The sequence below is a fragment of the Protomyctophum parallelum genome (assembly GCF_964188405.1).
Source record: "Protomyctophum parallelum genome assembly, chromosome: 5".
NCBI lineage: Eukaryota > Metazoa > Chordata > Actinopteri > Myctophiformes > Myctophidae > Protomyctophum > Protomyctophum parallelum.
This window is the reverse complement of record NC_139702.1, coordinates 33,154,920-33,277,273: the sequence shown is the minus strand read 5'-3', so window position 1 is coordinate 33,277,273 and position 122,354 is coordinate 33,154,920. Positions and strand designations below refer to the sequence as shown.

Here is a 122,354-nt window from a genome sequence, read left to right as displayed (position 1 = left end):
AGGGCAGTGCGTTCTAGTCCTAGAGCCTGGGGCCCGCGGCCGCAATGAAAGGGATTCAGGTCAAATGTCCGCAAAATCTTGTCCCCACAAGTCTTAATATTTACCATTGACAATGATAGGAGAAATTAGGTCAAATTTCTGCCAAATATGGCGTAAATTAAACATTAAACGCCATTGACAATAAAGGGAAATGTAGACGAGCAAATCGGCTAACCAATCAGATGTCGGTGGGAACGCTTGGCCAATAACCAGTCTTGATGATGATGTAGGCCTACGATGATAAGCAACGCTCACTTCACATGGGTGTGATCTTTTTATATAACATTTTTTGAATGAAAAAGCAAAGCAAAGTTACCATGTTTACCCAGCGTAACTGGACTAAAGCTCAAGAACTTGTTTACAGCCAGGCCCTGCTCATAGAACATTTCATGATAGGGGTTCATTCAATGCCTTGCTCAAGGGCACTTCAACGGTGGAAATTTTAACGTTCCGATATCAAGACCGCTCCGCAAACCGTTCGGCCACCGCTGCGACAGACATATTTCTCTATTAACCACATTAAAATGTGCTATAAATCAAATCACACATTTGCATGTTTCCTTTTATAGGCAGCCTGTGCCCGATCCCATCTGTGAATTTATTCCACTTACCTGGCTTATAGTCATCCCTAGTCAGAAAGTATCATAGTAATCCCTGGTGTCACAAACTTCTCTTTTATTGGAGACATTTGGTCACTGGTCAGCTTTATATCCAGAATTATAACTAACACAACAGAAATATTTAATAGGCTAACTTTCATTCCTCCCCCACGTGAACCACATTGTCAAAACACAATAACGTACTAGAAAGCCTGCCGTTTCTAAAAAAAATCTCCATCCCTGGTCCTGATTCCTGATGTCTGGCACCCCACTTACTAACTGAGTATGGGTATACGCAATGGGCTACAGGAAAATCCACCGGTTAGACGTTGTAGCCCTCTTGTGGTAGGATTAGCAACTTCTTTAGCAACTATCAATAGGCTCTAGTCCAGTGTTTCCCAAACTTTTTAGCACTGTAAGCACATGACCCAAAAGAGAAATAGACATTTGCTCAGGACCCAAATTAGTGAAAATAGCACATCTACAATCACAACGCATTGCTTCGTGCCACATTGTGAGCTTGCAAATCGTCTATTTTCAGTATTTCATAATGAAAGAAAACCCCAAAAACATTGAATTTGTTTTTAATTCGTTTTTGGGAATGTTTTTTGGAAAAAAAAATCTTTAGCACCTGTTGGTACCCTAAACATAGGGACGTACATACATAGGGATGGATGGACATATAAGGATGGACATATATGGAGGGACGGACATTGCTATTCCTTGGAGTGGCTGCACCACTCAAAAATAGCCAACCTACAAGCTCACAACGTGTTGAAGTAGATTGGCAATTTTAACTATTCAAAAAGGTTTTTCAAAATAGTAAAAACAAAAAAAAGGCAAAGTAGTTTAGGGATGGGGTGTAGCATGGACGAAAATAGAGCCCTGACGCCAGGGCTCCACTGGGCGCGTTGCGTCACGCGTGCGTCACGCGTGCGTGCGTCAAAAAACGAACCGGTTCAATTTTATGGTGACGGAGACGCGACGCAACGCGGGCAGTGGAGCCACCCTCCATTGATTAAAAGGGCACATTCCCGACACTGACGGAGACGCGACGCAGACGCGCCGCAGACGCGCCCAGTGGAGCCCTGGCGTGAGTCTCTACTGGGTGAAGAGGTAAAGGGGGGTCCGGTCTAGAGTTTAGTGGACCTATAGGGTTCCCCTCAGGTGGGTAGAGGTGGGGGTTTGGAGCACAGAAGAGCAAAGTTCCAAGATGACCCTCAGGCTATTCTCCTCTTTGTCCGAGGTGGCTCATACAGTACATGTCCCAATAAAGTTATGTGGCACCAGGACGAGTGCTCATGACATGTGCAGTTAAAGAGATTGGGGCTTGTCGGTCCCTGTGGTGGTAGTTCTAAGACCTCTATGTTGTGCATCGTAATAGCCACATTCCAATATTCAAGTATCCATCCTCACGTCCTCCACTTCAGCCTTAGCCCTGGCGTCTAGCGAGGAGTGGGGAATAATAGACCTGCATGGTTGCTTTAAGAAATCAGAAAGACAGTTCTGCAAAGGATACATGAAAGATTTTTGCCAGATCAAATTAAGGTATTGGAGTTTAGCTTATGCGTTAGGCTGGGAGGAGTGTTCCTATGTCGCCTGTCTCACTAGTCCCACTGGTCCCATGTGGACCATGTGTGCTCTTACTCCCGAGATAGGACCTCTTGAGTTAGCATAGGTATAGTGAGGACAGTCCCAACTGATGGTGCAGGTTGTAAGACCTCCACATGTTGCAAGACTGAGTCAGGCAGACCCAGTCCCAAATGGACCTCCTGCTGGCTCCTATATGCCTGAGATAGGTGCTTAGAGTGGGCATATAGTGAGGAGGATCATTCCCCCTATAGTGGTGGTTGTTAAGACCTCTACGTGGTGCATGATTGTTTGTCAGGCAGACAGGGGTGTCCCTATCTCGGACTGGCTCACAGGAGAGTCGATGTCTAGTTTGGATGGCTGCATGACCATTAATATTGCTGGGGCCCCATTGTTCATTATGGCGCAGAATGTCCTCTCCCCTCTCTAGAATAGCTAAGTGTGAGGGGCGGCCACTGTATTTATATCGTATGTTGCATTTAGTACCCTAAACAAACATTAAAGCCCATAGACTTGGCTGGCAAACGATTTATGCAAGTGCTCTAACATTAAAAAGTCCATAGATTTGGCTGCCACAGTGCCACATGATGTAATCTTCAAAAGCCATGCATTGGAGGAGGGCCTAGCGCCCTTCAAAGATGTAGTCTGACTATAACCGCTCCTATCCAGCAGAATAACAAACGCTCCAACTGATATCTCAAGGTTGTTACTTGCGCAAGCAGAGCGCGCAAGTAATGTTTTCGCCCGGTCTCTTCCGCCGTGACAGCTGTCCCGCCATTCGATGCAGAAAAACATCAAATCTGTGCCTGTTTTGCTGGGACCAAATGACCACAAATGACCATATTTCTTACGTCATCATTTAGAGCTAGTCATACGTATACTATATACATAATCAGTGCCTGATCTGCTGGGACCAGAGTACGTGGTGTGTATATGTATGACTAGCTCTTAATGATGACGTAAGAAATATGGTCATTTGTGGTCATTTGGTCCCAGCAAACCAGGCACAGATTTGCTGTTTTCTTGCATAAACATCAAATGGCGGGACAGCTGTCACGGTTTTTGGCGCAAAGTAACCACAGTATACCGTTAATCAACTTACAACTACACACTTTATAGAGTATAGAGTATATATGTATACGTATATAGTATATGCCTATATACTATATATATACTATATATATTTCTTACGTCATCATTTAGAGCTAGTCATACGTATACTATACATAATCAGTAAAAAATAAAATAGCAAATTGTGCCTGATCTGCTGGGACCAGAGTACGTGGTGTGTATATGTATGACTAGCTCTTAATGATGACGTAAGAAATATGGTAATTTGTGGTCATTTGGTCCCAGCAAACCAGGCACAGGTTTGCTGTTTTCTTGCATAAACATCAAATGGCGGGACAGCGGTCACGGTTTTTGGCGCAAAGTAACCACAGTATACCGCTAATCAACTTACAACTACACACTTTATACAGTATAGAGTATAGAGTATATATGTATACGTATATAGTATATGCCTATATATATACTATATATTTCTTACGTCATCATTTAGAGCTAGTCATACGTATACTATATACATAATCAGTAAAAATAAAATAGCAAATTGTGCCTGATCTGCTGGGACCAGAGTACGTGGTGTGTATATGTATGACTAGCTCTTAATGATGACGTAAGAAATATGGTCATTTGTGGTCGTTTGGTCCCAGCAAACCAGGCACAGATTTGCTGTTTTCTTGCATAAACATCAAATGGCGGGACAGCTGTCACAGTTTTTGGCGCAAAGTAACCACAGTATACCGCTAATCAACTTACAACTACACACTCTATATAGTATATATGTATACGTATATAGTATATGCCTATATACTATATATATACACTATATATATTTCTTACGTCATCATTTACAGCTAGTCATACGTATACTATATACATAATCAGTAGAAATAAAATAGCAAATTGTGCCTGATCTGCTGGGACCAGAGTACGTGGTGTGTATATGTATGACTAGCTCTTAATGATGACGTAAGAAATATGGTCATTTGTGGTCGTTTGGTCCCAGCAAACCAGGCACAGATTTGCTGTTTTCTTGCATAAACATCAAATGGCGGGACAGCTGTCACGGTTTTTGGCGCAAAGTAACCACAGTATACCGCTAATCAACTTACAACTACACACTCTATATAGTATATATGTATACGTATATAGTATATGCCTATATACTATATGTATACTATATATAGTATATGCCTATATAGTATATGCCTGCTTTGCTGGGACCAAACGACCACAAATGACCATATCTCTTACGTCATCATTTAGAGCTAGTCATACGTATACTATATACATAATCAGTAAAAATAAAATAGCAAGTTGTGCCTGATCTGCTTGGACCAGAGTACGTGGTGTGTATATGTATGACTAGCTCTTCACCCAAACTTATATAGATAGAAACTTGAATCATACTTAATAATACTAGGTGTTTATATGCATAAAGTAGGTAGGTAGCAAATAGTTACATCTAAAAATTATACATTTCAAACGTTCCTTCACAGAGATACTGAGATTTGACAGTTTACAGCGGTCGAAAGGACTTCCGCGCTCTGCTTGCGCACTATAGTTGGCCATTTATGGCCTACTAGTGTGCAACAAGCAAGTATGCACTCGACAGAGTGCAGTTCTAGTTTACTTTATTTCCCCAAGACAACGTGAAAAACTGTAAAACATAAAATATCCTTTTAAACACAATGAAACATGAAATATGAATGTCCTTGTTGTCAGTCAATCATGATGTCCATATTATATATAAACAAACACAATGAGATGTAGTATGTACACAAACAATTAAACGATCGACAGAATTACAACACTGTTTACAAACAAAGAAAACGCCAACATGTAACATACCGTGTGCGCCTTCTGCAGATTATTTTAGGAGAGCTACGTTATCTTCTCTTATATTCTTTATTTAAGGACACTCTTTTTAGATGTGGGAAGAGCTCCTTGCGACTGAGTTCAGCTCGAGTCACACTGACTCACACAGGTGCAATGAATGCTGCCTCACTCTAATCACAGGGCTCTGCTCCTGCATGCCTCGCATCACCAGGCTTTCCACCGCCTCGGAGGAAAGCCTGGTCTCTGTTTCAAAAGTCCGTATGATCCGGGCTGGGGCCGGATGATGTGGTTACGTCATGTTGTAGTATTGTTTTGTAGTCGCCAGACAGGAGGAACAGGCGGCGGCATTAACTTCCTTTTCCCTCTCAATAAAAGCTCTCGAATCGTCAGAATCGAAAAAACCTCTACGAGAATCTAAGATTTTGGGCTAGTTCTAGGTCATAATGAACAGCAATAAAAGACCAGGCACCACACGCAGCATGCAAATGCAATATGTACCCAAATAAACATACATACGATACAATGTTCACATATTATCCATTTTCAGAAAAGTAAGCAATAAAATAGAATATTACAAAATACCCATTGCTGGGACAGCTACACTGACCATTAGGTCTATGCCGAAAGCATTGTTTGTTGGATAGCAGCAGGGACACAGCATGGAGGGAGGTTACATTGGGATTCTATGTGGAGACCGAGACTGGAGCCCAGGCAGCAGTACCAAACACAAAGTAGGCTAAATGTGAAAATAATTTGCACTAAAACCACACACAACTACAGTCTCGGGAACAAAATGTCTGTGACAAGCAAATCTGAACCCTATCCGCGTGCCACACTCCACCATCTATATACAGTATCAACTATGTTGTGATAGCTCTGTATACTGACTTGCACACCCTCTCTAGGACCATTTCTCTCCACTGGAGAGTCCATCTCCCCCATAGACCGTCAAGTGGCTGTTCCTACTGAGTGTGTTTGGTGCAAAGACACTCAGCGTTGTGACTTGTGAGCTTGTAGATACACCTATTTTCCAAACTACTGCCAACCACTGCCATCTTGCTGATGTCATCAAGATGTGATTCACCATGATTTCTTTCATACCCCCAGTTCTAAGAAACACAGAATGGGGGGACTTTTTTATTATTTCAGCTCAAAGGTATATATTAATGACATAGTAAAATGATGAAAATGAGTGGTTTTCCCCTTTAATATATCATTGCACGTGTATTTGCTTGACTATAATGTATATGCTAATTGGATTCCTAGATAACCAAAACAAAAAAGTAATGGTCTAGAACTGGTGGCAGCCATCTTGAAAATAACACCTTTCGGGTGGTCAAACTTTTAGTAGGCCTACCGGTATGTTATATAAGGACACCTAAAAATCAGTTGAGAAACCTTTTGTTTCATTTTTTTAGGGTCAATTTGCACCCATTGAGTTGTGCTTTCATGTGAGATGTAACCATTCTGCAAACTGTTAATAAATACTTCAATCAATCAATCAGGCCTAGCTTAATTGGCTTCACAAAGAGCACCTTCCATCCAAAGGCTGAAAACATTGTGTAGGCATGCAAATTATTTATTACTATTCAAGTATGCTGCGCTATAATTTGATGTGATTTAATTGTATTTTGTTAAACAGTCAGTAGCAGTGGGGATTTGACTATCGAATTTAAATGTGCCCACAACCACAAGGGGGCGCCAGTCTGTATCAGATTAAAAAAGCAACCTGTGTGACATTAGCAAAATTAACAGTAGACTTCAACACTGTTTACCCATCTCTGATAAACACAATAAAGACCCTTCCCATATTATTTCGAGTTTTTGTAGGCTACCTGGGACTGTTTAACTAGCATATGTGCTGAATTAGATTCCCATGGTTTCCAATAGAAAAGCACAAGAACTTGCTCTGTTTCTGTACCTAATTATAGCCTACACTTCCAGACAGATTCAGGTTATGTCAATATTGGCTTGGCAGTAACAACTGATCACACATGGATATAATATAATTGGAGGACCCACACACCTCGATACATGTCTAATGTCCTACAAGTCCGACAAGTGGGGAGAGTAGTCTGCTTTAAGATGTAGCTTAACATTACTGCCCTACAAAGCAAGAGCAAAAACTTTCACTTTACTTAATTACATACTTGTATCTGTTCTTGAGGTAGGCTAATTGTTTATCCCCCAAATGACAATTTGACCTTTGGGATATAAGTCGATGTTTACAAAAACGTATAGTTACTCCATTTGGCTTGGTAGGGCAGAATAAACTATGAAACTTGATGTAATGATATTGAACCGGCTCAGTGGCCTTGTGGTCAGTGTCCGCCCTAAATGATACAGAGAGACTGGGGGTTCAATCCCTGTCCGAGTCATACCGGTGACTAAAAATGGTACTCAATTCCTCCCTGCATGACACATTGGCGATAAGCTTATTATGTCTTGATTCATTGAATACACAGGACCACAATGGAAACAAAAGTGTTTAGCACCGTTATAAAGTGGGGATCCCCCCCCCCATTTTTGCCGATGTGTTCCCAGATTGGTGTTATCGTACTCACTGTACCTTTTTGCAAGCTGATAAAGCCATATCAGATACTCAGAAAAGTATCAACCTTTTAGCCCGACTTAATTTAATGCTGATGCGCTTGTGAGCATGTACAGTACATTGGCTATTTTTGGCACGACTAAGTAGTAAGTATACTATATCAGGCTTGAGTGGTTGAGTAAATAGTGTTATGAAAACATTTAGCATGTATTTCGACATCAAAGCTAGCATCCGACAGCAACATGTTAAAATAATCACTCAGGACCACCTGTATTTGAGTTTTTTTCTCTTTTCAGTGTATCATTTTAATGTACTCTCACAAGTAGGTGAACAGATACAATTTTTGTTGCTCACGGTACTAAAACACACATCCATTGATAGTATAAATAGCCAACCTAATAATAATACACATTTTCAAATACATAAATCATCAAGTATCCAAGTATTAAGTTACGGACATCAAATAAAAAGGCATACAAAATATCGCAGACGTTGGAAGTCCAGTTTGAAGCAAAAAAAACTAAAGAAAAAATAAACATCACATTTTGGACATGGCAGTTAATTAGTAAACAAAGGTTTGATAAGAGAAAGGAAATTAAATTACAAGTTCCCAGACTTTCAATTAACATATTGCAACAATTAAGCTTTTCATATTAAAAAATAGTCACTGAAAGGGCATAAGTGTGTAAAGACTTCCTGCACAAGACAAAGGCAACCATTTTTTGTTTTGTTTCAAGTAGAAAAATGAAACCTTTTCCAAATGCTAGTGGAGGTTTAATCCACCCCAACTGCCTTGTTCCATCTCGATTGTAAGGCATTTATGGATGAACCAATTGATTTGAAGGAAGGCATACCTCTTTCTATAGTCTGTCTTGAACGTGGTCTTAAATTTTTACGGCGATACATAATTGTTCAAGTTACAAAGAAAAAGAAGAAAACTCGTTCTTTTCTCCCCCCCCCCCCCACACATTCTCAGGCAATGTAAAGCCTAATTTATACTGGCAGTACGGCCGTGTTGCTCGACAACAACAAACCATCTTGCCCCCGAGTGACACAGCCGAGCAATGGAGGATAAATTAAGCTTAACCACTTTGAACCTGGCGTCCATATTTTCGTGTCTTTGGGGTGCGGTCACAACGGGATAAACCAACATCTTGACACAATAATACACAACTCACTAACGCTGCTCTTACCCCCAACTCTACGGGGCACATTGAGAGAACACACTTGGATTGTGATCTAAACCTTTTTTTGACACTTGAATTTGAAGCTCAGAAAGGGGAGGTAAAACATGATTTACCAAGCAAATGGATCTCCAATGTAAATACTTTCAACACAATGACTAAGAAAAACAAGCCTGCCAGGTAATAAGCTTACAAGATTAAATAGAACTTTTTTTTCTGTTGTAACGGCTGGGTTGGCATGGAGCTGAGGTTGGCTCTACTGGATGCAGCAGTTATTGCGATGGCCATTGGAATCTTTGAAGCGCAAACGCATCTTTGGACGATATTTCTCCAGGTAGAAAAGCTGCTTGCTGTTGAAGGCTCCACGACGTTTCCTGTTTGACAATGGCAACAGCGGAATTTATTCCCGTTCAACAGACATATAATGTTCCACACATAACTAACGTAAGCATCAATACATCTCGGTGTGTGAAAATAGCAGATCTACAACCTCACAACGCCTAGCAAAGATCAGCTATTTTCACAAATGTTGCCTATTTCTTATATTATTTGACAATTTGGCCTATGTTTAACCAGTTTTTATAGTATAGTTTGTTTATTACTTTTGATGCAGTCTTTTTCTTTTCTTTCTTTTTTCTCATAAAAAAGGACATATTGTCAGTCTTCAGTCTTCAGTTTTATCTGAGGACCCCCAAAAAAACACGTGGGGACCCCCATAGGGGACACGACCAAACGGTTGAGAACCACTGATCTAAAATGTCCAAAGAGTCATGACAGTGTGACTGTGTGAACTTACTGTCGAATGAACTGGACAGCATCTTCATACTTCATTCCACATTCTATCATGGCAAGAGCAACCAAAACAGGAGCTCTAGAAACACAAATACAACAAATACACTTTGTCATACGAATAGCAAAGAAATGGCCTATCTACAAGCTCACTGGTATGTTGTTCTTGGAGAAAGAATCACAACGAACGAACACATTTAGCGATAAACACACAAGTCCTCACCTCCCCAATCCTGCTACACAGTGGACACCAACGCAGCAGCCAGGCTCCTCCCTAAACTTTAGTTTGAGCAGGTTTAACCAATCATCAACAATCTGGTTGGAGGGAGGAGCACCATCGTCAAATGGCCAATCCTGCAGAGGGAAAAAGGAGAGGAAGTGATTTAATCTGCCCCCGATTCTTGGAAACCAAAACAAAAGATGTCAGTAACCTACAGAGGCTACAGGAAAATGTGCCAGAAGGGTTGGGGTTTAGCCCCTTTATCACTGTATTCCTTCAACGTGACACGGTTAATGCTTATGAAACACACACACACACACACACACACACACACACACACACACACACACACACACACACACACACACACAGTAGAAAGGGGTTGCCGGTTCAAAGATTGTCTTAGTCTGTAAACGTATCAGGAATATGTGAACAATGTGCTTTGTTCTTTATTACATTAACTAATACTATGTGCTGAATCCGATAACAACTAAAGTAAAGTCCAGGACATCAACAGCATACCAGACCTGACATCTGACATCATCTCACTAATAGCACGCTAAAGAATATCTTTCCTGATATTTACTTTTTTACTATTTACTTGCCTGAAATATTGATGTGATTTTATTATTTTATTATTGATATTATTACATTATATTATTGTTGTGACAGACTGCTGTCCTGGACTTTTCTCTTCATCTCTAAACTCACCAGAACTTGGATCCCCTCTTTCCCCACCAAGGTTGCATCATAAGTGGCCTCACATACTCTCACAATGGTGGTGACGCCATACTTCTTCAGCTCCTGTAAAATGAGACAATGTTTATTTATCCCAGAAGGAAGAACTTAACCACTTAAACCTTCTCGTCTACTCTAGATATTAAAATGGACCTGAGTTGGCATGGTACTTGGACCACATTTTCTCCTCTACACCAAAAAAGCAACAAGTTGCAAGGTGTTGTGGGGCTTGTAGATCTAATGTTCCCTCCAGATGGATGCTAGGGCTCACGTGGTTAAAGTACACTGGAATACAATACTTATCTCTAAACTCAGAGGGGTTGTTCTACTTACATTCTTTTCTGCTATCCAATTAAACTGTATTCTTTTCTGTGTTTCATTACCAATTTGACTGCATTTACAATTTGAGTTATAGAATGTAGAAATAACTCAACTCATCCATTTAGCATTAAAACACGCCATTAGTATTTAAAGGTATATTCAGTGATTTCACTCAAAAAACCTTAGGTTTCGTTTTTGGCTGTGGGACCCAGCCTTTCGTCCAATCAGGATAGAGAGTCAAAAATGAAACCTAAGGTTTTTTGACCCCCAGGGGTTAACTGGGGACAGGGAGGAACTCCTTATATGGCCAGCACACTCTATAGTAGAGAGGATTATCACAACAAAACAAAAAAATAAGTGATATTTGAATTAAGTGAAATCACTGAATATACCTTTAAAAATAGCTGCTCTACAAGCTAACAACGAAACACATTATTAGCTTGTAGATCTGCTATTTTCGCTGAATGTTCCCCCAGAATAGGGACACAAAGTGTGTTTAAATTAATTAGCAACCATAATGAGGCTCACCTCAATGAATTTATTCAGAGTGGCATTGGTGGGATTATGAGTGATGAGGAATCTCATATTTTTGTAGGTGATTTCCACTGGAGCTGGTCTGTTCATACGAGCCATTGTGACAACGAGGGGGAGGGAGAAAAAAACCCACAGAATATCCTCCACACAAATATGAACGTAAACACTTAGTTGAACACCGAAGTTGCTTCAAACCAAAATGTCAAGTGAGAGTGTCCCCCAAGAAACAAAATCCTCCGGTCTTCTTATGAGATTGGCGGTGCCAAAAAGGAAGGCTGTCAACAACAGGCAAAAAGGTAAAAGGGGGAGCAGTTGGTGAACAATCTCGAATCAAACCCCTCTCTCTCTCTCTCCTTCGGAACGAAATAAACAAAAACAAACAAGGCAGGTTCCACCTTGATTCTGGCCAGGCGGAAGCCAACAAGGGCAGTGTGCAGCAGGTGGAGTTACCCCATCCAGGCCGTGTTCTGGTGGGTTCTGGGAGGTGTTTCCCGCTCCTGCCAACGTGCGGGGGTACCCTCCTGTGGCTCAAGTGCGTTGGGGGCGATGGTGGCGAGTTCAAGTGGTTCACTCGTCTGCATAGGCGCCGGCGGCGTGCTGTGCCTGGCAGTAGTCCCCACTGCCCTTCAGAAACTCCATAAATGTGTGACCAAGAACACCACAGAACTGCTGCAGGACACAAAGGGACACAGAGGTGGCGTTTAGGCACACACACTCCACAGAAAAGTCCTCAGTGTACATTTGAGAGTGTAAACATTTACCCATAAATACAGTGGTGGAAAGTAACTGAGTAAAGGACTCAAGTACTGTACTTTGCCGGAATATTTCCAACCTTCTATACTTCACATACATTTCAGAGACCGGAGTACTATACAGGTATAGCCTACTTTGGCAATTTGAAAATAGCCAATCTACAAGTTGAAAGATGTGTATATTATACATTTTAACTTTGAAAACTTGTGAAGTGGGACCTTCTGCATAATACTTTTGCACATTTACTAGAAGTATTTTTCTACTACCGAACTTGTACTTGTAACAGACAAGAAGGTATTGCTACTGTGTGCATGGGGCACATTCCAGCCAATCACTTTTGGCGTCCTCACTTAAGTTTTTAAGCCAATCAAATCATCACTATGGGGAACACATGTACTGACACACAAAGCTGGGTGTAGGAGGGGCTAGCGCACCTCAAATGTAAGTAAGTACTTAATCCATCACTGCTCGTATACAACACGTATAAGACATTATACTTTGCTATATGTGTAAAGACATTGACATGACACACTAGCAAAGGTAAAATAGGAGTTATATAGTCCTGCAGCTTGAACCAGTGAGGTCCATTAAGCAATTCAACAAGAAAGAAAGAAAGAAAGAAAGAAAGAAAGAAAGAAAGAAAGAGGCGTTGACATTGACACTAAGGGTTGCCCACATGCCCCTGCCAGCTAAATAAAACTTTCGGGCAAGTGGAGTCTGCAAGTACTTGTTTGAGAGGGGATCCAACCATCTATAAAGTATAAACTCGACATATCTGTCTAAACACCTGAACGTGGCCAGAGCGTTCTGTCTTCTGGTCTGTGGCATGTAAAATAAGAGCACTGTTTGCCTATAATGTGCTGTATTCACTGTTGCTACTTAAAAATATAAAATAACAATAACTATGTATGTAGGTATTTGTCATAAAAATTGAGGTAGGACTATGACCACCACATCCCCAGGCCCAGAAAGTAAACAGTGTTAAATTGAACGGTATAATTCAAATATTACCTATATCATTTTTTAAATTAACAATTTACTTTTTGGAAAGTGGGCATGACATGTAGCCAAGTAACATGAGCTGCAGGTCTACTTGCCCCATGGACAAGTGCCTCTGAGACCATAATGTCACCTGTCAACCCCTGAAGAAAGAAAGAAAATAAAAATAAATTTGAAGGGGGACATTAATTTGCATCATGCAGGTTGTGCCATGGTTACCATGGTACAGTAGGAATGATGTGCCATTTCTTACATCTAGGTCACAGCTCTCTCAAGCCTGGAGTCATCATCATGAGGCCTACAGCTACAAATGCGATTTCATACATGTATGTCCATGGATTTGCAGTTTAAGACTGGGTCGACAAAGGGCACGATTAATGTAATTTAATCGCAATTTTATCCGTTTTACCGACATGACACGTGCAATTCCTTGCAAGATCTGCACTAACTGTAAATGGAAATGTTTCCCCTCGTCTGATTTACAAATGCTGTCTAACCTAACGGTCAAATCCTGTTTCTGAAAAATGAACACACGGGGATTTTACTGTCTAAGCTCTTGAGCTATGCATTGTTAATCTGAGATTTTCCGGATGGAAACAACAACCTTTCTTCTGAATATAACGAGCGACGACCAATGCGGGACGATCAATTAAGTGGTTAAAAACAATAATAGGCTAGGCATTATTTTTGTACCAAAACGACACAAATAAACCAAAAGTTAAAATGATGTCCCTTGTAAATCAATGTGATTAGTGTTAGCTGTTCTTTGTGTGCAGAGACACGGGCGCCATGCATCGCTGCTATAGCCTAGTAATAAAAGGCCTGCCCTGCACACACACAGACAGCCCTTAGTAATAAACTACACATTGCCGACTATACCGTTAAAGGTAACGCCTCGTTAAAGTAGACGGAAGATCGACTGGTTTCACATGCACACGGAAGCTGACAATTGCGCACGCGATATATTTCAAACAAAATTGTGTCGATTTTATCCAAGAAAAAATGTCGAATCGCAAATTACGAGGGCTGGCTGGCTGCGCATCCGCTAAAACAACTGCAATAAAACAACACTATATAAAGCCCCGCACGTCAAGCAAGACGAATCTCCCTCTAATTAAAAAAAACCCTGTGCAAAACATGACAGGCTGAAGAGAAATCAATGTAAAATATAGGCGATTAAAATAGAAGCAAAAAGGTCTAAACTGAGGCGGGGGCCGTGCTTTGGTTTCGCCGAGGAAACGACAAAAAAACGGATACAAATTACAACAAAAGAAAGAGCAGCAAAATTGCCAATAAAATGGCAACCGATGCGTGCAAATAAATACTTACTGGAATATGCTTACTCATTGAAGATTGTAGCTTAATCATACAGCCGGTCCCTAAAAAGAAAGTACAAGTATTAAATGGTTCTGCACCATACAGTCTTCTGGAGACTAGTCTGTCTGCTACGACGCAACGCAGAGAGGACGCCGACACTCCGCTGCTGAAACCCCACCCTGAAAAGAAGCGGAGTGGATGTGTTCTCGGACATCACATCACATCGCCGTTCGTTCGTGCTGCGCAAGTAGGCTGCCTACAACTTGTGGGCTGCTCCTGCGCCATGCAATGGAATCAGAACTGGAACCAGGCCCATAATAATAGACCGTCGAAGCGTTTTGGTCATTCTGAAGTTTTAGATTAGAAGAACCCCCCCCCCCCCCCAGTTTCTTTCAGCTGGAGTTATGTTGTTGTTGTTGTTGTTGTTGTTGTTGTTGTTGTTGTTGTTGTTGTTGTTGGCTACCACGTTAGTTCATTACTACTATAGTAATAAGGACATAATAACTACAACGATAGGCTAATAGTAATAATAATATTAATTCTTATTTTTAATATTGGTAGCTTATTATTTTATTGGTAGGCTGTTGTTGTTGTTGTTGTGATTAATAGTAGCCTATAATGACAATAGAGCAAATGCATAATGTATAGCCTAAGCTTATACTAGACCAATGCAAGTCTGATTTAAAATAGCTTAAATTTACTGTATGTTGGACAATTTAACAATGTCACTTTGGCATTAATTGGAATTAGTTCAATTAGTTCAAGAATAGTTTCAGCAACAGTGTGTGTGTGTGTGTGTGTGTGTGTGTGTGTGTGTGTGTGTGTGTGTGTGTGTGTGTGTGTGTGTGTGTGTGTGTGTGTGTGTGTGTGTGTGTGTGTGTGTGTGTGTGTGTGTGTGTGTGTGTGTGTGTGTGTGTGTTTTCTCATTGTTCCAGAAGACACTGCATGGTGGTGTCTTTCTGGAATAGCATGAGAGTGGAGGCTGCAGATCCACAATCAGAACTGCTGAGGCGGGCGTTTTTCCCTTCAAACCCTGGTTTGCAGTGGAGACAAAGGCATATTGAATTGTTTGTATATTCATAGAGCCATTGGCTGAAACCAGAAGAGGTTCAGTGTCTGATCAGTGGTCATTGGGTGTACCACTTTCTAACGGGACACCCACTCATCAGCGTGGGGCAGAGAATTTTCTACTTCGTTATACCATTGTGCTAATTGTCATATCAATTTAATGTGGTCTTCATATGTGTGGGCTATCAGATTTCAAATCAATTGATCATTAAAGAGTGGGGGGAAAAATGCATGACTCTGAAGATTTCACCTGGAAGGTAGCAAAGGTAACAATTCCACTGCAGATTTATTTTCTTAATCATTATAATAATTTGTGTTTGTTTTGTTTGTTTGTTTGTTTGTTTGTTTGTTTGTTTGTTTGTTTGCTTGTTTGTCTGTTTGTTTGCTTGCTTTTGAACTGTATTCTGTTATTCACCGGGATACAAATTCAACATACCTTTTTATTTTTACAATTATAATACTGTTTAAATCCAAGTTTGTTAGTATTCTATGTTGACGTGCATAATCATGTGCAATATGTTCAATGACTGTATCTTCACCAGGACAGCCATGTTAAACAAAGAGACCAAATAGATGGCACACGCATGAGCGTGGGCAAAAAGAAGGGCGTGAGGGTCACCGGTAAATACGTGGCTCCCACAGACTGGGACAGCGGAGGGCCATCCATTATTCATCCCTACGCCAGCCCTCCCAGACCCCCATACACGCCCACCACCATCTCCATCAGCCCTCCTTCTCAGAGGCCCTACGTCTCACCGGAGAGGGACTATCCCATGGCAGAGGAACCCCCCGTCAGGCAAGAAAGGACGAGACACGTGTCTGCCAAGAGCAGGGCCTCCTATGTCGACATGGACGTCTCCAAACAGACCATGGAGGAGCTCAAGACGATACTACAGGAGAGTTCCGTGCGGGGTAAAGACGAAGGGAGGCCAGGGGGTCCTTACACGTACCTGCACGGCAGCAGCACCGGTGGCCCACATGGACGACAGGAGGAAGGAAACCAGCCGCGGACTTTCACCACGTTCAAACCCCACGCTAACAGTTCTAGAAGTGGGGGCACGTCCAGAGATGGCATGTCCATTCAGACAGCGTCCAGCATGGATGCATCCAGCTCGTTCAGGTCTGATGTGCCCACAAATAAGCAATCTAGAGTTAGGTCACCCACACACGAGAGCAGAGTGAATTGGGGACAGACTGGGACTTCTCATACAGGTTAGTGTGTACTTTTGATTCAATTAAATGTTAACCGGAACAACACATTTAGTGACTGACCTACAAATATTTTATGAAGTAATGAACTTATTAATTGGTTAATTGTTTGGGGGTTTTGTTTTCCTCTAAAGGGGACATTAAGCAATGCACTGGAAGATGACTCTTCATGCTTTATACATTATAAAGCATATATTTTATAGACACTAATTGTGAAACTGTTATTTTTCTCAGACGGCGGCAAAGCGACCATTGAACTGTCTGGAGGTCAGACTTTAATTTGGGCCATGGAGCAAATCAAGCAACACATTGCCAGAGAAAGTATCAGCTTTGTCCGCTTCGAAGCCACAGATCTCCACGGGGTGTCCAGGTCTAAGACAGTGCCTGTCCGCTTTTTTCATGTAATCATCTCACATATACAGTTTCCCCCAGGGGATTCATGAAAGAAGAATTCTATCTATCTATCTATCTATCTATCTATCTATCTATCTGTCTATCTGTCTATCTGTCTATCTGTCTATCTGTCTATCTGTCTGTCTGTCTGTCTGTCTGTCTATCTATCTATCTATCTATCTATCTATCTATCCATCCAATGCAGTTCACCCAAAAAAATACTTAGTTTCTATTACATCAATTACACATCCCACAAAGCATTAAATTAATTAAGTGTTTTGTTTGTTTTGGACACATTCCTGACCCAATAATATGATGTTCGATGTAGAGAGTCTTTAAGTCTCCTACCAGAGACTCTGCTGGTCATCAAATTATTGGCTTAGGAATGCGACAAAAACAAATAAATTCAAGGGGAGTGTAATTGATAACTTGATACTCCTTTAAGTGTAAAAGTAGTTTTTAAAAAAAGTTTAAAACTTCAGATCGCAAACAGCTAGTAAAGATCAGAAATAAAACACCAAGACAAACAGATGAAACAAACATAACTCAGTCCTTATGATCACATGAAGAAATACTGCTAGGTAAACAAAAGAGCCCGATGAAAAAGAACATTTTCTCTCAAGACAAGAATCTTCAGTGGAAGTATAGTATAGAGAGGTATGGAAGCTGTAAGTGGGGGAAGTGACTTTAATGTTAAATCGATATATGCATCCACAGGAGAAAGCAGTCTATGGCGTGCCAATGCCAAGAAGCTACTTGGAGCTGACCTTGAGCCCTAAGAGCAATGAAGTGGACAATGCCAACGCTGCCAATTTCAGCACCGACGTGCTGCTGATCCCTGACCTGTCGACCTTCAGGATCCTACCCTGGGCAGAGCAGACCGCCCGGGTCATCTGTGACCCGTGCACGGTGGGCGGGAACCCACTACGGACTTCACCCCGTCTAATCGCCAAGCAACTCTTGGGCCAGCTTCAGAGCCTGGGCTTCTCCTTGCACTCCTCCTTCACCTACGAATGCTGTGTCCTTGGGGCGCCGGACCGCATGGGCCCCAAGACCCTCATGTTCCCCGCCACCACCCTGCTCAGCAACCACGACCAGCCTTTCTTCCAGCAGCTGGTGGATGGCATGTACTGCATGGGAGCGGATGTGGACAGTTTCTCCTCGGGCAGCGGCCCTGGTCAAATGGAGATTAACCTGAGGCCAGAGTTTGGGATTGCGGCCGCCGACAGTGCCTTCACCTTCCGCACGGGCATCAAAGAGATGGCCCGCAAACACAGCTACATCGCCAGCTTCTTCACCGATGACGGCCTGTACAACGCAGGCGTGCTGTCCCACAGCCTGTGGGACGCCAACGGGAGGCGGAGTCTGTTCCACAGTCGGGACAAGGAAGGCGAGATGTCAGACATTGGCTTTAAGTGGCTCGCTGGTCTCTTCACTCACTCTGCCGCCCTGAGCTGCCTGATGTCCCCAGGCCTCGGCTGCCGCAGTCACATGGCCAAGGCTGCCGTCAAAGACCCGAAACGCAGCATGTTGCACGCCACCTGTGGCTTCAACGAGAACAGCACCTCCTTCAACGTGAAATGTCATGGCGGGCGGGAGATGCACATCGACAACAAGCTGGGCTCGGCCATGGCAAACCCTTATGTGGTGTTGGCCGCCACCGTGGCCGCGGGCCTCGACGGTATTAAGCGTAACCTCACCGTCGAGGGTGTTTTGAACAAGGCGTCCAGTCAGCAGAGACAGTATGCCATCCCCGCGAAGCTTGACGATGCCCTGGAGGCTTTGGGAGAGGACCACGTCATCCGCAGTGCCCTCGGAGAGCCTTTCGTGCAATACTTCATTGCGATGAAGAAATTTGAGATTGAGACACAAGAGCTGGATGATGAAAGGAACAAGTGTCTGGAGTATTTCATCTAGAAGCAGAAATGCAATCAATAGGGTGCTCCAGAAGAATGTTTTTAAAAGGGTGACAAAAGTTCCTTCTGACAAAAAATATCACTTGAAAATACAAGCTTTTACGTTTTTAATCAGCCTAAGGGATAGCTACTGATGTTACAGTAATGAGACACAAAGTAGATATGTATTCAGAGTCAATTCAAAATATATTAAATATACTAAATAAACTGACAGTGGAAAAACTGTGTGGTCTTTTGTTGATTAGTGCAGTAGCCACAGAGTGCTTGGAGGCCACTTTATATTATGTCAGTCATTCATGTCACACCAACCTGGGCGAGTTTGTGGATTTCATATGGACAATTGGCAGTGGTGGACTTAAGTACAGTTGTTTAGTTTTCCTTTTCTTTACAAGCACATGACTTTCACTCTGCTACAATTCAACTGTATTAATAGGAAGGGACTCTCCCAAACATACACAAATATATTATGAATTAACTGTTCAAGCTCAATTACAATAGTGACCTTGTAGATCTGCTATTTTCACTATTGTAATTATTAAAACCGGGGCCAAATGTGTGTAATCTGCAAAAGCGATAAAAATATGGAATAGCTTCAAAATGTGTATAGCACAATTTGCAAATTTAAGATAATATATAAAATGTATAATTAAATATAAAACCATATTATAATAAATATAAAAATATGTAATATTTACAAAAAATATAAAAATACATATTGCACTATAAGCTACACCTTTTGTATTAGTGCTGGTAAAATATTCCATTCACACATATTCTTAAAGAGAGAGATGATGAAATATAATAATGCTATTTGGAACTTTTGCACCTCACCATAAATCAAAATCTAGGTCTGTTATATTTTTACTCCAATGTTTACAAACATACCACAGTGAAAAAAATCATTTCTGCATTGCTAAGTTTGTATTTTATTTATTTGTTGTTGTTGTTGAGCTTTAGTATAGGCCTACAAATACAAATATACAATGTGTTGGCCTGCCTACAAAGACACCACCTCGTCTACTATCACATTGATCATGTTTGACCTAAATACAAAACAAACACCTCCGATCTCTTCCATCATGTTTTAACAGTATAATGTCTTCCCTGAGGAGCTCTGAGCTGAGAATGTCAAACTCATAAAAGGACAAATTGCTGTAGCTACTGTAGCATATTACATACATGAAGGCAGTTGACTGACGTGACTTGTTTTAATGTGTGCCAGAAGTCATAGAACAAAATGTTGCTAAGGCATTTGCCCTGAACAAACTTCCATATGACTTTGAATTTCATTCACTTGCTTTTCAAGTATGTACTTTTTTTACTCAAGGCATGAAATACATTTCTGCAAGTACTGTAATTATTACAAAATTGTCACCGTTAATTTGCTACATCCCGCCCGCCAAACGACTTTATAACTTATAGTTACTTGTTCTTGCCTATCAGATGACCAAACCGTTGCATGAATCGCCCCAGTTTGTTGTCAGCAGCTGTTTGTGTCTGATACATCGAACAGCTATTGACGGAGTCAGCAGAAAGGTCCCTTGCGTGGCTGCTCACAATGGAGCTTCTGTCCCTTTCCGAGTTATACATGACTGTAGTCATTAATGGTTTGTCTGGGGGCTTCCTCTCAGTGCCGAGGAAATGCTCAAATCGACTGTACGCTTTCAGCCTTCTGGGTTCTGGGACAGATGAACCCCCTCCATCCAAAGTGACTCTTGAGCCTCGTTCCTGATCCGATACAGCATTCACCTTTCTCTTGCTTGAGCGCTGAGCAGAGGACCGGTCCATCTTCTCCATGTCTGGTAAATCACTGATTGCATTTTGTGATCTGGAGAGACTTGCCGATTTGTCTTTCGAAGGCGTTTTCTCTAAAGCAGGGGATTTTGCAACGGGAGATGCTGCTGAAATTGCCTTTTGTTTGGATCCTTTCTGTGATCTAACAGAGTTCTTCCTCTCCATTTTGTCCTCTTTCCGAGGTGATTTATTTTCATCCGATGTTGAAAGCAGTGACTGTACTTTGGACCTCAGAGAGTTCATCCTCTGGAGTGCAGGCACAGAGCTCTTGGCATCAACCCTGTGATGTGAGCTCACAGACGTGTTGGATTCTGTCAAATTGGGTTTTGAAGCAGCCATGTCCTCATTGCATGCTGCTTGCTTTCCATCATCGAGGGCAGCTGAACCTGGGCTATGAATTAAACTCCCTCGAATTAAACTGTGATCCTTTGTCCCCCCAGACACCAAATTCACAGTTGGAATAGTTCTCTCTTCTTTGGGTGTTATTTGGTTTCCCCCCTTTTGAGCATGGGGACTCAAACTGCTTATGGCTAGCTTGTTTATCGAACCGTGACTTTCTCTTAATAGGCTATCCTTCTCTTCTGGGATTTCAAATAGAGACTCCATTGCTCTTGAATGCCTCACGTTGAAGGGTTTGAGTGGAGAGTCCTTGGATTTCATATCCAGATTACCTGCTGAAGTTGTCCTGGATAAAGGCTCTTGCCAGATTTTTGCATCTGTAATGTCTTTCTGTGAAGCTGCTTTGAAAAGTGCTGGTGTGAATGGTTGTTCTCTTTCACTTCGACTCTCAATACCCTGCTTACCCTGTTGACCTATTGCTTTGACCCCTACCCTATCTCCATAGTCAGCCGGTTCCATGCTGACACCAGACTGCATTGTCTGCTCCAATACCGCCATACTTTTACTTTGGTCCAGATCTTGTAATAATGGCTTACCCTTAGATCTTAGAGTTGCAATTGCAGAATAGAGTGACTCTTGGCTCTCCCGCGGACTGATGCACTCCTGCAGACTGAGTCTTTTCTGCCTAACGTCCTCCAACCTAGACTTGATGTCCAAAGACCGTCTAGTGATCAACTGTAATTGATTGTCGTTCAAGCCACTTTGACTTCCGTATGGGGAAGCCACATCGTATGGCCCGTCTGCGGGTGCATCGCTGTTAGTCATGTACGAGTTGATTTTCCACTTGTGGAGCGATGTCTCAGAGTTGAACGGAATCAGGTGCTGGTCGGAACCGTAGCGAACCAGATGTTTTTGATGGAACTGATTAACCCTGGTTGTTAACAGTGGATCCTGGCGGGGCCCACACCTCTCAGGTGCCCCGAGAGCCCTCCCTTCTCTCGTGAGCTGAGAAGTGGCGTTCAACCTCTGCAGATCACCGGCGTAACTGTGCCCCCTCACCATGTCAGGGTGATGAGTCATGTGCAGCCTGTCCTGCATGCTCAGGCCCCGGGTCAACGGCCCACCATTAAACCCATTGTCTTTGGCACTCCTTAATCCATGCGTTACTCTGGATCTCATGTGGAGACGGTGGAGGGAATGCTGGCTGGAAGCAGGGCTCTGCAGGAACAGCGGCTCTCTCACGGGGTGCTCAGGTGGCCTGTTCCTTGGCAGTGGAACGGAGGAACGAGCGAACAGACGGCGAAACTCCTCGTCATAGGAGTCCACCAGCTGCCCTGTGATCACCAGCACCATGCTCATGTTGATCTTCTCAAAGGACCACATGAAGCTGGAAGGAGAAGACAGTAAAAGGAAGTTAAGCAATGCTCACAGTTTCCAGAGCGACTCACCAAAATGCACTTTTACCCCATTTTGACCTTATAAGTTTTCTGAAAATAATTCAAATATATATAGCAGCATAAAAAATTAAATGCAATACTGTACATACTGTACAAAAAAGTAAAAGGAAGTTAAGCAATGCTCACAGTTTCCAGAGCGACTCACCAAAATGCACTTTTACCCCATTTTGACCTTATAAGTTTTCTGAAAATAATTCAAATATATATAGCAGCATAAAAAATTAAATGCAATACTGTACATACTGTACAGAACCCCAAGAGGGGTTCCCGTCCAGAAGGGTTAGAACACCAAGAGGGGTTCCCGCCAAGAATGGGTTACTTTACTAAAGGAGCATTCAGTGAAATCTAAGGTTTTTTGACCCCAGGGGTTAACTGGGGACAGGGAGGAACTCCTTACGGCGGGGCTCCACCGGGCGCGTTGCGCCTCCGTCGTGTGCGTCAAAAAACTAACCGGGGCAATTTGAATGCAGTCACGCAACGCAATGCAATGCAACGCAACGCAACGCGGGCAGTGGAAGGAAAAAAAAAAAAGAACATTCCCTGACAGTGACGGAGACGTGACGCTGACGCGCCCGGCGGAGCCCCGGTGTTATATGGTCAGCACACTATAGGGATTATCAAAACAAAACAAAACAAATAAGTGATACTTGAATTAAGTTAAATCACTGAATTTTAAAGGACCATACATAATAGACCTTGTCCGTTTTTCCCCATATTGCTTTATGTTTTTGATATTACTTTTAGTTACATTATATTCTTATTCACAATCTTAAGCAATATAAGAAGCGTTTAATTCGAATAACAAAATGCTCAAAACTTCTGGATGTCATTTTTTCAATCAGTCAATTTATGTTATGTATTCTGGGGGCAAGCTGATGCCATACAAGAGGAGTATAAGTCTGTCTGTGTGTGTCTTTCTGCAGCGAATCTCGTAAATCACTGGACCAATAAGTACCATTGCAGCAATTTTGTGGATACTAAGGAAGTAAATCCACAAATATTAGTGAAATCATTATATCAAATCCACTGTCCTGCCAATCTTCCATATTTGGGCAAGACTAACATTATCAATATGACAGGATCGTCATGACGTCAGATCTGTAGATCAGCTATTTTCACAAAAAATGTTTGTATCCCCAGAATTGAGAAGCCTATGAAGAATGGTGTTCATTCATGTCATGTGTTTAACTCTCCAATAGTACAGTACTGTACTGTACTGTACTGTACTGTACTGTACTGTACTGTACTGTACTGTACTGTACTGTACTGTACTGTACTGTACTGTACTGTACTGTACTGTACTGTACTGTACTGTACTGTACTGTTTTCTGTTCTCATAAACTATCTGGATAAGAACTGACTGACCTGTATGTTCCATACAGAACTGTTTTGCAGTCAACGAGCATGAACTTCTGCTCTAAAGCTCCGTGGAATTTAGCCCCAGATCGGCATTGATACTGTTGTCCTCGTACGGTTCGAACCCGGATGTTCTGGTTGAGAAACAGATGAGAATAACAGATTTAGTGATACAGTACCAAACGTCTACACACTTGCACACGCACGCACGCAGGCACGCACACACTCACACACACACACACACACACACACGCACACACACACACACACACACACACACACACACACACACACACACACACACACACACACACACACACACACACACACACACACACACACACACACACACACACACACACACACACACACACGCACACACATGCACAGACACACACTCAAGCACACACGCACGCACGCACAAACACATTGTTTGTATTACTATACTTGTGAGGACATCAACATTTTAGGACAGCGATTTTATCAATGCCAATTAAGTCTAAAGCCAAAAATAGCAGATCAATTGTAGATCTGCTATTTCTGGTGCAGTACACCAGCTCACAACTACAGTAAGTATACATCAGATATACTGAAACTCAACCGTAACCCCAAAGTCATCATCATCATCAAAGGTTTTTGGGCTTCCTCCTCACGGAGGATGCAGGCTGGGGCGCTAACCCATACTGCTCCCGGGGTGCCATCTACATTCCGGCGGTCACCCGTCTTTGTCACTTCTGTCACTTCGACATTGTCGCCTGGTAAACGATCCCGGTCGTGTGAATTCACATCATCATGTGTCTTCTGCAGACCAGTCTGGGCGGCCTATTCATATGACCGGGTTCATTTAACCTTAACATTTAAGGTAGGAACACTGGTCCTCACAATTATGGTAATACCATAGTAACACGCACGCATGCACGCACGCACGCACGCACGCTCGCGCGCGCATACACACACACACACACACACACACACACCCACACACACACACACACACACACACACACACACACACACACACACACACACACACACACACACACACACACACACACACACACACACACACACACACAGACACGTAATCACACACCACACCCTTTGTGGTAACAGACAAGATCTAACATGCATCCATGTGCTAGGGTAAACATGTAAGTTGGTTACAGACGATTATACGCCAAAACCATTATAAGTGTAGCTAAAACTCTCCCACAACAGTTTATCTAGGTGCTGGTTCAACAGGAACATCCAGGCTTGTTGATGAATGCTTCCCAGTAATCCTGTGCGTTATACCGTGGAGTAAATGTCAGACATAATCCATTAATGCTTCTGCCATCAGAATGAAGGTCACGCTGGTAGGCCTACAGCACAACATCCTCACATGGATCAAATCCTCAGTGTTCATATAACTCTGACCCTAATGGATCTGTTAGAAAAACACTTAAACCCCAAACGTTGTTGAGCGTATAATTTCTGTTTTCGATCCACAATACATGTTTTCGCTGAAAATAGCAGATCAACAAACTCACAGTGCCACACATTGCGGCACCTTGTGAGCTTGCCAATCTGCTATTTTATAGCTGCGACGGTTTTCCCAGATATGCTGGGGTAATAAAGGGATATTTAACTTCAGTTTAGGCTCATTTTAACATCTACTCTGGCTTTTGTGAGTACCGCAGACAGTTTTTGAGTTTTTGAGTATTTAGATATATGGTATTAATTTGATCAGACCTTCCTATACAAATCCACTGTAACTTCAAACTCTATTGATATCGCATTCTAATATGTGAGGGGGGCGTGTTTTTTTCAATTACTGTTTCATTTCATTTTGGAGGGAAAAATACTAAATAATAAGAATAATAAGAAATTAAATAAAATTAACACTTTCCCTCCCTAAAATGACTTACACAAGTTAATTGACTGTAGAATAGCTTCCCTCCCAATAACACGAGTTATGTTTTCATTGTTTAATTTGCGTTAGAATAAGTTTTAAGACATACAGGGTTTCCATCGGACAGAGTGGAATAGGTGACGCGCTTTGATGACGTCATCGCAACATTGAGTGTTTTTCATGAATGTATCATGGATGGTTAAAATGGAGTCAGATAAAAATGAATGTCAAATATCTAAATACTGAACCGAGCAACTCCAAAAACTCTGAGTAGACGTTAAAATGACTGAACTTGAAAGTGAAATATCCCTTTAAGTGGGAGAATTTAACTCAATATTTATTTGTATGACTTTCTGCCTGATTTGATGGAATATATACACACAAATAAAAGATGAAAGAATTAAATTATTCAGCTATAATAAAGGTAGATTTGATGTGGCATTACCTTCAGGTCTTGGATCCTCACACCCAGCCTCTCTGACATGTTCAAAAAGCTGTTGAATTGGAAGTAGTCCAGAAGTATGTAGACAACCACTCCTCTGAGCGCTGCTGTTACAATCTCCTTGAATATATCCACATCAGTGAAGACGTCCATGGCTACAGCAATAAGCTGTCAATGAAATGGACATTGGCTCGTTAGAAAGGCATGCGATGGGTTTACTGAAGATTGGCAATGCAAAATGCATTCTGTAGGCGTATAATTGTTTTTGAAAAGTCAATACACTTTGTGGTCAATCCAAATCACGTGGACACTTTAAGTTTTAGGGCCCTATTTTGCAATATTTTGAGTGGCCAAACAGCATTGTTTGGCCCTGACATGCAAAATAGGCCCTTAAACTCTTCTGGGATCATTTTACACATACCTGTATAATAATATAAGCCCATTTAACTTCCATCTCCATTTTTGCTAGATTCATTTAAAACACACGTCCCTGCTTCTGGTGACTGATATTGACCTTATAATGCCTGAGGTCACCGGGGGGCCCCCAACAACAATTGGAAAAAACACAGCCGCCTCACACATTTGGAGGACAATATCAGTTACCAGAAGTGACTGATATTGTGAATGCTGAGAAGACCTTAATATGACCCCAGCAGTAAATACCCCTTTAATATTAATGTGTCAGAATAAGACCATTAGCTATATACCTGAGATAAACATAAACAGGTTTCTTTGTCAGAAGGTCAGAAGTTATATTGTGTGTTCTCTGTGTGTGTTCTCATGTGTTCTTTGCACTGCAGTTTTTAGTTCCTGACCCGAACACAAATGTCTCCTACAGGAAACAAAAAAAGTGAACCTGATGTGAAACAAATGTCAGGTTGTAGATACAGGACGTAAATAATAATAAGAAGAAAATACTCGTCTAATTGACAATTAAAGGTAGTGAATACGAGACAGCAAGATGACACCAATGTGGTGTCAAACGACATGTTCTGAAGGTTATTAAACACACTGTATATATGTAATATTGTTGCTGTCAGGCAGAAACCTCTTATCTTCATATTGAATCTAACCTACTTGATCATACTGAATGAATGAATGAATGAATGAATGAATGAATGAATGAATCAATGAATCAATCAATCAATCAATCAATCAATCAATCAATCAATCAAAAGTAGCAGATCCACAAGATCAAAACGCGTAAATCGATGCGTTTCGAGCTTGTAGATCTGCCATCTTTTAATTTTAATCCTGAAAAATAACAGTTTGGGACATATGAGGCTTCCAGACAGACGGACAGAGACGATTATGACATTTTAATATGTCTGATTATGACCATTGCATGAGACATAATTCATGACCAGCAGATGTGTGAGTCATAATAACAGATGTCAGCAAGATGGGATAGGAACAGATATTAAACCATGGTGTTCTACAAAGCAGACGACAGTTGATTTGAACAGTGACATCCTGCATATGTGGCATGCAGTATCTTGATAAAGGATGGCACATAGCTCCAGAGACACATATCTATAATGAATACACAGCTTAAGAGTAATCAAGCATATTTATAGGATTATGAACAGATACTGGAGTCTGGGATGTGGGCCAAGCCAGGGCATATTACAGTAGCACTACAATGATCTACTCTTGTTGCATTCTTGTTTTATTGTGTTTATCTTATATGGTCTTGTGGAAAAACGATATATATATTTTTTTAAAGGTTGTATGTCTACAAATCTACAAAGTAACTAGTAACTAAAGTTTCAAATAATTGTAGTGGAGTACAATATTTGGTTCTGAGATATAGTGGAGTAGACTGGAAATACTAGTAAAGTATAGAAATACCTCAAAATTGCACTTAAGCACAGTACTTTCCACTTTTTTCAAATTGTTTTTTAGATCTAAATTATTAGGTAAAGAGCGGGAAACGGGCATCTACAGTATGTCAGCAACAATGTGAATTATTTCCACTTGTTCAGCGGAAAAGCGAATAGCAGCAGCTGTAAGCTGACATTCATACCCATTCAAGCTGAGACAAGTCAGGCATTTTACTTTTAGACTGGCATTAATCTTCTCCACGAAGGATTTACGTAGCATTCATTGTCTGTCTGTCTCGAGGGGGGAAATCTTATAACGTTGTTGGTGAAAAGTCCAGAACATTTATCATCCTTGATGTTTGTGATTTGGATATGGCATATAATGTATCATTTTGTTTTACGGCAAATCATCTCTATAGGCCTATTGCAATGGCCTTTGGGTATACTTCTTAATCCTGACCACATTTTACCATGCAATAACGACAAACATTGTCCTCACCTGCTTTGCCTCCTGAATCTGCTTACGAGCAACCTCTTTGATGGTCGGCGTGTTTTGCCTCGGCGGGTGAAACAGCAGGCTGATGTTGGTGTCCACGTTGTCAAGCGTGACCTGTGGCCAGCCCAGGTCAAGGTCAGGCACCTCCTCATCCGACTCGGTTGGGAAGTAGGTCGACGAGCTGCCCTTCTCGGCTGTGTGCTTTGCCTCCGACGAGTCGTCCTCTGAAACCGGTAGCTCTGCATTTTCCAAAATGAATAATATTTCCTCTTCTGCAAGAAAGGAGCCTATTTGCTCGGCTTTGACAAAGTCCTCGTAGGCGTCCCTGCCTCCGCAGAGCAGGGCATAAATGGCCAGTCGATAAGCCTCCTTGTAGTGGGGCTGTACGTACAGTGGGGCCGCACTGTCCTGCTGCTGGGAGGACAAGCAGGACGGGTTGGTCTCCATTGTCTCTGGGCCTCAAACTGGTTTGTTCTTTACCTTCAAAGGAGCAAGTCATGCAAATTTGATTGGGCAACGTTACATGTTCGAACATATGTTCATGCATTTAGGCTATGTTAAACGCTTAACAGATGAGTCACACACTGAACCCGAAAGGAGAATTAAGGACAAATCAACAGTAACCCATGAATTGGAATAGAAAAATGGAATACAAATCTTGTACCGTATGTGACTGTAGTTAAGTTGTTCACCTGCTGAAATACTGAAATAACCGCTGCTGGCTGTAAACTAGGTTACCTGTCCTGAACTGCCTGTAAAGAATAGTTATTTTCATTAAATAAGGTTACTTACTTCATGGTTGTTGAACGGCTGCTTGTCCCGGAGACAATCACACAAAACTCATGCTGATACAGGCATACAGAAACACAGCAAAGTATTCATTCTTGGCAGCTGTACTAGTGTATGCACAATGTAAAAGCTAGCAGTCAGTCAGTGATGGGTGCGGAAACAAACAGCCTGTTGTACCTGAACCAGACCCTACCTGCTGTGTGAGTTACACCCACTCACCTGAGGCAACTCTGTTTCGCTGCTAACATTTTCTGTTTGAGTAACCAAACGGACAAAGAGAGCTTTTTATCTCTGCTGACTGCTTTCAATTTGAATAGAGAATATGGACAGATCTGCCACAATTCATAGTAGGCTACATAATGCTACTCAATGTTCTCGAAGAGAAGGGTTATGCAATCAATGTCAATAATGGAGTATTCGTGAAGTAAATTTACTTGAGTATTGTATTCATTGTACATCTTTTGAGTATCTGTAATTTACTTTAGAATTAATCTTTTTTGTGATACATACTGTGATACTTTTGCCCCATTTCAAATATAGTGAAAATAGCAGATCTACATGCTTGTAGATCTGTTATTTTCACTAACATTAATATACTTTTTTAAGTGTCAAAATTGGAATACAGCAAATGCATTGATATTCAAAAGTAACATAATTTCAACTTTTGAAAAATATTAGACCAGGACTTTGACTCAAGTACTGGGTTTCAGTACTTTGTCCATCACTTGTTAATGTATAGTTGCTGCACAGTGCCAACTCAGAGATGAACACAATTTCTATTATTCCATTAGTGTGCTAATTATATTATAGGGTTTACAGTCCAATCAAGCAAGAGAGGGAAACAAAGTTCCAAGACAACAGGAAGAGGGTGATAAGTAAGGTTTATTGTCAACACAAAGCATGGAGAAATACATTCAAACTGGACAGACCTGGTATAGTAACAAGGGCAAGAACTAATAAGAGCCCCACAGTGGCCAATTACATTCTCAAATGAAACAGCCACCTTTTCACTATATGACCTGCCACTTATTGTTTTAGAACAGAACCTCCAAAATAATGGTTGACAAACGTTGCTGGTATACTCGACAAACATACGAGCCGTAACACAAAAGAAAAATCATTGCATTTGGCTGATGTTTGGTGCTAAATTCCGACCGTGGAGAACACTGGTCCTGTACCAGACCCTACATGGTTTCAACTCTCATTAGACATTCACAATAAAATGTATACAGGCATTCCGCTATGTTAAATAGAGGAAGGTGCAGCTTTTGAAACACTGAACATCGACGGTCTAACCTGGCCATTTTGTTTATTACACGTTTTCTCACCTGCAGTGACCATCTGAATGACATACAGTACGGTATCTGAATCTACATACACACTGAAGTAACAGCTTTTGTTTTCACACTCATGCCACGAATCAGTAACCTCGAATGCCCTCCCTACCCCTCCTGCTTACTTCCTAGGGGGGGTTGGGGACTTGAGGCGGGACGAGGGGCGAGAAGAGGGCGGGGACTTGGGTGGGACAGGGGTGGAGGCCGGGGTGGAGGCCGGAGTGGGGCTCTTCATGGACGAAGCCGGGGTTGCGGACTTGGGTGGGGTAGGAGTGGGGGTCTTGGAGGGAGGAGCCGGGGACGGAGTCGGGGTCTTGGGAGGCGGTGCGGGCGTGGCCGGCTTGGCCTGGCCCAGCCGGGGCTCGGGGGCCTGCTCGCCGTGCCTGTAGACGCTCACGGTGATCTCCACGAACTCCCCGCCGTACTTGTTTCGCACGTTGATGCTGTACTTGCCGGAGTCCTCGGAGGTGACCTCCGTGATGACGAGGCTGGCGAACTTGCCGCCCTCGAATGTGATTTTGGTGTGCGGGTTGGACGACACCTCCTGTTCGTTCTTGAACCAGGTGACCTCAGGGGTCGGATCGCCCCAAACCGTGCAGGTGAGACTCAGGGACTGAAGAGTTGAGAGGAAGATTTCAAAGTGAAGAGGTGAAATCTCTATAGTGCCATAACCCATTCAAACCGGGAAAGCATCTGTGTCGTCTTAGATTTTAACCACTTCAACCATTATTTAATACTTTGGCTATTCAAAAATAGCTCATATTGTGCCGCGCTATGAGCTTGTAGATCTGCTATTTTTGAAAAATGTATATAAAATAAATAAAAATTAAAGGGGTAATGGAAAAAGCACAGCCCCCTCACACATTCTAATACATGAGGTGATTTTTCCACACATCTTTTCATTTATTTTCTTTTTTTCAAGTTTATTTGATTTGAAAGTGAAATATCCCTTAAACTCAACATTTTAGCCCACTTCTGGGGGTCCCTGGAAAAAAATATTTGGATGGGGGTCCATGGCCAAATACATACAATAGTTTGAGAAGCACTGATATAGCATACATTTTCCAGAAAAGGAAGACATCAGGTTGCAATGGGTTTATGTGCACAAGAGATCTAGAATATCAAGAATATACATACCTACAGTACAGCACATTACAATACATAGATTAAAACAATAAGTACATTGAATACTGCCCCACAAAAGTGCAGTAACTATGGGAAAAAAATGTGGCTGATGAACTGGTCAGCCAAATGAGATATCAGCAAATAAGTGATATTACACTAATTGTAAATATGTTCTTGAGATAATTGTTTATCCCCTAAAATCACGAAGTATAAATTGACCTTTGGGATACAGAAATAATTCTGTGTTAAAAAACTTTGGCTTTGTAGGGAAGCATAGAAAAGGAGAAAAGCAGAATATAATACATGTGATGTGATTTTACCTTATTCTCCATAATAGTGACCACATCAGGCAGGCCACCGACCACTCTACCACGGTCTGAGAAATTAATAGAGATAAATTATTTTCTGAAACCACTGCATGATACAGTATATAAATATAAAAAAAGGTTATTCTCCTTTAGAGTTCCAGGCTTCACTGAAAATCATAGGCCTACATTGCAAAAAGATTACGGCCAGAGTATGGCCATGAGTCAATATTTCATTTTAAATTAGGTTCAGCTGTATCAGGGTTTGGTTTTTACAGCTGTGCCCTTTTCAGTTGTTACCTCTATGTTGCCTTGCAAGCACTGCTTTTTAAAGGAAAATAACATTATATAACACCAATATTCTATAGTATATTATATAACAATAATTACATTTTATTCTATACGTTTATAGTTACAATCTGGGGCAAATTTAGTTTAGTGAAATGTCACCAAAATAATTGAAATGTGTGTGTGTGTGTGTGTGTGTGTGTGTGTGTGTGGGGGGGGGGGGGCATATAATATAGTAATACAGTATGCCTTCTAGCGATAATAATATACTCACTCTTCTCAGCAAATGCGGCAGCTCTGTAACATAAGATAACGAGATTGTTAATATCATTACAATGTTTAAATGACTTCAATTTACATGTTATATTAAATTGTTTCAAATTACTCACTTGAGTCTAAGGTACTCTTCATAAGCATCAGTGTATGCTGAAATAGCAAACAGAGGGGAAAAGAAAGTTAGGACATTTCTAAAGCAGTATATTACACTGTAAAATCAACGGTGTTAATTTGACTCTCAGTGTACAAATGGAACCAAATGGTTCCATTCATGCACTCAGAGTGTGTTTAGAACTCAATGTTTCCATTGCCCACCTTGTCCAGAGAGGTCGAAGCTGCGGGCGTATGTCTTGACCCCGTCTGAGATCTCAATGGTGTATTGTCCCTTCTCTCTGTCTGTGGGATCACAGATCTGCATCCAGGCCATCTCCGCTGTACCACCAATCCTCATCTTCTCAGAGGAGGAAATCTTGCTGTCCCTGCAAGGATCACGTCAGATATGTTAGAGTCCAGGCTTACACATTAAGCATTGCGTGCATATTCGGGTATTTTTTGACCCCCTTCAAGGACCCCACTCTGAGAACCACTGAGAAAAGGAGGAGTTTGTTTGTACTTGTGCTTCCAGCTGGTCTTCATCTCCTCTGTGTAGTAGGTCATGTAGCACTGCAGTCTGATGCCTTCAGGAGTACACTGGAGAACCAGCTCTGAGGCAGACGCACCTGTGCAACACCAAACACAATCATGTTTATTGTTGCTGTCGGGCAGAAACCTCTTATCTCCATATTTTAACTTTTTGTGTTTTTTTGGTAAATTAATGCCTTATTTGTTTAGTGTCACACAAAATAATCAAAATAGCAGCTGGTCCACATGCTCAAAACACGTCGCAAAGTAACGCATTTTGAGATTTTTGATTGTGTGCTTGTGTCTGTATGACATACAGACAAAACAAAAACATATAATCATATTCATTCCCCAGGTTGTAGATGGCTCTTTAAGAGAGTTTGCTAGTGGTTAAAAAAGGATATGTCACCATATTGGAGAAGTGACAATAACACAATATTGTGGAATACACTTACAGCAAATAAAAATGCCTGGTAGTATTTGCTCAATTTGTGGTGTAAAAGGGCACAAAAAGAGGTTAAGTTCAGTAATGTATTCACAGTAATGTGAATACAGTTCAAAACAACAAGTTATTATAATATAACTTAGTGTATAACTGTGTATGCCATTAGACAAAAAACCAAGGTTTGTAAAAGGTTGCTAAACACATCTTGTACTGTATGTAAATAAGCTAGTGGTGGCAGTAACAGGAAAGAGAGTGATAAGATGATGCAATCTGATTCCTACCAGCGATGTGGGCAAGGCCATTGATGATGTCATCAAACACTGCAAGGCAGAAAAAGATCAAATCAGACCGTAGAAGGAAGCTCAATAAGCTTTACAACAGTAATAATAAACGTCCCAGAGGTTGACCATTCACTGGTATTATTGATCTTAAGGTTGTACCTTGGCCAGAAATGTCAATCACAGATGTGTCCTTTCCTCTGTCGTCGCTGACAGTTGCTTTGTAAATGCCCTGGTCCTTTCTGGAGAACTGAGAAAATAAACACCATACTTAAGAGGAATATTTAAACAAGCAATATTGGAAACACAGAATGTACGATCGATCAATAAATCGCTAGATCAATAGATCAACCTGTGGGCCGTGTCCCCACAGGATTTGGCGTATACAAAATACTATGTGTACTAGGCCTATAATAACTGGTCAAACTTTGGCCAATTTGTCAAATATTATACATACATTTTGAAAATAGATCTGCTAATTTCACAATATTTATCTGTGGACTCGAGTCAAAACTAAATGCAATGCCTCAACTCCTACAACTCCTGCTTCTCAGGGTTAGGGGGTCCCCAATTAAAATATGATTATTTGTGGGAGGGGGGGGGGGGGGGTCGCAGCCTGAAAAGGTTGAGAACCACTGGGTTGAGCAATAGGGGTGCAGTGCTTAGTTTAGACAGTACTTGGTTTAGACTAGTCATTGGTTAGACCAGTCATTAGTCCTACAACTAAAAGGTTGAAAACCACTGGGTTGAGCAATAGGGGCGCAGTACTTAGTTTAGATAGTACTTGGTTTAGACTAGTCATTGGTTAGACCAGTCATTAGTCCTACAACTAAAAGGTTGAAAACCACTGGGTTGAGCAATAGGGGCGCAGTACTTAGTTCAGATAGTACTTGGTTTAGACTAGTCATTGGTTAGACCAGTCATTAGTCCTACAACTACAACCTAACCTCCCACGGGGCAGACCCATGTCTAACCAATGACTAGTCTAAACTAAGTATGCACCCCAAGCAATAGATCATGGCTGAAAAGTCTTATGGTTAATCAATTCAGAAGTTCAATATTGCAGAGTGTGTGCCAGTGCCATGAATATTTTACCAGCGGGATGGGCAGAGCAACGGTGCCAGACAAGACATTAGGGGGAGTATCAAGAACAATCTCATCGTCATCCTTGTACCAATGGAAAGCAGACTCTTTCTTCACGTTCGCCACCTGAGACATACAGAGCACACAGAGAAAGATTTAGCGGCAAGCCTGGAAAACAATTACATCATTTATGCAGAGATTTTTGTCAAGGGTTTTTCTCAAGATTCACCTTGAGAAAATATTATTAATCTGTTTTAATATTATGGTAAAAAAAAAAAAAAAAAGCCTGGTCCTCAAAAGTTTGGTTGGCTGTATTACCTGGCAAACAAGCAGAACGGTACACTCCTGATCCACTGTGAAATTCAGATACTCTGAGAAATGTGGGCCTGGAAAAGAAATCACAGAAACATTATTCATGATATCGCCAGTATGTCAAGAGACAACTGCCAGCAACATGTACAGTACAGTGATACATGGTCAAATACTATTTACAATAGTCTAGGCTAGAACTATAGTTGGAATATTTAGAATGGCATTGCACTTCAAACAGGATCAGTTCCTTCAAAGGTGGATAAGCCCATCAGAGGTGGCAACTACAAGCACAAGCGCCTGTTACTACAAGCGTGAGATGTTTTATATTCATTACCTCATGGTTTGAATGAGTAATGTGATATCAAACCGTTATCTGTACTTGTTTTTAATCACGCACATACAGTCTTGGGTGGGACTTTTTTCTACCTTTATTTATTGTATTATGTTTCCAGACCGTGTGTATTTGGGACATGTGAATGGGACACAATAATAGCATTTTGATTGCTGACTTGACATGATGATTAAACGGTTAATCATTGTTAATTGTGTAGTTCATGTATCCCAGGTGTCTCTAACCATGTGATGGACGTGAGCATTCAAACGTTTAACAAGGGCCTGGTTATTGGACAAGGTTCCAGAGTTGGTTCAGTCTTTTTTTAGTAAGGATAGAAAGGGTAGTGGGTTTTAGAATAGCGGTAGTGTAAATGAAATTTGTTGTGTCTGAAATATAATTTGTTTATTTATTGTAGATTGTTCTATTAACCACTAAGCTTAACACCAGAAATGACCCCACCCCACCCCCAACGGTTTACTGTACAAATATTTAATACTAGTGTTGATGATGGGTTGATGATGTCTGGTATATTATTGTATATCTTTAAATGTCTATGAATTGAATACACAAAATCACAAATAAGCCCTCATGGCTTTTTGGGTTATCCTTCTAGCACCACTGTATAGTTTTACCTGTTACCACTGTACTTAATTGTGCCACAATCTCTACCCACTTGATTCTACTCACCACCGCACACATGCTCTCTGTATTATGTACCCGATGAAGACCATAGCAGGTGTTCAGGTGCCTTTCATAAATGTTTGGCAGCATTTAAGATGGTGTGCAGATTTCTCTCTCCTCAACAATTTAGAATAGTAACATACTGCCAGTTAAGTCACTTAAATATACAGGCAATTCAAGCATGTATTGTGTTGTTTTGCACCTACACAGTATCTTACTGTAGCCTAAAATAACCTATAGTTTCATGCGGTAATATAAACAATAACACAGCTGCCCTAAAACATGGGAAACACCTGCTACAGTTGTTAGTAAGTCAAGGAACCAGAAAGCAAAATATAAATGCAAATGTAAACACCTGCTAGGATGTTGACATGGGTTTGTCACATGTCTTCTTGCAACAACACAATGTTTGAATGTCTAAAAAAATATCTGTCAAATGCTGACACTCGTCTGTCATTAGTGTCATTGTTCAGTTACCTTGCTTCCTGATGTGCTCTTTCCTCTGGAACTCTGCCTCCTTCAGAGCAGCCTTAAACACTGAAAGAGAACATTTGCACACACAGCAATGTAAATATATGGCCTCTAATACACACATGCATGTGTCCATACTGTTTAACCTAGTGTAATATACTGTACTAACTCAACTTGAACTCATACTGGAATCTCTTTTATCCCAGCTCTGGTAATCTTCCAGGACATAACCGTAATATAAATAATTTCCTAATTTGAACATTAAAAGTAGTGTATTTAAAAATACACTTTTTGTTAATACAGAATGTTGAGATAAGTGATTGATTGCATGCACACAGTAAATTCCTCTGTGTAAACACACAATTAATTCATTCTGAGATACGTTATCTTGATCTCGAGAGTTAAATTAATACTCAGGTTTTCACATTGCCTAAAATACATTAATATATCGTCTCTGTCGGGTGGAAACCTCATATGTCCAAAACCGTTACTTTTGAGGATTCAAATTCAAAAATAGCAAAAGTAGCAGATCTACAAGGTCAAGACAAGCCATTATCGAGCCTTGTGTTTTGAGCTTGTAGATCTGCTACTTTTGATGCTTTTGTGTGACGCTGTAGTATGATCAAGTAGGGCATTAAAAACCCAGTATTGCTCAGTGGTTTAGGGAGTTATCATTGTGTCTTCCTCTGGAAATAATCACTTATACTTTGAAGAATAAACAGAAGATGTTTGATAAGATATGGGGACGGTTTATCCAATATATTACGGTTAATGATTTATCTTATTTAATGGTGGAAACTGAAAATGTCTAATTGTATTCTTTGCAGCTGTTTGGTCTTGTGGCCATAAGGACTCTGTTGTTGTTACCATTCTAAGTGCCCTTATTTTATTATACTGTATTTATATATGTATGTACTGTATGTTCTTGTTTTCATTTTAAGTCATTGTATTGTATTGTATTGTCTGATTATGTATTGTTTTGTTGTATTGTCTGTTTGTTAAAAAAAGAAAAATGCAATAAATATATTGTTAAAAAGAAAGTAGGGCATTAATTTACGGGAAAGTTAAAATATGGAGATAGAGGTTTCTGCCCGACAACAACAATATATTCAACGATATATATAAGCGACTTTGAGTACTATATAAGCACTATATAATTTCCAGCTATTATTATTATTATTCACGTGTATTCAATCAGTCAGTCAGTCAGTCAGTCAGTGAAGCCCTACACACACACCGGGTGCGCAGCGACGCGGCACAGGCGTTGCCATGCGTCAACGCCTGGAAAATAGAACGGTGGCGTATCGGAGCGTCAGGCGAGGCGTGAACGCGTGTCGGACAGAGCCGGTGTGGGATAGGTTCATTGAAAATAACAGAGTTTTGACGCGCGGCATTCGCAGACGGTGTGTGTAGCCCTTCAGTCAGTCAGTCAGTCAGTCAGTCAGTCAGTCAGTCTCTCCTCCAACAGTGTGACATGATGTGAAACAGAGTCTCACCGTCTCCCACCAGCACCAGTGAGCTCTGGTTCTTGGCCTTGCCGTCAGTGATCTGAACGGTGTAGGTTCCCTCGCTGTTCTTGGTGAAAGTCTCCACTGTCATCTGGATGATTCCAGTAGCCACGTCATGGCTGATCTTATTACCCTGGAAACGAACACACCACAAATATCCTGTTTTTATTCAACGTTATTAGTTGGTTTAAGTTTCTGTAAGTTATGTTATGTAAGATAAGTTAAGATAATATTGCCGTTATATAACCCTGTGCTATTTCTCGCTCGATGGACATTCCATTTAGATTACGTAATTCCATGGACAAGTATTGCTACCGTTACACGCATTCCTAGAGTGTAGTTAAAACCGCAATCATTATTTGAATTAATACATTTTTATTTTAATCTGCATGGTATGTTATTACAATAAAACTAGCACATCTGCTGTGGTTGGAGGTGACTTTTAGGTATTATGATTCTAAACCTACCAGTAGAAGAAATCACAGACTGAGGCTTTAACTTTTGCTTTTGCAAAATATCTGAGACCTTTAGGGTTTTATGGAAGCTCTTAGCTGCGTCTGAAAATGCATTCTATTGTCAGGCCCCACTTCAAATACTCCACAAGCACAGCGTGACGCGTTGTGATGTTGTAGATCAACTATTTCCGGCACGGCACACGCTTTCAAATGACTATATGGTGACAGAGAACTTTAATCCATGACAATGAAGAGGTGGCACTATACCTCTCCACTTTTGACCTCTTGGTTGTTGAAGATGAACCTGTAGGACACGGCGGGGGTCAGTTTCAAAGCCTGCAGCCAGAAACGTACATGGCCCTTCTCCAGGATCTCATAATTCAGACCAAGTTTCAGGGGAACAACTGGGCAAAAACAAAAAACATGGATTAAGACTCAAGTAACACCTAATCGTCCACAAGTGATAGATTGCACCAAATAAAAGAAATACAAAAGCAAGAGCGGGCCGGTACACATAAAACCTTATACTCATAATATAATTAATATATTTGAAATATATACACTTTATTCTAGCTGTCCAATAGGGTGGATAGGTTTGTCTAAAACAGCCTTCTTCAACACTGACACAAACTCAAACCGAGCGACCATCAGGCTATTTATGAAACATACCGGTACATATTACCAGTAATAATAGGAAGCAATTATGATACTGTGATGTTTACCTGATATCCTGTTCTCTTTGCACTGTACATATTTACCCTATTGTTTGTTGACTAGGGTTCATGCCATTTACTCTGATTCTGCACTTGTACTGTACAGTAAGTCACCCTGGAGTGTCTGCTAAATGCCTACATTGTAAATTGATAGGTCTTCTGCATTAAAGCTGTTTGGAGCCTCTGTTCTCAAAATGAAAAAATACAAACCCCCTCCCTCTGAAGTGATTTGCTGCCCTATTAAGGTGCATCTGTCAACTCAATCCCTTGGAAGTGTAAGTAAGAACACATGCTTCTAATCTCAATTAAAATATTTAGCTCTCTATTGTTCTTTAACATAATTCTATATTATATATATTTAATATAAAGTATAACATATTTACTGAATGTTACTGAATGTAATTCTAACCATGACCTTGATTTTCTTACCCCTATGAGGGTTGGAAAATGTGTCACATCTGCAATTAACAGTAGGAGCTAACATCAGTGTGGAGACTATACTGTATTATTATAATTGTTATTTTTATGAGAATATGTCACCCTTAATCATGCCATTACATGATTATGGTGACCTTTAACCATGCCAACCGTACTGTTACAATAGCATGATTTCATGACAAGTTCATACATGGATAATTATCCCAAGGTTCAAAAGAAAGAAAATGCTGAGGTGTTGAATACAGTCTGATTTCACAACGCGCTCCCAAATGGCACCCACTCTTTTATGCACAAATGTTAGCCTCTTACTGTACTAGGATCATCACGGGATAATACACACCAAAGATTGTTGACATTGTTACCAGACAACATAGAACATACTAGCTGTCTGACTCAGACTTAAATAAAAAGTGAATCAATCATTTAATTCATTTTCCTTTCTAACGGATAGTAGATACAGTAACATAAAGGAACATACTGTCATGGAATATTGGTTTTCAAATATAATTAAAAAAGTAATTGATGTAGAAAAAGAGTTGCCAACTTAAACATGATAGCCTACTTACTTGGATGCCTGATGGCATGGCTGAGTTCCAGCATGGTATTCAGGGCTGTAGAATGAGATGAGAAAAAAAAGATTACGCGGTCACTTAAAAGCCAACACAGCTACAATGCAATTACTCTTACACAAGATGATTTGATGGACAATACATATTTTTTAATTGTGAACCACAATTGACTATACTGAATTCTGTACTGTACTTGTCATGTGGGTTGTACGGTCCCTTCACCATACACTGTATGTGAGGTCTAGGCTATGTGTGTCAACATGGCATGTTACGCATTACGCATTGCTGTGAATGTTGTTTCAATATGACTCTCTATCTGTGTCTCAAAGAGAAATTAAATTCCTATTCTTAAAAATTGACTTAAAAGCTGCAATCCATAACTTCCAAGTCCTACCTCCCGGATGTCCCGAAAGGAAGTGTTAACTGCTCTGCCAATAAGGCTGCTTGGTCAGGGGTGATATTGCATTATGGGCAGTACTACTTGTCAAACTACAGTAGTTTGTCGCATTCCTGAACCTATGATGTCCATCAGTTCAAGGCTTCATGGGGTGTGTCATTCTTTGGTGATGATTTCATGGATATTCTAATCAACCCCACCTACCATCTTCAGTCAGAGTGTGGCTGGCAGAGACACCATCCGTGTCGGTGACAACAGCAGAGTATTTGCCCAGATCGTCTTTATCTGGGTTGGTGAAGGTCAGCTTGGTGCTGATAAAAGTAAATACAGCAAGAATAAGAATGGATATACTGTAGCAAGTTAGCTACTTAAGTACAGTACTTGAGTAAATGTACTTAATTAGAAATGTACTTACTAACAGACAATGCATGCAGGCAACTTAATTTCCAAATACACAAGCTCACAATGCGTTGCTGGAACTGGAAATCTTCTGAAAGGGAACACTTTTGGACATGCAAGGTGTTCACCCAACAGCAAATCTTGTCTCTTTATTCCACAGTCACACACAGTGTAAATCTGCAGTTCTGACTGAGACTTCATATTAATGTTTGTGTTAGCCGTAGCTTAATTTGAGGGGACAGGTTCGCTTACGTTCTTCCTTTAGTTGAAACAGAGATCCTGTCGCTGTCACCAACTGCTTTATAGTTCTTAGACCACATAAACTTAGAGGTATCAGCCATCTCACAGGCCTCATAGGACAGGAAGATGTCTCCGGTCTCCTCGTCCACACCACAGTTGATCTCTTGGGAGCCTTGGAATTGGAAGAGAAATGTCATGATGTTGACTTTGACATATACTACCATTGGCGAGTATAGTTGTCAATAAAGGGTTTTTATTGATTCAGTTAGATCGCGCTCGTATGCAATGTATGAATGCCTTGCGGTTGCTAGGCGATCGATTAAACCAGAAATTAACCGGAAAAAGTCCGCCTCCAGGCTCCATCCGCTTCAATGTAAACAGATGTTTTTAAATGATTATTTCTCATATTGCGTTTTTTTCCCCAAAACAAACTTTATTCACAGCCCATTCCTAAAGCATCGCAGAACACGTTTACAAAAGTTATGTTTCCCCCGCAATACATAATTTGTGTACATCTAAGGTTCCCAAACTTTTCAGGCCCCCCCAAAATAGTTTGTTTACTGTTGAGTGAGAAAACATTTGGTTACCCCCTTGGGGCTCCTGACCCCCAGTTTGGGAGCCACTAGTGTACATCATCATAGAGCTTTAATTACCTGCAATAGCTTTGGCACACACAGCCTCAGACGGCGGGGAACCTCTTCCGACAGCATCACCATTGACTGCACGCACTTTGAACACATACGATTCACCTTCCACCAGACCAGTCACCTGCAAAAACAAATCACACCTGTGTGAACTGAGCGGTGCAGGCTGCTCAACAACACCGCTGGCTGGCTGCAGTTATAGTTATACTGCTCAGTGTGAATGGCCCTTTAGGCTGCTCAACAGTGTGTGACCCGAATGCGACCCCAATCAGCCGCAGGGGTCAATGGGTCGTACCCCAAACAGAGAGACAGACATACATACTATACACACACGGCCAGTCATTGGAGCGGTTAGGCACCGCTCAAAAGGACAAACATCTATAACATCTTCATCTCATTGTCACTGGAGACCTGAGAGTTAAAGCTCAGTTCAGACCAGGGGGGCAGTCAGACAGATATTTTGTGAAGCCACTAAGGAAATCGGGACATCCTGAAAGTTCATATAATGGCCTGTTGTGGCGCTGTCATTGGGCCCAAAAAACCCCCCATAGAGGTCCATGTATTTGGGCCCAACTTCACCTAGACTGTATTACCTTAATAAACATGGTCATGAATACTTTCTGCTTCCAGTCACTAGTTTAAAGTCTCATTTCTCATGTCATAATATTATTTTTGGAAAATTATGGTCCCATTTATTAAAAGAATGACCATAAAGTCGTGTATGTTCTGAGGGGCGTGGCTACCGTTACAGTCTATGAACGGGAGCCACCCCCCGTTCGAGTCAAAATAAAAACCAACTAAGAAGAAGGGGGGAAGTCCCGCCTCGTTGTCTGGGCCAGCCAATGGGCCAGCTGGGCCCAAACGGATCTAGAAAGATGGCGATTTACTGACTGGCTTCATTTTACGTCCATATCAGACCCGGCGAACGCTTTGTCCATATTTTTTTACAGTCTATGGTTCAGACCAAAGATTCACGATAGACAACATCATCATCATACCCGGGCCGGAAGTTATGCAGGAACGCCTACTGAGTGGCAAAAAACTACTTTCTTTGCCTCGACAGCCCATACATCCAAACAGAAAAGTCCTATATCTGATTGTATTAAATGATGTTAAACAACGTTAAACTCACTTTGCCACTTGATTTGCCATTCACGTTATGCATGCGCATACCCTCTATTGGAGGAAATGGTTTTTAGAACGTTGCAGGGGAAAATTCTGATGCCGGCTGATTAAGTAGCAAGAGATTCAATTCAGATCACACAAACACTTTGCTCACACAAATCTGCCATTGATGTGTGGGCCTGTGATTTTCACTGTCCAGTTTTAGCGACAGGGCTGTGACAATACCATTGCTACTGAAAATCATTCAAAAGCATAATTACACGCTGTATGAATTTGAATGATAGCGGGAATCTTACCGGCAGGTAACGATGGACAGCAGCCTCAGCATTCAGGGTGACAAAGTCCTTAGAGCCACTTTTGGCCATTTCAACATGGTACCCAATGATGGCACTGGCCCCGGTGAAGATCGGAGCCTTCCAGAAGATGACCAGAGAATGACCTCTCACTTCACTGAAGCTCAGGTCATAGGGTGGACCTAAGAGTAAAAACATAAAACCCATGACTGAACATGCTGTACAAAAGTAGTTCACATTAATTATAAACCATAGGATGACTTGCATGAGTTTCAGCATGTATTTTTTGATTACATTTTATAATTTTGACCATGCATTTAATGGTTTATAATGATTATTGTTTGTTGTGATGTCTGACTTGGGAGGAGTACCAATCTTGAAGGTCCAACATTAGTTGTGGTTAGACATAGCAGGTTCACCACATTGGTTTACCAAATTGGTTAACCAACCTTTAGCTCTTGTGTTGAAGGTCCACTATTAGTATAATTACACTTCATCTGAGCAGGTTCACCACAGAGCTCAAATCTATAAGTGACTTGAAAACGAATGCGTCTCAGCAAAGTACTGTACAGCAAAGCTGACCACAACCTTAATGACACCTCATTTGTTAGTTGAACCGCAAAACAATTATGAAACAATTTTAATGAGGCTGTCCGGCTGTGTGTGTACAGTACAGTACAATACTGTACAGTATGTCTGCAATGACTCCATACACTATCATAGTCTAGTCACACACAACGCAATATCTTGACATTTCATTTCAAGTATTAGATGTCTATAAACTGTAGGGCTGACCTCGATTAGTCAAATAGTCGTATAATCGATCGGAATGAGTCTTAGTCGAATACCAATCTCTTAGTCAATAGTCAATGTATTTTGTTTTGCATGATTCGATTTAGAGATTGGCCTAATTTGTTATATTAATTAAGCAGGTTATATGTCATGATTTATTGGGAGAAACCAAGCAAGTACCAGTATATGTTAAATCAGACATCCTCACAGCCCAAATGGAATGATTCTGTTGCAGGGTTCCCCAATTAGTTTTCCCCAAGAGCCAAATTATGTCTAGGGTGACATGCTGAGTGCGACGAAAATGTTAATTTATTAGTTAGAATACATGTAGAAGACCTACACTATTTGACAGTTGCAGAAACATAATTGCCTTCCTTGACACATTAACGAGCATCAACATTAGTCGACTAATGACAATCCTAGTCGAATCCTAGTCGACTATAACAAACTGACAGCCCTAATAAACTGACATTAAATATGGTGCAAGTTGACGGTCAAAGCTCAATCGTCAATCGTGGCAATAAGCTACAGTACATGACTCAACTATGCAAACCTCTGTTGCCATTCTTTACAATGGTACAGAATACCTGCACACCACTGTTTGTGGTATACATTAACAACATTAACACCGGCAACCCTGGCAAATCTTCATTTATAACTAGAATACCAGATGTATAAGCTCATAATGATGGGATGCGTTGTGAGCTCACATATCAGCAGACACGTCAGTGTGTCACAACCATTCACTGTGAGTACGTCGCGACACCCCCACTCTCACAGATAGGTGATTTCATCCCCTCCACTTTTGACCACCCGACTGACTGTTTTTTGTTTTTGTCAGGAACAACTCTTTGTTTCCCCTATATGAAAGTCTATTGGCTCATTTAAGATTGATTGAACAGAGACTGTGCCATTTTTGCCTAGCCAAAGCATGCCAACCTAGGATTTTTGGCCGGGAATAGGCTAAAAATAGAACAAAAATAAAAAATAAAACGCCAAATTCGGCGGGCGGGCATCGTCCCCTCTCCACGCTCATCCCCCCCCTCCCCACGCTCATCCCCCCCACCTTCATATACCCTGTGACACCCCTGCATAATAGATATTTCCATTATTTGTTGTACGACTATGGGTGGAAACCTCATATGTCCTTCTATTCTTTTGTATTATAGTGGTCATATGACAGTTATATGTAGGCATATTATTGTCTTTTGGTATGTTCTGTATGGGTGTGTCACATATATTGTAAGTACATTATTTGATTTATTGTATACCTTGAAATCTTGAATAAATAAAACTGTGAAAAAAAAGAAACCTCAGGTGTCCAAAACTGTTACTTTTCAAAATAGCAAAAAATAGCAGATGGACAAGCTAAACACTAAAAGTATGGAAATAAGAGGTTTCTGCCCGACAGCAACGATATAGGACTTAATGGTAAAGCCTAAAGAGACAATGATAGAGCGAGAGACATGCAGTTAAGCGTCTCCAACCTGGTTTTGCATGTGTCCAGGCCTCACACTTCAGAGGGGTACTGGGATTGGAGGGCACTCCCACACCTGCAAGGTTCCCAGCTTGAACCTTGAACTCATAGAAGGTTCCCTCCGTCAGACCGTCAACCTGGAGTGAAGAAGGAATAAGAGACGTCACAAGAGAAGTCACATCATCTTCAAAGACGTACAAACACAAAGTGAACCCTCAGGGTGAAATACCCTGATTTGTTTCAGTGACCAGATTCCCAAACAAAATAAGTCTAACTTATGTAAGTAATGTACACAATAGGTAATTGTGTTTTTGTGTGTGTCAACATGGCCTGTTGAGTTTTTTTTTTCTTTATTTTATTTTTTGTGTGGATACTGTACCTCAACAGGATCAGCTATTTTACCACTTACTGTTGTGAAATATGCCTACCAGATTTACTACATAAAACGTATTATTCCATGACCAAAGAAAATTTAATAAAAATAAAATTCCATGACTTTCTATGGCTGGAGTTGAATTTTCTAAATTCCATGACAGTCCAGAAAATCCATGCCCGATGGGATCCCTCTCTCTGTCTTTTAGTTCATTTTGCCAACCCAAATGATTTAGAGAAACAGAACTCTAGCCACAAGCTTTATTACCTTCAAGCTATTGACAACCTGTTGGGCAGTAATATATTACTTAGTAATATAGTTTTTACATAGCAATAAATTACAATATATTACTGTAATATTAATATATTAGTAACGAGTAGTGTAACACATTACAATTGTCAAACCAGTAATATTATTACATATTACTGGTCCAAGTAACACAGCATTACTGCATTACAATCAAGAGCTAAGCACTCCGAGCCGATAGTGCCATAGTACAGTAGGTTGTCACAAGCTACACATTGATCTACACCTTGCGAAGTAATTTGTAACAATATAAAATATAACTTATTATTCCTGATACCATAATTCTGCTTAATGCTTTTTAGCCCATTTAGACCAACAAAAGCATCTATGTCATGATTTTATTTTAAAAAACTATTAGGATTAGGGCATTTCGTTGCTGTCGGGCAGAAACCTCTTATCTTCATCTTCAACCTTTTTTTCTATTAGGAGCATCAATGATAGAAAAACAACAGTTCATGCCAAGTACAATCCCACTCTCAGACCACTTACAGTGACTACCCTCTCTTTGATGGCAGATAAATTAACTTCCTTCCAGGCCAGAGTGTCGGCATTACGCTTGTCCACGTAGTAGGCGTTGACCTTTGAACCGCCGCAGTGCTTGGGGGTCTTCCAGGCAATGGTCATGGATGAGCCGCTACAGCTGAGCACGGTGATGCCGAAGGGGGCACTGGGGGTTGCTGTTGGGGGTTTGTTGTTATTTTAGTTGACATGTAATGCATACTGAAGGCTTTTAGCTGATGCCTCTATCATTATCCAAAGCTACTTATCAGGAAATTAAAGGGCAACGTCACAATTTTCGTTAAACATAAAAAAAACGTAAATCTAAAACATGGTGTATCATGTAGGCTGGCCGAGGTTTGCCAGCACAGAGAGAACAAGCTTTTGACACACAGAATTGGGGAATGACTTTTCAATCCTCCCCCAAAAAATCTGTGATGTTGCCCTTTACAGTCACATTACATTTACATTACATTTTGACACTCCAAATGAAATGAAGTTTAATTTCAATTTTAAGTATATTTTTGTGGTCCAGACTACCGTAGTCAAACTCATGCAGGTGGAGTATTTCCGTGTTGAATAAAGCAATACAGTGGCATAGATGGTACTGTGATTGATAAATACAATATGAATACAGTGATAAGTGAAGGAAGTGACAACAGTGGATAAGTACAGTGAGAGAACATCATGAAAGTACATACCGTACTCCACACCCTTCCCTAAACACAACAAATGAAATGATCCACACAGTGATGAATGAATGGAAAACTGAAAAGAAACTGTCATTTTGATGACAGTTTTGTTACACATATAAGTTGTTATACCTTTCAAGTCGGGATGCAATTAAAATTGTGTAATTTTAGTTGTTGCTATATATAGCATATTTCAATCAAGATTAGGAAGTTTTTCCAGCAAACTTGTTCCAGGTCTAAATGGGTTTTAACACACTTTTAGGTAAATAGTGCAAGTAACGCCTTTAATACAAAGCACTTTACACCGGGTCAGGGATCGAACTGGGAAGTGGGAACCTTCAGTTTCCTAAGCGGCCACTATACCTCCTGAGCCACTGCTAGCCTGTGCTACGCTTTATTCGTTTTTGTATATTTACAAACATATTATTCTTAATGTAATAAGATAATATCATCTCTTTTGGTTTGAAACCTCATATGTCCAAAACCTTTCTTCAAATTCAAATTCTAAAATAGAAAAAGTAGCAGCTCTACAAGCTCAAATCGAGCTTGCAGATCTGCTCCTTTCAACGCTTTTGTGTGACGCGGTAGTATGATCAAGTAGTGCGTTAATTAAAAAAAAAAAAAAAAAAAAAAAAAAAAAAAATGGAGATAAGAGGTTTCTGCCCAAAAACAACAATATACGTGTCGGTCTGCTATTTTATAAGCGCGACACCGTTGTGCGACAAAGTATGACTCAGGCTTTACTCACCAAGGGCAGGCTCCACAGCGATAGGAGAAGACTCCTGGGACTCCTCACTGAGACCGTGCACATTCACTGCCTGAACACGGAACGTGTAGGTCTCTCCTGGAACCAGGCCGTGAACAACAAACCTGACAGTAGGGATGGGACGATAATCGCTATGATCACTTATTATCGTAATAAAAAAAACAATTTTACACTAGGAATTTACACTAGGATGAATTAGCCCTTCGATAAGTCCCTCTCCAACCCGTCTTTGTCCAATAGACACGTTAGCAATGGTTACTAATAGAGGAGACTTGGCAAGCCTTCCTTCTCACCCATTGAGACGCATGTTACATGACGGGATTTCTTCATCATCATCATACTATAATTCTAACAATGTCTGTGTGTGTGTGTGTGTGTGTGTGTGTGTGTGTGTGTGTGTGTCTGTCTGTCTGTCAGAAACACCGCATTATCTCCTCATTGCCGGCACCAATCGCTCCCACTTTTCACACAGGCATTGACCATATGAATATGGAGGGCGTAACGAAGCCCTTTTTTAGATTTGACACATTAATGATTAATAATGAATTTATTAGTGAATTCCTCACACACCTCCGCCCCTTAGCGACACCTGTATCACAGGCCACCGTTCTCACTGTTACCCCACTGGCATGCTTCCTCTAGCTACCGGCGCAACACAACAAATAGTGCCCTATAAAATTTGGCCCCTCCCCGTCGCTCTGGCTGCTGTCGAGGCGAACACTCTACCTTAGTAGGATCCGAGGGTTTTCTTCTTCCTCTTTGTTTGGAGTAGCCTATACCTTCACTGGATTACGTTCGCTACGGGGATGGATTACGTTTATTTTATCACCTTTACTTTGCTTTGGAGGGAGTGTTACGTTGGGAAGGAACTCTGGGGGCAACAGACTTTGTTTGGAAACACGGAACAATACAAAACAATAAGGGAGCTCGCACGTGTGTGCGCGAGACACAGACATTTGTTTCGGATCATTCACTCATTCATTCAACTCTGTGTGTATAACTGTTGATTCCTTCATTTGACTTGAGATAAAAGGTTAACGTGAGTTTTGTTTCTGACTGTTTTCTGCTTGCTTCTTTAGGCTATTTTCATTACATTCCCTTTATCAATCGTATCCTAAGAGGAGATCATTCACAACCCGTGATTAAGGGAGCTTGCGCGTGTGTGCGCGAGACACGGACATTTGTTTCGGATCATTCACTCATTCATTCAACTCTGTGTGTATAACTGTTGATTCCTTCATTTCACTTTAGATAAAAGGTTAACGTGAGTTTTGTTTCTGACTGTTTTCTGCTTGCTTATTTAGGCTATTTTCATTACAATCCCTTTATCAATCGTATCCTAAGAGGAGATCATTCACAACCCGTGATTTAAATAATTCGTAGCAGTGATAGCGATATCTGACCGTTACATATGGTCAGATATTACATACAACAAACAACATGCCACGAAGAACATTTTTCTGCGCAACAGACCCACACGGGGAAAACAACTTGGACCCCGATACTACTAGCTACTCTTGCGTCAGTCGACATAACTGCTTCTTTGGGAAGCATCGCAGCCAACGCGCAGGTTGCGTGGCACAGGCACCTGAAAGCCAGCTCTGACAGTTCTGACGGGGGCATGTTAACGTGAACGAAAATATTCAATAACTTCCATTTATACACAGAATATCACCACCAAATTTACATCACACATCAATGGTGTACTTATGATTGTACTACAGCATTTCCTTATTAAACTTACGTTTAATTAGCCTACTTTTGTGCCCAACCTAACTTCACAACACCATCTGTAAACAATCCCCCCCCCCCCCCCCATCACATTACCCACACTGAACATCATTTGCTGTTCATATATTCAGAACGGGTAAGGACTAGTATAAATAATCGATCATTTCAGTAGTAAGAGCTTCAAAATGTCTTCTAAATGTAGTTAACCAGGCCTGCAGTAGGCTATGCACTGGACAAATGTGCTTGACATTATTTTAATAAACTAGAAATGTTAGAGGGAGAAATGGTATCCAACTCAATCAACTTTAACAACTGTCTGACGGGAGTTTTCATGTAATGCACAACAATAAGACTGGTGATTAGTGATCAGTATTATTGCCATCACCTAGGTGGCTCAGTCGTGTAACTTTCCCGACGCTAAGCTGTGTACTGTATGTGTTCAACAACGCAGCCATGCAAAATAACACTGACAGCTATAAATTGACGAAAGCTTGACCAGCATAACAACGGTTGCTAAACTATTTGGATTGGCATTGGACAATCGCTTTTGAGGTAGGGTTTATTGAAGGGCTAAATGGATTTTGTTGAGCTGCAAATTCAATATCACTTAGTTAAAACGGACCTGTAAAGTGTTCGCTCTTATTTCACTCTACACAAATTGATTTGCCTAAACGCTGTTTAGGCATAAGGGTTCGGGGTCCCACATTCTTTTATCCAGCACCTGGCCTACTCACACAGTAGGTTTCAGATTGTGCACACGACTATTCCTATGTAGAGTCTACATAGGAATACAGTAGAGCCTTGACAACAGTAGAGCCTTTGACAACCCACACTTCAATCAACCAATAATAGTGTGGGCTAGCCTGATTATCAGACTGTAGCTTTCTTGAAGCTTTGCAGTCCACTAAGAGAGTGGGCGGGGTCTTTGGGCTGGATCCAGGCTAAGTGTGGGCAAGGTTCAAGGCCAGAATGCCCACCCAGCATCCACATAGATGTGGTGACACACATTCTAATATACTGTGTATAATTTCATATAATAGAAATGTAAAGAAATAAGAGCCAGGAGCCCCCATGCCAACATGAGAATTATACATGTATTTTGTATACTTTCTTTTACCTCTATTGTTTTTTTTTTGCATTTTTGCATTTCTCTAACTATAAACGTTCATGACAGCAGTATAAATATATTTTATGAAAAGCTACTACAGTGAAGTCTGTTCACAGAAGTTGTTGTAGGCTATGTTGGGATTATCTGACGAGGTACCATTTGAGTGGGCAAAACCTTATTATACTAAATAATACTAAATTGTTTATAGGGTCAATAAGTAAAATAATATAGCCTTTCCACAGGAGTATCTTTTTATATTTTTCCAAAAAGAATACAAACAGCCAATAGCATATTACAAAGTTATCCCCTCACTGGGGAAAATTCCGGGAGGAAAAACGAACACACACCGGGGTGAGTTGTCCAGTATTCTGTCAGGGCGTCCCACACAGATCTACATATATGCTCACCTGTTGAGCTTGTAGGGCTTGTGGATGCATGGGGTCCACTCCTTGGCGCCTGCAACACGGGAGTCAATGTAGTAGCCCATGAGGTTGTTTGGGTGTTTGGGTGCTTCCCATTGTACAAACACAGACGATTTGGTGTTCCTGGACGCAATCACCTGACCGGGAGCAGAGGGGACACCTATGTACCAAGAGTAAAATAAACAATTAGTGCACTGTATTTGACATTATGTACAATATACAATTATACATACATGTACATACATAATATACTGTCTTTTTAACGGATGATACGGCAGCATATACATATACTTTACACACACATAGCAAGTCAAATTCCTTGTACGTGGAAAATACCTGTCAATAAACAGATTGATTATGATTGGTGTCTCCTTTAAAGTGATACTCACCGTGTCCATGCATGCAGGAAGCTTACCGGTAAATAATATTTCATAAAATAAAAGTGCACATTTATAATATGTCACTGTTTATGCAAAAAGCTATGATTATAAGAGACCATAATGAAACCTGTGCACGATTAATAATCAAATACATTTGATAGACATGAGAATTATGGTAGAAGATACATGTGGTAGGTGATCATTCTGTAAGCAAGTGAACATACAGTGCATACATTTGGCTCAAGACATACTGAATACATACCACACCTTTGATAAGAGATAACCTGTTATCCTGCAGTTTTGTGGTGAAATGTGCAGTAATGTCTGATTGTGATAGGATGAGTGAAAAGGGATGAAGTTAGATTGAATGTGGAGCAAACTTTTGGCAAACCTCTAACCAGACTCCAGTCCGATTTATTTTGCAAATAGTTCATGTTCGATAAAAAGAGAAAAACAATAAATAAATAAAAAATCTACAGTACAGTAAGAGCACCTGATGGATGCAAACAATACACTGACACATCCTTGGTGTCAGTATAATTTGCAAAGCCGCTATCGCCCGATGTGGCAAAACCATTTGTTTATGTTGAAGATCATTCATAACATATACTTTAGATTTATTTGCAGCGCCATTGGACTGAGGTCTGCTTGTAGTGTCCATTAGTCATGGTTAGTGTCTTGAACAGAAGAGTACGTTGAATGGTGCGTGCACCGTTTTGACGTTGCGACCGTAGGTTGTGACATTACTCAGACAGTGACAGTGACGCTGTGACCATAGGTTGTGACATTACTCAGACAGTGACGTTGTGACCATAGGTTCAGGTTGTGACATTACTCAGACAGTGACATTGTGACCATAGGTTGTGACATTACTCAGTGACAGTGATGTTGCAAAAACTACAGTGTTGTGATGATGTGAGAAACATTTAAATCAACATACAGTACCAGTAGGCTGCTCACTACCTGAAACATACATTCACATCATTTATCTTTACCAAAAGGACAATTTGATTCGCTTATACTCTATATATGTGGAGATTATAATTTGCATTATAGCTTATTATAGTTTTAATACTTAATAGACATGTAATAGTGTACATGACGGCTATGTATATATAATTTATTTATATATTTACGGTATTTATTTATTGAAAGTACATATTAAAGCCCACCCTTACCATCCTTATCAACCTTTTGTATGGGCTCCGTAGCCACAGAGGGCCCGCTGGAGCCATACATGTTGACTGAATACACGCGGAACTGGTACTTTATCCCATCTTGCATATCAAAAACAGGATAGCGAGGGGATTGCAGTTTGACTGCCGTGTTGATCTTCTCCCAGGATCCACTGAACCCCAAGTCCTTGGGAGAGTCGACAAGATAAAGCCATCTATACTGTATAACAACTTCATCAATGTACTGAAGCATGAAACACAAAATGTAATTACAATCTAAAACATAACGCGTGTATAATATGTTTGTAGGAGTTGGGGTGGGGTTCATTTCATTTTAATCCTGATTCAAAAGGTTAAAGATTGGCGTTCATTCATTCTCACTTAGAAATCATTAAGGGTAGACTACTACTGCATGAACGCTGTCAAGAGGTTACCTTTTGAAAGTTTGGATTTTGAATGAAAATCCATTTCACTGTAAGTGAAATGAGCCCCAACAAAATTCATGTGTTGTCTAACATTCTGTCTAATATTACATACCTTCACATCAAATCCTCAGTGTCAATTTAATTGCGAGAAATTGACCCACTCTGAGGATTTTGTGTTGTGATAACTATTGCCCAATACTTAGTAGTGTACGTGTCTTTTTTTATCAACTGCTTTAATTATCGTTACGTTTAGTTTTTACAGTCACTAGCTGCCAATTCCTACTTGTTGGTCTAGGGAAAGGTGTAGATGACTGCATGTCTCCTCCATAAACATGGGAGTGGCCAGCCTTGCACTTGTGTATAACACTTAAATGATGCATCTGGTTCGTCCAATGTGATATCAAAAGATAAACTAAAATAATTTCCACCCTGTATTGACAGAAAGTAGCTCATAACATGTCTACATTGGATTTTTATGAAACAAAAGACTGCAGATAGAAAGAGGATAAGTCAAGCTTTTTGTACAGTATAGCTGCAATGTTGGTGAGTTTAAGGTTGTTTAACACAATCAGATATAGGACTTTTCTGTTTGGATTTATGGGCTGTCAATTGCTAAATTGTGGCAGATGGCCACGGTCCACTCTGCATTATGCCTTTGTGTCCTTTGGGGACGCCCGGCCAAGCCTGGTGGCACCATGGAGGAATCTAACCTCAGTCTCCATGGTGGTGGGCAGGTACTTTGCCCCTGCGCCACCCGGACGCGACAGTGTGCTACACTGCTAGGAATTATTGAAAAGATTCAAGAGATTTTATTTGCCACTTGCTCATGAATGTGTGTGCATTGAAATGTTGAAGCAGTCTAACCAGAGTGGCCACCGGAGCTTCCGCGGGAGCCGCCCCAGCGGCTTGTGGACGCAGTCGCGACATCCTGGGACTTTGTGCCTGTGCCGGTGGCTTCACTGGCTTGGTTTGGGGGACGGGCGAGAGGCACATCTTCTCAACGACGTACCAAAGTGGAGCCCTCCCGCGAGGTTTGGGAGGCGTCCAACTCAGCGCAACGTATGAATTGGTAATCTCAGAAGCATGCACCTCTGTAGGCTCCCCGGGAATTTTTAAATGACCTATATTGAGAGTGAATGGTGTTGCGGCATACATAAGAACTACATAATTTGTATCAGGAACTAGATATGGGAAGTGAGATGATGAGTTTAGTTTTTGCCTTGCAGAAAGTGTTAAATTGAGGGTTATGGGGAAAGCTAGTACAGCTTTCAGAAAGCAAAACTGTTTGAGTGAATTCAACTTTAAAGCGTATAGCATTAAAGTGAGTTAGCGTAAGATTAAGAAATGGCATCACAAAAGTTAGAATGGGGGAAATGGTTAGACTTAAATATGTAGAGGATTAAATTGATTACATTAAAGAGAATGCCTTAGTTGTAATGTTTTTGTCTTGTTGACTGTCCTCTGTTACGCAAGAGTTGTATTTATGTCAGCACACACTCATCTGACACACAATTAATTGCTTTGATTCTGTAGGCAATTTACGATTGTTGTCATGCTCGTGTTCCTTTAATCTCATTTTAATCCCATTCCTATTTTAAACGTATTGAACATTGTAAGGGGTATTTCACCCTTACAAATTCTGCAACATTTATATATGTGAATGATGAATGGCAACAGCTAGCCAGCTGTGATGACAATGGTGATGATGAAATGACATTGATGAAATGACGTGGATGAAATGATGTTGAATACATTCTACATTTACAATGTAATGTAACTCTTTTTAGTTACATTCTAAAATGTAAATGCAAATGTTATTTACAGTAGCTGGTGCTCATGAGGCAGGGGAGGAAAAACGTGATATTAGTGCTCAACGTAGGAATGTTATCCAGAGCATTGAGCCATTATATAAAGAACACGGGTGATCCATCCTCTGAAGGGGTTCAACCCAGTCACATATACTACCTTCCAGGTCATCGTCCTTGATCACTATGTCGTACTTTCCGTCAATCTTAATCACTGTCACGGACAGAACAACAACAGATTAATAATGGGACACACACGGTTTCGGCTGTGACTGGCATGTTTCTAATTACCTTCTGTACCTTCCAGCCTCGCGCTCTCGGCGGGATCCAGGGCAGTCACTTTGTCCGACTTACGGGAGGGCCTGCTGATGCCGGAGCTGTTGACGGCCCTGACGCGGAAGTGATAGCTGCTGCCCGCGCTCAGGCCATGTGCTGGGTATTTACACACCTTCACAGGGGAATCGTTGCACTGGACCCATTTATCGCTGCCAGCCTCACGCCTGTGACAGAAGGTGACATCATCAGCCTAATGGCATCATCATCATCCCTCATAGGCAACACAATGATGGAGTTTGGGTGAGTGATTGCACACTGATCTCATATCCTCACCTTGAAGCAATGTTCTGATATTCTGAATGTCATCACGTTGCTCCCCCCCCCCCCTTTTTATTCACTTAACCCATTTAAGACTGGGGCCGATTCAAAAAACGCCTCATAAATAAAGGTTTTCTGAAAAACTTCAAAAATGTATTCCAAAATGACAATAATGTTATGCTGCTATATACTGTACATACCAACAAGAACCCCAAAAGGGGTTTCCGTCTTGAAGGGTAAAACCCCCCAAAGGGGTTCCCGTCCTAAATAAACATGGCAGCCATTTGGCCAGATGGGTGGGCTGCCTGCATTTTCAGAGTATGTTTATTTTAATGATCAATCAATCGATTATGTCCTAGCTGTGATCAATGGAACTAACGTATCGCAAAGAAAACACATTTTTCAAGGTCACTTTTTTACTTAATTATAGGCCTATATTATCAATATTGTTTTGAATGTTTTGTTAATTATTTGGGGGCCCACTCCGCAGCCAAATACAATGTTTGAGAACCACTGAACTAAATAAAACAAAAACGGCTCCCACACAGAAAAGAGAGAGAGAGTATATACCTTTTATCCCTCACACAACCAATGTTCCAGCATTGTAGTGGAGTAAAAAGTACAATATTCGCCTCTGGGATGTGTTTCAGTAGAAGACATACAACGTACTGGAAAAATGGAGATACTCAAGGAAAGTAAAAGTACCTCTGAATTGTACAGTACTTGAGTTTATGTACTGTACTTAGTTACTTTCCACCACTGCTCAAGTACAACTGACCTGTCTACAAAGTATCCAGTGATGGCCGCCTCATTGGTGGTGTTGGGGGGTTTCCAGGCAACCAGGACATAGTCCTTGTTGACGTCATAAGCCTTGGCGCTTATTGGTGCACCAGGTGCACCGGCCGCAGGGGGAGCGGCGTCTAGGAAGTGAGCAAACAAGGACGTAGGGAAGGAAAGGAGAGAAGGTAACAGTCAGAAAGATAGACAGACAAACGACAGAGCAGACTAGGTCAAAGCAAAACTTTAACATAAACTTACATACATAAACATTACGGTACTGTAGTAAAGAAACAGGCTTGGCAGGGAAAAAAGGTAACAAATGCCAAAAAAACTTATCCTCAGATTTCCATTTGGGGATGTGATGGGAATCTAACTGCCCTACAGTCATGACATTTTACATGTGAGGTAATGTCATTCATGCTCAGACACATCTTCAGGTTCAGTGAGGTGTCAAAGTCGACTTGGTTCATGGGCAATCAACTCAACGATTAACCTGTCATACCACGGCCAAGAAATCTTTGCACGCTCTCATAATTACGACGAACTTTACAGTATGTGTTTTTTTCTCAGTAAAAGTAAGAGGTTATCTTTTCACCTTTATGTAGGTTACGCCATTCTCTGTGCATCCACCTCAAACTCAAACCATAAAAAGAGTTCCATGGGCCCACTTCTCAATGACTGAACCGAAAGAAAATACTGGAACATACTATTCACTCCTTTAATCCTTTAATGATAAGGTGCCAACAACTAATGGTTCGATGTCCTCTTTAGAGTCAAACCAGTTGCTTTGATTCTGAAAAAGGATCAACAAATGAACCCTACCGGCCTTATTCTGAGGTGAAAAAGATTTGGCGTAGAACAGGGGTATTCAACTGGCGGGCCTTCTTCTTTTTTTGAGAGAGCTAATGAAAGTTACAGGTATTGTGTGTGCGATGTGAAGTGTGAGATTATCATAATGACAGTAATCCATATTCTATCATTCAAGGGCTTTTGGAGAGAAATGAGAGACAGAAATGAGACTATGAAATGAGTACTGCTGGTGTGTGTGTGTGTGTGTGTGTGTGTGTGTGTGTGTGTGTGTGTGTCTATACTTGTATAGACATATCACCCTGTGCTCATACTGTGCACAAATGTAGTACATAAATCTTCGTGGTTGAACACGCTTTGCATGTCATTATCCCGTCATTTAACATGCATCTCAATGAGATGACTGAGGTGACTGAGGACAGCTTGCCATTGCAGAGTGTTTGGGCCTTAGTGAAGGGATAACTGCTGTAAATGTACTGTAAATTGACCAGTTGGGGACATGGATTCAACATTTCCCATATCCTGCTACCCTAATAGACAGGGGTACATAAGCACATGGCCGTTTATCTGCCTTTATCCGTACCCTTTCTCCGACCGAACCACACTTTTACCACACATCTCTCTATGCAAAATAAAATCTGCACACTCCCAGAATACATATAGGCTAATTGCATTCACAAAAAAAATCTTATTTACTTTACAAATATTACTTTTGTGAAACACGCTGTTGTTGCGCAAGCTACAGCCTACGTCAAAATCGCCATGTTGGGGCCAGACTGGCCAGTCCTTCACAGTGACACGCGTTACATGAACCACGTGACCGGGATGGTTTCATACCCCTCAATGTCGTGAACGCGCCCTTCTAAGGCAGCCTGTCGCCTACTCTACACTGCTCCATAGCAGCACTAGCAGCACAAGCCCAGCCATCCGAACGAAACCGTCGCGCAAACGAAACCGAAACAGATGCTTCTGACAACATTTGCCTGTGCGTGCTTAATCGTTGTACTTCTGAACACATTTGCCTGTGCGTGCTTCTTGCGTGCGCATTTCCCAACTCTCAGTGATTTATCCACACATCGCCTTGTGTGTGTGTGTGTGTGTGTGTGTGTGTGTGTGTGTGTGTGTCGCGTCGTCCTCCAGCCGCAATTGCGAGTGTGCGCTGAACCCAGACTCACACACTATCCATTCCATGCACATATTAGTCCTATATTTACTACAGTACGCCTGACAGACAGTGTCATCGTTAAGCAGCTCAACCCTGCAGCTCAACCCTAGCTGACAGGAGTGATGGTGCTGTGCTGTGCTGTGAGTAAACTGACAACGCTTGGCTTTCTGACATCCCTTTCTCACAATCTACAACAATAGATTTGTTACTAACATTAGGTTGTGGCGAAGTAGAAACGTGGAGAGCAGATAGTGTATTTTGGACAAACAGGCTAGCATTGGTGTTGATTTGGGTCAAATGGAGTCTATATGGCTAAAGATAAATGAACACATGACGTCGGTGGGAGAGGAGTTATTGTGTGTTTTGGACAAACAGCATGGTGTTGTTTTGTGTCAGCTGAAGCTTCATGTGTTTGTGTTGGAGCGCCTCAGTGTGGCCGTATAGGTCATGTGCAACCTCTTCCAGAGAGAGATGGAGACACTAAATCTCAGCTGGAGAAACATGTTTGCATGCATGCATGCATCACTGCCTTGCATGCTGTGTGCTACTGTTGAGTCTGTCACTCACTTTGACTGATTTATGGCATTGTCTTTCTGTTAAAATCCAACTATGTTAATTTAAGAACTCTGGACATATTAGGTCATTGTTTATTTTTATTTTATTTTTTTAAGATATTTTTTTGCGGCTTACGCCTTTATTGATTTTTTAAGGGATAGAAAGTAGGCTGACAGGAAACGGGAGAGAGATGGGGGGATGACATGCGGTAAAGGCCGTGTCGGGTCCGGGAGTCGAACCCGCGGCACACCGCGACTGGATCACCAGTCCGGTGCCCAGACCGTTACGCTACGGCCTGGGCCAGGTCATTGTTTATTAACTGTGCACACGTGTAGCCTATTGTATGTCAGACTGTATGTCTGTCACCCCACAGTCACAATCCTAGTAATTAGGCTGTGAAAATATTCACACTACTTTTACAATGCATTGTCAACACGTGCTGAGTTGACAAAGATTGACAGATTTCGGAGAAGACTGATAGTTTATCCTTTAGTAATTAGGCTGTGGAAATATTCACACTACTTTTGGATTTGCAGGCCCGGCGCCACGGGGGGCAAAGGGGGTATATAGTTACAGACAAAACAATGGTACATTTCCAGGCATTCAATTAAATTCCATTGCTTGAAAGGAAGGAAGTAAGGATGCATCTTAATACAGGATGCAGCAGCATCTTAATGATCTCCCATCTAGAACTGGAAAAACAATATTCCTCACCTATAGGCCATCCTTGGGGTGGGGAGGGGTGCTAATGTCATTGTTGCAGTGGTCAGGGTGCTTAAGTGGGCAGCTACTGTAACTAGCCAGGGGTGCTAATGTCATTGTGCTGGGTGTGGCCAGGGTGCTTAAGTGGGCAGCTTAGCTACTGTAACTAGCCTATTTATTTGTTTGTAAAAATGTCAATAATAAAAAATATATATTTTTATATTTAGCAATTTTGGAATCCATGTAATAATAACAATCACAATAACAATACTACTAATAACAATCATAATAATAACAATAAGCTTCTTTGTAAACTCACTCATTTACAAACAAGCTCACATCAGAACAATAATCCATGTAATAATAACAATAATAATAACAACAACAATAATAATAATAACAACACTAATAACAGTACAGTACAGTACAGTACAGTACAGTACAGTACAGTACAGTACAGTACAGTACAGTACAGTACAGTACAGAGGACAACATTACAGTACAGTGCAATACTAAGGAGTGCAGTACAATACTAAGGAGTGCAGTACAGTACAAAGGGGTACAGTACAGCCCTCCCGCTATTGCCTTCTTCCCATTTGCCATGCATCGAGGATGCGCTAGGATGAGCGGGCCGCATGCCAGCGAAATTCTAGTTATTTTAGGGAAATTATTATAGGGAAAGGCGAGATCTGTAAATTACTGTCAAACACTGTCTAATTGGACATGAAAAGAACAAAATACATTGAAAACAGCAGTAGTACCTGAAACAAACATGTAGGCGCTGTGCTCTGTGGTTCCGTCCTTGGTGAAAATGCGGAGGGTGTACAGGCCCTCGTCGTCCTTAGCCAGGTCGCTCAGGGTGAGGGATGCCACACCTCCACCCACTGACATCGCCACCAGTTTACCTGGCTGTAGCAGCTTATCTGGCAGCAGATGACATGGAGACAGTTACAAACACAAATATACTACACACAAAAGAAAGTTTAAATCACTTTCGACCTGGTGTCTGATGTGATTATAGACGGAAATGTTCAAAAGAATTTCAGAAAATAATAACCATACTACATTGCACAATGCAATCTTACATTGCATTGTGAGCTTGCAAGTGTGATATCTTTGCTATTTTTAAAACATTTATAAATTAGTGCTTAAGTGGTTTAACACACTAACTGATTTTTTTAGTCTGTGTGTAAAATTTGTGGTTTGTTCAAACTTAAGAGTGGAATGACTTTGCAGCAGAATTATGCCAAGTACTCCAGAAGGGTCCATTAATGGACCCTTTTAACATAGAGCTACCACTTTGACAGGTAAATGCAAGTTACGGTAATGACACTAATTATAGGGTTTTTTCACATAGGCGTTTCTGTCTACCAGCCTCAAATTAACTGTACAGGAGTATAGTACATGCTTGTACACAGTAAAAAAAATCAAACACATCCACAATGTTGTTACATTCGGCTGTGTTTACCCAGAAAAAGGGTCCATTAGGTTTAAAGTGTTGCTTATTAGAACGTTGTAGTTTAATAAATGGAATAATGGAATAGTGTCATTTTGATCAAAGTGGTTAACTTATGACTGTGTGGCTTCTATTCCTAATCAGACAGACAGACAGAGACAGACAGACAGAGACAGAGACAGACAGACAGACAGACAGACAGACAGACAGACAGACAGACAGACAGACAGACAGACAGACAGACAGACAGACAGACAGACAGACAGACAGACAGACAGACAGACTCATAGTTAGTGGTATCATATGGTGTGCATTGTCTGTGTTCCTCATAGCGGTCTTACCATCTCTGTACCACTGGGCCAGTGGTGGCAAGTTGGGCAAGTCGGGCACCACAACCATGGTGCAAACCAGACTAATGGCTCCTCCCTCTACGGCGAAGGTTACCCCGAAACACTCCAGCAGGCTGACTTCCAACTTACTGGGGTGGATCCCGGACAGATGTGGCACTGGGAAAGAGAGAATAGCAGATTGTTATCCTCATGAATGAACCCATACAGTCCCTATTCTGGGCATGCCAGAATGGGCATAATAGGCTTGGCCACTTGCCCTGCAGGCTTATGCAAAGGCTAAAATGTAATTTAGATAGCATGTTATGAAGATACAGTAATGCCAGGTTATACTGTTTTAGAGTTAGACTGATGATAGGTTCTTGGTTTACTTATGATCCTAGAACACTATTTCTATGCATTTGATGTATTGCCTCGTGTTTTCCTTGCTTAATGCAAATCGATCGAGCATCTGCTAAATGCCTACATTTTAAATTGTAGGCAACATTTGGCGAGAATCTCATGCGTTGCAAAGTATTGTTTGTAGATCATCTATTTGATGGGGGCCAAGTACAGACACCTGGGGGACCATGGTAATGAAGTATATACAGGGTTTAAGGGGTTAACCTCAGTTGGATTGTAAATGATTCATACAGTATGCCATAGAAAACAGAACATGTTCAGCTATTCATTGTTTGTGTCTTCAGAAGCAAGTCCTTCTGATGCTACGCACAGTCCTTGTGCCGGCAGAATAATCTAAATAGTAGTCTTCAAGAGACAAGAACGTGGCCGCAAACATTGGTAGCTAAAGTGCCAAAAAGAAACCAACGTTTCGGCACGTCTTATTCAGGGTACCTTCATATCCTGGAGAAGGCAATTACCTGGTTTCTTTTTTACTCTGCTTCCGAAACAAAGTATAGTGTGTGCGGCCGCCTTCTTGTCCTTTGAAGACCAATTTGTATAGCTTATGGAAAGGATAACTTCCCGCATGTAAAAGATAAAACGTCAGCATGGCTTGTAAACAAGGTCTTATATTTTCATGTAGGGGTGCGGAGACGTTTTGTTTCCCCGAACAGATAGAGCTTCCCCTAGTTTCCATTGGCTCAAGACTGGACCACCACCACCAACCCCTTACAATAGTTTCCACTGCTTATCAGTCTTACACCTACTACAGCACAATGTTATTTGCAGCCAGTGATCTCAAGTGGAAGTAGTTGTGTTGTCCGGGCCGGGATCCAACACTTCCAACACTAAACTGAATAAGATCCCACTCACCCAGTCCAGTGAGTTGGCAGGACACTGCACTCCCTGCTGCTCCTAGAAAGAAATAAAGATGAATAATATGGCGATATTTTTCACAATAATGTTGTGTGTCATTTCCATACAAAGGGGAATTCAAGAGAAGGGAAAAGTGTAAAAGAATTGAGGTCAAGTGGGGTTGGAACTAAGAGAGGGGGTATATGAGCTGTAATGAAGAGAGAGAAAGTTTGAGAGCCTTACTCTTGACAGTAACTGTAGCTGTGCAGGTCGTTGTGCCATGCTGGTTGGTTGCCACCGCCCTGTAGTCAGCAGTATCGCTCACCACACACCTGAAACAAGGCCAATGTGTCGCATTTTCAGTGACAGAAACTATGTGGATATTATGTACGCAATCAATGATGCCCTATTCTTCCACAATTCCATAATTCTAATCATACAAGTTGGGGGGCAGTGAGAGAACCTGCCTGGGGAACCAGTTGTCCCAGGCTTTTGTAAAAACCAATTTTTTTATATTACTCCTCCAGATTCTGACCAAAAATCTGACCAAAATTTTTACATTGGTACAAAATGCCTCAAATCATCTCACCTCAATTGCCATCCAAGGCATAAGAAGAAACATTGGCCTATTATAGCGCCACCAGGCGGCCACAACCTGACCTGGCCTGGTGGAGACCTGTGCCCCGAGGGGCACTTTATCTAGTTGGAATTAAACTTGAGCGGTGGAAGAACGCAAGCACTCAAAATAGAATCCACTTTTTGCCATTGTGTGTGTTGCGTATGACCTCTGGCCTCAGCCATGTGTTCTCATACCATGTGTTCTCATGTTGTGAACAATGTCCTTGCCTCCACCTTTGCAAGGCTGGCCACACCCTCCTGAGAGAACAAATGTGTTTCATGACACAAGGCACTGACTGGGCTGAGCCTTGATCTGGTGCCGTAGGAAAGCAGGTGAGGGAGGCCATACCGAGGCGTAGTGCACTATTAATGACCAGGATGCAAGAGGAGCCTCTTGGGTGAGAATAGAAAGGAGAAATGTGACCTCCTCCCCTCTGGAAGGAACTATTTTAAAGGCAATGCATTTCCTCGGCTGGGATAGAATAAACTGTACCTGCTATCTGGGCTAATCTTTTTTCCAAATGGACTCTAGTTGTATTTCCATCGGCAAATGGAAACAACTTCAATTTGTAGGAGGATAGGCTTTTTAAAAGAATTGTGAGGTTTCCATATTGATCCTGTAACGTACTGTAATAATATAGGACAGATTCAATGTGGTTGAGAGAGAGAGAGAGAGAGAGAGAGAGAGAGAGAGAGAGTAGGAGAGAAAGAGATACAGAGAAAAGGAGAGAGCAAGCGAGAGGAAGGAAGAGAGAGGCCGGGAGAGCAGGGGGGAGGAATCCACGGCTCGAATGACGCAAAGGTCAGCATTTCGGCATGAACAGCTGAGGTGTCTCGAAGACGAAGAGGGGAGCCAGCATGCTGGGCTGTCTTTGGAACCGGGGTCTAAATAGGGGATACAACCTCTCTCACTCACACCGCTTTCCCTCTCTGGCTGGGTGGCTCTCTCTGATAATATTTTCTATGACATACTACAAGGGAAGAGGAATTTATGTTCCATTATGACATAATCAACATGTGATTACAACAATGTTTGTGTCCCCTGAACTCAGCTGGTTTAAGGTCATGCAGTCTCAGCTGCCAACACCTCTCCGAGATCCTTACCCTGACCATAATCGCATTAAACATATTTCGTAAAGAAACCGTAACGCCAACCTAATGCGTAAATACAACCATTTTAATACTTAAATGTAACCATCTGTAACCGTTAAGCAAATCCATTGCTCTACCTAAACTCAAAGCGGTGTAATCGCAAAAGTAATAATAATTGCTATAGAGTGTCAGTAACAGGGGTCTCCCTGTCTCTCAATATCTTAAGTAAACAGAAACACATTTTCATTTTCCTGATATCTATCAGGATAGTGAGGATACCAATTTCATCCAAACACAAGAAGGAACTCATAAAGGCTACAAAATAAACAAGCTAAATTGGAAGTGTCGAAACAGAACAAGAAATAAGGTGACAAATGTTTTATTGGGACACTCTACATTTTAAACTGAATGGGTTCTCTCTCCCGATTGGATAAAATTGGTGACCTAACTGAAAAGGGTTCGTGTTAGATATATAAAAATATGAATAATATATAAATAAAAGATATGGGTATGGGAACTGTACTGCCCGAGAAAAGATCAGCCTACAAAGTGCGGTGCGATCGGCAGAGCGCATCATGGGAGGTGAGCTCCACGCACTCCAGGAACTGTACAAAAAGCGGTGTGAGGTCAAAGCCCAGTGCATCATCAAGGACAAGCACCACCCAAGTCACAAGCCGGGCAAGGAGGCCTACCGCAAGTATCAAGAGTAGCACCATCAGATTGTGGAGCAGTTTTCACCCGGCTGCCGTCAGACTGCTGAAAGAGGCATTTAAACCTTGCTCAGAAGCCTGATGACAGGCGGTGTAGGCTGGTCTCAGAGCTGCCGGTTGATTATACCAGGGACAAGTGACGTTATTTTAGCTCTTCCTGGACCTCTGTGGATTATACATATGTGACTTGACTATTTTTCTTTGCTCTTCCTCATGGACCTACTTGTGGATTACACCAGTGTCAGTCTACTCTATGTGGAATATGCAGTCGTCACGCACTGCCATTTGTACAATGCACTGATGTGTTTTTGTTTCTGTCTAGCACCTTAATGATATAAAACCGGATAGCTAAAATCAATTTTTTTGCTCATTTCTGACTTAACCAAGCATCTAGTTTGGAATATAAACGCTGACAGCACGAGGTAGTAATGGAACGTTATACCTCCCGGGTTGGGCGGGAAATGGAAGGCGGGGCTTTTCAGAGTAAAATCTGCCTCATCAGCTGGGCCTTTATTTTGAAAACTTTTGGCACACTGGAAATGTTAAGCAGTCACTACTCTCGTACTCTGTGTTCACAGTGGTTGTTCAGATGTCAGTGTTCAAATTCCCTCCAGCTTCCCGGCCTCCTCCCTTTGGCATTTAGTTCTGTTATGGGTGATTCCATTTCTAATTAGAAGTAACCTCCTGCCTTCCATGTCCTAATGAACTATCCATGCACTGGATTAAGTATATCATTCACAGTATACTGTACATCTGCTGCTATGCTCACGCACCTTTTATATCTAATCTCAGGTACCATGTAAATATGTAAATATGTCGATATTTAGATTTTCTTGTTTGATCCCCCCCCCCCCCCTCTTCCCTTTCCTATGGAAATTAACGATACGATGGGAATGATGCACGAAAAATGAATTTCACTTTATTTCTGTAAACCTGTGATGTGACAATAAAGCGGATTCTGAATAGAGCCTGCCTTCTTGCTCAGGTGATAAATTGAATCTTGACCATCAGGTCAAACTTCATGTCAGATCCTGTGTCTAAGTGAGACATGATCTAAATGTCTCTATAGAAGAGCAGGGAGACAAAATACAACCACCCCAATTGTATTAGTTATATTGAATTAAAATACAGATACAGATTAAACATTTTATTCATAAATTAATGTACATAGTGCCGCTTTAAGTGCAGTGCATCTTTAAGTATGGTCTTGCTAGTTCAGAAGCCACCACATCAGAGTTGAATGAGTCACATACCTGCTAATGATCAAACCGTGTACTCCATACTTGTTCTCAACCTTGTACTTTCCTGGTATACTCAGTGTGTCAATGGGGACCCCATTCTTGCACCTGGAAATCAAAACAAAGAAAATTGCCTCAGTGCGTGTGTTGGTTGATGCTTCTCTCAAAATACTAAGCTGCTATTGTGAATTGTTGGTCCGAAACTAAACAGAAGCAACATTGATATGCAGAAAGCAATGGCATGGTGATGCCATTAGAATGCCATGTGGTCACCTAAATTAATAGATTTATTCCTGTTAGGATCGAGAATGTGCACGGCAAATTTCACGACAATCTGGCCATGATTTGGCGCTATTCATAGGTCACAAACGGACAACATGTCAATTATTTGCAGTCATAATTTTGTCATCTGAAATGTTTTAGCTTTAGTCGACTAAATATGATGAGAAATCTAGTGTTTACTTTGTCAACAAAATGTTACTTTATACTTGGTTGCATGCTGAAAATAGCAGATCTACCGTCTTGTACTGTACATCTGCTATTTTCAGAGCGCAACACCGGAGCGCAACCAATCATAAAATAACTGGACCTCTTCTCCACTCGTCCCTATCAAACATTTTAGTCTCTATTCGTCAACGAAAATTCAGTCAATATATTTGGTCTTAGGTCCAAACCGCACCAATGATTATCCATGCAACTCCTTGCAACCAAACGAGAACTAGTAGTTGCATGTAGTTGCATGAAACCATTCACCAGTTTTTACTCGGTTTGAGTCAGTGAAAAAAGGTAGTCGACGAACATCTTTTGTTAGTCAACAAAATGAACACTGGTTCAAAAGCCACACCCCAGCATAAGGAGCATTCTAACCATTTGACGACAGGGGCCGGGTAACCCTGCACGGTGCAGAACAGCTTCACAGCGGTCTTCTCCCACACAGTGTGGGGCCTCAGTGGTACCAGGAAGTCGGGCATCCTATGTACATGCTCATGCAACTCCACCTTCTTGGTCATCATGTCCTTAACCTGCAGGAGAGCAAGTTGTACCAGTTGAAGGTCAGAACAGAGTAGAAGTGAAATGTACGCATATTTGACATGATAAATCACTGTTCATGTGAACTGTATGGGACGTCCCGTTGTCCTCCTAACATACAGTAAACAGCGAAGTATGGTGATTTTTCTACTTAAGTAAAAGTAGCAATACCCGCAGCTTGCAGGGCCCTGTGCGAGACTATTTCAAATAGCTACAGCTGTCGAAACCATATTCATAGTCACCGATTTCAAATTCAATGTAACACAACACAGGAAGTCAGGAACCCCAGCTAGTGTTTTTGGTCGTCCAACAGTTTCTTAACCACTTGAGACTCAAAAATAGCAGATACAGTGTCGGGGAGCAGCCTTATAACTCTATGGGAGCAGCAGTGATAGTGCTGAATGCACACACGTTCATTCACTGGGCATGTTTTTGTTTTTTATCCCACGATTTTGTAACCCATTTTTCACCCCTGTGTCAATTATTTAATGTGATCCTGGGCTCGACACACCTTCCGCCACCTGGGGAGAGCAACGGACCTGAACTCATGCTTCCTTCATGCATGAGTGTCCAAGTCGCTCCTTTACACCTGACAGGGGGGAGTTTCCCATGGTTGGACGTAGCACGTGGAAGGAACACGTTATTCCAACCAGTTCCTTTCCCCTCCATCAGGCTCCCCGGCTGGCCAGGGGGAGGCAGTTTAAAAATAAAAATAAAGTGTTGTTCTTGATGGTGTTACGATGATGTTGATTTGGTGTAGCGCGAGGGCCCTCGGAGGGGTTGATTCGGAACTAAAGGTTGACTCAACTAGTCAACTACTGTAGTTCAGTTACGTACTTAATACTTTTCCACCCACAAAACATACGTGTCATTGTCAATATGTAATATTTTTCACTGAGACTAATACATAACATGCTTATTTTACATACTGTATACATCATATACAGTATGTATCATATACTGTTGATGTGAACTCAAGTTTAAATGAGTGATGAGATACATTAACCAGCTAGAACAGTGGTTCTACGTAACCCAACCTTTTCTGGACCAGGGCCCACTTGAAAATCTCCAAAGAGTATTTTCACAGACCAGCAGACCCATCTGACCACTTAACATGGCTGCCGTGTTAAGCAGTCACATGGGTGGGCATGCAGTGGGCCTTTTCAGAGCATGTTTATCTTAATGATCAATCCATCCAGTGGTGGTCTCGCAGGCTGAGAATCGCTGAGTTAGAGAGCACTTTTACTTCGATTCAAGAAGACACGTGGACACACGATAGCATCATCTTTATCTACAACTCAGCAGCCATACACATCATCACAGCTCCAATCTGCTTAGAGCAGACAGAGATTTGAGAGATTATATCACTAAGCCTGGAAGTAGGTGATGATGTCATCCTATCGAGTCCACCTTTAATCTCAGCATTCATCTTTCATTACAGAATATCAGCGATGGCAGCACTCAACAACACATCCTGCTGCATTGACTAGTTGTGCTTTTAATGTTGTATTTGCCAACCACTTTGGCAGATCTTCTGTATATAAAAAAATCTATTTGTGTGCTGGCTAAGTTTTTTGACTCTATCTCTATAGGAGTTGCAAAACATTCTATATAACTTGTGTTTTACTATTTGGTGATTGAAATGCAGTGCTCAATGTTTAAATACTATAAAAGAAGATTTAAATATGAGGTCTTAAGTCCATATCAGGCATATCTCGGTTAAACATAGATAAAATAGCAATATTGCATTATCTGTATTGCATTATCTGTATACCAGCGATAATTTTGAAAGAGAAATGTCATAATTTCTAGAACAGAATAAGGTATATTTAACTATTAATCTAAACTCCTCAGTTACTGCATGTGAAATTGCCAACATCATACTAAGATCTTCTGTTGAAGTGTTAAGCCTAATTTCATAGTGTGACAATGAGACTATATAGCCATGACTCATGGCTAATGGCTCATGGCTTATTGTTGCTCATTGCTCATAGCTCATAGCTCTGTACAGCCAAAAAGTAGCTGATCTACAAGCTCACATGAAGGCATTGCATTGCGTTTTCGCCACGCAACACTGGCCAAGTATAAAGCCCAGCATGATGCCTAGAGTTATGAGCCATGAGCAATGGCTTGTCTCACAGCATATTAAGCTTTAACTTGTCACTCTTGGCTTCAGTGCTTACCTCTCTCTTTATAGCAATATTATCTACTTGGGTCTTGGTAGCCACCCTCATGCGGTGTAGTTCCTCTTGGATAGCTTGCAAACCTTTTCCAACATGGGTGGATACCCGCTGGTACTCTTCCACCGTCTCAGAACTCCTAAACCAACAGAATTATAATGATGAACTGTACACAATAAAAGGGACATTCATTCATACATTCTCACCGTTTTATTTTTAATCTCCTTTTTAATTGTGTTGTTCTCTATGTTGTCAACAAACACGGTCATGGGATGGGAGACTTCACAAAACAAAATAAAATACCCTACAGCTGGTTTACAGCAGATATTATATAATTCCCTACACTATGACATCATATTTGCCAGAGTCAAGTGTGCATAATGCGATATGTGGTCTCCATGGTATCCCCAGGAAGTTATCTTGCCTAAGGTCTTCTACAGACTGTAGTTTCGTTTTACCTCACAACTAAAATAAGCTCACAGATGATCGCTAGGGGCGATGGCCACCAGGCCAAGTGGGAACTCACCTCTGCCGGAATGGCGGTATCGTATAAGCTGAATCCGCCATGATAGCCTCTGTGGCCTGAGGCTGCACTTGGGTCACCGATTTAGAGCTTGATTTCCTGTGGAGATTGCCAATAACTGTGAACAACTAGCTATTAAAACGCCAAAACTCACATTTAAGTTGTTATTCCACATAAGTATACATTTAGGTACAATTAATATCCCAAATATTTCTGACATTTGCACTCATATTAAAGGACAATTCAGCCCAATGCAGAAAGGAAAGGAGTACACATTTTCTTCGAGTACACCTCATTGTGTGTGTGTGTGTGTGTGTGTGTGTGTCAACAATACCAACTTTGATGGGGCAGTATTGCATTGTTTTAAAAAATAAATATATAAGGTTTTCTTAATTTCCTGAAACATTATTGGTTGTTTCAGTTGGAGTGCCTGTGTCCACCATATAACTCTATGGTGTTCACAGGTATGCTGATTGGCCTTGGATCTGGGTCATGTTCAGGGAGGCGGTGTTCTGTTCAACCTACTATACAGTATGACGATGCAAGTCAGACACTAGTACTACATCATGGCAGCCTGCTGTAGCCTGCTGAAGTATCAGCTCACAGGGACAGAAAGGGCCTCAGCTGGGCCTAACTCGGCTACAGCCATATGAACTAGTACACTACAGGGCATACCAAGCTAACCAAATCTCAGGTCTATAGGTTCAAGCATAGCACAAGGCATTATGTAAGCCGGCAGAGCTATTCTACAGGCCAGGAAGCAATGCTTCTAAAGCAGACTAAAGCAATGGCGGTGAAATATGTATGCTGGCCCTGTATGAACCCTCAAACAAGGTCAAAGTACTACATTTATGTTCCATTAGGTCTAATTACAGTTACACACCACATTTGTACCAGTTAAGGGGGTGTAAGTGATGTTTTGCTTGAAAGAAAAAGTTCTATAGAGAACATGACATCACGCCATTGAAGGTAATAGCTGAAAACCTCCCAAGATGGCACCATCTGTCCATTATACTCAATGGACGGGTACCAGGCAGCGGCTCGCTCTAAATACCGGTATTCAAATAGTAATCGTCTCCATGTCTCTCCAGCAACAGATAATTTATCAGTTTCAAAGTTTAAAGTGTTCTAGTTCCAATTCTATCTACCCCTACTTTTTGTTTTTGTTTCATGGCAATCATACGTGTTTATCCTGTATTTAGGGTATATGAAGCTTCTTTCATAATTGTGTAAAATTGGTAATTGTATTTTCTGTTTAATAAAGAGCTGGACAGACTGGGAGACCCCTGTTACTGAACAATTGCATTTTTTCCCTTTAAGAGATTCTGGCCTTTTGACAGCTAATGGCCCCTACATCACTAAAAGGGAATACAGTGGATGAATGAATGGCCTGTTAGTTCAATTCAAAAATGGACGGAGTAATCAATAGGCAGATGGATTGATCGACAAGCAGATTGATGGATTGATCGACAGGCAGATGGATGGATTGATCGACAGGCAGATGGATCGATTGATGTAGAACTCAGACACACGGTAAAATCCTGTTTGTTTGTCCATTTGTAACTCAAAGTGTACAAATGGAACCAAATTGACCTGTACACTCTAAATTAAATAACATTTAGGTTTGTACTGTGTAAACAGGCTGTAGATAGAATAAGGAAGATAAAGACTACATCTACTTCCTGCTTGCTTACCATCAGGCAAACACACACCACCTGTGATACTAGCGTTATATGCGTATCAATGGCTCTAGCATACGGCCACACAAGGAGCTGCAGCCAGACAGTGTAACATATGTCACTCATAACACCATACCTTACAGTGTGCTGCTTGAAATTAGTGTGAAGGGTACGAAAATCAGTGCTGATTTGGAGTTTGGCAGCCATGTCTGCAACACTTCCAAGGAAATCTGGTTAAGAGCACCAGGAGGAGGTAGAGATAATAGTCCAGAGGGAAGCACACACATGCCCCCAAAAATGGAACAGCAGGTGATGAATTAAACTGGTACATTTAGAAGGGAAGTCTATTTTCTACTGGGAGCTACTAGTATACAGTGTGCAGACTTCCCTGCATATTATATTATTGAGAAATACCAGGCCTAATAACACTGACTCCTAAATCAATGCTGTGATCACTGTTGATGATTTTCTTTATAACAACAATACACACACGCACAAGCCAGGCATACAAGAGGTACTCGGACACAAGAGATTTGCAGGATAATATTACACCCCACAAAGCTCAAGCTCAAGTCTGGCATTGAAGAGGGACCCATGATAGCCTCCTCTCATTCCATATTGCAAGGGCTCAGGTCTTCAAATGTTTCACCTTGCAACGCTCATATACAGCTAATCTATGAATAGCTTTAACACAGTCTATTATGGTATATATTAGAGGGAATAGTTAATGTTAGATTTACAGCACCTTTGTCTATAGTGAGGACAAAATGTAATACTGTACCGGTGTACCCCCCACCCCACCCCCAAGACTCAGACTATGGAATAATGCATTTAAAACCAAAAGTCGGGTTCCCACAACATTAGTTATATCTCAATTCAACATAACAGACTGAGAGTAGGCCTATCTCAATACAATAATTTGCATTAGGCCTATTGCCAAGCTAGATTGCCTACTGACAGACAAACATTTAAGAAAATGGGGTCAGTGACCTCTTAATTCAGTAACAACCGCTCAGGGAAGGTACAGCAGCCTTCTGCTAACATAAACATTCACACACAACCTTCACCACAGTGGCGAAAAAGTCATCCTTCAACTAATAACGATTTGAGCCCCAGCCATTTAAAACACTATAGCTTTCAATGAACCTACATCAACCTACAGCGATTAAATTAACATCCCACGTTTGTTTTCTTCCAAATACGTTTCAGGAAGAAAAAGACAACCCAAATAAACACTCTAAATTAAGTGAAAATATTAAGTAAAGCTACTTACCCCAAGAGATCAAAACGGCGCAAGCGGTGGCAGACCAGCGATGGCACTTGGGAAGCACTTGCTGATGGGAACAAAAATATTACCCTCTGACTCAAGGAATGCCTGTTCCCCTTCCACCCATGTATGGACGCACTTAAGACTATATATAGCATTTAACCCCATTTTTCGGGCTCATTCGCCGCTTTGCGCACCGGAGTGAACAGCTGTGCAAACTAAATCGTCACTTTCGAAGGAATGCGCAAGAAGCGTAAATGTATCCGATTTTGTGAGTTTCAAATGGAAACGAAGAGGGAAAACTTAATTGAAGCTTTGCAAAAAATATGTAAACTTGTGGATATGGGGGGGGGGGATTATCATCTAGCCTAGCCATTTACCTCAGATAAGTAATTTTGCACACCACATGCCAAACATTCAATTGATTAGCCCAATTTGATTAGACCTTTTTAGGGTTCTCAAGACATGGGTTCTGAACACTTGACAGCAGCAGCTGAGCTATTTTTAACCACAGAGATAAAGTCTACAGGGTCAGTGATACCCTAAGCACTTACTGTAGGCCTACTAGAGCCCGCCCCTGGCTGCAGCTATTTTAATACACTCTATTTTAAATAAGCTCATATTAATTAAGACACGGCAAACTTGGTGAAATGTGGAGGCAATTAATGTTAAAACTACGTTTCTTTTGAAAAGGCTGCCTATATAGTCACAGGTGCTGTTTTTCAAAGGTAATACAATGACACATAACATAATCACAGCAGACGTGTTAAAACCCTATGGTTAAAACGTAGGATTGCCTTTACCTTATTTCAATACCCTGGCCTGCATCCATTCAAATCAACTAGGGCTGTGTTCCATTGGCGTATGCTGCCCCCTGGTGTTCGCATGTTTCGTTTTCAAGTGGGCAGATCATGATGTAGCCTGCAAGCAAAATTAATGTTTATAGGACTAATTTGTTCATATAACAAAACATAATACAGCTTGGATTTTAATTTATGAGTCAAATGTTGGTGTATCCTTTTTATTTTCTTGACTAACTCAGCTTCTGTGTGCATAGACAATGGTACAATGATACAACAGGTCGCTCATTGCGACCGTATGCCGCAGATTAGAGATTACTATTTTAAAAGACTGTAAAACCTGCCAGTCCGTCGATCCGTCCATCACGCCTCCATATATGGTTGTCAGGCCATCACGCTTCACATACTTCCCCGCTCGTCCTTCCTCTTCGATGTCTCTCCATTCAAACTCTAGACGGGCCCGCCCCAAAGTTATTAGTGCAGCGGTCTTAACAGGTCGGAAAATTATCATCATCAAACCCTGTACACTCAAGACACTCAAGTACACTGCCCCCGCTCCCACCCTTCGATCTCCATATATGGAGCTGACCTGTTCTGACATTCCATATGTTGATCTGACCTCATCAAACGCTGTACACTCAAGACACGCTCCATATATGGCCAGTACAGAATTCATTCCATATGTTGATCTGACCCCCCCATGCCAAAGCGCCAGCGCTCGCCCAGCAGTCTGCCGTGACCCAGGCGGATTATTGCACGCGACCTCACCCTCTCGCCCTCAGGGCGTCTTACTGGTTATTCTATAATTTGTTTTAAAAAAGTGCTAAAAATCTACAGGGTCATTTTTTGTATGCTTCACTTTTACTTAGTAGGCCGTCTTGTAGGGCCAGGGTAGTTCTTGCCTTTGCCATTTTTATGCCAATGTTTTTCAACTCTGTAGGACTTTAAGATTTGTGAAAATGTAAAGTGCATTAAACTGCATCAAATGTAATCATTATATTTAGTGTATAATTGTAGTACCTTTTAAACCAGTGCTTTACAGTCGAGCAGAACCTATGAAATGCAAGTCAGATCTCGTGTGAGAGTGAGTGAGCGAGCGAGTGAGTCAGTCAGTCAGTGAGTCAGTGAGTGAGTGAGTGAGTCAGTCAGTCAGTGAGTGAGTGAGTCAGTGAGTGAGTGAGTGAGTCAGTGAGTGAGTGAGTCAGTGAGTGAGTGCATGCATGCAAACGTGTTTGCATGCAGCACCCAGTGTGTTTGTACAAGGCCTAAAGGAGTTTATTGGAGCATAATAATGTGATGATGAGCAGCTAGTTCACAGCAGAAGTTTGAGGGGCCTCTTCACTGGAATGTTACAGGGCCCGTGGGTCTGTCTACACAGAGAATCTTTTACACGTATAGTTATTTCAAATCAACAATTCACTCTTTACGTGTGTCAATCAATTGCATACAACAAAACAATGAGAAAATTACTTTATACACAGCCCACTTTAGCTGCAGTCTGTAGATAAACTGTGAACTATATTAGCCAGGAAGATAAACGTAGGGAACACACGTAAGCTTACATTCTCATATTTTCCCTCAGGGATCACTCTCCTAAACAGAGCCCTATGGCAGTGGTTCTCAACCTTTTCAGGCCGTGACCCCCCTGAATAAAAAGGCTGTGACCACCTAAAATAATCATTATTTGAACTGGGGACACCTCATCCTTACAAGCTCTTGGAATTGTAGGAGTTGAGAGCTGAGGCATTACATTTAGTTCCACTCGTTTCCACAGATAAATAGTGAAAATAGCCGATCTACAAGTTCACTGTGAGCAATCTTTTTTTTTTTACTTGACATTTTGTCCAATGTTTGACCAGTTATGTAATGTAAAGAGAAATGTTATGTTTGTTTTGAGGACTAAAACAAACAAATTTATGTTGTAATTGATGTTAAAGATGATAAGAGCACCCTCACTTCACACAGGTGTGATTTTTTAAATACAGTGCCACTGTTTTAATTCAGCTCGGGGCTTATATAGAAGAGCGCCCCTCACTTCACACGGGTGTGATTTTTTAAATACAGTGCAACTGTTTTAATTCAGCTCGGGGCTTATATAGAAGAGCGCCCCTCACTTCACACGGGTGTGATTTTAGGTATTAAAAATATCTTTAGTTAAAAAAGCCCCCCGTAAATTGCCCCCTCGACTTGTGCACCAATGTTCCCCCTGCAGTGAAGAGATCATTGAAGATTTCTAACATTTTCATTATGCAATGAATCAAAACAAAATCATTTAATGTACTAAAAGCATTTTTGTGGTTTATGGTTGTTTTGATAATTAAAAAAACCCTCAGTTACCCTACTTACAGAATTAATATAGATACAAATGAATATACAATTTGTGTTCAAAAGAACAGGCTTGTATAGATTGTGGCTCCCTCTAGTGGATAAAAGGGTATATAAGATCTTAAAAGTTGTGTGATAGAGAGAGATTGATTGATTTTTTGCAGAATTACAGTACATTTCAAGCACAATTCAATACAAACAATCTGGACGACCAATAAAGCACTTGACTTGTTTACAAGTGGGTCCACCTTGTTCAATTCATCATAACATTTAGAGACATACAAATATACACTTCTATATAGCTAAAAAACAGGAAATCATCATCATAAAGGAGGTAAAAAGGGAAAAGAAAACATATACAGTGAGGGGAAAAAGGGGTTGGTGGGGGATTCAGATTTTACAGCCATCCTTGTAGGTGTCCTTTCCCTTTGATAGCGGTTTTGAAGGAGTCAAGGGAGAGAGGAAGAGAGAGAGATGAGGGGATCAGAATGAAAAGTATCGCAGGTTTTATAATTTAAATTGCAGCGGATTATGACCAGACCAGTGTACACCTGACGTAGGAGCGGCGGTACAGACCTTGTCACACTGGAACCTAAACATTCCTAGTTAATTTTCTCTTGCAGTGTTCGTGAAGATCAGCAGCAGGAAATATAAAAACATGAATTCAAGCAAAATAAACTCACGACTGAAAATATTTCGTATGACCAAGTTCTACATACAGCCAAACAGGAAAATAACTCACAGACTGAAGCTTTAACCTTTGCTTTTTATGAAATATCCGTGACCATTAGGATTTTATGGTACATGCTTCTACAAATAATGCTAGTTTCACCATAATAATGCTAGTTTTACAAAATAACCGATTTATGCTCCATAGAAGACATGCTGGCTTCGATGTAATCCACTGAAATCAGTCGTGGCGACTGAGAACCATGAAATAATAAATACAATTTAATTTCACTTCATAGCCTACTGTGTTACTGCATGGATAGATTAATGATTGTTATGAATAAACTAACGCACATCTAATCTGCGTTGTAATCCTGCACCTGCTCACACATGCTGCACATGAACGTGGGAGCGTGTGTGTCCTTTCTATTCTACACATCTAGAGGGTCTAGAGTCTAGACCCTGTTTTATCAAATTTGGGGGTAAAAAGCATTATTAAAAACATAATAATAATAATAATAATAATAATAACATTTATTAATTACATAAATGGAATTACGCAGGCTCAAAATGGAACTCCACAGCACTCCATGTTGCTCTTTGTCAACAGTGAGCCGTATCCTTTTCTGATGTCCTGACAGAAGACCATAAGGAAAAGGTCACCTTGGACCAGCCATGACACTCACCGGACTATTCAGAGGACACAGAGTGTGTGTGTGAGAGAGAGAGAGAGAGAGAGAGAGAGAGAGAGAGAGATAGATATAGATAGAGAGAGAGAGTGAGTCAGGGGCCATCTCTTTCTCTTTTCCACTCACACACACTCTGATCTTCTCTTTTGAAACAGAGAGAGAGAGAGAGAGAGACAGACAAAGAGACTCCTTTACATGAATGCTCTCACCGACTCCCCAGCAGTTGGTGGGACCTGTGAAAGCAAGTGGAGGAGGAGGAGGGGGCGGGGGAAGCAAAGGGAAGTCCTGAAGCACAGCGCTTGAGGGAATTAAGGGCACGTGAAGTTAACGTCACTTCACGCATGTGCTGCACGTCACATATATAGTCAGCCGGCTTGGGTTGCTTCTGTACGGATTCTGTGGTTACGTAGTGAGGCTGCGGGGGTGGTAACTCCCTTAATGACTATATATGGCAATAGCAATACTGCAGTTATACGGATGGATGCAACACATGTCGACTCATCTCTTGGCCCAAGACACCTTGCAGTATTGACATAATTCATTCGTTTTTTTTTTAAAGTTTATAAAAATCGACGCAGGCTGTGCCAATGGCAGACAGTAATCGATTCAAACATTCTTGAGGATATTTAAACGCACAAAAAAAGCCAGCCGCCATTATGGTCGTTTAACATTGAACATAGATGATGGACATGTCAAGATAATGCTGAATTAGAGTGATCGTCCGTTTCCTTCTGAAACTCCCTTCCTGTTATTAATGAAGAGGCTGGGATACATCTGGATAATAAGATCAGCATTCAGTCAGTGGCTGGTTTCTATAACCGCTCTTAACCAATTAAAACCGGGAAAGCATCTGTGTTATTTCATACACTTTGGCTATTCAAAAATAGCTGATATACAAGCTTCATGCCACTCTATGAGCTTGTAGATCTGCTATTTTCAAAAACTCATGAAAACTTTGAAGATATACTTGTTTTAAACCGAACATTTTAACTCAAATCTTTGCTGAGGGTCCCTGGAACAAAATATTTTGAGATGGAGGTCCGTGGCCAAATACCGGTACATAATAATTTCGGAGGGGTCCTTGACAATATGAAAAAGTGAGAGAACCGTACTGATACAGCAATATACGTTCTTCAGAAAACTGTTGACATTTGTAGAATCGGCCTCAAGGTCTTAATCGGTTAAGGGCAGGCCATGTGGAACACATAAGTTATGACCTCTCCACATCCACTCTGAATACTTATGTACCGGAAAATCTTACACACAATAAATATATATTCTAAATGCGTTCATATTATGTTTGTTGCAGTGTAGCTGACCGGAAGTAAATTTAAAGTTTAAATATAAAGTTGTAATGACATCATTCCCACAGAACGCTGCAGGGACTTTTGAGAATGTTTTTCAGGCCAGCAATGAATTAAATTTACAAACTAATTCATTCATTTTTTACAGTGAGTGAGTATGTCCCCGAAAATCATTTCGGCAAAAATAAAGAAATAGTTGCACAATGCATTGCGGTGCGACAGTGAGCTTGTAGCATAGCATGGCTCTTTTTCGGTGTTAGAAAAACTATTAATCCGATTAACTTTTACAGGCCACACCGAATTCTATGCACATCACAGTGGCTTAGTAGGCAGTGGTCATTAAAGTGGGGTCCAGGGACCCTCTGGGTTCCTTGTGAGGGTTCCAAATGGACCTTCAAAAACAAAAAGAAAAAAAGAGAACCACAGCTCTAAGGAGACCAAAACAGTGAAATCATGACACCTGTGCCGAACAGCAGCTGGAAGTCCTGTTGTAACATTAGAGCCAATTAGCCAAACCACTAGAGACTGTCTTTTTATTTTCTATCATCCAGTCTAGACCACACAGCGATTTAGTATCACAGGTACCACAGGTACATCACAGCCATTTTACTTTTAGCATCTCTACACTGGCTCCCAATCCCATTTAGAATTGACTTTAAAATCATGCTCACGACATATACAAGGCTAGGTCGGGTCTTGCTCTGCCCTTTGTGCCAACACGCTGTCTGAGATCCCCAGGAAAGCCCTTATTCTAGAAAGCTAGGAGATCTGGCTTTCAGCTCCAACACTTCGGAATGCACTTCCCTTGGAGATCAGGCTTGCTGTCTGTCTCCTCCTTTAAATCCCGTCTGAAAACGCACTTTTATAGATTAGGTTTCAGTGCTAATTTATTAATTTCAGCAACATCATGTTGATGGTTGAAATGTCACTTGTTGCTTCTTGTTTTTGTGTACCATGCATGCCTCGTGTGTAAAGCACTTTGTAACACAAAAGGTGCTTTATAAATAAAGTTGTATTTATATTATCACACTGTTCCTGGACCTACAATCTTTTTTTGTACAGTCTCTCAGTTAAACATAACACTCATTTTGCTGTGTGCACTCTATGTAAGGTCTGACTGTCCCTCTAGCATTATGTCAGACTCTGCAGCGCGTAGCACGGAACACTGCGACTCATCAATAAACGTCTGCATCACAATTTCCTCTATATACTTGACAGCTAACGTAATTAGGGAGATAGACGTTTTCTTTTTCTTTCTTTTTGCCTCCCTATCAGATTGTCCCCTCGGTCACTACTCTGTCTCCAGCTGAGCAGGAGGATGCTGCTGACCTCCGTGATGCAGTGGGGTCGGGAGGGTTCATTACATCACCATGTGACTGGGCCAAGCTCTTGGTGCCATGGCAACGTGTGCGACGTGCTGGCTGGCCGGCCGGCCGGCGGGCTGGGCGGGTGGGGTGGGGTTGGAGGGGTGGTCACTATCCACTGCTCAGGAGGGGTGGGCTATCTGCAGATCCTACTTCCGTCTTTCTTAGCCCTCTGTCTGTCTCAATCCCCTCCCCCTCCCCCTCCTCTCTGCCCTTTCCTCTCCCACTGAAGGAGAAGCTAGTCTGGTCCCGCTCCCTTCCTCTCCCTCACATCCCCTCCCGACCTGACAGCCACACAAGCTCAACAACCAATCAGGGCATGTGATGTGGGCAGGACAGAGTGAACCACCATTCCAGTGCAGGACTGGTGCATCTCCCGAGAACTAGCAGGGAGCTAGCGGCATTGAGAAGGATACACACGACAGACCCAGCCTCTCTGCGTGAGCGTGAGCGTGAGTGTGAGTGTGTGTGTGTGTGTGTGTGTGTGTGTGTGTGTGTGTGTGTGTGTGTGTGTGTGTGAGTGACTGTGTGTGTGTGTGTGTGTAAGAGAGAGAGAGAGAGAGAGAGAGAGAGAGAGAGAGCCTGTGTGCATGCGCAGCCACAGACTAGCAAGGCACAGTCCACAACCTCTCCTGCTTTTTACATTCGTCTTGCTTCAGGACTGTGCAGCTTAGGCCTAATATTTTCCTGTGCTTTAGGATAAAAAGGGATCAGCTGGCGTGGACACAAGCAAGCTGGCTTCCATTGCCTCGTTTCCCCCTCCCACTGTCTTAATTACCCGTGGTCGCTGACAGCTCTTGGCGGACGTGCAGGGCAGGCAGGATGATAGCGGCTCAGCTTCTGGCCTACTACTTCACAGAGTTGAAGGATGATCAACTCAAAAAGGTGAGTGAAAGCTGCGTCAGAGTGCACCAACAGTCCTCTGCTGTGTTGAGTTTGAGCTGTTGTGTAACAGCCAGGGTCATCTGACAGAGCCACTGGTTGATGGTGACTGCTCAAATCAATCAATAGAAAGCCATGCCTGTGGGGCGTAGTGAGGCTGAGCGCGGCTGAGCGGGGCGGATGGAGCAGTTGGGTAACAAAATAAAAGGACATAATGACGACTGCCTGTTGAAACTGTGGATGCTTTTGTCTGGCCGAGGGCTTAGTGACTGTTTGCTTTTATGGCGTTCAGTATTGGATGTCCTTGAGAAGAAAAGGGCTATGTCAGTTGAGTTGCCGGCGGCAGTGGTGGAGATGCAGTGGAGATAGTCAGACTCTCATTAAGGAGTGTTTCTGGGGAGGCTGAAGCAGACAGGTGGCAGCGAGGCGGCTGCCGGCTGGAGTCGTGAGCGCCACATCTTCTCATCACGCTCATCCTCTTTGAAGAGAGAACAAGGCTGTTCTCTCTTTAATTCATTTTATTGTACAAATGGTTTAACAGCTCCCTCTTCATCCACTCTTGGTGTTAGTGCAAGACAAAAATGAGTCCCCCTCATTACCACTGGCTAAAGGACGGCATATAAACTCGTAAGATGCAGATGTGGGCACCCAAGGAAATAGGCCCAGGTCCCCCAGTACATTCGTGACTGATATATAGGTATTGGATGAGAAACCTGAAGAATGCCCCCTTGGGGACTTGGGAGTCGGTACATACATGGACTACGTGATGAGATGTGTGATGTCACGTGACATTGCAGTGCAGTGTGTGGTGTGCGGTACAGCACGCACACTTTTCCCGCTGTCTAGTGTGGGAGTGTGGGAGTGGAACCAACTAATAGGAAACACTACCATTCAAAGATGGTTCTTGTGTGGTGTATATTTTATATATTTAATTATTAAGAAAAACATTACCGGTAATTATTAAGAAGGCCTATTTCTAACAAACACTCATTTTAATTGTATATTTAAACTGTTTAATAAGGAAAACTGATTAATTGAACCCAATTAATTTTAATACTCCAGAAGTATTATTTCTGTAAGTAAAGGCATCACAAACAGTTGGTACACGGACGATTTGTGTAATTAAGTTCTGAAAATGTGACAATACAGATACAAATTATATTAAGCTCTGTGCCGTTCTCTTTTTCTGCTGTAGCTCAAAGAAAAGACAACCTGTAGGCCTATCACATGATGAAATATCAGTATTTGGTCCATACAGTACTGTGATAAAGGATATGTAGTATACGTAGCTAAGGATAACAGAAATCTAATAGGCTCTATGCATTTTGCATACATGCTATTTTGGAAAGAAATTGGGCTCCTTCCCTACTTCCTTCACAGGTGTTACCAATGATATTACTAATGAAGGCTCAGTTCCATTCTGGTCAAACAGAGTCAGGGTGCATGTTGGCTCACTGGAAACACTCTGCTACGCTACACCAGTGGGTCTCAAAGTGTCCTTGATTGGGTTCCAAATTACCTCGTACTTGTGTGCAAATTGAACCAAATTTGACCCGCAAGGGTTCATTTAAGTTTGAGAACCACTGTACACTAAATGGAACAGAGCCTATAATTAGTATAATCAGTAGCAGCTAGTAGTAGGAAGTAGGGAAGGGCCCCGGAAGTAGGAAGAATTATTCTGTGTGCATAGAGCCTATTGTTCTGTCATTGAAGCCGCACTCTTTTAACTTTCATGTCCTACGTGGGATTGGAACCCGTCCAAGTGCTGAAATGTCTACCAATGTGCCCTGCTTGCAGGGGAGAATTTTTATTTTGATCTTCAGGCATAGCCGTTTGTCATCCAAATGTGGACCGTCCTATACCAGACCATATGATCAAAAATTCTCAAGAGAAGAGCAGGGAGATTAACTGCAACCACCACATGTGTTAGTAATATTGTATATCATACTAACATTTCAGTCACTAAAAAAGTTACATAGTGTAGCTTTAAAGCGGCACTATGTAACCTTTTTAATGAATAAAATGTAATTTTGTCCAATCTGTATGGTAGAATACTAAATGCAACATACAAAGAATACATACATCAAATATAACTTAACTTTGTATTTTTTTACCAAGATTCAATTTAGTAAGTAAGCTGAGCGAGCAAGCAAGCAGGCCAGCTCCATTGGATCAAATACAAATGTTCAGCACGGGTTCAAATCCAGGGTAGTTTAGTTTGGTGCAGCTTTAAGTAGTGCTCATCAACTGATATACCCATTTCAATGGAAACAGAAATATGAGAGCATAATCTGCTCACCATGTTTTCATAGTGCTGTAGCCTACAATGAAATGTTACTATTAATATCACAACAAGAATGTTTGGGCTAAAGACTTGGCACCAGCAGTGTATACACTATACGTTATTCTTTTGGCACTGTGGCAGGCGATTTATTTGGTAGGAATTTGGGAAAATAAAAGATGCCACAATTTATTATGGATCCGCAATACTGGAAATTTGGCTGATATGACATCCATGGTCATATCACCAATACATACTATTGCAATACCAGTTTCCACCAGTAGGGTTTACTGTACATCTATGTTATTCTGCAGATGCAGATATCTTTAAAAAAAGAAATCACACCCGTGTGAAGTGAGGGGCGCTCTTATTATCATACATCATCATATATCATTATACATCACATTCCGTGCTCAGCCAATCAAATCACCACAAAAGTCATTCTGGCCAATCACTTTTGGCGTTTTCACTTTTCTGCCCTCACTTTAATCTTCAATATGTACTTTGCTCAGCCAATCAAATCATCGCTATGGGGTGATCAGCTAATCACAAGCCAATGTTTGTGTTCACACAAACCCGGAAAGCTGGTCATAGGAAGGGTTATCGCCCCTCTAAAAAGCTTCAATATAGAAGTGCACACAGATATGATCACAATGCTTTTTCACATTCTCTCCAAAATGTCCTTTGTGCCACAGAAGTGCAGAGGAGTGCTAACCTACCTACTGTATGTAGGTAGGTTAATACAAACGCATCAACATGGTGGGCACATTCTGTATGTAACATAACATATCAGGAACAATTTCGATATCTGTCCAATACTAATACACACTACTGTACTCTACCACACACACACACACACACACACACACACACTTTTGAAAAATCTATGAAAATGTATGGACATTTTTCAACATGGAAACGATTGACGATTATGCAAAAAGTATTATCTCACATTGCGATTAGGCGATTATTATTGTTACAGGCCTACACACAATGCAACAACGGAGATGATCTTAATTAATTGCAACCAGAGATGGGCAAAATACATTGAAAATGTATTTTGAATTGATACAAAATACAAATACTGGGTCAAAAAATTTATCTAAATACAAAATACAAAATACATCTTCCATCCCAGCGAAATACAAATTACAAAATACAGAAAAAGTATTTCAAATACGTATTTCAAATACATGTATTTCAAATACTGCCCATCTCTGATGGGCAAAATACATTGAAAATGTATGTTGATACAAAATACAAATACTGGGTCAAAAAATGTATTTAAATACAAAATACATCTAATTTCTTCCATCCCAGCGAAATACAAATTACAAAATACAAAAAAGTATTTCAAATACGTATTTCAAATACATGTATTTCAAATACTGCCCATCTCTGATTGCAACTCTTAAATCTCAACAATCAGCAACTGTAATGCGCTTAAAATGTGTAACTGTCTATCTTCCAACTATGTTTATAATGAGTTATGGAATTGAAACCAATTAGAATGTACTTTTTTGCCAGTCACTGTGTGAACTCAAATATCTAACTACATGTATCCTATATTGTGCCTCAGATTGACAAGTACCTCTACTCCATGCGATACTCCGACGATACGCTGAGAGACATCATGGGCCGGTTCCGCAGGGACTTGGATGCTGGACTGGGTCGGGACACCAACCCCACCGCCACGGTCAAGATGCTGCCAACCTTCGTCAGGTCCATCCCTGATGGATCAGGTACAGTGTCATATTAATAACAATCACACAGAGACACCAATATGGCAGAGAATTGTCATCCGTTTATATACCGTACGGTACAGGCCCCAATGGCTACCACTTGCCAGAATCTACTGGTCACTTTCACAATACTGCACAGAATATATAGGTTACCTTGCTTAGACATTATGGCTGCCTGTCCCCATATTTCAAAGTGGGGTGAACGATGACAAATGTACATGTTATTGAGCATCAGCTTAAAGTAATTGACATGCTGACATTCAGACATTGGGCTCTATCTTGCGCCACACCTTATCCCTAAACTTATTTGCCATTTTTTACTATTAAAAAAAACATTTTAAAATAGTTCAACTAGCCACATTGTGAGACACATTGTGAGCTTGAACATCGGCTATTTGAAGTCTTCGTTAAAAGGTTTTTCAAAATAGTAAAAAATGGCAAATACGTATAGGAATAAGGGGTAAGGGGTAGCGCAAGATATAGCCCATTGTGTCTGGTCCTTTTACTTAAAGCATATAATTCAAGGCCTCGATCATGCATTGGCATTTTAGAATCTGTAAATGGAAAAATGCCTCATTAGCATTCCTAAAAATAAACAGGGGCGGAGAGGCCGGAAAGTGCATCGTTTGATCGCCATGTCTTCCTGGTTTAGTGTGTCGAAGTGTCCTTGAGCAAAGACACTGAGTGGCCCTATCTTGTGCCCCCTTTACCCCTTATCCCTAAACTTATTTGCCATTTTTTACCATTTTGAAAAACATTTGAAAATAGTTCAACTAGCCGATCTACATCGACACGTTGTGAGCTTGTAGATCGGCTATTTGAACTATTTTAAAATGTTTTTCAAAATAGTCAAAAAATGGCAAATACGTTTAGGGATAAGGGGTAAGGGGTGGCGCAAGATAAGATATAGGTCTGAATAGCATGTGTTAAATACAGAGGACAAATTCCAGGTATGTGCAAATCAATCCCCCAACAACAACTAAAAGGGACACATTGGAAAATACAGGGAAAAGGTTTTTCCATACTGATCTGTGTACAACAAAGTCGTACACAGATCAGATCAGATTCGGTTATAGATAAAAACAGGAATTGGCAGTACAGCGGCTAACAGCCATATTGTGAGAGAACCTTTCACTTGGTGATACAAGAGTGAAATTTGGCATGAACATGCCTCTGGGTCACCTCTTTAACTTTTTTAACCAAGCCAGCGAAAAATCCAATATGGCGGTCATTTTTCAAGATGGCCACCAAATAAAAAAGGCCTTTTGTGGCGGTTCTGGACAACCATGGGAGTGGCCGACTCGAGACCGGGCACTGCACTCCCTGTGGGTGTGTGGAACGTGTGTGTCGAATTTGAAGTCGGTGGGGCGAACGGTTCTCGGGTTACGTGGATTACAGATGTAATATAGATACATAGATCTATATAGATGTAATTCGTGCAATATAGCAGATCATTGGAACGGTTGTTCGCTTGGTCATACAAGCGTGAAATTTGGCACGAACATGCCTCTGGGTCACCTCTTTAACTTTTTTAACCGAGCCATCCAAGAATCCAATATGGCGGTGCTATTTCAAGATGGCCGCCACATCTAAATGTTAGCCTATGTCTACATTTCTTACAAATTTTAGGAAAAATTTCACCATTATAGATAGATAGATTTATTTAAAAAAAATTATATATATTTTTTATTCTTTATATATATATTTTTTTTTTTGTCATTATTTTTAGTTTTCATACTGAAAATGGTAGCATGCTAATGCTACCATTTTCTAATGCTAATTAGCATTATCATGTTAGCATGCTATGTTAGCATGCTAGCATATTACCATGTTAGCATTATTATGTTAGCATTAGCATGCTACCATGTTAGCATTAAGTTAGCATTAGCATGCTACCACTTTCAGTATGAAAACTAAAAAAAATAAAATAAAAAAAAAAGAATATAAAGAATATTAAAAAAAAAAAAAAAAAAAAAAAAACTATCTATCTATCTATAATGGTGAAATTTTTCCTAAAATTTGTAAGAAATGTAGACATAGGCTAACAATTAGATGTGGCGGCCATCTTGAAATAGCACCGCCATATTGGATTCTTGGATGGCTCGGTTAAAAAAGTTAAAGAGTTGACCCAAAGGAAGGTTCATGACAAATGTCACGCTTGTATCACCAAGCGAACAACCGTTCCAATGATCTGCTATATTGCACGAATTTTGTGTGCGTGTGTACATCTGTAATCCACGTAACTCGAGAACCGTTCGCCCCACCGACTTCAAATTCGACACACACGTTCCACACACCCACAGGGAGTGCAGTGCCCGTTCTCGAGTTGGCCGCACCCATGGTTGTCCAGAACCGCCACAAAAGGCCTTTTTTATTTGGCGGCCATCTTGAAAAATTACCACCACATGTTCATGCCAAATTTCACGCTTGTATCACCAAGTGAAAGATCGTTCCTATTATCTGCTGTACTAGTTATAGCACCACCGTGAGGATGATTTGAAAAATAATTAAGTGGCATTTCGTCCTCAGCGTAGTGTGTGTGTATAATTTCACAGAAATTGCAGGCGCTGCGTTCATGATTGGCGGCATTTCGTTCGAAACGGACCAATATTGCGAGATGTGGAAGCCACTCGTAGCCAATCAGGATGGAATATGGGAAATGGGACCAAATCCGTGTTGATCACATGACTATAGAGATAGTGTATACCAATTTGCATGATGGATGGATAAAATATGTAAGAGTAATGTAATGAAATGTTTTGCAAAAACCGGCCTCATGGTGGCACTATAACAGTCCGTTCTGAAGACTTTGGGGCAGAGGTTAGTCATTGGCATCCAGGGAGTGTGTGCGCACAGTTTGGCATCGGCCGGGCCAACGGTGGCGGAGATTAGCTGTCCATGGACGGACGCACGCAAGCACAGACGCACACACAGACACACGCATGCACACACACACACACACACACACACACACACACACACACACACACACACACACACACACACACACACACACACACACACACACACACACACACACACACACACAGTGCAAAACATACTCTCTCCCTATGCCTTCGGCCTGGTGGAGACAATGATGATGATTATTATTATCATCATCACAATATATTCCTTACCCTGAGACTAGCAAATTGTATGTGTATGTTGCGGCTAGCATTTTCGCTGTAACCAACCATGTAGCAAAACTGCTTTGTATTTATTTTATTTATTTATGTAAATTAAGGTTTGCCTTCAAGTGCTTTAAACAGATTATTAATGAGCAGTATAATATATTGCAAAAATGCCATTGTTATGTTGTACATTCCATCGGCCCTATCCTGTCTATCTGTCCAACAAAAATGTGCTGAGGTGTTCAAATCGTCAGAGCCATTATGTGATGTGAACCTTTTGGTGTGTGGCCTCCGTATGTGAACTTGAACCACTGTTTGGAGGAAGGGAACAGTTCAACATACGACCATATGTTCTGTTCATTTCCTACCATGATAACAGATGGACTGACAAACATTACAATAGTAATTTATGAATTTATGTTGCAGACGATGCACTGGAGAGACAATTGGATTTTGTCTCACAACATAGGATACAATGTTAGTTTTACTTACTTTGAATCAAGGACATGGATAATGTGATGGGTTAGTTATAGTTAGACTTAGAATTGCATAGTTACAGATCACACCATATTTCACCTTCAATTAAAATTATATTTATTACAGTGGGAACTTTGCATCAATACAGATCATACTTGCTGACCCACATTAAATTAATATGAAACATGCTAATATTGAAAGAGAAAATACTCAAGATGATAATAATATAAGATAGTAGGCTACTTTCAAGATAATTTGACATTTTTATTTTACTATAATAGGAAACATCCTTGGTTAATTTGAATAAGAGCTACCGTACAGCTTAACTTTTAAAGAAATAACCTTCAAAACATCTTCAACAATGTTACCAGGTCAAAATACAAATCTAGAGTCATTATCAAGACATATGTGAAAAATTTACTAGAAACTGAACAGGTCTCACATTCATTGCTTGGCATCGGCTGTACTTGTTGGTAAAGTGTTTGTATATACAGTAGAAATAACATCAAGTGATTGTCAGACATGAAGAGGCTCAACGGGGCCAACAGAAAGGGCTTCTGACCAACCACAGGCTTCTTCCACATTATAAATAGCCACCACTAGACATGAGGTACATGAGTAAAGTGGGCAAATATCAAATAAAGGTCAGAGTTAAGGCTTTGGCCCGAGCTAGCACCGCATAGGGGGATCATGGAAGAACTAGGTCTGGTATGATAAACACCACAGGGAGCATGCCAAATACGTATGCGTTTACCTGAAAACATAAAATATAGTGTCGCAATTTACAATTTAGGCATTTAGCAGACAGACTTCTGCATCCAAACAGTGCTAATAATTCCAGGCAGGTCAAAGGGCGTGTTTATCGTATAGCATAGCAGACACCACAGCTTATTATATAGTGTAGCATAGCAAACACTAAGCACAGATATTATGTTACCAAATGAACCACATTGTTTCCCCAGGGTAGCGTCAGTGGTTGGATAGAGCTTCCTGTACCAATAGGTCACATGTGGTCACGTGTTTGAAAGCCATGTGGTCCAGTGTCCTTGAGCATGACACTGGACAATTCCCTCAATACGAGTGTCAACTGAATGCCTAAACCATGAGCAAGGAGCTATACAGTGGCCTCATGGTTTCTCTAAGCTTTGACCATAGGATATAATTATCTACACTAATGGTCTCATGAGCTATAAACACAATACATACACTATATTGTACACATGTTTACAAAATACTTTTTTTTACTTAAAAATGAAAAACTGAATAAAATAAATAACTGGAGAGAACTGGAGGGAATGATGAGGGAATACAGTAGGCTGTCACAAAGAGCTTAACGTTTGGGTTGAGAGGGTTGAAAATGACATAATCGGTCATATCAGGAAAGCAAAGAGATTTAGAAAGATGTGGTTTGATGCGTTGGATATCGCGTGATAATCTCTCAATCTCTTGGCATCTGTGATGTCACATTGTGCTATGAAATGACATAATGTACAAAGTCTGTCTGTGAACAAAATAAGACAAGAACAGAAGGCCAGATTTAAAAAAAAATAACCTAACTTTTTTCCACCCAGTGTAAATTATCTAATGTAATCACTACCTCTGCCAACCTTGGGAGAGCAATAACAGACTGACCCCATGCTTCCTCTTATGCATGTGGAGTCCAAGCCGCTTCTTTTCACCTGACAGGGGGGAATTCACCGTTTGGTTCCCCGGTTGGACGTAGTACGTGGAAGGAACATGTTATTCCAACCAGTTCCTTTCCCCTCCATCAGGTGCATCGGCTGGCCAGGGGGAGGCAGTTTAGAGACCAGGATTACGGCATACTTTTGTGAGGGTACCTAGCCTAGGGGACACGGGAAGAACATGCAAACTCCACACAGAAAGGCCCTTTCGCCAACCCCACCTTGGGTATGGGCACTGTGCACGCAAAGGAGAGAACACGCCCCCCAGTGCCCCCAGTGAGAATCGAACCCAGGACCTTCTAGCTGTGAGGCGACAGGACTACTGACTGCGCCACCGTGCCCCGCTTGGCGGATTTTCTGAAAATAGCTAATGAACAGTGATCTAACTTAAAGAGAAAATGGGTTGAAAAGGCCATGGTCATTATCAGTAGGCTGCCCTGAAGAGATGATTAAAATGTGGAACAAAAAAGGTCAAAGCGAGGGCAAAATTACATAATCACGACGGTGGAAATGGTCTAGACTCTATATTGACAGCTGCCTGTTGGTTCATGTATGCACTCATTGGAATACAGTTTGCAATCTCTGTAGTTTGGTTTTTGCTTTATTTAGATAAAGTTTATACAGGCAAGTGCACGCAGACATCAAAAGGGGCCTGAGGCCCTTTTACCCGTAAAACTTGAATGCAGCATTTACTGTAGTGAGAGAAATGCAAATGCCCCCCTTTCCATGCCATCCGTCACATCTTTAGCAGCTAAAGAATGGGGGTTACGCCCCGAAAATAGTCAAATAGCTGATCTACAAGCTCTAAACGCATCGTGAGCTTGTCTATTTTTGGCCAAAGTTGTTTTTTTAGGACATTTCAGCCCCTGCCTCTCTAACATTCTCTGCACGTCCATGCACGAGTTTAGCGATGGAACATACAAAGGTTACAGTATACAGTATAGGGGGAAAGAGATGGAACACAGGTCTCCAGCTGGACTCAAACATTGTCCAGCTAGTGGTGCACCCCGTCACTCAGGGATTAATTAATTAATACATTCTTGAATTTAAGTATTGAATGTCAAGTAACATTTTATTGAATGAAAAGCTTTTCTGAAACCTCCTCGCCATCTGATAACGTCTGCCCATGGAGGATCTGTTTACATTTGAGCTCCTTGCCTTGAGTGACATTCTACCTTAGAGCCGGGCATGTATACTAGGCTACAGTAAATGACCAGATCACATAAAAATGTTCTGTGCTATACTAACTGGTTCTGTGTTTACTTTGGATACCTATCAAACTTTATTAGGTCATACTGAGATTATATCTCTCTCTTGTTTTAACATGTAATATTACATGTTCTCAAGTTTCCAGCACAAGTTTCTAATTTAGTTGCGTGTCGCCGTACATAAAGAACAGAACCCACTTTTACCTTTAGTAGACCTGCTTTCTAATGACATTATGACCAGTATTTACCATTTATCCACACAATTTCTGTGCTGAAGTTTTTACAAATAAATAATTAATATCTCTCCATTTAATAGGTGTCAATTAGGGTAGTCTTCTTAGCTTTGTAAAAGGGGAAACAAGCCGGTGGAGTTGCATTCCATATTTTTCCAAACGTTATAATCGGATTTCCATTAAACTTTGTGAACAGTTTGGTGATGTGGCAAGTAAGAACTGATCAACCTTTTGCACTGATTGGTCACGTAAAAAGGCATGTAATTTCCAAACGCATTCAGGAAACATCATGAAACTCTGTGGGAAAGTTGGTGATCAACATTAAGAACTGACAACCCTTCAAATCAAATGACCAAAGTGGCCAAACAAATAAAATGGAGTGCTGAACTATCTGATACAGTACTACTGCATGTGTGATACTGGGGTGCAATCTGCGGTAATTTGCTCCAACTAAAACTTTGAAGTATGCAAAGCTTCAAAACCTAATTAATTAAGGGTCACCATATTTTCCACTTTACAGAAAAGGGCGACTTCATAGCTCTGGACCTGGGAGGCTCCAACTTCCGGATCCTGCGTGTGAAGGTGACAGATGATAAAAAGCAGCCAGTTCAAATGGAGAGCCAGGTCTATGAGACCCCTGATGACATCATCCATGGGAGCGGGACACAGGTAAACACGTGCACTATCATTTGCTTTTAGCCTATTCAGCTTTTGATTGGTTGTAATATCAAGGAGAAAGCATTTAAAAACTGGGATGGTATATCATGTGGAATAATCTTATTTTACCCTGATTTATCAATTATATGGTCAATTTCAAATCATGTTTGTATTCTATACACACAACCCAATGGCTCTAAGGTAGTGGTTCTCAGTGTGGGGTCCAGGGACACCCAGGGTCCTTGAGGGGTTTCCAGGGGGTCCCCAACTAAATTAACAATAGTAAGGAAGTAGGAACCAAATGGGTCCTTACAATTCTGTAACTCTGAGAGTGCACAAACGGAACCAAATGGACCTTTAGGGGTGCATTTGGTTCCATTTGTACACTCAAGAGTTATTGGGGTCTGTGGCCCTAATTATGATGGATACCAAGCTGTGGGGTCGTTTTAAATTCAAAAGTTTGAGAACCACTGCTAGGATACAGTGACGTCATGATGACACTACTGACCTACACTGAGCTCCAAAACAGCAGCTGGCAGTCCTACTGTAACATGAGAGCCAAACACACTAGAGACTGTCGGTTAAGACTAAGAGTGCCACATAGAATAACAACATTTAGAGTGCCGCTGAAAATTGGAACATTTTGGGACAGCTGGCCACAAAAGTAAGGTGATATTTTAAAGAATTGCAAACGGTTTATTCTTATTCTACAACTGAATGCAGTACCAAGCCTCCCAGAAAAAAGAAGAAAAAAAAGATCACACAAGTAGCTGAATTACGGTCTACTCGGCCGTGGAACAGTATCAATTGAATCGATTATTAAATAAATATTGATTTAAATAAATACAAAAAATAGACAATCTACAATCTCAATGGTCAATACGACGTAACGATGTTGTGTGCTTGTTTGTAAATCATATATTATCACTATTTTAGTATAATATGGGGCTAATATGTTAATCGATTATAGAAAAGAAAAATAAAACAATTTTGGTTAATTGAAAAAGTACATAGAGTTTCAGCCATACTGAATTTGTTCTGTGACGGATTTTGTTCCCTTTTAAGTACTATCAAAATAAGTTTGTGTATGGGACAAACTATGTTAAATATAGTTGTTCAGTATGTGGCCTTTGCCTTCCTTTTATCTTGTTTATTTTGTCTCCAGCTCTTTGACCATGTGGCAGACTGTCTCGGAGACTTCATGGAGAAACAGAACATCAAGGGACAAAAGATACCTGTAGGATTTACGTTCTCCTTCCCCTGCATCCAGTCCAAACTGGACGAGGTACAGTAAGACCCGTCAAGTAGGAGCCCATGATTTAAAAATTAATAATTGTAAACCAGTCGTTCAAAGGAAAGTTGATTTCCCTGTAAATAAACCTTTTAGTGATTGTGTACTAAATGTGTATTCTGGTGGGTGGTGCGGAGGATAGAATACCAATTGACACAAAAATATCAGAGTTGCCAAGTTTGGCTAATTGTAACTAAGAGACTGGCCCTATAAAAGTGTTTGTTTTATAGGCTGTCTTAGTGACATGGACAAAGAAGTTTAAAGTCAGCGGTGTGGAGGGCATGGATGTTGTCAAGCTATTGAACAAGGCAATCAAGAAACGAGGGGTGAGTTTTGTTGCTTGTTAAGTTGTTAACTAGTTCACTGCCCTGTTTGAATAGTTTTCTTGCTAAATGACGTCAAACATTCAAATACATCCAATTGATTGACTGAATTACCTTTCAACAAAAACAGGTAATTGAAATCCCTTGCCGTGTGTGTGCGTGTGTGTGTGTGTGTGTGTGTGTGTGTGTGTGTGTGTGTGTGTGTGTGTGTGTGTGTGTGTGTGTGTGTGTGTGTGTGTGTGTGTGTGTGTGTGTGTGTGTGTGTGCGTGTGTGTGTGCACAGGACTATGAGGCAGACATCATGGCAGTCGTTAATGACACAGTTGGTACCATGATGACCTGTGGCTTTGATGATCAGCGCTGTGAAGTGGGCATCATCATAGGTAATTAAATACAGCAAAGACCACATTTATCTCATCAACCCGTGGCAGATAAATAGTTTAGTAAATTGGTCAAATAAATAGATAGATGTGTAAAGCAAATGGTGCGGGCATAGCTGAAAGGGTTTAGAGTCCTTTTGGAAAATAAAATTGTAAAATTGTTCAACCTGGGCCTATGTATTGAAGTGTCCCTGAGCAAGACACTTAACCCTAACCCCTGTTCTCTCCCCTCTTGTTGTTATGCGAGATCTTCTGGGAACTCAGATTACTTAACCATTAACTGCTCCCCGGGCTCTGAATGGCAGCCACACGCTCCCAATAGTTAGGATGGGTTAAATGCAGACTTGCAGAGGACACATTTCGTGTATCTGCAAATGTATACTGTGACACAGTGCTGTAGTCTAGGTTTTTTCAGACGGTATACCATAATTATTCCCTGCGCAACATGCGCACGTATAGGCTATACGCTGCCGTGTGGTCAATGGGTGAAATGATTAGAAGATGCCAAGACGGTATACGCTTAAAAAAAAAAGGTTTGGCACAGCATACTACGTATATAGCATATAACACCAAAATGAATTGCCCAATTAATTGGGACATACTAATAAAGTTGACCTGGCTGTGACCAAAAAGTTCTTGTGAAATTCAGTTGTCATAGCAGCACCGGAATATGAAATTAAGGGACATACAGATCAAAGGTTGTCTTAAAGATTTTTAACGGTAACTATTCCCCCTCTCTCGCATGCGCAAGCACGCACGCCGCACGCACGCACGTCACACACACTTGACACACATGCACGAGATGATTAAACCCTAACCCCGGCAGTCAAAGTGCCATGTTCGGGTATGCAATTGACATCATCATCATACCTGGAAGTTATGCGGGAACGCCTACTGAGTGGCAAAAAACTACTTTTCTGGCCTTGATAGCCCATACATCCACACAGAAAAGTCCTATCTGATTGCATAAACAATGTTAAACACATTAAACTCACATTGCCAAGTCACTTTGCCACTCAATTTGCCACTCGATTTCCCATTCACTTTATGCATGCGCATACCTCAATGCCATATATAAGCTAATTATAAGCCATCATATAAAATGCTGCTATTGAAGATTTGCCATCTTGTAGCTCAGAGGTCATGTGGTTGTTAGGACTCCTTTCCAGTGTTGAAGTTGATTTCATCAACTAAAACTATGACAAAACATTTTCGTGGACTACCTTTTTGCCATGACGGAAACAAAATAATTAAAAACTATTAGTTTTTATTTTGCTTTAAGCTACGGTGACTAAATACAAGACTAAATACATTGACAATTTTGTCAACAAAACTAGACTAGAGCGTTAAGGAGGGACTAGTGTAAAAATATATTTGTCGTCAAAATCAACTATACATTTCATTTAGTAGACTAAAATCTTATATTTTGTCAGCTAAAATTAGACCAAAAGTACAACCTTTCAGATGACTAAAATATGACTGAAACTAAAATTACATTTTATACAAAAGACTATGAGTAAAACTAAATCGAAATTCTAAATCAACACTGCTCCTTCCAGGTACAGGAACCAACGCCTGCTACATGGAGGAACTGCGTCACATCGACCTGGTGGAAGGAGACGAGGGCCGGATGTGCATCAACACCGAGTGGGGCGCCTTCGGGGACGACGGCTCCCTGGAGGACATCCGCACAGAGTTTGACCGGGAGATTGACAGGGGCTCCCTCAACCCAGGGAAACAGCTGTAAGACCACACGCTTGCACAAAACTTTGGGAATGATGGGTTTGTGGTTGTCGTTAACCCATTATTGGGCCGCGGAACCCCTTTTGGTGTTTATAGCATTATGTTATACTTTAGCTATTGAAACATATCAGATCTACAAGCTCATAGCGCGGCACCGGATGCTGCGCTACGTAGCAATGGGGATGTGGCTTCCAATGGTAGAGAATACCTTCTAAAATGTGATGACATGCAATTTGATGACAAATTATGACCACTAGATGGCCATACAAGATGCATAATTTTATATAGATGGAAGAAAAAACAAACAAAAATTAAATGGTATAGTTTACAGTAGTATTCATTTTTCATCTGAATCAATTTGTTGTGTGCTGAAATTCTGTGACTATGGCATTTTGGGGGCAGCCTTGACATAAGGTTGTGCTTGACTGCTTGTAGCCAAAATGACACAGATTTGAATCCTTGAATCAGCCGAAACAATCTGGGTGGGGAAGTGAATGGCCAACAATCACACCTTAACACCACTGAAGGGCTCTTGAGCAGAGCACTGAACTCCAAACTGCTCCAGCTGCACAGTGGCCAACCATATAAGACTGTGGTTGTACGGGGCAGTTCCAAAGTGTTAATGTGTGCGTCTGTGTGTTTATGAAACAATACGTTGCATTTTGTTAAATGTCTACTGCAGCAAACTTTGCCTTTCTCAAAACCTTCTTTTGCTGTGGGATCAGGTTCGAGAAGATGGCCAGCGGTATGTACATCGGAGAACTTGTTCGACTCATCCTGGTCAAGATGGCTAAAGAGGGACTGCTGTTTGAGGGTCGAATAACCCCTGAACTCCTGACAAAAGGAAAGATTGAAACAAAGCATGTTTCAGCAATTGAAAAGTAAGAACTCCAGCCTATGAAGTCGAAATAAAGTATGCGTTAGTTATGTATATAATTTATATATATATATATAAAAATAAAAAATAAAACCAAAAAAACAATACTTCATTTTAGAGTTGGAGACACCACTTCCACTTGTACTACTGTATGTACTAAGATTTGACTTGACTCAAGACTCCAAAGCGAAAACTAATCAGATTTGATGTGGTAAAAATCTCAGAGCAGTCGCCTATTAAAGGACACACCTTTTTTGTATTTTTTGTACAAAGTTCTGCCTTCCTATAGCATATTGTTTGAGCAACCGTGTTAACTGGCTTGGCACTGCCAAACCGGCATGGATATTATATCAATTATGAGGATGCTGAGCAGAGCTGTACAGTACACTTAAGACTTAAACTTAGACTCAACTCAGAGTCTCAGATAAGAAGATCAGCTCTCAAGACTTGACTTGTACATGCACTGAAAACTTAAAAGAGTAAATTATTTCCATTTTAGGAGCAAGGAGGGCTTAAAAAAGTGCATGGAGATCCTGACCAGGCTAGGAGTGGAGCCTTCGGATGAGGACTGCCAGGCTGTGCAGCATGTGTGCACCATTGTATCTTTCCGCTCAGCAAATCTCATTGCTTCAACACTTGGTGGAATCCTCACCCGACTAAAAGACCACAAGGGAGTTGCACGCCTCCGCACTACTGTGGGAATTGACGGATCTCTCTACAAGATGCACCCTCAGTAAGTATTTCCACACCAGTGGCATCCTGGATTCATGAATGCACTTCTCTGCATCTTAATTGATTTTAAAGGACAATTTGAAATCTTTAGCTTCAATATTGACTGCCACACACTTTCTTGACATTACTGCCAACCATTTTCCAAAACATTCCATAGTGATTTTTAGACTTTTTTTTGCAAGTTATTCACTTCCATTCATTTCAGTAAGAAAATATATCCAAAAGTTTCGATAGCTCCGCCTAGCTCTGCATAAGAATGTAGGCGCAGATTTATGAAAGTCTGGCTATGCGAGACTAAAGTTGCAGAGACTTTAAAAATCCTTGAGACTAAGGTCGCCTTCACACCAGAAAGCTTTACTGCGATTAAAACGAATCCTGCTGCACATTGTCGGAAAGTGTGCTTCATTTGGCAGTGAAGCCTCATTCGAATCCTAATGCCCATCAAAGAACCGCATTCTACTCCGCCAAAAAACAGGGGTTTCGCTTCGCTTCCAATCGCATTTGATTTAGATTCGGTGCAGGTGGGAATGCAATCCGCAGCAAATAAAGGAAATTAAGCTAAACACAGTTGGAGACGGAGAAGGGATATTCATTTTACACAGCGCAAAGATGTCCTGTTTAACCATGGATAGATGTGGGCAAATAAGGAGACTGAAGCCCTCATTGAAATGAGGTACATTAATCAATTGCTTAAGGAAACACATAAAAAACATTGTAGTGTACAGAATATTCAGTCCGTCTGTGTGTAAACATGCAAGTGTTGTCACTGCTGTCACTGTGTGGGGAGGGAGTGGGGACTTTCTTCATGTCGATATACTTGTAAACGAAGGTCGGATTAATTTTGTGCTGCTGTCTGCTCTGTGCCTCCACATGCCCAAAAGAACAGTGCATGCACACAGACACACGCACACACGCACGTGTGCACACAAGAGTGAGACGTCTAGTCCCCGACACGTTACCCTAATTTTACGTCCTAACTATTACTCAAAGTATTATTTTAACACCATAGATTTCACTGTGTAGTTTATGAATGGAACAGGCGAGTCGTCTGATATTCCTGCGGATGACAATTGTGAAGGCAAACCGCAGCAATTGTGTATAGACTACAATCAATCCACACGTCCTTAATCAATATCCGATGATTCAGACTCAAAACCAACCAAATCTCCATCCTCAACAGATATGCCCGGCGTCTCCACAAGACCGTGAGGCGCTTGGTGCCAGAATCTGATGTACGCTTCCTGCTGTCAGAGAGTGGGAGCGCCAAAGGGGCTGCCATGGTAACAGCAGTGGCATACCGTCTGAACGACCAGGCTCGCCAGATCGAACAGACCCTTGACAAGTTCAGACTGACCAAGGATCAGTTGTTAGAGGTGAAGAAAAGGATGAAGACGGAGATCGAGAGGGGGCTGGGGAAGGATACGCACGCGGAAGCCACGGTCAAAATGTTGCCTACCTACGTCCGAAGTACACCCGATGGATCAGGTGATGAAAAGGGGTTTCCTGTCTTTTCCACAGTGAAGGTCCCTGAGCAAACTTTGAACAAATGATTCATAAAGTTTATACATTATTGCTGACAAAAACAACGAAACAAGCAATCCAGATATGAATGTGAATATGGTCACTGCCATGCGAAAGAAATCTGATATGTTCGAAACAGTTACTTTTCATTGGTTGAATATTTATAAAATCCACACACAGCTTAAGGCATATTCAATCATAGTCCAGTTTTCGGTGAAGAGGTGACCACCGAAACTGTGGTTAGTAAAAACAGCGAGATGTGTTGTGTGAGCGGTGACCACCGTGGCGTGATGTCATCTTGTAGTTTTCGGTGGTCACCTCTTCACCGAAAACTGGACGGAGTTACAAGGTTTCTTCCGACCAGCAACAATATACTCCCTATGTACAATTTATTTGACCAACAAAACTTTCCTTGTTTCACAGAGAATGGTGATTTCCTTGCTCTGGATCTGGGAGGGACAAACTTTCGTGTTCTTCTGGTAAAGATCCGCAGTGGAAAGAAGCGAACGGTAGAGATGCATAACAAAATCTACGCCATTCCCATTGAAGTCATGCAGGGAACAGGAGAGGAGGTAATTAAGGATGTCACTCTCTTAAGTTTGGACCTACTTGTACAGTACTCCCTTTTATAGATAACATGACGGTATGTTTCTGATTATTGTTGCAAAACATACCGTGCACTGTCTTTCAGCTGTGCTATATTATTAAAGATTAGATCGGGGTTAATGTATCATGAACGTGTTGCTTCTAATAATGCATGCAGCCTGATCAGAATGCATGCAGTATGCACATTTAGAATGGGTAGCAACAATTGGAACGGAAGAGGTGACATGCACTACCCTTAGTTTGAACTATACATTATCCATAAACAATGTAACTACTCCATTTAATTCCTCCAGCACAGTTGATGACGGTTACAGCACACGTGATGTAATACTTGTGTTCTCTTGTTACTGAAATAACTTAAGAAAGCGGTCGCTGTGTCTCTCAGCTCTTTGACCACATAGTGTTCTGCATCTCTGACTTCCTGGACTACATGGGCATGAAGAGTGCACGTCTGCCCCTGGGATTCACCTTCTCTTTCCCCTGTCACCAGAAAAGCCTTGATGCAGTAAGATTTACGTTTCTATAAGTTTCTAAACTGTTCCCAAACATTCTCGAAGCAGACAAGCAGTGGTACCTCAGGTTTGGTCAGGGAGCTCCATCTATCGTATTCGTAGCTGGCACCAGTTAATCGAACTAGACAATTTAACCAAATACAAAAAGTAATCGTGCGATTGTGATGCCTTGTTTCGGAAAAGAAAATCAAACCGCTTTTTAAAATTCATCAAAAGCGTTATTCAAATTACTTATGAGTAAGTCACATTATTAGTGTTATTGATATAATTGATATAATTATCATAAATAGTGTTTTACAAACTAAATAGTGTTTTACAATCTACAGGGTATTCTTGTAAACTGGACCAAAGGCTTCAAAGCCACTGACTGTGAGGGTGAGGATGTGGTGGATCTTCTACGAGAGGGAATCAAGAGGAAAGAGGTAACAACAGGGTGTTTATTCAACACTCAACTGCATCATTAGCAACAGCATAACTAACAGTTGTTATCATCCTCTAATCATTACCGACGATACATTGCATTTCATTACACCCTGACCCTGTAAACTGACGAAGCACTTGATTTACGGCAAAGTGCAGTAATGCACCTCTTGAAGTATTGGGCTTCACATATTCTAGTAGCATATGATTATAAATGCAGGCTATAGGTGTAGATGAATACAGGGAAAGCTATTTCCAAGGTTAGCCCTGGCCAGACTTCAACGACTTAGCCCCAATACTAGGTTGCTTGTCAAAAGTAAAATAGCAAAAATAGTCTTGTAGGCTTGTAGATATACTTTCTTTGTTGAATGTTTGCCAGTTTTCAGCTAATGACATGCCCAGAATAGGGGCGCTGTTGTGAACAACTGATCTGTCCCTCATCATAAAACAAATCTTGATCTGTCATGAATCTCTTGTTTCTTGTTCTACCCGAGGGGTTCACCCAATTCATAATCAAGCCATCATTATTCCGTTTCAATATTTGATTTTACCCTTTTAGATCGACGATCCTCTAAGTATTAAGTTAATTTCTGTTTAAGCTAAAGGTAAAGCAAAGTCGAAATGCGATGTGTGGATCATTATAATAATAGCATGGGATAACTTCAGGAAAATTGCCTATGTCGAGTGTGATTGGTGTGTTGCATTAGTACAAGTATTTGAGTTAGTGAAATGATTACTTTGTTGCCTATTGTGAAAAAGGTTTGCGTGAACTGCAATTTGCTTGCTGTAAAAGGTTACCATATCTGACTAACCATTCTCCAACTAAACAAGTCATCTAATTCCATTTTTGTCCACCATTCTTTCATTCATTATTCAATAACTATTTCAATTAATAATCAATGTGTAACATTTGTGTTCAAATATTGGAGTGGACAACAAAGAATAAAAAATAATAATAATAAAAACGTAAAAGTAGAATTAACAGTTAACATCTGACATTTTGTGTATACTGCACAATTCAACTAACTAACTTCATCATCAATTCTAACCATATAATTAAGATAAACTTCTGATAACTCAAACACCCACAAAACTAAAATGACATATTCACTGCATTGAGATTCAACCTATTATATCATAATTCACGATTGGAAGGTGAGAGACGATCAAACACCAACCTGGGTTTACACTTTAGCCTAGAACTAAGTCACCTCAAGTGCTGTTTCTGTCAACAGGAGTTTGAGCTGGACGTGGTGGCCATAGTGAATGACACAGTGGGGACAATGATGACCTGTGCCTATGAGGAACCCACTTGTGAGGTGGGGCTTATCGCAGGTATGCTCATCACTGCTTCTGGACAGTATTCATTATTTTCAATGTGGCATCCCTATACTGGGCATGTCACTGTGGGAAAATAATCTACATTTTGTTTAAAAGTAATGTGAAAATAGCAGATCTACGAGTCTCTAGATCGGCTATTTTCACTATTTGTCATACATGAATGTGCTGTAAATAAGTAGCCTTGCAGAGCCATGTGGCCCATAGGGCACGAGCCCATCTCCTGTTTCTGTAGCGTGAGACAGCATGATGTACAAGTACACTCCCTGGACATGCAACATTTATAACACCAATGTAAACTATGTAGTTTCTGATACCATGTGTTGTAACATACTCTCAGGGACTGGCAGCAATGCGTGCTACATGGAGGAGTTGAGAAACATAGAGACAGTGGAAGGAAACGAGGGCCGCATGTGTGTCAACATGGAGTGGGGGGCGTTCGGTGATAACGGCTGCCTGGATGACATCAGGACCGAGTATGACCGTTCGGTGGATGAAAACTCGCTCAACGAAGGCAAACAAAGGTAAAGGGAAATCTCGCTGCCGTTTGAAATTGTATTGTTCTCCAATTGCCATATCATAGCAGTCCAGTAGTTCTGCATGAGGGCGTAAATTTACAAAAAACTCAATTTAATTTGGAGAGGAAAGTTTCTCCCCGACAGTGATATGTTGTCTTTGTTGCAGGCACAAACCCATAAAGCTAAGCGATCAAATGTTAAAATTAGAGCCAATTATTAGTCACAAATATTAATTCCATCACAACGTTATAACTACGGATTATGAAATCTTGCAAAATATACCTCGCTTTTTCCGTGAATGAGACTTTTCTCTTTCCTATGTTTAGGTATGAGAAGATGTGCAGTGGTATGTACCTGGGAGAGATTGTCAGGAACGTTCTGATCGACTTTACCAAGCGTGGTTTCCTGTTCCGCGGGCAGATATCTGAGACACTTAAGACCAGGGGCATCTTTGAGACCAAGTTCTTGTCTCAGATAGAGAGGTGAGAGATACAATTCACACTGCACCATCACCATGGACATTCAATAATACGCTGCTATTGCAAAACAGTAGTAAATCAACCAGTTTAATCACTTCCAACCTGGTATCCCTATTTTGGACATCTTATTATGGGGGGGGGGGGGGGGGAGTTAAACCTTTAAAAAAAAAGATATTCTCAAAAATATATTTTATGCTTCATAAAATTTGTACATTACACAAATAAATGGGCAAAAAGAAATTTGCGCAATATCATTGATCATGTGATGAACTATAAACTAGGGCAGCCGAGTTGGTAGAGATTCTATTGAATTGTGCATGAGCGGGGCATGAAATCCTAGGCTGAGTTTGTAGTTTGACAGGCTAGGCAGCTGCAGCTAAACACATTTATAATGGGTGTTTTGGATGTAGGTGTGCCCACCCAGAGCCAAGGGTATGCCAATGTTGCTGCATGTGCATGTACATTCACACACCTGAATGTAAACATGCACATTATTTTATTAACTGCAGCTGTGTTGCTTACATCACGGTGTACTATACGGCAACGCAGTATAAGGTAATTTCTTTGCAGCCTGCCAAGTAGAGTAAAACAGATATCAGTTTGGCCATTATTTGACTTTTTTGACAGATCTGGCATCGGTCGGGTTCTAGTTAAACAAGAATGTGAATGTCTACCTTAGCCTCTTGGACAGCTGTGGGGTTTGCGGTGATCCTCATACTGTCGTTATCTGGACACGCTCCCTCTCTCTCCATCCTCCACAGCGACCGTCTGGCCCTCCTTCAGGTCAGGGCTATCTTGCAGCAGCTTGGCTTAGACAGCACATGTGACGACAGTATTATCGTCAAGGAGGTGTGTGGTACTGTATCCCACCGTGCAGCACAGATCTGTGGAGCCGGAATGGCTGCAGTAGTGGACAAGATCCGTGAGAACAGAGGACTGGACCATCTGGACATCACCGTGGGTGTAGACGGCACTCTCTACAAACTCCACCCGCAGTAAGTGACTGAAAGAGGAAAACAGAAGAGCTTCATAAGAGAGAGCATGAGTAGAGAAACAATGATTATAGTAATAAATCTACACTGCTCAAAATAATCTAGGGAACAATTTTTGAACCTTGAATTTTGTGCAGTTTTTGTTGCACTGTGCACTGCTCACAAAAACTGCAAAATAAATAAACAAACAAATACATTATTTATTTGAGCAGTATAGATTATCAACTGCATTTATCGTTGCCGGAGGTTATATAGCACAGGGCCAAGCTGTAGTGTTAATATCAGTAGCAAATCTGTCTCTGTGTTTTATAACTCTCCAATTAAGGCTTACATATAAGATAAAAATATGAGAGACTAAAAGTCTGGCCCGACCATCTGCACTTGGACTGACTAGGTTAGCATAACATTAACTATTAACAGATACAGTCATAAGCCTGTCCAGTAATACGTATTTATCACTGTAACTACAATGCTACATTGTCAGAGGAGCCGAACAAAAATATCCTTTTTGTAACAGTACACAAGACTTAAATCTTGAAATATGTAATCAATCTACAGTGAATCGACACTTGTGAAACAGCTCTCCGTTTACGATACTACTGGGTATGTGATGTCATGACAAGACTATATTATTAATATAGTTAAGTAGTATACTGTATACATATCTAATATAAAGTGTATTGATTATATATCCGTCTGAGTTTGATAAGTTCAGTTGGGAACTGTAGCAGTAGTGGCTGAAAGCCTCTGCCTGTCCTGATGACCAAAAGCCTAATATTCCCCTTCAGGCTAGTGGTCAAAATGTTGACTTTTCACGTGGGACAACTCAAGTTCGAATCCTGAAGTTACACCATCCCAATCACATTTCTCTGTTCCCTATACTTCCTCACAGCTTCTCTGGGATATTCCACCAGACAGTGAAGGACCTGGCCCCCAAATGTGACGTCACGTTCCTACTATCGGAGGACGGCAGTGGCAAGGGGGCCGCCCTCATCACTGCCGTCGGCTGTCGCCAGAGAGAGCAGGAGGCCCAGCTGGCCCAGCAGCAACACTGAGGCAACACTCCACCCAAAATGAGCTGCTTGCTCCACACCTCGCCACCTTTAACACCACCTCTCTCCATGTCCCATTGGCAGCCGTGACTCCATCTCTGCTCCACCTGCTGGCCCCCTTCCTCCACCACGCCAGAGAGAGAGAGACTATACGCATAGGGAATTCAATTTAAATGTCTAAGTATTTATTTATACCGCAACGGAAGGTTTATTATTTCCACGTTTGTACATTTTCCTCGGTAGCCTGTTGTCAGTAATCTGATATGAATCTCAACTCCTTACAGTAGGTGTGCAATATTTGTGTTGCTAATTTTATTTTTATATGGAGGCAAATATAGAAATTTGTATTTATATAGGCCACACTTTAAATCCCAGACGTCATTACAGTATTTGCACCGCAAACAAAATCCCTCTACTTTTTATATGTGGGCTAGAATACCAGTTTAAGTGAAACTGCTGAATGAACTTGCTTTTTTGCCGTTACTGTAACAGCTTTTTTGCCGCTCCAGAAGGGCTCCCTGCATAGGGTTGAATGCAAGAGTCACGGCTGTTAAAACAAACCCTCATTTTATGTACCAAACAAACACTCACGTTATACTAGGCTACTAATCCTTTTGTCCACGTTACTCATATATTAAAGTGTTTCACCTGCACCATACCGTTTTCATGAAGAGTTGAAAGGGTTTGAATGAGCCACAGTAGAAGTGTTATAGCTTATCTTGTTACAATTTTGTGAACTATTATAGGTGTTGTGTTGAAGATCACCTCTGAGCATTGTGAGCCACAAAGAATAAAATGTTCATTGGGCTCCAAGAAAAGTGGATACCAAGAACGCTTGTGTGTGTATTTGTGTGGCTGAGTGACATGTTTGTCCTATTGTCTTTTGACCTGTAGCTTTCAATGTCCCAAGTTGTATGGAGACTGACTGCATGCCTTATTACATTGACACAAATTGGGAGTTCTGGATCATTTCTCTCTCTCTCTTGCTCACGCTCTCTCTCTCTCTCTCTCATTTATTTTGTACATCAATACAGATCTGTGCTAAAACAGTGAAAAGTGAATTCATTAAATTATATTTTGTTGTGCAGTATAAAATCCTGTGGTCTTTTTTTTCCTTGGACTCAAGAACCAGGGACAGTTCTAACAATAGGGGGGGGGGGTAACCTTACAGACAAAATATTGATTGATTACATTGGGTGAAATGTAAACAGCACGTGGTTAAAGACATTAAGGCTAAAAGGATAAACACAAAAAAGTCCTGGTGACTTGTTTCCATTGTGGCCCTATGCGATGCATTCAATTCATGATATGACAATTAACTGCAAGCTGCCACACATTGTATTTTTAGGTGCATTTGGGATTGGGAAAAATTGCAATCCAATGCAGTTGCAGACTTAAAATACAGAGCACAACATCAAAGCCTTTAGAAAAATGCAATGCTTGCAAGAATGCAAGACCACGAACAGCTGTAACTAACAGCATGGTGTTAATGGCGTTGTATGTGGACTACACACACATAGATCTGACATTCTGCAAGTCTGCAAGCCACCACTGCTCTGTCTGTCTGCACACTCACACACTGACTGCAGCAGCACAAATTGGAGGGATACGCCTGAACGTTATACGCTACTTGCTCATGTCATTTCTTTGTTTACAATGCATGCACACCAATGTCTGGAGGTAAAAAGCACCGCATTGTCGCTGCACGTTGCAGGTATGTATTCTGGCTTTACACGGATGCAATGACAATGTTAACTGTACGATAGTTGTGGGTCGAAGGCGCTGTGCAAAAAAGGGTGTTAGCTCGTTAGCTGACAGGCTAACTTCGCTAGTTCTTGCCTTTGGCTACGTGCTAGCATTGCATTGGAGCGTGGAGGTGGAGGATAGCTTTACATACCAGGCAGCGTGTATATTTTGCAAGTTAGGTTAGCAGACTCTGAAGTTGATGTCATTGTGATTTGCAATCAAAGTTCATGTTCATGTCCCCCACATTGCTGTGTATGCATGACATGGTTCTTTTTTGTGTGGCATTACGTGGACAATGTGTGCGGGAGTGGAAGTGGCTAATGTCAACATCTAAGCTAACGTTAGCTAGTCAGTGTTTTTTTAACCTGTTGGGTTGGTTAGCTACGACTACGAGAGCTAACGTTACGTTAGCCAGTTAGCAGTCCATATATCGAACTGCCATTTGCATTTGTAACAGAAAAATAACGTTGTAGTACAGTTTGTGTTGTCAGTGCTGCTCACCGTACGTCCCTTTTGCTGTACTCACAGCGCGACCGGACACTTAAGGTTACTCTGTCCACAAATAAACAATAAACCATGACACCTGGACCTAATGCCCGGCACGTGCTGTCATTTGGTCAGGGCGGGTGTTCCACAGGAGTGATTGATTGATTGATTGATTTGATTTGATTGAGAGACAGTTGGTTCTGTAACTAGTACTACCCACTTGCTATTTCTAAAACTGCACAATTCAGGAAAATATTTGTGCAAAAATAATTAAATTACACATTAATGAAGGTATATATTTTGCACTTTAATGTGGTTTATCTTGTAATTTTTCAGCCGGGTTGTGCTAAGCGTGTGAAGCCCGGTGGTGAAGGAGAGCCGTGGAAGAGCAACCGCCTCTTGCAGCTCAACAAAAGGAAGGAAGTTACTTGGACCTCTCCATCCCCCATAGTCTTTGAAAACTTCACAAACACACAGATGACTGCTTGAGCAGCACAGGCGGCCCCACCGTGGCCCATGAGCTATTCCCGTTCCTCTCCCTATCCTCCTCATCCCTCAAGCTGACGCAGAACCCCAGGCACCTCCTCCCCCACCCCCACTCCCACTCCCACCCCCACCCCCACCCCCACTCCATCCCCGGCGGCGCCCCGCCGCATGCCATGGCCACCGGCGGCACGGAGACCATGCATTACATTCACCTGCACAACTCCAGCCAGTCGGTGTTGGAGGCACTGCGCACCCAGCGGCGCGAGGGCCTCTTCTGCGACGTGACGGTGCGCATCCACGACGCCTCGCTGCGAGCGCACGCGTGCGTGCTGGCGGCCGGCAGCCCGTTCTTCCAGGACAAGCTCCTGCTGGGACACTCTGAGATCTCGGTGCCGCCGCTGGTGCCCGCCGAGACGGTGAAGCAGCTGGTGGACTTCATGTACAGCGGCTCCCTGGTGGTGCTGCAGTCGCAGGCCCTGTGCATCCTCACCGCCGCCAGCATCCTGCAGATCAAGACGGTCATCGACGAGTGCACCCAGATCATCTCTCAGAGGAAGGCGGCGGGTGGGGCGGCGGCAGCAGCGGCCGCCGCCGCCGCCGCTGCCGCCGGGGGGGCGATGCTGGGCGGAGTGCTCCCCAAGCAGGAGGAGCGTGGAGGGGTCAAAGGGCGGGAAGGCGGCGGCGGTGGAAGCTGTGCCGGCGGCGGTTACCCTAACTTCTCCAACTTCATAGCGGACTGCGGGGCTAGCAACAATATGGGCGGCGGGCTGGGGGGCACCGGCGTCAGCGAGAGCGGCCCTGGACACCTGGATCAGGCCAACCCTGTGGGCTTGATGGCGCTCGGGGACATGGGGCCCGGCACCATGTGCAGCGGTGTCGGGCTGGCTGCCGGGGCCGGCTCGGTCCTCATGAAGCAGAACGCCAGCTGCACGCAGGACGTCAGGTACAAGCTGCGGGACCTGCTGGCGCAGACGGCCAACGGAGCCAGCACCAGCAGCACGGGGAACCTCTCCACGGGGTGCAGCTCTGGAGTGGGCAGTGTGGACAGCATCGGCAGGGACAGCCTTCGCGGCAACGCCACCGACCTCTCGGATGACCTGGTGGGGATGGAGCGGTACAGCGAGGAGGAGGACATGGATGGAAGAGAGCGGGGAAGAGACGGAGACCGAGACAGGGGGGCGGGACATAGCCGCAAGCAGAGGCAGCCACTCAGGCTCCAGGTAGGGGGATAAGGGGAAGAGTTGCCATGGTTACAGCTTTCAGGCATGCAGAGCTGCAACGGTTTGCTTTTCTTTCTTTTTCTGCTTTCCCTTTTCCCTCACTGCATTGGCGTATATCACTGAAATGTTTCTGCACTTTATCACAACTGAAGAGAGGCTGTCGTGTAAACTACTTCTCCTCTAGTTGACATGCTATGGCCTTCCGCGTACCTGCTGTGGGTGATTAAGCTAATTAACATCCGGGTGAAGAACTCGTGGCTCTCTTCTTTGCTAAATCACTCTTCTGAAATTTGTAGTCGCGTTAACATGTGCACTTTTCTTTTCTCCTTTTGTACTTTTTAGTATTCATTTTGTCGTTTCTTCTTAGGTCCTAGGAGGAGAGGGAGTGGTGGTGAAAGATGAAGGGGTGCAGGACGGAGATGGGACCGTCTACGCTTTGGAGGACGGGAGACGAGATGGAGAGCAGGAAGGCTCCCAGGAATCCATGGCAAGCTTTGGACAGGTGGGCCAAATCAGAGCTGCAGTTTTGTGTTGCAGGTGCACTGCAGCTATGAGTGCCTGTGTGTGTGTGTGTGTGTGAGAGAAAGGGGGGGGGGGGCGGGGGGCTCACTGGAAAATGTGTTAGATAATCATAGAATTAAGTTGTGTCGATTTAACCACTTAAGCCCTGTGTACTTTGTTGTACTACGAATAGCGAAAATAGCTGATGTACTGTCAAGCTTGCGTGTTGCAACTTATGCAAATCGTTTTAATTCTTCGTGAACAATAATTAATTACATGCTCAAAATAGGGATGCCACGCCAGATGGAAAGTGGTTAAATAATTGAAGGGTTTGTTTAGATTTCTAAATAATGTTCTATTATTTAGATTTTTGTCAGTTTGTCTGTTTTTGAAACATTTAAGCATTCGGTGTCAATTGATATGTAGTCTTTTGGGAGTAAATCTTTAAAATTAATGATCAATTTAGACAGAATTGCTGTAGCTCAAAAGTTGGCAGGGAGGAGGAATTGTCAAGCAAGCATATATGCTGCAGCGTTTTGTGTCTGAAGTGAAGACTGTACAAGGAATATCTCCCTGGAATATCTAAAAAAAGGATTCTGCCTTGTCTACCAATTCTCTCCAAGGCACTGCATAGCATGTCACAACTGCAAAGGGAGTCATCCACTAAGTATAAATGTAGAATTGTCATTGTTTTCATGCATGGCACTTTATTGTCAGGCAAGGCAAACCACTTTATTGTCAATTAGACTATATTGCAAGATTTGAACTAGGGGCTTTGTTCTGTTTGCACATTACACAGAAGCAATTCAGGGCAGGCAATTGGGTAAAGTTCTCATAGACCTATGTAAACTTTATTTTCCAGTTGCTGCAGTTTAGTTAAAGAGCTTTTTATACTGGTTGGGAGATTTCTTTGCAGTGCACATTGGCAGGTGGGGTGTTAACGTATTGTCAGTCAAATGCTGTTAAATTTAGACTGTAGCTGTTTTTCCTGCTCTCACAGTCACTTGTGAAGATAACAAGCCGTCATTCAGAGTCCGTTGCTATTTGAATAGTCCTGGCTGACTTGTTAGTAGTTAATAGTGACAGGAAAATGAATTTGCAAATCCAGCATTCTCTATGATGGATTTAAAAAAAGGATTTAAAAAGTGTTTGTTCCTGATTGCAAAAATGGTTCTTGTTTCCATATGAGACCAAAGATTTACACAGCGGAATCCTGCATTTATTTCCACTGTGAGAGTGTTAGAAATTGAGCTACGGTATAGATATATTCCTGCAGACAGTTCTCGACTGTCTGCACAGAAATCCTGTCAGATAATGTACAGTTGGTGTGTGCCCTTGACAGCAATGTAGCTGGACTGGTTGGACCACACTACCAATAAATCTTTCTCTCTCGTAGAGTACTATACACTGTGCTATTACGGCAACAGTTGATTTTAAAGGTGCATTCTTGTGAAATGTGAGGGATATGAAATATTTACCCAGGATCCAGCTGAAGGCATCACCTGCATTTGCTTGTTACCCGAGACCGCCTGAATTCTGAGATTCCTTTCCTGAATTAATGTCAAACAGTACTAGTGGTTCTTCTGTCTCATGTTTGACTAGTTGCAGTGCTTAGGTGTTAATATATTTGAATTTACCTAATGTAACGACAGACTAATGGCATCCACCCCAGTAACAACAAGACGAGAGGCATCCACCTTTTCAACAGACTAATGGCATCCACCCCAGCAACAACAGATGAATGGCATCCACACATAGTAAGAATAGACTAATAGCATCCACCCCAGTAACAACAGACAAATGGCATCCACAATAGTAGCAACAGACTAATAGCATCCACCCCAGTAACAAAGTAGTAATGGAATCCAACCCCACAAATTATCCCTGCTTCACATGAGAGTACACTTGAGAGTTCCTCAGACTAAAACGCCACCACCAGTCGCTTGAATTGTGAAATTCAAACCAATATGTGAAGGGTTTTCTTTTCTCCATTGTGTGTATTGTAGGATTTCTATGATGAGCAGGGGGTGTTTTCTGAGAGCTTCTGGCCGCAGAGTGAGCCTACTCAGACCATGTCGTTCAACCCCAGAGGGAGAGTCAACAAGCCCCTGACTCCTCCTCCCTCCACGCAGTCCATCAACAACCAGGTAGGCGCTCCAATTCACTGTCAAATCTTGAGTGTTAATTTAACTCTCAAGAGTTTACAAATGGAACCACATGGACCTGTACGTGTCTTATTTGGTTCCATCCTTATATACATGATACTGTACTCCGATATCACATTTTTACTTTGATCCACCAGTGATATGTTTTCATTGGAGGAAAAAAAAAAAGAGTTGGCAACAAACTACATTTTATACATGCATGCATTCAACATGAATACATTAAGTAATGCAAGCAATGCTTGCATCGCAGCGCAATGCGTCTGCAACTTAATGAGGTGTAAGTAATGGATTCTTTCATTTGTGGCCTGCCCCCACTGTTTAACTCCAGAAATAGCTTAGAAAAACTTTGTGCGTGTGCGTGTGTGTGGTACAACCAAGTACTCAAGAATTTCAAGTAGTCTATACAATTTTACCCTCTAAAGTACGCAGAAAGCTGGTGACGCCTTGAGAGTTTGATGACGCTTAGTCTACAGTAACTCCAAGATTTCCGCCAGGATGCATGTTCTAATAATACTGTCTAACAACATAACTTCAAACTGTTTCTTTCTCTATGTATAACTCTGTCCCTCTCTCTAGCCGTATCTCGCTCTGTCACTCTCCTTCTCTCTGTGTATGTGGGGGGGGGGGGGGGGGGGGGGGGGGGGGATTGTGAATTGAATTGCATTGATGTTAGCCTGACTGATGATCATTGACATCACTCATAAAGATCAGCAGCAGGTAATAAATGGAACATCAAATGATATACATTTTCAGAGAAGTGTCTTATTGGCAAGTGAAATAAATAACCAGGACAAGATTACAACAGTAATGTCAATACTACAGTATATCCCCCAGAGTCACTTAAGTGCTGATGTAATTGTTGAAATGCTGTAGGTGGTAGCCTACTATGGTGCTCATAACCTCAGACCCCAAACACAAGTAACAAGAAGTTCCACCAAAGCCACAAGGCTGTATGAGAAAATGAAGACATACCAATTAATTGGCACAGAAGACCTATCAGCATGGTATTACTTTAATTATACTATTATAGCAGGCCACAACAGTAGTGAATTAAATGATATTACCAAGCCCCATATCTCATAAGCTCACTGACTGCTGACTGCCTTTGACTACAGTATGTGGTTTTTGACTAGTGTAAATGTGAAATCTGTGAATGAGCACAGGTGAGATGTCTATACTTCACTGACTTATCTTGTACATAGATCTAGGCAATAGGCAGGCATCCATCCATGTGCATTAGGGCTGCATCATGATGAGACAACATTTATATTGTGATGATGAATCAATATAACAATCAATCAATATGATATTGTGATTGATTATGGCGACCAGAGATAGATTTACAAGCAAGCAGCTTTGGAAAGCACCTAATTAAAGACAGCAGAAATTCATAAAACAACTAAAGAAATATTGCAGAAAAATACTGGAAAAAATCATGTCATAAAACAGTATAACATCTGAATGTAATTCATCTATAGTTCATCTCATCTATTCTTCTCATAGTATATGATCCCAAGTTCATATACTGTCTAATAGGGAGATTGGAGTTCAAAAGTCTGATTTCCTGGGGAAAGAAACTGTTTCGCATCCTTTCCGTGTCATTGTGTGTGTCATTTTCCCAATGGCAGTAGGGGAACTGACAACAGGCTGTGAGAGGGGTGGGTGGTATCCTTGATGATGTGTCCTTGCTCCCTTGTGCATATAATAATTTGATTATATGGAAGCAAGTGGGGAAATAACGGTGCAGGGTCCAACGTTAAGTTTCTTTTCCTACTTGCCCTCAAGTAGTACTTCCAAACTACTTCAAACGTACCAAACTTGGTTGCATTGTTAGACGGTTACAAGTTAGCTAGATAACGTCTGAGTGAGAGACAGAGACCAGCCACTAATAGTGGCAGCGTGCAATTAATGGGAGAAATTTAGAATGAAAACAAAATGAAACATGATAACATCACTTGTGGTCAACATCAACAGTGGTACGCGCCTGACCGCCGACCGGGCAGGTCTAGACAGGTTTTAATTGCCCACATTTTACTTTTTTTTTACTTGCCCCAGGGCATTCGGGCACCAGTAAACGTCCGACCCAGCCGTGTTCTAAGCAAAGCTGAGTGAAACCTATTTTTCAACTCTCTGCGACCAGATAAAAGGCTGATACAATACCTCGTCACGCTGTTGGCATTTCTAGCATACCGTAAAATACACTGGGCTTGCATTGAAAACATTGAAAACATGCTCGGGGGAAAACATCACACCCGTGTGAAGTGAGTGGTGCAACTCCGTGTGGGTGTGGGGGGCGGAAGCTCCAGAGTAGATCCACAGGAACACACCGAGGGTGCCGGCCCGATTCCGGCGAGTCGCCCCGCGTCCGAAACGGTTGAGAAATGACAGTTACCGTGTGGGGGTCCCTCTACTGTACCATCTACTGTACTGTCACTGTACTGACCCACAGGAACGCACCCAGGGTGCCGGCCCGATTCCGGCGAGCAGCCCCGCATCCGAAACGGTTGAGAAATGATAGATTACCGTGTGGGGGTCCCTCTACTGTACCATCTACTGTACTGTACTGTCACTGTACTGTACTGGCACACCCGAAATCACCATATATACAGTTAATATGTGCGTGTGTGTGTTTGTGTGTGTTAGGTTGCGCAGGTGGTGAAAAACAACCATGCTGTTTTCGTTCTCAGACGTACCCAGCCACCCACCCACCCACCCACAGTCCACACACACAGCTCCGTAAAGGAATGGTTGCACTAGGGATGCACCGATCCGGCTTTTTGGCATTCGATACCGATTTCGATACATGGGGACCGATCCGATACCCTATGTCTAATGTATAATGTAATGTATTTAATACATTATTATATATATTATATTATATATAATATAATATATATTATTAACACGTGGATTAATAATATTGGTCAACCACGGCGATTTCTGAGGGTTTAACATTCTAAGTACAAATAAAAGCTGTGCAGTATTATGCACTTTCATAGTTTTTAAAATGTTTATTCTTTTTATTATTATTATGCCTATAATTATTATAATAATAATAATTATTATTATTTTAGGTTTATAATCCATAGTTACTATGCATAATAATATTATGCCTATAATTATTATAATTATTATTATTATTATTTTAGGTTTATAATCCATAGTTACTATGTATAATATTATTATTATTATTATTATACATAGTAACTATGGATTATAAACCAGCTAGGCCTACACATAAAAGGAAAGTTGTAAAGCACAACCACAATTTAATTTCTTTCTGATGATAGTCAACCACATCATTTTGGTTTCTATTCCTTATTTATAACTAGTTAATGTTCTATTCAGATATTATTCAATGCATCATGGCCATAGAGTTACTCTAAGATCATGGCCAGCATTAGCCCCATATCTTCCCTCTCCCTACGCACATTCTGTAGCTACTGTGGGCCAGCATACTCAAACTACTATTATTATTTTAATATTCGGAATCCCTGCACGCACGCACGCACACACACACACACACACACACACCGTAACGATCCTGTTGCTGCAACGTTAGCTTGCTAGCCTAGCAGTGTTGTGTTTTTGCTACTGTTGATAGCTTTAGCAGCTATCGCTAACATGAGGAACAGCAACAACAAGTAGGATGTAATTGAATGGGGGCTTTGGCAACTGTCCTCTTTGGCTCTCCGTGTTCATCGGATTCTTTATCTTACATAAAGAAATACGAGCGACCTGTTAAAGAAGTTTAAGAACACAGCGGGGGGACAGAAGTGACAGAACGAGACAGATAGTGTAGAGCGCACTCAGTGCAGTGTCGGTGAGCGGTGACTATGAGCGCAGCCCCTCCTCTCCCTCACCTCAAGGCTCAGGAGGGAGGGGGCTGTTTGACTGTGCGCTGTGCACTGGGCAGACAGGAGCATGTCTCAAGTTCCAACGGGAGAACGGAGCGGCAACTGGATCGGATAATGGATCGGCCCATTGCCACCGATACCCGATCTAGAATTTTAGCTCCGGATCGGCGCCGATCTCCGATACGAGTATCGGATCGGCGCATCCCTAGGTTGCACCACTCAAAAAAAGATGAGAAAGATGAGAATTTAGGCGTCTCTTATGTTTTCTCCCAGCTGCTTTTCCAATACCCGGTGAGCCAGTCGCAGCCAGCTCCATTCTTCGTGGGTGGGCCCATGGGAGGAATGGACAGCATGGCCGGTGCGGAGCCCAGTCAACAACAACAGCAGCAGGCTCCACCCCCAGCACCTATGACACCTGCCCCGGCCCCCTCCACTTCTTCCTGTTCCGCAGGCCCCTCTCCTTCATCCCAGGGATCTGAGACCTCATTTGACTGCACACACTGTGGCAAATCATTACGTTCCAGAAAGAACTACAGCAAGCACATGTTCATCCACTCCGGTAAGTTGTCTTTGCTTACTATGTTTTGTTAACCTATGTCTTAGCATTTTCAGCATCCTCTGGTGTACGAGTGACGGGAGTGACATGCATACATGACAGCTTCATGGCAGTAGATGCATCACACGGCCCAACGAGGCAAGCATTGAGAGTGTTTTCTGCTTTTGGTTTGTGTGTGCGCGTGCTCACTTGTGTCCGTGTCTTTCCTCCAGGCCAAAAACCTCACCAATGCTCCATCTGTTGGCGCTCATTTTCCCTGCGTGACTACCTCCTGAAGCACATGGTGGTGCACACTGGCGTCAGGGCCTTCCAGTGCTCCGTGTGCGGCAAGCGCTTCACCCAGAAAAGCTCGCTCAACGTGCACATGCGCACACACCGTGCCGAACGCACGTTCCAGTGCACTGTGTGCCACCGGGCCTTCACCCACCGCACCCTGCTGGAGCGCCATGCCCTGCAACATGCCCATCACACGCCCCAGGGCCAGGCTCAGGGGCCGGGGCGAGGCTCTGGTATGACCTCGCCTCCCAAGCACAGCCCCCCAGCTCTGGGAGGGCCCTCAGGTATGGCTGGCACGGGTGGCATGGGCAATATGGCCAACATGCCCAACCATGGGGCTTCCTCCACCTAGAAAGAGATTAGTGTTCCTGAATCCTTAGCTTCACTCCCCCTCCTGACCCCTGTCCCCCTTTCGATGATCCTTTGTGTTGATGTTAAAAACATTTGACCAGCCCCTACATTATGGTGGGAATAAAATGCGCATTTCCTGCTACTTTTGCCCCTTTCAAAGAGGGTTCCCAGTCCCACACGGGTCTGGAATAGTATAAAGGTATTAATGAGAATTTCGAGGTCTTCAAAATGCTACACATGTAATGTTGTGGTTGTAAACCTAGTGTCATTTCTCATATTGTGATATTGTTTTTGTCAACAATAATTTCCAGTAACGCAGTGATTTGGTGCTGCTTGGTTAGTTGATGATGCTCCGCCACTATAGGCTCGCATCATGCTGATCACTGATCCAAAGTTCTTTTAGTAAATCAAGAAATTTACGTCCTTAAAATCCAGATATTTTTTTAATTTAAGCATTCAAATGCACCACAAAGAGTCAAGAAGTTTCGGAAAGAGGGTCAGATTGATATTGATTCAGAGTTTGTCGTGGAAGTTTTATTTTATTTAAACCTTTTTTTTTAAGGGGGGGAGGTGGCTCATTTATGCTCAACGTTAAGTACGAACATGGACGGCGCCTTCCATACGCAATCATTTCAGCTGTATTTATCATGTTTTCTGAAAGCTTACGGAATACAGTATGTACAAAACGGAGCACGCCGTAAATGGCTTGAATCTAGTTGAAGTGAGTCATGACATACTTTTAATTAAATGGCAGCACCTTTTGAGAAGAGGTTGCACGAGTTATAAGAACTTTTAAACATATATATATCTATGATGTCAGTTTTCCTGCATGGGCACAGGGAAAACATTTATTACAGAACAGCTCTTTCTTTAGGTACTGTACATTATTAGGACCTCCTTGATGTCGTCATTTTTTTCGTCAAACCTTTGACTCTGCCAACTAGTATTGCTTAACATCCATGAAAACGTAAAGGATTCATTGAAGTCATGGTAACATTGTTTGGAACTGACATTTATTTTCATACAGTATGTAAACGGAGCATAAATGAGCCTTTTTAGGTGAAAGAAATCAGAAGGGGGTTGGGATCATTTCAGTTGTAGTTCAGTTCTATTTCATTCAAAATATAAACTACAGTTTACATACGCATCTCCATTTTCAATCAGCTCCATATAGATTGAATATAAGAACATTTTTCATCAAAAGATTTGCAGCTTTTGAGAAATGAAGAAAACAAAATAACCCATTTCATTTGAATTGAATGTGAATTGCCTCAACAGTGAATCTGGGAATGAACAAGGATTACAGAAGTTTGTTGATAGTTGAGATGATGACTTAAAAGTAATCTAGCAAAGCTAGAATACTTGACCACAAGTGAGTGAGGGTGAGGACAGTAGGAATCCAGATGCACAAGAGAGTGAATGAAATTCACCATCGAGTGTCAGACAGCTTTGTAAGGTTTTCGATAGGCACCACCGCACAGCCTAGGATCATATACCTCGAACCAGAATGAGCCCACAATGGCTCTAAGGACACTATAGTTTGAAATGTTTTGGGCATTTCAGCATGTTTTACACAACACACACACCTACAATTACCTCGGTGGTCCAAAGACAGGCATTATGCTTTACATAAGCTACATCAAGAAGAAACAGTGAAATCTAAAGATATTATAGATCAGTTTACTTTTTAAAAATCCTTTCTAAAGAACATAAATGTAAAATTTCCTGTACATCGTTACGCTAGCTTTGTTAAATCTGTTGCTCGTCTGTGATTCTTCGATGCAAAAATAAGAAAAAGGAAGAAGGAAAAAAAACGTTTGAAAGAACTTTAAAACTTAAAGAGCCATTAAAACTATGTTCAACTAGATTGAATAATGATGACAAATCAATGATTTCTATCAGGATTTTAGAGTGTATGCGTTTGGTTGTATTTTATCTTGCAGGGCTCTTGTCGCTGAATGGGAATGATATGTTGCAAAGGGAGATAAGCCTTTCTGGCAACAGTGAAAACGGTGAAAAGTCTAATAAAGTTTTTTTATGATTTTAGTCAAACTAAATAAAAAAGTACAATCACCCCTCAAAGTTTTGACTTAAAGTCAAAACTGTGATAATGTTGGTTATCACATTAATATTTATTACAATTTGATCGCTATGCACAATTACGTTTGCACATCATGTTGACTTAGACCTAGATGTTGTTTGCCCCAATGATATTTGGCCTAAAATGTTTGTTTTGTCTTATTTCACACCTAAAAGGTGATCCTAGAAACTTTACTGCTTTTTGCTTTATCTTTATGTTCAGGAAACCACAATGTAAAATTTGAAAAAGAGCCTTCCATTTGGAATTAATACATGAATAAATAAATTCATAAATTGGCACTGTATTAAAGACAACCTTAATAATTTTAGTAATATATCCCTTTGGTAAATATTTATAAAATTAGTGGATTCAACAAAATAAGTTTCTGTCTGGTCCTCACTATAAATAATTACATGAAATTCCCCTATTGAAATTAGGAAAAACTGCTTGTTTACAATGATCAGCCTAAGCAATGTGTTGCGTTGCCTTGGTTTGTAAGATTGTAACCTATTTTGCATACTGTATATGATGTGCTTGGCAGCGTTACAGATGCAAGTGAATAATAAATAAAGAAATGTAAGAACCGTTATGATTTTTAATAGATTACTGCTAAGTTATAAACACATGTTTTTGTGAAACCCACAAGGTTTTTTAAGCTTTTTGGAAGTTATATTTACCTCATTTGCTAAATGCCAACACCATGCTATGGCCTACCTTTGTAAATGGGCAGTATTGTACTGTTTCAGAGATTTTATCTATCCTCAGCTATTGAAATGGTTTTGATGCATTTTGTCTGAGGCGGACCCTTGTACAGTACTGTAATATGTGTGCTTAAGCCATGTCAGCGCATTGTAATGTACTGTGTTATGCCTTTTTTTAAGGAGGGAATATGATAATTCCCTCTTTTTCTGTTTCTTTTCTACATTAATATTTGTTTAACAGAGGTGAACTATGTCATAAGAAAGTCATTTTATAAAAGCACTTGTCGTCATATACCACATCATTTATGTATAAAAAACTGAAGGCATGATTTAACTTTTTATGAAAACTTAGATGTCGTACTTCATTGACTTAATTGAATTTTAAAACAAGTGATTTTAAAAAATGTTTCAAAGATTTTTCCTCCAAATAAAGTCTCCTACGGCTTAAAGCCAGTTTGTTATCGTTTTTTTCCCACCCTAACACAACAAAAAATACATTTGTGTTTCTTCAGTGGTTCTTTTGGGTGGTTGAGGTCTTAAACATTGCTTTTGTAGAAACATCTCAAAGCCCCTGTGGTTAAAGAACCAAGAACGTTCTACTGTGTGCTACAGTACAGTTACAGGTGGTTTTGCACAATTTGTGTGCAGTGAATTGGATAGTTTCGATAAAATGGTAAATAATAAAAGTAATTTTTTTACAAGACAAAACTTCTGTTTGCAAAAAGAATAATTGAAAAGTGTCCCATTTTTTTAATAATTTGTCCAAGTACTCAAAAATAGGAATGTGATGGTTAATGTGGTTACATTGGCTTTTTTCCGCAAATGTACCATAAAGTTTACTTATGTTCACAAAGCAATAGAAAAGGTTTTCTATGAACATTTATACACACCAACAATATCTTTATTTGGTTGGTTCTCTTAACTGTAAAGTCCCCATTACTAAAATAAGAAGGGGGGGGGGGGGGGGGAAGAAAGATCGAAAGGAAAAGAAAATGTATTATATAGACAATATAAAAGCTTCCTTTCCTGAAAGAACCCATAGAAAATCTTTTTTCTCTCCTGTTTCAGACTTTGAAGGTCTGGCTGGTAGTGGCTGAACTCTGGCCAGAAGGCATCTGTTACTCAGCAACATCTGTTCCTGTTAAGCCCAATTTATACTTCGTCGTGCGGCAGTGTAACATGCTCGGAAATTGCAAGACCTACAAGCTCAAATCAGGTTGCGGATGTGACACGTTGTGAGCTTGTAGATCTGCAATTTTCCAGCGCGTGACACCGTCGTGCGACGGAGCATAAATTAGGCTTCACTCTCTCTCCCAGCATGCCGGGGGACACATAGCTTCTCCCAAGGGTGGCCCTTTGTGTGTCCCATTGTCAATTCCATCATTGTCTGCCGAGGTCTGTTCCCATGATGCTGTGGGGTTATAAAAGCTCTATAGAGGCCAACTCATACTGCTGATGATTTACAGTAATTTATCTCTGCCTATGCCATAATTGTGTTTTAAAATGTAACCGTAAATTAAAATAAAATTGTCACAAAACTTGTTTTATAAGATAGCTATTGAGCAGTAAAACTGGCCTATATAATAGTAAACGGACAGAAAAGCCGCAGCCACTGGGTTACATTATAAGAACAACTTCCCTTGGGATTTGTCAACTAGGTACTGTATATGTACTAACTCTGGGGATGTTATATTCAAGCATGGCTGTACATTTCTTGAGTTTTCAGGCACAAATTAACTGTCTCTTTTCTTTTAACCACTCAAATTAAAACCTATCCTACATACTTCTTTGAATAGCCCCCCCCCCCCCATGCTGAAAATAGCCGATTTACAATGGTATGTATATCAGATATTTTCTGCAAATGTTCACCCCAGAATATAGGGACGCATGTGGTTAAAGAGAAAGAAATAGGAGTGGTAAATCTAGCA

At 41.4% G+C, this 122,354-nt stretch overlaps 8 protein-coding genes across 11 annotated transcripts; 3 read left to right on the top strand and 5 right to left on the bottom strand.

Moving 5' to 3' along the window:
• Positions 1-7,956: 7,956 nt before the first annotated feature.
• Positions 7,957-11,597, bottom strand: ptp4a1 (protein tyrosine phosphatase 4A1). The gene is made up of 5 exons (XM_083765301.1): positions 11,464-11,597; positions 10,588-10,680; positions 9,880-10,010; positions 9,664-9,738; positions 7,957-9,241 (listed from the first exon to the last, which is right to left on the bottom strand). The coding sequence occupies exons 1-5, from the start codon at positions 11,566-11,568 to the stop codon at positions 9,124-9,126; spliced, it is 522 nt and encodes a 173-aa protein (XP_083621427.1). The 5' UTR covers positions 11,569-11,597; the 3' UTR covers positions 7,957-9,123.
• A 400-nt stretch (positions 11,598-11,997) lies between these two features.
• Positions 11,998-14,717, bottom strand: LOC310858969 (uncharacterized protein). Its single transcript, XM_083765302.1, has 2 exons — positions 14,551-14,717; positions 11,998-12,138 (listed from the first exon to the last, which is right to left on the bottom strand). Exons 1-2 carry the CDS (start codon positions 14,587-14,589, stop codon positions 12,037-12,039), a joined length of 141 nt encoding a protein of 46 aa, XP_083621428.1. The 5' UTR covers positions 14,590-14,717; the 3' UTR covers positions 11,998-12,036.
• Positions 14,718-15,833: 1,116 nt separating this feature from the next.
• On the top strand, positions 15,834-19,125 carry lgsn (lengsin, lens protein with glutamine synthetase domain; the record flags this gene model as incomplete). Its single annotated transcript, XM_083764439.1, has 4 exons — positions 15,834-15,872; positions 16,149-16,818; positions 17,050-17,216; positions 17,926-19,125. 4 exons carry the CDS (start codon positions 15,834-15,836, stop codon positions 19,123-19,125), a joined length of 2,076 nt encoding a protein of 691 aa, XP_083620565.1.
• A 991-nt stretch (positions 19,126-20,116) lies between these two features.
• On the bottom strand, positions 20,117-29,277 carry LOC310858752 (uncharacterized protein). Its single transcript, XM_083765004.1, has 4 exons — positions 28,726-29,277; positions 26,407-26,571; positions 24,080-24,204; positions 20,117-22,644 (listed from the first exon to the last, which is right to left on the bottom strand). The coding sequence occupies exons 1-4, from the start codon at positions 29,167-29,169 to the stop codon at positions 20,547-20,549; spliced, it is 2,832 nt and encodes a 943-aa protein (XP_083621130.1). The 5' UTR covers positions 29,170-29,277; the 3' UTR covers positions 20,117-20,546.
• Positions 29,278-30,375: 1,098 nt separating this feature from the next.
• On the bottom strand, positions 30,376-73,931 carry LOC310859298 (myomesin-2-like; the record flags this gene model as incomplete). Of its 2 annotated transcripts, XM_083765740.1 has the most annotated exons (34): positions 30,376-31,458; positions 32,291-32,346; positions 32,838-32,860; positions 32,953-32,989; positions 33,155-33,318; positions 33,453-33,558; positions 34,187-34,225; positions 34,346-34,433; positions 35,279-35,392; positions 35,585-35,652; positions 37,071-37,130; positions 38,561-38,705; positions 39,295-39,431; positions 40,745-40,789; positions 41,349-41,455; positions 41,796-41,955; positions 42,437-42,551; positions 43,849-44,027; positions 46,125-46,251; positions 47,283-47,470; positions 48,732-48,853; positions 51,996-52,170; positions 56,087-56,295; positions 57,168-57,309; positions 61,160-61,321; positions 62,196-62,360; positions 63,456-63,497; positions 63,681-63,769; positions 67,111-67,203; positions 67,963-68,117; positions 70,308-70,443; positions 70,831-70,926; positions 72,643-72,736; positions 73,780-73,890. In XM_083765740.1, the coding sequence occupies 33 exons, from the start codon at positions 72,711-72,713 to the stop codon at positions 30,967-30,969; spliced, it is 4,107 nt and encodes a 1,368-aa protein (XP_083621866.1). In that variant the 3' UTR covers positions 30,376-30,966. The 2 variants fall into 2 exon arrangements, with proteins under 2 accessions (XP_083621866.1, XP_083621865.1); XM_083765739.1 differs by lacking the exon at positions 72,643-72,736 and having other exon boundaries at positions 73,780-73,931.
• Positions 52,182-56,005, bottom strand: LOC310859299 (M-protein, striated muscle-like). The gene is made up of 3 exons (XM_083765741.1): positions 55,956-56,005; positions 54,855-55,111; positions 52,182-53,752 (listed from the first exon to the last, which is right to left on the bottom strand). Exons 2-3 carry the CDS (start codon positions 54,981-54,983, stop codon positions 53,552-53,554), a joined length of 330 nt encoding a protein of 109 aa, XP_083621867.1. The 5' UTR covers positions 54,984-55,111; positions 55,956-56,005; the 3' UTR covers positions 52,182-53,551.
• A 7,331-nt stretch (positions 73,932-81,262) lies between the features above and the next one.
• LOC310858955 (hexokinase-1-like) lies at positions 81,263-107,096 on the top strand. 3 transcript variants are annotated; one of them, XM_083765265.1, is made up of 19 exons: positions 81,263-81,364; positions 81,623-81,809; positions 85,667-85,829; positions 93,081-93,229; positions 94,383-94,502; positions 94,739-94,834; positions 95,115-95,214; positions 96,771-96,954; positions 97,680-97,835; positions 98,331-98,564; positions 99,744-100,048; positions 100,508-100,656; positions 101,076-101,195; positions 101,529-101,624; positions 102,858-102,957; positions 103,301-103,484; positions 103,805-103,960; positions 104,719-104,952; positions 105,842-107,096. In XM_083765265.1, exons 2-19 carry the CDS (start codon positions 81,747-81,749, stop codon positions 106,002-106,004), a joined length of 2,772 nt encoding a protein of 923 aa, XP_083621391.1. In that variant the 5' UTR covers positions 81,263-81,364; positions 81,623-81,746; the 3' UTR covers positions 106,005-107,096. The 3 variants fall into 3 exon arrangements, with proteins under 3 accessions (XP_083621391.1, XP_083621392.1, XP_083621393.1); XM_083765266.1 differs by having other exon boundaries at positions 81,311-81,370; XM_083765267.1 differs by having other exon boundaries at positions 81,326-81,376.
• A 1,675-nt stretch (positions 107,097-108,771) lies between these two features.
• Positions 108,772-120,869, top strand: zbtb45 (zinc finger and BTB domain containing 45). Its single transcript, XM_083765539.1, has 5 exons — positions 108,772-109,939; positions 110,307-110,441; positions 112,447-112,587; positions 116,736-117,021; positions 117,231-120,869. Exons 1-5 carry the CDS (start codon positions 108,893-108,895, stop codon positions 117,644-117,646), a joined length of 2,025 nt encoding a protein of 674 aa, XP_083621665.1. The 5' UTR covers positions 108,772-108,892; the 3' UTR covers positions 117,647-120,869.
• Positions 120,870-122,354: the final 1,485 nt, after the last annotated feature.

Excerpts from the sequence above, each read along its gene's own strand:
- ptp4a1 (XM_083765301.1), bottom strand. The coding sequence starts at position 11,568 with ATGGCTCGTATGAACAGACCAGCTCCAGTGGAAATCACCTACAAAAAT. Across the intron at positions 10,681-11,463 it reads CTCTGAATAAATTCATTGAG|GAGCTGAAGAAGTATGGCGT; the intron begins GTGAGCCTCATT and ends CTCATTTTACAG. Across the intron at positions 10,011-10,587 it reads AAGAGGGGATCCAAGTTCTG|GATTGGCCATTTGACGATGG; the intron begins GTGAGTTTAGAG and ends TTCCCTCTGCAG.
- LOC310858969 (XM_083765302.1), bottom strand. The coding sequence starts at position 14,589 with ATGATTAAGCTACAATCTTCAATGAGTAAGCATATTCCA. Across the intron at positions 12,139-14,550 it reads CAATGAGTAAGCATATTCCA|CAGTTCTGTGGTGTTCTTGG; the intron begins GTAAGTATTTAT and ends TGTGTCCTGCAG.
- LOC310858752 (XM_083765004.1), bottom strand. The coding sequence starts at position 29,169 with ATGGAGACCAACCCGTCCTGCTTGTCCTCCCAGCAGCAGGACAGTGCG. Across the intron at positions 24,205-26,406 it reads TGAGGATCCAAGACCTGAAG|AACATCCGGGTTCGAACCGT; the intron begins GTAATGCCACAT and ends TTTCTCAACCAG. Across the intron at positions 22,645-24,079 it reads GTTCTGTATGGAACATACAG|CTTCATGTGGTCCTTTGAGA; the intron begins GTCAGTCAGTTC and ends TTCTCCTTCCAG.
- LOC310859299 (XM_083765741.1), bottom strand. The coding sequence starts at position 54,983 with ATGTGCCTCTCGCCCGTCCCCCAAACCAAGCCAGTGAAGCCACCGGCA. Across the intron at positions 53,753-54,854 it reads AAGCTCCGGTGGCCACTCTG|GACTTGGGGTTCAGTGGATC; the intron begins GTTAGACTGCTT and ends GACTCTCCCAAG.
- LOC310858955 (XM_083765265.1), top strand. The coding sequence starts at position 81,747 with ATGATAGCGGCTCAGCTTCTGGCCTACTACTTCACAGAGTTGAAGGAT. Across the intron at positions 98,565-99,743 it reads CTCTACAAGATGCACCCTCA|ATATGCCCGGCGTCTCCACA; the intron begins GTAAGTATTTCC and ends CATCCTCAACAG. Across the intron at positions 101,196-101,528 it reads ACCAGAAAAGCCTTGATGCA|GGTATTCTTGTAAACTGGAC; the intron begins GTAAGATTTACG and ends TACAATCTACAG.
- zbtb45 (XM_083765539.1), top strand. The coding sequence starts at position 108,893 with ATGGCCACCGGCGGCACGGAGACCATGCATTACATTCACCTGCACAAC. Across the intron at positions 109,940-110,306 it reads GGCAGCCACTCAGGCTCCAG|GTCCTAGGAGGAGAGGGAGT; the intron begins GTAGGGGGATAA and ends GTTTCTTCTTAG. Across the intron at positions 117,022-117,230 it reads GCACATGTTCATCCACTCCG|GCCAAAAACCTCACCAATGC; the intron begins GTAAGTTGTCTT and ends TCTTTCCTCCAG.